Source organism: Rhipicephalus sanguineus, chromosome 1 (assembly GCF_013339695.2).
Source record: "Rhipicephalus sanguineus isolate Rsan-2018 chromosome 1, BIME_Rsan_1.4, whole genome shotgun sequence".
Taxonomy (NCBI): Eukaryota; Metazoa; Arthropoda; class Arachnida; order Ixodida; family Ixodidae; genus Rhipicephalus; species Rhipicephalus sanguineus.
The window spans coordinates 250314860-250442359 of record NC_051176.1 but is presented as its reverse complement, the minus strand read 5'-3'; the positions used below and the strand labels follow the sequence as shown (position 1 = coordinate 250442359).

The window sequence follows — 127500 nt, the reverse complement described above, 5'->3', positions numbered from 1 at the left end:
GGCGCTTGGCCGACTCTGACTGAGGGGAGTGTGTGACAGTCGTCCTGCGCGCACAGCAAACTTCGTTTGCTGGCGCTTGGCCGACTCTGTCTGAGGGGAGTGTACGACGGAGTCGTCCTGCGCGCACAGCAAACTTCGTTTGCTGGCGCTTGGCCGACTCTGTCTGAGGGGAGTGTACGACGGAGTCGTCCTGCGCGCACAGCAAACTTCGTTTGCTGGCGCTTGGCCGACTCTGTCTGAGGGGAGTGTACGACGGAGTCGTCCTGCGCGCACAGCAACTTCGTTGCTGGCGCTTGGCCGACTCTGTCTGAGGGGAGTGTACGACGGAGTCGTCCTGCGCGCACAGCAAACTTCGTTTGCTGGCGCTTGGCCGACTCTGTCTGAGGGGAGTGTACGACGGAGTCGTCCTGCGCGCACAGCAAACTTCGTTTGCTGGCGCTTGGCCGAGCTCTGTCTGAGGGGAGTGTATGACAGAATCGTCCTGTCGCGCACAGCAAACTTCGTTTGCTGGCGCTTGGCCGAGTCTGACTTAGGGCAGTGTATGACAGAATCGTCCTGTCGCGCACAGCAAACTTCGTTTGCTGGCGCTTGGCCGACTCTGACTGAGGGCAGTGTACGACAGATTCGTCCTGTCGCGCACAGCAAACTTCGTTTGCTGGCGCTTGGCCGACTCTGACTGAGGGGAGTGTACGACAGAATCGTCCTGCGCGCACAGCAAACTTCGTTTGCTGGCGCTTGGCCGACTCTGACTGAGGGAGTGTACGAGAGATTCGTCCTGCGCGCACAGCAAACTTCGTTTGCTGGCGCTTGGCCGACACTGCCTGAGGATATGACAGACAGATTCGTCCTGCGCGCACAGCAAACTTCGTTTGCTGGCGCTTGGCCGACTCTGACTGAGGGGAGTGTACGACAGTCGTCCTGCGCGCACAGCAAACCGCGTGTAGAATGTGCGTCGTTACGGCCTCACGAATCGACTGCTGCAAAAATTTTTGAAATCGGTCCGGTAGAAGCGGAGTTATAGTGATTTGTCGCGCTCGCATGATAACAATGAATGTGTACATGTGGACGTTTTCCGGGAGTTTCTTGTTGTGATTTTTTCTACTTTCTTGTTTAAAAGGGCGCTTTACAGTATGACGTTCAGGTTGGTCGCGAATAGGGGCCAAACTTCTTTAACTGGTGTATTTTCATTTATAACTGACAGGACTGAGTCCCTGGCTTTCATGTGGCTCTGATCCAGATGAGCTTTCTAGCGACCGTCCGTCTCTCTTTTGTCCCTCTCCCACAGTAGTGAGGTTGTCATCGCCATCACAACGACAGGCCTGCGTTTTTTATCAATTCAGCGGGAAGTCACCCGCCAGTTTTCTTGAGCTGGTTTAACCGCTTTTAGGGTCCTTCAATGTTTCAACTCCCATCGCTCTCCCTTTGCAGTGAGGCAACGGCCCCAGAACTCAAGGGCATTTCTCGGCACACTCTGCGAGAACTGTTTTCTGATTGTTTACTTGTAAATTTACCTGAGTCTACTCTTTTCTACCAAGCTGTCAAGATGAGAAAGGGAACTACAGAAATTCAGCAAAGTAGGGTACTTGTAAAGAGGTATGGGAAGACATTCAATGATTTTGAAAGACACAGATGTTAGTATTCAGATTAAAATTAACCATAAAAATTTCCCATTTCATTACCTGATTTCTGTGCTGCAAATGCAGTGGCTTCTAGTTGTAAGCTGACTTTGTACACGATATGTTTCTTGCTCGTAGGGTGCTGCGAAAATCATGCCCTTCAAACTCATTACACCCACAGAAACACGAAATATGTTTCTGCATAGATAAAATGACGCCCCAATGCTTCTAGTTAGGTTGTACAAAACAATAGACGTAGTGAAGCGAGCCTTACTTCGCCTTCAAGAGTAGAACGCGACAGCATAATCGGGCCCCGTGCACATCGTTTTCAACCGTGCCGCGCGGAAAGGAACGTTCGTGCGCGTAACATTGGCTGTTTCGAACTATCCTAGAATGTCTACTGCAAGTGCAGTTGCGAAGCGCCCACTACGCCATTATTCTTCCATTTGCTAATTTCCGAAGTACTCACTACGCGTCAGTTAAATGCCACGCGCATCTGTGCACTTTGTAATGGTTGGGCAGCTTTAAAGGGACACTAAAGGCAAATGTTAAGTCGACGTTGATTGTTGAAATAGCATGTCAGAAACCTCGCAGTGCTTGTTTCGTGCCAAGGAAATGCTTATTATTAATGAAAAAATCAGGTTTAGGTGGTCCGCACAGCGTTAGCGCATTTCAAATCATGCACCTGAGAAGACCTAACGTAGCATTTGCCTTGCGCAACATTGCCCGCCTTTACTGCCCGGCAGCGGACGTCGTGGTTTCTGCTCTCAAGGCCACATTACACAACATCGCATGGCCACGGCCTTTTGTCGGAGTCTCCGCTAGAGCGACTTTCACGAGCGTGCAAGGCACACACAGCAGTACGCCATAACGAAACTACCACTGAGACGCGACCGCGCGAGCGGAGCGCAGCCCGGCGAAAACGAAACTTTTGCACAACCCGTGTTGCACAACGTCTTGCAAATCTCGGAATGTTCTTTTTTATAATGAGTAGCTTGACTACTAGTGATAATTTGTACTCGGAACTCTTGAAGCCATCGGACTCGTTCCAAAACGTCCCACTGCTGGCGCATACAGTGTCCTACATTTACCTTAAAGGGACTGTCTACCGTCCTTCATCGCTTTTCTGTTTTGTACCGCAATAGAAAGCGTACCGTCTGAAGTGTCCAACCTTACAGCGGTTTCTCTGGACAGTGAGTAGAAATTTTTAAAACAGAATTTTTCCATCTGCGTTCGGTCTTCTTCCATTGGCGTGAAACATGCCCACAACACTGGTTGGTGGACGCGATGACGATTGTTGTGCCGGTAAAAATTAAAACCGAAAGCACATCTGATTTCTGTAGGATTACTTTATTTTCGCTGAACACTATGAATGTAACAGTGGTTTTCAGCGCGCTAGTGGTTAAATAATGCCTTATTATACGATTACAGAACACTTGTTTTTCTGTAATCGCAGTCTATGCGTTTATTTTAGCTCTGCTGCCGCAATCCAAGCCAAGTCGATTCATCAAAAAGAGACAATATATGCGCGCCTTCACAGCGCAGGACATGTGAGACATCCTATCAACAATACAGCGGCGCAGTGCGACCAGCGCGGAGAGCCGCATGGCATAGCGCTTGAGTTGAAGCAGAAAAAAATCGAAGACGGCGCCGCAAGCAGCGCCACCGGGCGCCTTTTTGGATGCGTGAGGAAAAAAAAGGCATAAAATTACTCTCTGACGCAACCGAAAGGTGCCTCAAGTGCGTAAAATACAATTTCACGTTATACATGTTTGTTTTTAAGCAAAATGAGTCTACTTTCGAGGATTTCTTGTCATACCAGTGGATTGAACCACATCGCCGTTGGGTGACGCTAGCGGTCATTCTTTCACGATTTTCAACATCGAATTAATAATATATTTACTTTTTTGTGGGGCAAAAGCATGCTCGTTGCCGCCGATGTGACGAACGATCTTCTCATTTTCACCACAATCAGAAAAATTTTTCCGAGCGGTAGACACTCCCTTTAATTTCTTGATTACTAGAGCACTGCTATTTATAATATTGACGTTTTAGGCGTTCTCAAACATTGACCTTTCACTCTGACGTAAATTTTTATTTGCCTTTAGTGCCCATTTAAACCACCCTCTCTTTGCTCAATTCAGATAATTTGACGCCTGGCGCGATTCTAAAATTCTGCCACGCAATATTAGGGTAAGGCGGGGCAAAATGAGACGCGGGGCAAAACCCGACATTTTGACTTTGCCGCCCTCTACAGCTAATACAAAAAGTACCTTTTCTTCGTTTCTCTATTTCAGCGATAGGTGCCGGTAGTTTTCGACGTTTTTGTGTAAAAGTTGACGATCGCTCACAGCGTCAGGGTTGCCGTTGGTGGCTACTTTGCGCCAAATTGGCTACTTTACTAGCCTGTCTGGCGACGAAAATTTCAGGTTGGCTCCATGGCTACTTTCTGGCTACTTTTGAACTTATATTTTGGAGCATGAAGTATGCATCTTCTGTTATTATTTGCACATCAAATACAACGTTTCGAAGTTTTTCTGTAGTGTCAAAAAATGCGCGCGGGCGGCCTCCCCTCACCAGCAGGCTACTGCGCATCGAGGCACTACAACGCAAAGCGCGGTGAAGTTGCGTGCATGTTGGTAAACGCGTGGCTAGCGCGCTGCTCACGATGCTCGCCTCTATGCTGATGCTACGCGCTAGGTTTTCATTCTGATGCGCAGATTGTGTACTTGTATGCAATTGACAAAAACAGACATCCATAACAAAATGAGCGAGGCTGTTCATCTTCAGCCAGATTTCACTGTCTGAAGCTGGACTGGTATTATGTAAACTCTACTAATAACATTCGGTCTACGGCGTCAAAGAAAAACTGTTTCAACGTTGAATGTCCCTGCTGAGTTGTTGGTTGGAATGTTTTGAAGACGCTCTGCATTTGGCAAGAACTTTATTTATTCTACATAAACTATATGCAGGTGCACTGAATTTATTTGTTTATGTATTTTTATTTATTTATTTATTTCCAACTTATCTGTGACTTGAAGACCAAGCAAGAGGGAAAAAGTCGGGCTCTTATTCCTGTGGTCTTGTTTTTATTCAGAAGGGTAGTATTTATTATTCAATAAGGAAAACTCTACTAATAGTACAGCTTTTATTCTATTTGGCTGCAAAACTGGCGATAAAATTAATTGGAATGGCTACTTTGGCTACTTTTAGTTTGAGTTCTGGCTCCTTTTCAAATCTACCCAACGGCAACCCTGCACAGCGTTCACGCGGGAAAAATTGCGCGGCTGATGTCAGCAGTGTCAGTGAGTTCGTGACCCGCCGAAAAGGGGCGTAATTCTGATGCGTGCATGAAGCTACTCCGGCGTCAGTCCAACAACGCAAATATTTTCGTTGTTAGGTACATGCCCCCAAAAGTTTAGTTCATTCGGTGCCATGGGCCAAAGGGGAAATATTTTTTTAATATGGACGTGTGAGAGGGGCAAAACGCGACAAAAAGACATTGAATTGCCTTAGAGAGTGTCTTATTGAGTGAACCATTTATTTACGCTCATTATGTATAATATTCTTTTGTTTAGGATGGTGCGGACGTGCACCAGGAGCTTCTTGGGTAGAAAACGACTTGAGAAATGAACTGAATGTTGTTCGAGAGTTTTGGAGTAACACAGCGCCGGGTTCTGTATTGATTCAATGCATGGAGTGCAAAGACTGTGTTCATGAAGACTGCGTGAGGGCCCACGGAGTGAATTTCATATGCTGTAGTGTAAGAACTGAAGGGATGAAATTTTTTCACACCGTCTCGTTTCGCCCCACGCAGCGTCTCGCTTTGCTCCGCAGATTGGGGTAAAGTGAGACATCTGGTGCATTTTTGTTTCATTTTAAAATAAACTTTTTTCTTTTTAAATAACCTTTTTTTCTTTTTTTGTGTTCTTGTTTTTTTTTTCGTGTTTCTAATATGCTTTCATTATGCTATCAATACAATATCGCTAGGAGGTCCTCCTGACAGTGTTTACTTCGGGACCTCCTTCTGTGATACTCATGAACCATGTCACGTGTATTTTCGTGATGTTAGAATAAACTTCAAACTTCAACAGTCCCAACATCGCCATATTTATGTAGCACATACCTCGTACCCAAAAGAAAGTTCGGGTGTTGATGTTTTATGGTGCGTAACAAGTGAAATAAAAAATAATATTCACTATTTTCACATTTTTGTCGCATTTTGCACCGCCTTACCCTACATGTTTTAAGGCGACCCGAGCTCCCAATACATGACATTCTTATAGCGTTATTTTACGAAGCAGTTTCAAGCACTGGTGTGGCTTCGTGGTTGAACAGCAGCTTGTCATGCACAAGGCCTGGGTTCGATGCTCAGACGGGCTGAAGATTTTTATTATTTACTTATTTGCATCTGTCTCGAATTTTAGCTCACGGACAACGACGCCGCCGCCAAAGCCGACACCGACACCGGAATTTCTGTGAAACGAGCTCTTTAACGCTGTCGCGTTAACATTGGGGCAGCTCCGTACTATGGTGCGAAGACTGAGGAAACAGCGGCGCTGGTTGCATTACCCTCCTCCTTTCCCTCCTCTTCACCTTCTCTTTCCTTTCCCGCTCCTTGCTTTACTATAATATACAAGTATATTCTATGCTTTACACTCTGCCATCCTCCTTACCCTCAAATCCCTCCTCCTCATCCTCACTTTTCTTTCTCACCCCTTGCTATACTTTTCCATACATTGCTATGCTATGATTACCCTCTCCCCTCATCCTTTCTCCCCTCCTCACCCCCACATATCACTCCTCCTCACAATCACATCCCTTTCCGGCCTACTTGCTATATCATACTATAGATGGCTACGCAATGCCTTACCCTCTCAGAAGATCTTCTGTGGGAATTAGTTAGAACATAATGGATGAAAAAGTCAGCGATTCAAAGTTCACAAAGAAGGCAGACACGAACGATGAGACGAAGCGCATCCAGCAACTGATTTAAAAGTAGACAAGAAGGGGTGGGTAAAAACATAAAAGGATAGGGCACTGTTGGCAAACCGCGCATGGGCAAACGTGATTGCTAACAATTGTAAAAACCCTTGTATTTTTCTTGGAAATTTACGTTACCAAAATGCCAAGTCAGAATCCAAGATGAAAGATGTACGGCGACCAAAATCTTTGTTTCACTAGAAATGCAACCTGCTTGTCTTTAAGTGCAACGGACGGAGAGCTCACGCATGCGCCAAACTGTCCCGACGGCATAGCGTACGCTTCTACAATTGTCTTTTTTTTTAATTCGGTTCCTGCTGTGTCAACATAGTTTTGGCACTGAAATTCGGGTTACGCTTGCAGGCAGATCAGTGCTGAGCGTGATTCCCCTCGATTGCAACTCTATTACACATATTCTTTTGTTCCTGTAGCCTTTCGTTGAGGCACCTGCCCGTCTGTCTAATGTATAATGAGCCGCTGGACAGAGGAATCCTATAAACTGTATACTTTTTCCTTGCACTCAACAAATCACTTGACACGTTTGACGTTACATGTTGCTTCTCGGGCGTCTTCACCAGTGCTCTACATGTTAATTTTAGACACAAACCTATCGATTTTTTGGGTGCCGAGAATATCATTGGCGCATCGCACCGGGAAGCCATTATTTTTAATCTGTGCGTTATTGTGTGCAAGAACGGCAACACAACCACCGGATTCCTGTTTATTTTCTAACACGAAAGTGCTTTATGCCGGGGTCCACTGAGACTTTCATGAAGTATTTCCGTCACTGAAATACGTCGGCAAAATGAAGGCCATGAAATGGCAAAAAAAAAAACTGTCAAGAAGTTTTGATGGCAGGAGTCGAACCCATGACCTCTCGGTCCGCGACGATGGCTGGCAGGAGTTTAGCCCGCTGAGCTACCGCCAAACAAATAACGGAGGCTACATGAACGCGCCTTTTATCTTTCACACTTTCCTCTCTCAGTGCTCTTGGATGGATGCTATGGGCGTCCTCTATATAACGGGTCGGTGAGATGTGTGCCACCAGGTTAAAAAAAAAAAAACGCGCCGTTTTTTCCAATGTAAACTGGAATGGTGCGTTTACACTGGAAATGTAATGTCTTCAACGTTTTAAACACCGCGGGGTGGCTTTAGCCCGAGCCTCGCTCATAGCATCCATCCATATCGACAAACAGCTCTCCGACGCTCGCCTGGCTGTCGCAACGCTTTCTCCGCTCGCCCTGTGCGAATTAACGGCCACGCTAGAAGACACGATGCGCGTAGCGTTTCTCTTCTCGTTTCACGACGTTTTGACGGAGTGCATATCAAGTTTCAGTGTTTATTATGTGCCCGTTGATGCCATATATGCACGGGTTTCACCATATGCGGTGTCCACATATATGTTAAGAACTTCAGCTGCAGCAAGGGTTAAATCATGATCATGGGCGTTAGTCGTAGGTACGGTGATGTGCCACTAGGTGTCAACGTGAGTGCGTCCACATCAAGTGGTGCTATGTCTCCCAAACAACAGTAGACATTGTACAAGCTTTGACATACCAATGCACAATAAACAATCAACTGCTACTGGGACGAAACGTTTCACTTTCGTGTTATACCGATTCCTATGACAGAGGGATCAGCCATCTTTTTCTTCAGCTTTACCGGGATTGTTTCTTTCGCTTTACCGGGAACACGCGAACTTACGCAGCTGTTCAGTGTGTTGATGCTTTTGCTGATGATGATGCTTAAATATGTCTCAGCGCTTTGTAACAAGTGGGCCTTTAAAACACGCACTCATTGTGTAATTCACATGTTTTGACGCCTGGTGCGATTCTACGCGTCTGCCACGCAATATTGCATGCGTTAAGGAGACTCCCTCCACTACATGACATTCATATAGTGTTCTTTTTTTTTCGAAGCAGTAGAACACGTGGTAGAACACGTGCTTCCCATGCTGACGGCTTGGGTTCGGTTCTCACTTGAACCCGAAGATTTTAATTATTTATTTTATTTGCATCTTTCTCGATTATTTATGTAGTGTTCTTTTTTTGTCAAAGACGTTTCAAGAAATAGCGTGGCTCTGCGGTAGATTACCTGTTTGTATCAGACGGCCTCGGTTCGATTCTCACTCGAAACCGAAGATTTTTATTATTTATTTTATTTGGGTCTTTCTCGATTTTTCGGTCACGGACAAGATGCATCATTTTTCGCTCACAACCAGCGACGCCGTCACCGACGCCGACACCGGAATTTCTGCGAAACGAACTCTTTAACGCTGTTGCGTTAAATTCCTGATACCATGAGAATAAATTGCTTGACTCGTATCCCACGAAGTAAAATGCACTCCATTGAAACATTTCACGTGCAACAGCAGCGCCAGAAGACAGCCTAGGGAGCAGAAGCAAGATCGGAGGGGCGGAATAAACATCCGCCGTGGTAACTGGAATACCTCATCGCGAAGCAAGAGCGTCCGTAATCTGAAAAAGTTCACATGCTTGCACTTATGCTTGCAATAGAACATTCCCAAGCTTAATTTCGGCGAAGCTTAGTGTGTGACACTCCCGCGTTAACGACGAAGCATAAATGTGTGGTTGTGTTCAACGGGGCGTATCTTTTTGCCCCCCAGTGACCCATGTCGGCGACTTTGGACTAATAAATGTTAGTACTGCCCTCTGAATTTTGTGAACTGCTTATTGGTAGTATCGCATGACTGAATTTGTGAAGATGAGGGACAGCGTTGTCAAAGGCACCGAATAGGTGTGCTATAGAGGTTGTCTGAACAGGAAAAACTCAAGGGTTCCTTATGCAATCGCCTAAGACGACTCGAAGGCGAAATCCATTTTGCTGTTCTTTTTATTCTCGGTCGACGTGCTGATCCTCCCCTCCCCCGCCATATTCAAAAGCTTTCCGAACTTAAAGGGAGGCTGAAGCACTTAAAAAAATGTCTTTGGAGTGTGTAATCATAGTTTGATCCCTGCTGCATTCGAAAACCAATGTAATAATTCACAGATGAACGCAAATAGCATTTCTTGGCAAAAACCGCGGCTGCAGCCGCAGGGCTTCTTGAGATGCTGAGTGAACGCGGTGACGTCATCTTCGGCGTGCCGTGTCATTGGAAACATCAGCACAGTTAAAGAAAGCATGGCCTTGCGATCAGTTCTACAAACGCGCGCAGCCGGAACTAGTCACGGAGGCCACGGTTGAAGATACGACTGGGCTGCGCGGCTCCGCCAAAGCTACCGACGATGACGTAGTTCCGGTTAGTTTCGGCGCGTTCGCGTGGGCGGAGCAAGACGAACTTTTCTTTTGCGTATTTTAAAGCTCCTGCTGCCAAAACAGCGGAAAAAATTACGCCATCGTCGACAATAATGTTGGTCCTTCTTAACAACAATGTTTTACCGAATTCTAAAAGCTCTACAGCTTCCCTTAAAGGTGGTTTTGAACATGCCTCCAGGATCGGAGGCATTGCAAGCTTTCTGCTCCTCACAAGGTTTTGCAGAGCCTCCGTGATTGGCCCGCCTTGACCAAGCAACGATGTCCTTCGATGTCGCCACCAAGGTATATGTAAACTGGTAGCGTAACTTCCGTAGAAGCCCACGTGTCAAGCCGGTGGCTAGTTGTTGCAACAGTCGCCATCTATGTGAGGAGGGGACAAACAGAATTAAAAAAAAAAGAAAAAGATGACGTCACAACCGGAAGCGGAAATGACGTCACGTTTTAACGCGATGGGCGCGAATTTATGGATTTTTTTGACAGGGCGCCGCTTCTTACTTTTTTTTTATAGCTGCACGTTCTTTTTCTTATCACTATGACGGCTCCATAATGTAAGCCTGCAAGATAACGGGAAGACGAAAAAGACAGATTTGATAAATAAGGTGTATTTTATTGGCGAAATATTGCAGTTGAACAGGATATTACCCCAAAATATATAACACAGAAATCAGAAGTAGCATAACAATTCAACGTGCACACAAACCTTGCACACGTGCTGCTCTTGCATCCGTAGACAGCGCAGCGTTTCTTCGCGTAGCGTGGCGGACTCATCGTCCCGAAGGGCGACAGCACGCCGGCCGTGCGCTGGCAAAACACAGTCACTGAAACGGTTCCCGATGGCTGCGATGGGCTATATTACCTTCTGCCAAGTACCACGACTAGAAAACAACGCTTATGCGAGGAAATCACCTACGGACGACAGGCACAAACCTACTGCGCAAAAACGAGCGACGCCATTTGCATCTGAAAATGCGCAAAACCGTTGACCCATGTAACCAGACTGCCTGCATGTGCCCGCTGTTTCTGAAAATAAACGAAACAAATTGGCCACTCAACCACATACCCAAGACTAAACGTTGATTAAAATAATCTACTAATTTAATTCGTGACAAATAAAATTAAAAGTAAGGAAAATAAACGCTTAATTAATTGTTTGTTTTCATTATTTGTCCCCCCCTCACCTAGTAGCGCTATAATCGTCGCGCGGGTGTTGATATTTGTCGCAATAGGTTTCCGACCACTTTTCGTTCCGACTTTCGCGACCTATTTAGATTGACCTTGGTCGCCACTACGATGTCTCAAAATCTGGCGATCTGTGACGTCATCATGACGTCACAGAATGACGTCATTAATGACGTCATGTTACACTGAGGTAATGTGACTTTTGGGACGCTGACTGCACGTACACGCACGTACACAGGCACGCGCATATTCACGTGACTCTAGACCCTCAATTACTTTTTTTGCATCCTTCGACGCCGTCGCCGGTCTCGCGAAGTATCGTCACATGTCGCCAAATCTCGAAGACGCCGGCAGTTAATTTTCGCGTTTGATGAGACACCTAAGGCTTTCGCCTTAGTAAGGGCCTCATACCGGTTGGCTGATGTTTCTATGGGCGGTGTATTCGTCAAGTGCATCATAAGCGCGGCATGAAAGTCATGTCGTACATGATATGCATGTCCCAATTTTCATGTTAGGACCTGTCGTTTATGTTCTTTATACAATCATGTCATATCAATATTGGTATATATCCAATAAATGAAACGGCCGCGAACGCACCATGAGCGTGGCATGTAAATCATGCCGTACATGGCATACATGTCATGATTTTAATGTTATTACTTCTAATTTATGTTCGGCATATAGTCACGTCGCACCATACAAGTTTTGGTATCTATCAAACTAGCGAAACGGCTGCGAGCGCACCCTGAGCGTGGAATGTTAGTCATGCCGTACATGACATGCATTTTATGATTTTGATATTACTACCTGTCATTTATGTTCATCATGCAGAAATGTCACGCCATACGAATTTTGGCACATATTCATTTAATGACACGGCCGCGAGCGCCCCAACGCCGTGTCTTGTAAATCATGCTGTACATGACATGTATATCATGACTTGCGCGTTACGACCAGTCAATTATGTTCGTCATACACTCTTGTCACGCCTTACCAATTTTGGTATACATTTAATTAACGAACGGCAGGGAGAGGACAAGACCGTGGCATGTAAATGATACCGTTCATGATATGCATGTCAAGATTTTGACCTTATGACCTGTCATTGATGTTCGTCATGCAGTCATGTGATGCCACACCAATTTTGGTGCACATCCCGTTAACGAAACGGTCAAGAGAGCACAAAGTCGTAGGCGGCTTGATAGATAGATAGATAGATAGATAGATAGATAGATAGATAGATAGATAGATAGATAGATAGATAGATAGATAGATAGATAGATAGATAGATAGATAGATAGATAGATAGATAGATAGATAGATAGATAGATAGATAGATAGATAGATAGATAGATAGATAGATAGATAGATAGATAGATAGATAGATAGATAGACACCATTATGAGGATGACCATGATTACTAAATAAATATAGATGTCAGTGCTATTATTAAAACGCTACAACGCCATTTCGGATACTTTTCGTTTGACAGCACTGAACACTAGGTTGCATATAATTAATAGATAGTAATTAATCTTGATTACTAATCAAGGATAAAAATGAGCAGTAGAAATCCATTATATGAAATTATGATCTATCGTCTGATCGTAACTATATACCTTGAAATACCATCTATACAATACATGTGCTTCTACACTATGAGCTTGCGCCCATAAATTTCAAATAAATTGTTAGATTCTTTATTATTATTTATTACTATTACCAATTTCCTATACGTCAGCGTGATAATGTGCATCGCATCTGCAGATTTTTCTGAGTTTTAACGTGATCAACATGCACTTTCTCCTCAATTTAGCGACAGGCATTTTTTTACCCCTGTAGGGCTGCTTTCCCGCAGTAGAATTCAGGAAAACTCTTCGGGAAAAAAATCCAGCCAGCGCAATCATACCAAACTGCAAGCACATGGAAGGGTTGTCGTACTGTACATGCCACTAGAGTGCAATTAGCGAATAGATGATCGTTGCGCTACAATTAACTTTTGAAAAATCACCCCATGCATTTTCAGCGGATCCACGAAAGTGTCTCGGGAAAAACATCCAGCCGGCGAATTCAAACTAATCGCGATGTACAGCATAAGAACGTTGTCAGCGTTAAGTCCCTTAAGTGCAATTTGCGAAAATTAAGGCATTCTTCAGTAATCAATTTCTAAAGAACGCTCTCCATAGCGTTACGCCGAGCGCTTCCCCTTAGGGTCGACTTTGCCGCAGTACTCTATGTCCCAGATTGCTGGACATGGGCATTAAGTCTGCCAGAACGAGACCCTTGCTGTGAATGAAGGAAAGACGATCGATTTTAAGGGCTCGTTTTTCTTTGTTAAACACAATATTAATTAGAACTAACAGACAATAATGCCAATGAAAGTATAGATGTTATTTGTAATAGTTGGGATATAAATGTGAAGAAAGTAAAGTGGACGAAAAGGTAACTTGCCGCCGGCAGGGACGCAACCTGTGACCTTCGAATAACGCGTCCGATGCTCTACCACTGAGCTACGGTGGCGGTCACCTGCCGTCCACTTTATAGGGTATATATGTACATTTAAACCTAGGAGTGTTAGCGCCAGTCGCTGCCATGGCGGCGAGCGTGGAACACTTTTTTGCTGCCTTTTGGCGTCACGTAGCACGTGATCTGTTTACGAGCTGGCAGCTGACCAATATTCCCTCGCATACTACCTGAAGGCATTAAGTATGCCGGAACGAGACCCTTGCTATGACGTTTCATGGCATCGGACCGCCGCATCACATGCCCGGCGAGCATCAAACTGGGCAGATATTTTCGTCTTTTCGTCGCCGCGTCGGACCGTGGGACGGCCGCAGCCAATGACAGCTCGGGAGACGCGTGTCGTCACGCCGCTGGTGGCGCCCTCTCCCTGTCGCCGTTCATGCTGTACATGGCGATAGGGACCATAATGGCGAGGATGGAAAAAGCGCTAGAAGGTAGCAACATTGGATTTAATTTGTCACACAAACAGGTCGGAGCGATGGTTGAGCAGAAGCTTCCAGGTCTATTTTATGCTGATGATATTGTCTTATTTGCGGACAGTCAAGATGATATACAGCGACTGGCAGATATATGCGGAAGGGAGTGTGAGGCTCTAGGACTAGGATTTAGTACAACAAAATGTGGATTGATGGTATTCAATGATCACGGAGACCATACGGTCTTAATACAGGGGCAAAAAATACCGAGGGTAAGCGAGTACAAGTACCTCGGAGTATGGGTAAATGAGGGGGATAGATATATGGAGGTACAAGAGAAAGCATCGGTGGCAAAGGGAAAGAGGAATGCTGCAATTATGAAGCACAGAGCTTTATGGGGATACAATAGGTACGAGGTGCTTCGAGGGCTGTGGAAGGGTGTGATGGTTCCGGGGCTTACATTTGGGAACTCAGTGGTGTGCATGAAGTCAGAGGTGCAAGCAGGAATGGATGTAAATCAAAGGACGGTGGGCCGCCTCGCGTTGGGCGCTCACGGGAAGACGACAAATGAGGCGGTAAAGGGTGATATGGGATGGACAGGCTTTGAAGTGAGGGAAGCGCAGAGCAAAATGAGATTCGAAGAGAGGCTGAGGAAAATGAAGAAGAGTAGATGGGCAGAGAAGGTTTTCAGGTATTTGTATAGAAAAAGCGTTGACACGCAGTGGAGAAAAAGAACTAGGAGGCTCACCAGTAAATATACGGCTGGCAGTGCGGGCGATATGGCAACAAGGAGCATTAAGCGGAAGGTCAGAGAGGCGGAGAGGACTTATTGGATGACAGCGATGGAAAAGAAGCCGGCTCTGAGTAACTACCGAAAAGGAAAAAACGAAATAAGGAGGGAAAGGTTTTATGATAATTCAAGGGGAAGCGCTTTACTGTTTGAAGCAAGGTCGGGCTGCCTTAGAACGCGTAGTTATAAAGCGAGATTCAGTAACGAAGAAGAACAATTGTACATGCTGCGGGGGAACTAAGGAAACGATGGAACATGTACTGATTGAATGTGGCGATATTCACCCAGGTATACGTGTGGGCACGAGTCTACATGAAGCCTTGGGTTTTAGGGACAACAATGGAAAGCTGAACACGCCCGCGATAGAAATAAGTAAGAGACGGTTAGAGTATTGGTGGCAGAAAAGTAGAGATAAAGTACAAAAATGAATAATTGAGGAAAAAAAGGTCATTCTGCCTTAAGAGGCAGAGAGATGGACCGTGAATTTCTATTTTTGGTATAATAACATAGATTTAATCAATGTAGATAAGGCATTAGGACAACATGAAACAAGGAAGTTTTTTTTCTTTCTTTTTTTTTTTTTCTCGCCTTCGAGCCTGGTGGCAGACATGTCACCGCCCCGTTATAAAGGGGACGCTCATAGCATCCATCCATCCATCCGTTCCGTGACCAAGGCGAGTCGGTGGAGTCAAGCTAGGGTGGCTAGCCAAGCCTCGGAGCATTTGCCGACATCGCCGCTCGCGGCGGCGTGATAAACGTCGAGTACATCTTGTTTGTGACGTGCAATAATTCCTGATTGAATAAAGCGATGTTTGAGGTGTGCCATTTCTGCAAGACAGTGCCCGTTTCCAAACCACTAATGAGATCGCGAGCAGCGATGCAAGGCCATTTCGCAGATAAACAGCGACACCGTCGTCTCGGCGAGCCGGCTCGCTTCGCTTCCACCTTTGCTCTTCACATCGACGACGTCGAGAAAGTTAATAGCGTATGCTAACGCATTATATGCGAGTACAAAACTTAATCGTGTTGGCAAAAGCAAGCGCTCTATGACGAGCTCGCGTGTAATCGCGAATGGCGTAGGCGACGGCCGGCGGCCGCCATGCTAGGCCTACCTCTCGCAGTCGTGAGTGACGGCGAGCTGTTGCGATGTGCTTGTCGTTCGCGAAGGCGTAGTTTCAGTGATTATTTTCAAATAGAACGAAGCGTGGCTGTGCAAAGTCGTTTGTTTTGTGCTTCATTACGAGGATACGAAGTCCTCCGAGCCTACGGCTGCTTGCTCGTTCGCCCCGTGTGTGCTGAATCGTCGTACGCCGCATGCCGGACATCCGACGCCGCACCCCGGATCGGAGGCAAAATCGTACCGTCTGCCACGCCTTAACCCACTCTCTCCTCTCCCTCCCCCATTTCATGTGTATATACGCGCGTGCGCTCGGTCGGCTTCCGTCATTCTCGCTTCGCTACCGTTGATGAGTTGTAACGTCAACGTCGGCGCCACTCGTTCACTCGGCGCTAACAGAAAGCAACGCACAAACACAACGTAATGATAACACAAACACTAAATACAAACCTCACACACTAACGTAAACGCCGAGTGAACGTAACGGAAACTTGATGTGCGACCTCAGTGCTGCTTCGCATCCCCTCATGGTTCCCTTGAGTGGGAGATGGTGTATTTTTTTTTTAGTCTGGTGGAGCTGGAATGGTTGTTACATTGCAAAGTACATCTGCGAAGGGTTTGAGCGCCCCGCTTCGTCCGGGCTATCTGCAATCTTTTCACCGTGTCTGGATGTTACCAAACATGGAGGTACATAGGCGTGCGCAGGGTTCTCCTTTAGGGGAGGAGGGGCGCGCGAAGTGTTATCACAGCTCTCACCTCCCCCCCCCCCCCCCCAATTGGTCGAGTTCGAAAAACAAGCTTCTCAGTGGATGCAAAAATTAAAATGAAGCGATGACGTGCTTCACACAACGGCCTGCCTTTGGCCCCCGGCTTTCCGGCCGTGAAAATGGGAACAGCTCGTGGAATGCAACATCAATGGTTCTCGGCCGCCTTGTCAAAAAACCTGCATGGCCATAACCTTGCCCTTTAAACAATGACGGGACGTCTTACTGAGTAAAGGCATGGGGCAGACATGGCGTCCCCCTGCCCCCTTCGTGCGCACGCCTATCTGGAGGTGCCTCCCGTGAGATGACACTTTTTCTCTCCCTCCCTCCCTTCCTACTGGTCGTTGGCCCGGCACCGCGTTGCACTAACGTTTCATTTTCTGTTTTCCTTTTTTTCGACCTCTTCCCCTAGGTTGGAGGCCAAACCCCATATGCGCGAAAATGCACACGACAGCGACGAGCGATGCTATGAGCGACGAAACGAGCCGCGCGACGTGTCGCGTGGTCGATATCGCGCGATCGCTCGGTTTTTCAGATTCAGAATCCGTCGCCCGGAAGTGCTGTGCTCAAGCAGCCAATAGCAAAACACCGGAAACATATGCATCAGTGACGTACTGCAGATTGCCGCCACTTTCTTATCGACGCGCATCAACAACAACGTTCTTCAACATGGCCAACGGCGACGAGCGCAACGTTGACGTTGTTGAACGCGAACGGCCTCAGGGACGGGAACTACAAGTCCCGCGCCGTCTGTGACGCGGCTTGGCGGCACGTATGAGCAGTGATGGGATCGAAAAAAATGCTGCAAGACAATGATAAACATTTTATATACCATTATGCAACAAAACATCGTATTCTACATTGCATACCGCTGAAAACGGGTCACTTTTGGTACGAGTAAACGCCCTCACGCCAGCAGTGGAGATCGCTCGCCGAAACCGTCGCGTGAATGGGCACGCGGTCGCCCATGCGAGCGACCGCGTGCGCGAAGACGATCTACGTCGCGTCGCTCGGAGACGTCCACCGTTGCGACACAAGCTACCGCTGTTTTTCTATATCGCTACAGCCACTTCCTTCTCCGTTCCTATTTGTACGCATCCTCCAAAATTTATGCAAGTACAGTGCGCTTGTTGTAGACCGCTGGATTTCTCACTGAAATTTTAGCCTTGCTGCGAGAGCGGGCTGGAGTAGGCGGAGCTCCATGCTGACTTCAGGCCATTTGACTGGCCTAACTTCACTTTTACTATGCTCCGTAGACCAGCTAATCGGACTTTTAAATGCGAAGCATTTCTTAGTGAACTTCTGCGACTTTGAGCGTATCTATCTATCTATCTATCTATCTATCTATCTATCTATCTATCTATCTATCTATCTATCTATCTATCTATCTATCTATCTATCTATCTATCTATCTATCTATCTATCCGCCTGCGTGGCAAGCGCTGCTGCTGTGCATGACATGCGCGGCCACGCCGGTGGCGTTCTACTGCGGCCGCAACTATCATAATGCCGTGCGCCAGAGCAGACGATGCAGCACTGTGTGCGTCACCCCCACGGTGTAAGAATATACTCAGGTGCTGACACTCTCCCCGCAACGCGTGGAAAACCGCAATCCACGCGCGGCCAGATTATGTTCGGGTTCTTATCAGTTGACTTGCAGTTTTCATCGGCGCTTTCTTGCAGGGCGCTACGAAAAGCGGAGTAGTCGGCATAGCAACGCGCATGCTGCTGATAATATGCATTTTGCTGGCATGTGCAGCCGCGCTGTTTCTAAGCCAGGCATTTTTGTTCGTGTGCGTTTTATGCACGCTTGTTTTACGCTCTTCTATCGACGAAGGTGGCAACGAACTGCTGAGAGGTGTTTGCAATGGGTTAGGACGTGCTTCGTACCGAACTGCCGTTCTGGCTACCGGACTTGAGCGGAGCGTGTGTCTCTCTTCAAAGCGCCGTCCGACAGGGATCGTGTGGAGCAGTGGCGCCGTGCAGTTCCGAGGGCAGACCGAACGCTAATGCCTACAGAATGAATGAACAGACGAAACTACAAGTGCGCGCGAGCGGTACTTGAGTGGGCTTTGGGTGCAGCCCGATCGATCCGCGTTCACGACATTCACACCCTGCACGAGGTATTTTCATGTTAGCGAGTCATTAAGCCTGGTACACTTTTCATTTTAATCCGAAATAACGAATTCCCTTCGCCTTTTGAGAGTTATTCACGCCACTACGAACGAAAGCGTTGGGGAGGCAGAAGAATTTCAAGTCGCCAGCACCGCTTTGTTGGGTCCCGGGTTTGGGCGACGAAGCCATGGACGCTGCCGCACAAAACCGTGATGCTACACTGCATGGGAACTTAGTGATGTCCGCGTACGCCGACGCGAATAGGTATGTTCAATCATTTCTTACAAACTGACTCGGTTGCGTCTGAAACTTTCGACTGCCAAAATAGAGGCACCCCACAGGGAGCCATATTATCCCCGATACTTTTTAATGTAGGCCTCATAAAGCTAGCTTGTGGGCTGAAAAATCTGAAAGGTAGGGGCAGCTCTTCATGAAGGCGATGTCACTTTATGGGCAAAGGGTGGGTCTTATGCGGAAAAATACGAGTGATAGCGTAGCCATGGACTGGGGGCCCGACCATAACTGCCTGATTTTTTTTTCTGGATAAAACTTTTTTTCTCCTAGCCTGCGAGTTGACTGGGGAGCAAATTATTGCTCCGGTAAGAGTCGTATTGACAGTTTATTTCACTGTTATTTTCGTTAATGCCATAGCAACAACTTCGATCAACGTTCGTCATTCTTGTTAGCACAAGACCGAAAAAATTACAGCATATCCATGGGTGAATGATGAAGAGCTTGGGCGAAGCTCTTGAAGCAATCATGGTTACACCGTGAAATGTTCAGTGGTTTCGCCCAGCAGTAATCAAAGCGATACGCCGCTTTGATTACTGCACGCCATCTAGCGTGCAGGGTGCCGCTGCTTTTTCTTTTCTCTCCTTTTTTTTTCTTTTCTTCTTTTTTCTTTTTTTTTGCACACATATTGCACACATCTCTATGGGACAGCGCCACCTAGTATATCGTCACCCAACTGCAGTTTGCATGCATCTCTATGGGACAGCGCCATCTATTGAATGATACGGGAGACGCGACGGCGGGGGAACGCCGGATGGAGCGACGACCGACTAGGTGATGCTAAAGTCCCTAGATTTTTCCCTGTTCGTAAAAAGGACAAATCTAGGGACTTTAGGTGATGCTATAAGGAGCTTCGCCCCTAAAAGAGCAAAAGGTCGGCACGCGGCCGGCGGAAAGCGTCGTCTGCTTGGCGCGCGGTGTGGCTTGGCGGCTCTGCGCCAAACGGCGCAGAGCCGCCAAGCGGCGTCGACGGGCGAAATCGAGAGATTAATAGGTGCACTGCAATAACAGGGGAGGGCGCGGCGGCGGCACCACCGTGGTAGTCTTAGTACACTCTAACCGTGGTTCGGCTACTCACGGGCGCTCTCCGTCTCGAGCCATTAGATGGCGCCACGCTCAACGGACCCATGACCGAACATACTTTGGCTGCTTAGGCGCGCGCTGTGTCAACACCAGAATATTCTTACACCGTGGTCACGACTCGCATCCACGGAGCGCAGACTCCTCTCCGGTTGACGCACTTTCCGCAAATTCCTTTCGTTATCCTCCTCTCACTCTCCCCATCCAAGAGAGTACAGCCACGCTCCTCAGCTTCTCTCTCTACCAGCGAACCTCTCGCCACTCAGGACACGTGACCTGCGTGACGCCTACTACCCCTACTACTTACGACGGCACAAGGCAGACTAAGAGAGCTTCGCTGCAAAACATGGCTGGCGTGAATCCGTTTCACAGGTTCACGCCAGATCGCAACTACGCTGATTGTCAAAGCTACAACAGCTAGCTACCCTGTTCCATAAGAACGTCATGAATCACTTTTCCAAGTAATCATCAAATGACCTCAGTATCGGAGTTTATTGCCTCCACGGATCGATTGCCACAAAGATTTCTCCAGTGATGCTACCGAGGACTTCTGATTTGGAGCAATTTTTGGAGCAGCAAAATTTACGTTTTGGAGCACTTTGGAGCAGCAAAATTTTCATCTTGGAGCACTTTGGAGCAGATAATTTTGCATCTGGGAGCACTTTGGAGCAGCGAATTTTACATCCTAGAGTGCAATACAGAAGCATATTGCATTAACATTCATGCACCTGAGTATTATTATGGGGCTCTTATGAAGGCTAGAAATATTTCGATTCATTGCAAATCTCATGGAAAAAATCAACTCAGGAGCATAGGCGTGCGCACAGGGGAGCAGGGGGGGGGGCGCCCCCCCCCCTATCACCTAAGAAGGGGGGCGCGAAATCTGCCCCGTACATTGACCCTTGCGATAGCAATTATATGGACACTCTGGGCGGATTTTTGCCGTCGCCGTTGCCGTAATTTTCCGTATAAAGTCCAAATTAATAACATCACCACGCGCATTCTAGCCGCGGGTAAAAGCTCGCGAGCGCTGGCGACAACGCGGCTGAAGCGGAGATTAAACTAGCCGGCCGTCTGTCTCCGCCGCACGGACAGCGCATGAGATAACATCTTCCCGCGTGCGGGCCTGCCGTCGATTGCTCATCAAACAGAGAGGAAACGCCCCGCCCGTCTTTCGTAAGAAGCATGAAGGGACGCCAGGGGAGCGGAAGGGGGGGGGGGGGGTGGAGCGCATCGTTCGAAGGGCGCAGTCGCTTGCGCGCGCGCTATCGCGAGGCATCAGGAAACGGCTGGTAAACTTGCTGTGCTCTCAACGCTTACTTCGCGTTTAGAGAACTCGGAGCAAGACAACGCTTCGGTTCCTGGATCCAAAAGAGTTAGCTGCTAGTCTACTTCGTTTCACAATACAATTTTTTGGTATCGCATTCATTGCTTTGCTCTGAAGCGAAACTGAGTTTTTTTAACCGTTAGCTATTGACCCCCGAAAGCGAGGGCGGACGTGTAGCATGGCGTAGCCGCTTCACTGTGGGCCGTAAGCGACGGGCCCGCTACTGACAGCTGCGCCTTCGCGGCTGCTCCGACCAGGAGATATGATTTTACTAATGAGATGACATTTTTAAAAAAGCAAGCAAAAAATTCAAATTGGAACCCTAGCACGTGAGCTCGAAAGGGCAGGGCCTAAATTTTAGGGAGTATTTAACGCAGAGTGATTACAAACTCGGACGCGTGCTGGCGGAAGGAATTACGAAAAAGCTGTTCTGGATGAAGATCCATGGATAAAAAGATCTGAGGAAAAGTGTCAACGCGTTTCCACCGTTCGCGTGCTCTTCCATAAACGCGAAGCAAGGAAAATTCGATATTGTCCCATATATCTACTGCGAGCGATCCCAGATTTCATTCCGCGATGTCCGGAAACAGAAGTGACAGACATTTTAGCGGCACTCATGTAGTTATTACTGAACATATTTTTGCTTTCCTTACGTGCCATGCGACGCTTGAAACGAGCTATCAGCAGCGTTTCTGGAACAGACGACGTCCGCCGATGAATCGCCGTCGCACTTTCTCGCTACCGATAGGCCTAGACGTCACGAGCCTCTGCGGAGAGCGCGTTTTGCTGTCGAGCCGACTTGCAGAACAGAAGCTGCGTCGGCACCGTGCATGGCATCGTGGCTTACTCGGAACGCACGCGCGAGCGCTATTTATTCAGCGGAATAATTCTTGGTCCATGATTGCGACTTTATTGGCAGCCCCGAGATCGAGCTGCACATGTTCTGACGCGCCGGCGGTGCGATTGCCGGTGATAGACGCCCCCAAACACGAGACTTTGGCGCAGTTTGGCGCAAATTTCCTCGATATTATCAGGATGGCGCAGTAAATACAATTTGGCGCACTTTGGCGCAGTTAGCGCAGGAGTGGAATCACTGTTTCTCGAATCCGTGAAGAACGAGCAGTTACAGGGGTTTGTCGCACGCTTTCTCTCGTCCCGACGAGCGCGCCGATTGTCAAAGCTTACTACACAACAGCTGGCTACCTTGCTCCATAAGAACGTCATGAATCACCTTTTCCAAGTAATCATCAAATGACCTCAGTGTCGGAGTTTATTGCCTCCACGGATCGATTGCCACAAACATTTCTCGAATCCGTGAAGAACGAGCGGTTACAGGGGTTTGTCGCACGCTTTCTCTCGTCCCGACGAGCGCGCTGGAAGCTGATCAGGGAGGGGTGGCACGAGGGAAAGTTACGTCAGTGCGAGTCATGACCTTTAGCGCGCGTGATGAACCGCGATCGCTCTCTCCCGTTATTTTTGTGCGCAAGTGTGCCTCGATCTGTAATGTTAGCAGACTAGCGCTGCGCCGGCACCCCGTGGCAAGCGCAGCCGATACAAACGCCGCATTTGATTTATTTGAGTTACTGGCAATAGCATGCTAAGCACAGTTCGACGTCAAGCAGCGGGTGCCGGCAGCTCCGAAGCGAGTGAGTATCGACGGGCCTCTGTATGAAAAAAGGGCCACCTGAGAAAGTGGCAACTTCGCGCTCCCCTTGCAAACTCTCCTTGCCGCGCACGACCACAAGATTTGGCTGCGATGTTCATAGCAATGTCTGCTATCCGCAGGATGCGTTTTCTCACCAAGCGCGAGGGGTGGTTCATGACCCCTTAAAAAAAAAATTAAAGACAGTTCCACGCTTGTGAAATCTGAATAAACAGCGGAACTATAGCAAGCAAGCGCCACCACCTGGCGAACGCAGATGAACTTTACTCATCACCTTTCATCCTATTTCTATATCGTTCTTTCATCATTCTATATCGCCCTCTCCTTTCCCATCTCCTACCCCTCACATCACTCCTCACTTCTTTCCCACGCCTTGCTATATTGCACATCGTTATGCTATGGTTTACCCTCTCACCTCCTTTTTTTTCTTTTCCTCATCCTAACACCAGTCCTCCCCACTTCCCTTTCCTATCGCCTTGCTCAACTAAGACTATGCCTTGCTTCACCCTTCCCCACCTTTTTCTCCTCACCCTTACTTCCCTTTCTCGCCATCTTGCTATACAATGCTATGCTATCTGCTTGGCACATACCCGCAGAGTTTTCTGTCTACGACACCGGCCTTACTCCGAGCTTTAACAGCGGAGCTGTTAAAAAATTTCTGGGGTTTCAGGAGCTTGAATTATGATATGAAACATGCTGTAGTGGAGGGCTCCGAATCATTTCAACTACCTGGGATTCTTTACCGTGCACAGACATCGCGCAGTACACGGGCGATGTCGCATTTCGCTTTCATCGTAATGCGACCGCCGTGGCCAGGATCGTACCCGCGTCTTTCGGGTCAGCAGCCGAGCACCGTAGCCACTGCGCCACCGCATCGAACTTTATAAAAGCGCTTCGTCGATCGACATGTTCACTTACCTTCTGCGATAGCCAATGGCGTCCAGGAAATTTGTACACAACTGTCAGATACAGGGTTATGTGCGCCCACCTATGCCACTACAAAGACTAAACGACACGCGATTCACGTTATCCATTCAACTTTTTACCTGGCTGACGAAGACAAGTGAAACGGTAAAAGGTCAGGCTCTGGAAATGTAAACTACATGTACATTTCAGCAGTTCTGACACCTGGTAGAACTAGCTATCACCATGTTTGTGCGCTCCAGAAAGAAGAGTGACTTACCGCGTGTGAACTGCAGGGTCAGAAACATGAATCGAATGCAAATGATTAATTTTCGTTAGCAGCAACCGAAAGACACATGGTCAACAGCCACGACTTTCCCTGCAAGAATGTGTTTGAGCAAACCTGAGGCAGTTACATCCCAGGCGTAAGCAAGACGCAGCACAGAGAACGAAATGATGTTTAATGACTTACATGGGAGTCAACATCGGCAGTTTAACATTCGATGATGGTTTTGTACAATGATGATGAATGAAGTTCATGCATAGCACACTCTCAAGTACTGCACTGCTTAACTCAGATGAAAACAGCATACACTGCAATGAATGCGATGGTCATGATAGTTCACAGTAGGCCCAAGGAGATCGCTCGGCCTTGCATCGGTCGGTTGTTGAACTTTGCGAGAGCTTCCTGCGCGTCTCGCGGTGTTGGAAAGGCAATCCGTGCGTCACCCGTCGCCTGGCCCCGGTCGTTGAAACGCCGCATAACATTCTCTTTGGTCAATTCGAAGCCCTGAAAGAAGTTTATGATATCCTCGACACCCGCACGGTACGGAATATTTGTGGCGGTGACGACGCATCCGGGCTTACCGAAGCTATCCATGCCGCGCGGCTGGCAGCGGCGGCTCCTCGTGGCGCGGCGCCCTTAGCAGTGGCCCTCCACGATCAGGAAGGGGCCCTCCGCGATCCGGAAGAGGCCCTCCACGATCCGGAAGAGGCCCTCCGCGATCAGGAAGAGGCCCTCCGCGGTCAGGAAGGGGACCTCCGCGGTCAGGAAGGGGCCCTCCGCGGTCAGGAAGGGGCCCTCCGCGGTCAGGAAGGGGCCCTCCGCGATCAGGAAGGGGCCCTCCACGGTCCGGGAAGAGAGGACCACGACGGGGCCCGCCTTCCGGGAACAGAGGCGGCCGCGAAGAGCGCTCGAGCAGTGGCCGCTTAGGCGGACCATCGCGGTCACGCAGAGGCGGCCCCGGCGGTCCTGACTCGAAGCGCCCCTCTGGCCGCATGCCCGGCCTTTCGGGCCGGCCGTCACCACCGCGTTCGTGGAAGCGACCATCGAATCGATTGTCATAGCGGTTCTCAGGACGACCGTCTGGCCGGCCGTCGGGACGGTGGTGCCCTCCCAACGCTTGCGCTACTTCGCTGTACGGTATCGTCTTGAGCGCTATCACGTGCGGCCCAAGGTTAGCACCGTCTTGCAGGAATGCCCTCTCACAGTCAGCATGAGTCGCGAACTCGGCAAACGCGTGACCGGTGGGTACGCCATTTGCTCCAAGCATAATATGAATGGCGCGGGGTATGACGCCCTGAATGCTGAAAAAGTCAGCTATGTCCCTGTCAGTCACAGTGTTCGGCAATCCAAGCATGGAAACGCAGGTGTGTCCAGGTGGCACGAGCACATGGCCAGCTCCGTGGGCCGGCGCCCCAGGGCCCATCCCAGGCCCGTGCATCGGTCCGTGGCCTACTTCGGGGGCACGGTCAGGTCCGACTCCATGCCCAACAGGCGGCTCTTCATCTCGCCGACCCACCGGCATGCCATCAGGACGGATATTATCGCCATTTCGCGCCGCATACATGACATCGCGACTGCCGACAGAAAGTTCTATGTAGCGGTGGCCGATTTTCCGTCTCTGCATGTTCATGGCAGTTTCAAAGTCTCTCTTGTCACCAAATTCCACAAATGCCATGCCCGTTGCGCGACCACTACGATCATGCTCCACTAAGATGTCCAGAACATTGAGCCCCGAAAAAAACTGCAGGACGTCTTGCTCACTGGTATTGTATGGAAGACCCTTCATTACAACGACCATGTCTGATTCGCGGGTGCGGCCCTGGTTTGGTGGTGCCGCAGATGGCGAGACGAGCAATTCAGTTTGCTCAAAAAGGTCCTCAGGGAAAGGAACTACCTGAATCGGATCTCCACACAGCACCTTGTAGTCACCCTGAATAGCTTCACGAGCATCCCACTTGTTAGCAAAACGCACCACCACGCTCTTCATGCCAGTTTCCGAAGTGGCCACGCGAATGCAGCCACTGAATATTCGCAGTCCTCGGAAAAGGTCTTTCACATCACGCGGTGCTGGGGCTCCGCTAAGGCCACGCAGTTCGACACAGCAACTCTCCTCCGCATGACGGGGGGGCACGTCGCGTGCTCCACCAGGGGGCCCTGCATCGTTCTTTCGGTCAGCTTTGCCACCGCCATCCAAACGTCGATCAACAAAGCTGGGAGCCATGTTTCCCATGCTCTCCATGTTTGGAACACCCATCGCGTCACCCATGCCGAAAGCACCTGGCATGTTGGCGGCCATGTTGCCAGGCATCGCAGCAGCCATCCCACCGCTCACATTGGCGCCCATGCCACCGGCAGCTCCTGGCATGCCACCCATATGGCCGGGCATGCTTCCAGGAATGTTGGCAGCTAAACCACCGGGAAGTGCAGCAGGCACTTGGCCCGTAACGTTCCCTGGCATGCCTCCGGCCATATTGGCGGCCATGCTGCCTGGCATGCCACCGCCGATTTGACCGGCAAGACTGCTGGGAAGATTGTTGGCCACGTTGGCGGGCATGCCTTCACCCATGTTGCCCGCCATGCCAACCATCATGTCACCACCTGCAGTGCCCATTAAGCCGCCCATCATATTGGCTGCAAGACCAGACAGGTTGCTCATCAAGTTAACAGGGGGCAGATTGAAAGCCGCCAAGTTTGGGAGCGCTGCGGGTTGGCAAGCCATGTTCATTGGTGCCGGGCTGATGTCAGTTTGCGGCCGTGCTGCCTGGTTCACGTTACCGATGGGGAAGATAGGCGGCGCCGCTTTGCTTGGATCCGTGTAAGGTGGCTTTTCATCCCAACCTCCCTTGCGTTCCGACGTCTGGCCATTAGACACTTTCGAGGGTTCCGGCACTCGGCCAGGATCGTCAAAACTTCGGCGGCGTTCATCGGAACGCGAAGATCTCGATCGGTCCTTGTCCCTCCGGTATGGCGGCGAGCGGCTGTGGCTGCGGTCCCGCCGCGACGACCGGCGCCTCGGTGAACGGTCCCGTGGTGGCCTTCGAGAGCGGTCGTCAGGGCTGGGGCGGCGGCGCTCTTCTTTCTTGACGGGTGGAGGCGCCGTGTGCTGAGCGCGCGCCTGGTCAATGATGCGCTGCATCTCGGCGCGCGAGCTGAGCAGTAGCTTTATGCGGACCTCCTTAATCTTGCCACCGTCGCGTTCCATGGCCTGGCGCGCATCTTCGTCGCTGCCGAAGGCGATGAAGGCGTCGCCCTTCTCTCCGCCGACGATGTGTACGCCACCCTCGGGAATGTTGAGGCCCTGGAAGTAGCGACGAATGTCCAGCGAATTTGCGGCCCAGGGCAAGTTCTGCAGTCGGATGATGATGGACATGGTGGACGGTTTCCTGCAAGGACAGATGGCGGCCACCTTGAGGAAGAGAATGCGAAAGTGCACCGAGCCTGTTCGAAGACAAGCTACTTTCTTTTTTTTGCCAGCGTCGACATTTCAAAGCTGTTCTTGGCCACTTTTGAAACCTACAAGCACGAAATTGGTGCTGGCTTGCTGAGTGGCCATTGTCGTTCATACAGCAAAGAAGCGGTTCGAGGGCATATTTTGTGCCATACGCAATGTGTGCATTTTATGAACCAGTATCGCCCGTTACATGTCTCCCCGTAAACATGGTCTGTGTAAGTGTGTGATAGGCTAAACCTGAAACGGCGCACACTCCTTTGGCAAGCTAATGTACACATTTGCTGGATTGATAAAGTATGTTTCGCGGAGCAGGAAATCAACAAGATTCACGTTCCTATTTTGCGCCAACCAGTTTTCGCACATTTCGTTTTAGTTGGTAGTAGAATTGGAAACAAAATGGCCCACGTAATTCCCTCGACTTAATGGACAAACAGAATCTCTAATCGCTTGCCTTCCCTAACTTTAAGCTTTGTCACATTCCACTAACTACAGCGCCAACATAAGAACAAAAAGATAAAATCGCACTCGCCGACCACATGTCGACGTGCAGCTACCATCTTTGAGAGTCGTAGAGTTGCTGTAGAACCTAAGCATAAAAAGAAAGCAGAGCGTTAGCAGTAGCAACTAAGTTGTTTCGGGTGGGTTTCGTTGGCCAACGGGCACAGTTGCTGCTGGTAGACGATGTAAACTGTGGAGTCGCAACACGATGACAACAATGTTTTCAGCCTGTGTTGGTAAGAATACTTGTCAGAACTCGCAAGCTGTCAAGCATCCCATAACGTGTGCTGAAACATTTAAGAGTTGGAAGTATTAGAACAGGGCCAGAACCTCAGGAATATGAATGGGCGCGTGAACAGCCTAAAGCGCATCTACATTTGCCACTTGCACAGCCACTACGAATGAAAATGAAAAACAAAATATATTTGTTGACCCTTTCAGACGCCACCTATGAAGAACTGTCTGTAAATGAGGCAAATCGATATAATGTTATTTCAAGGCACTCGATATTATATTGCAACGAAAATAATATATTTATTCTGAAGCCCTTCATACTCGGTTTTTGCATAAGTAGAATGAAATCTCAGGCTAGAAATATAGTGCAAATTCGTTTTCGATAATGCCCATGTTGAGCAAAGAAAAATTATACATTTGACGTGGGTCGGGGGAAGCGGTGCGTCGAACGACTCGTTGAATGAGGTGGTGCCTTCAGCAAAGTGATCATATGCAACAGTACACTGCAAAATGAAGTTAAATGAAGACAAATTTATTACGCAGGAGGTTCAATTCATCCAAAGCTCAATGTATCTTGCTATTTTGAGTGCATGGGTTCTCAAACTAGGTTCCGCGGAATTCAGGAGTTCCGTGAAGGATACCTTAGGGCTCCGCGAGCGACCAGAACGAATGCAACCCGCTCCCGTTCTAGCCCCATTAACTAATTTATTTAGTTATACAAGCAAATTTGCATTGCATTTTGCATTTACGAAGCCATTGCACGCCGCATCCGCACATCGGGTGTCTGTGGGTAGCGAGAGACCCACGTGGTAGTGAGTGAGTGTGTGAATAAACGTTTATTGGATACCCGGCTAATCCCACCCGGCTAATCCCACGACGGGACCGACAGGTCTAGCCTGCCGGCCCGATCACGGGCGCGCTGGACGGTCAGGATCTACCTCGGTCACACTGGCAAACTTAGTGTCATTTTGAGCGAGTGCACTTACGCTCACAGAGTGTCACTTTGGCGGCGCGCTGCTACACGAGAAAGAGAAGTGTGCTTTGGAAATGATGGCAGTGGCAACTGGTGGTTTAATAGCGGAACATATATTTGTTATTTTTGGCAATGCTCGCTGTTTAATAGCGTATTAGAGGCATGAACATAATTTACAATAAACTTTGCGCGTAAATGAAGTAAATATTGCAACCGCATAACATCACTGGTCATCGCGAGCCGAGACATGTCATATCAAAGACGAATCGAAAACAAAAATGGCGGACTCCGGTGCAGAAGGCATGGCAGAAGGGACGCGTAGTGGTGACGGGCGTTTGGAGCGTGTTTTGGCAGCACTCATTTGCTCCTCCCAGAGGCGTATGAGGGCTCGCGTCTCTGCGTCGGACCACGTTGTCATCGTGGAAGTGGCACCCGTGGCACACGCCATCGCAAATGACTAAAGAATGACTGACCTACACATGTGCAAGGAAGTAAAGAACGCGACGGACGCGGCCATTGCACGGCATGTGCTGCCGCATCCCCCTAGCGGACGTGACCGCAAACTGCCCGAGGGCGAGAGTAGCGAGGTTTTTTGTTGTAGTATGATTTGTTTGAATACATGGCAGTATTCCTAATGACGAGAACGATGGTTTAAAAATACCATGATCGCCGCGTTCTGCATTAGCGTATTTATTTGCAAGCCACTGCTACCGAGGCTAGACACTCCGTCGCAGCGAAGTGAGTTTGGCGAACGCACTTGCCGGCAAGTGTACTTTGCAGCGAGTGTCACTAAGGTTCCTGTGTGACAGCGTGCAAATGACACTAGCAGCGAAGTGCACTACTTCAAAGTGCACTTAAGTTGCCCTGTGTGACAGGAGCTTCATAGACGGGACTTCGCAGGAGCGCGTCCCACTATTCCGCACTAATGACTCGTCGTCTAGTGCGCGCCATGAAACTTGCACGATTCACGGACCCATGGTGACAGAACGTGAGAAGCGCTGGTAATTCATGCTCGTGAGCGTTCAAACGACATTAACGGGCACCTCGGTACTTTATTCGTGGCTCATGGCGCGTCGGCGATCACGTGGTACAGTTTTCATACACGGTGATTTGCCACTGCTCTATGTCGGTGTGTAATAAAAAAAAATTACAGCATATCCACGGGTGAATGATGAAGAGCTTGGGCGAAGCTCCTGAAGCAATCATGTGCACACCGTGAAATGTTCAGTGGTTTCGCCCAGCAGTAATCAAAGCGATACGCCGCTTTGATTATTTTTCCTTTCTCCGTTTTCCTTCTTTCTTTTCTATATTTGAATATATTTTTATTTTTATTTTATTTATTTTTTACCTCTATGGGACAGCGCCATCTAGTATATCGTCGATGGGAAACTTTGCGCGCAAAAACCAGACAATTCACAAGACGAGATAGACAGGACAGGCGCTATCGTCACCCAACTGCAGTTTGCATGCATCTCTATGGGACAGCGCCGTCTATTATACTGTTCGGGAGATACTGCCGCGGTTACGCCTGACATGGGACAAGGTTAGACTAAGAGGAGCTACGCCCCTAAAACGCGCAACGAGCGCGATGATACGCGTAAGAGGCGTATCTTCGTGCCGGCTGTGGCCTACACGAGCATTTAGCCTTAGCTTTACGACCGGTATATTCCCCTCGTGCGCCACCGATGGCGGCGCCGCGAATGGCGCTCCCGTGACGCAAAGGCGGGGATTCGGCTTTTGTCGTCTGCCAGGCTCTGGCTAGAGCAGCAGCATTCTCGTTATAGTTCGCTCACGTCACACGGCGTTCCTCGACTACTAGCTGTATTTTCTTCTAATGATAGCTCTTTAGATGGCTGCTAGCATTACAGGAGGTTAAGAAACTAACATTTAACGTAACCCACAGCCATTGCGGTCAGGATCATGCCTCCGAGATCGTAGCGCGACTCACTGGGCTGGATGGCGTTGAAATAGCTCACGTGAAAGCACGAACGTCCTACCAAGCGAATTAAAGAGTCTATGTACACAAAACATTTGCCGACAAAATATTATTGATAACTTATCGACCAGCGGGTCATTTCGGACAACTAGCGTCGATGGGGCGAGTTGCATGCACATTAAAACTTGTTACACGTACTATCGGCTTCGAATGAAACGCCAGCAGTGGTGCGCGTGGTACAGTTCGCACCCTTATGATTAGAAATACGCTCATGCGGTCTGCCTCTCGTGAGCCAGATGTTTTCGACCGCGCAGTGCTGCCTAATCGGGTGTGCGGGTCTGTCAATGGTGATGACGGGACGGCGCGCACTATACAGTTCATAATGCTTGGGAAACGCGTTCCACTTTTCGTGTTTCATTTGACACCGATAGTACAGCTTGGTAAATAGTAGGGGAAATCGGCGAATGTGTCCAGGAAGAGGAGAAAGAGAGCTCTTTCCCACCATTCTTTTGGCCCCTTTGGCTGGTTATTGCTATTCTTTACTGCGCTGTAACAAGACTGAATATTTCAAGGTAAAAGCCTCAGATTTCTCATCAAACGCGAAAATTGACCGACTGAAGAAAAAGAAGATGGCTTTCGCCTTCGAGTCATCTTAGGCGAATGCATAAGGGACCCTGTGAGTCATTTTAGCACAGTGATCGCACCACACCCTATCAGGAGTCGACCGTTGAGAGTGATTTACACTATTTTATTGCAAATACATCTTATTACGACTTTCCGATGCGAAAGCGTTGAATTTATCTACGTTAGTACGCTTACACTACTCATTTTCATCATACTTTCAGACGACTATGAACGAGCCAGAAAAACGTCAATTTATTAACATAGGGATTAAAACACGTTGCATAAAAAAAAAAAACTCCGCACAGCCTACGAATATTTCATATCACCGTCGTGCCTCCCTTTTTGACTCGTGCTCTCAACATTTTTTTCTTGTTTAAATTTAAAGTCCTTACGACGCGCTTACATAGCAGCTGCTGAAAGCTTTGATCTAATCAAATGTTGTTGCCTGTAGCGACCATTTATTTGAATGATTCACACGTCGTTTCTCATGCGCTTAAAATTCCGAACAAAGGAACTGAACCGAAGGAGCAGGAACCGAACACGCGCAGCACGCGGTATACATAACGGAAGCCGATGCCCGAACGCCGAAGTCAGTGAGCGAAAACGGGCCGAAAAGTCATTCTGAGTGCGCCACGGCCATAGAACAGTCGCGAAAAGAAATCGTCGCCATACATGCAGATGTACACATTGATGGCTAGCAGCAGATACCAGGAGCAATCGACACCGAATGTGCTCCTGACGGCAACTCCGCTCGATTTCGCTCGGAATTTTGCTTGAACATTCAGTACAAATTGCTATATGAACTTGCCCACTAATATTTCAATAACTCGAGCAGGAACAGCCTGGCCGGCAGCGTCGATCAGCCTGCGCGCGCGCGAAGAGCGGCACCCGAGTCCTCTAGCTGATGTCACACGCAAGAGGACGCCACTCAAAGATCTCGAGGCGAATAGGTCGAAGGCCGTTTCGCTGTGCAACTGCCATGCCTCCTTTTTCTTTTCTTTTTAAATAAAACAGGCCTCTGTACATCCGGGGCTTCGTTTGAACACATTGCTTACGCTGTGCGGTGCCTGAAGCGTGCAGTGTATGGTCCACGGGCGCTTTACGCGAGTCGCGGAGCGGGGGGGGAATCGCAATTCCATGTTTTAGATAACAGTTGTTCTACATCAACGGCGATGGCCTCCGATATTAAGGAAAAGAGAACGGGCCAACGTAGGCAGTGTTAACTCTGGTTGCCCCCCCCCCCCCCCCCTCTTCGCTTTCGATTGCCTTCATGCTCAAGTAAAAGGAGTTCCGCGGCATCTTGAAAAGCCGTTGGAGCTCCCTAAGACAATACCGTTTGAGAACCCCTGCCCTAGTGGATACAAACAGCAAAAACAAGTGGTGTACACAATTGTGTACACAGCGTCTCAAAGTGTTAAGAAGCAACTATCAAAATGTGCACTACTTTCACCTAACAGAGACTGCAACACGGATAAAATATGCATTCAGTCACTTACAACACTTCGATGAATGGGCCTTCTGTTGTGCCAGCGGCGCAATGTGGTGCGTCAAACGCAACATAGAAAGAAACGATACACACACGCGGCGCAAGCTAACACAACGCTGGTTTTACTTCCGGATCTGAAGAGCGAGATTTCCTCACTCGAATGTCCTGCTTGTTTCGACGCCGGTTTTCTTTAACAAAGCATCTACACGAGACCCCGTGATCCCTGAAATAAACCCCAAGGGGTGCACAAACGCTTTCGGATTGAATCCTTCGAGGAGTCTTTTTGTCAAAAAGAAATAATAAAAAATCGACATCTTGCAAACTTTTCCTTGATTGAACGCCACACGCCTTGCACTTCCAGGTCGGCGTGCGCACTATCACGTGGCATAGCATTCCTGATGTCAAGGTAGCGAGCTCAAGGTCTTCAAGAAGGCAATCGCACGCAGGCGACAGGATTAGTGTTGTGCGACAGAAAGACGCCCAAAAGGGTGCAATTGGTCTTCGTGTGCATGTAAAGCCTCTTCGCACTAACTACGCCATCCGCACAAAAAAAAAAAGAAAGAATCCGGCAGATCTCACGCATTTTGAGAATCAATTTCAAGCGATGCAGTCAGCGAGTAGCAGCCTACGCGTGATTTTTTTTATTTGAGCGAAGTGCTACAGGTGGATCGATGCACGCCGAGTACACTGGCGTGTAAAGTGTAGACCATGCTCCGGCGTAACGTCGGCACTCACGTTAGACCAAAGACGCAGTTTTATCGACGCACTGCACGTTACCGTGTCATGATGTGCATATCGTAAGTAGCTATCGCACGCGTATTCGCGCAACGCTTTTTGAGTATAGCTTGCGGAGTCATAGGTGTGCATACGTAATGTTTATTACATAAAAGCGGATAGCCAACAGTGCAACCACAATTGGCATTGTCCTGACACAACGCCTGTATACAATAAGGGTACCAATATGGGCTTGTTGGTTCATCGTAAACTGGCTAGTAGCATAGCGCGGGAAGAGAAGCACGAGACGAACACAAGCGCCTGTATACAGGGTCTTTCTCCGAAGCAGTTTGAAGCACTGGCGTGGCTCTGTGGTAGAATACTTGACTGACATGCAGAACGTCTGAGTTCCATTCCGGCTCGAGTTGTGCTTTTCATCATTCTTTGCTTCCATCTGGATATTTCAACCATCGACCGCGTTTTTTGCGACACGGGCTCCTTCACGCTGTCGCGTTAAGATTTCCAAAGTCTGGGTTGATATAGACTGAATCACCTGTGGCGCATACCAGCATACCACCTAAATCGTGCACCTAAATCTAAGTACACGGGCATCAAGCATTCTCACCTCCATCGAAAATGCGGCCCCCGCGGCTGGGTGGGATTCGATCCCGCAACCTGCGGGTCAGCAGTCGAGCACCACAAGACGGCTATATGTCACGGGTATATGTGGCGGGTATATGCCATAGGTGACTGGTGGAAATGATTTCATGACGTACGCGACAGGGAAGTCACGTTATTCATGTCATGACCTGCGAAACGCGTTCGTCATGCACTCATGTCCACCTGTGCCAGTTTTGGTATATACCAAGAAGACGACCACGAGGGCGCCAAGACGTAGGCGGCTAGATAGATACCGTGAAAAAAAAAAGAAAAAAAAAGAAGAAAAAAGGCTGGGATTAGATCGATATATCGGATTCGATATACAACTTTCAATGAAATTATGGTATTTTCGGTGCGCGAGCAGGATTCGCGGCCTTGCTCCCAATGATGTAAGGAACACGCCTTCGCGGCAATACGCAGGGTTTTCTTTTAATTTTGTATTTTTCCGCGGTTTGTAGTTGGGGATGCGAGGTTATGAAAGAGCGGGTTATATGAGAAAATGCAGTATCGATGTAAGAGCGCCTCAAAATCTTCATACGCAGCTCTGCGTACTCGTCAGGCGCCGGAAGAGCCTAGGTTGCTTTAGCAATAATGTCGGCCTTGTCTGTCAATATCGTACTTAGCATGCTTCTTGGAAGTTCTCTACACAGCGTAAACGTAAGCCTTCTTTTCCCCAGGTTCAACTGTACTGAATATCGCCAGCGTTGCGGAGAACAACATGTTCTTCTGCTTTACGGCATCCATCACGTGAACAAAACGAGCGGAGAAGCTAACGGTGACCCCGCACGACGGGCAGGCGGCGCAACGACGAGTTTCAAGGCCCAGACAGACGGTACGATTTTCCATGCGATGCGACGTCCGACGCGGCGGTGCGGCGGCCGGAGTGGTGCCCTTTTATCGCATCGGACCGCCACCATTTCGGCTGCCGCACCGCCGCGTCGGCTGTCGCATCGCATGAAAAATACTGTCTCGCGCTTCATATGCACACTGTCTTGCGCTTCATGCAGGAAAGCACGTGATGACAAGCGGTAGTTTCTACTCGCTCCACGCAGCGCCCTCCTAATCACACCACTCGCTCTCCCAAATGCATTCGGAAAAGTCCGCTTCCGTGAGGAAAAGCCAAAATTTTGAGGGAAAGCCAACTTCTTGGGGCGTTTTGCGCTGCCCGATGTTCGACATGTCAAGCGTTCCGGCTGTGTATGCTCGATGTAGCCGTATATTTTCCTATGCAATGACGTTAAAGCATTGTCGTGTTCGAAAAAAGTTCGATATAAAGGATAATTCGATTTACCCGAGTTTGACATAGTCGTGTTCGACTGTAGATAGATAGAAACGGTCAACGTGCCTGTGGTTCGCGAAGAAATGCTTCGCGTTTAATGGTGTCCGGTCCCTTGTATCCAAACCTTTCGTGATAGTTGACATCTCGTAGTGCGGGACCTCGAAACGAGTGTGCGTGGGGGCAACGGTAAAAGCGCGAAATGTACCAAGATTGTCCGTAGGCTGCGACAGCGAAAACACTGTACGATCGAATTCTCCAGTGTATGGGATACCGTGGCAATATTTCGTCGCCTTTTTCATGCGAACAGTAATACAATGTCCCTGGGCAAAATTCTCTTCTGGGGCACATATACCTGATCACCCCAGCCTGCTAAGTGACTTTGCACAAGCCCAGCAAAACCTTCGGCGCAAGCGCATGCGGAAGCCATGTGTATTCAGAAGCCGTGGGGTAGAACCGACGCCAGTGAAAGTGCGAGGCTGTGGCAGCGCTCACTGGCGCGGCTGTTTCCTATCTGCCCATGCCTGCTCAAGCAAACGCATTAAGTACGATCAAATATTTCCAGAAAAAAAAAAAGTTCGGAAACCCTTGCAGCTGTGGCGCCACGCTAGTAAACCTATTCCTATGCTACCACAGCTCACTCAATATACGTGCATGTATGATACACACAGGCAAACTCGAGATATACATACCTGCCAACCTGGCGACATAGAAATTAGTAAAACTTTCATGCGGCGGGGGGGGGGGGGGGGGTGTAGCCAACCCACTTTGTATTGCGACAGCAATTATATGGACAGTCTCGACGGGTTTTTGGCGTCGCCGTCATGTCCTTCCGGTATGAAGTCCAAATTGATAAGATCCCCCCGAGCATTGTATGTTCTACCGCGGGGTAAAAGCGCGCGAGCGGGGGCGACGAACGCGGCCGAAGCAGAGTTCAAACGAGCCGGCCCATTTCCGTCGATCGGAGGGTGCATGCGATAACATCACCCCGCTCGGGAGGCCTGCCGCCGAAGCAGACAGGAAACGCGCCGCCATTCTTTAATGGGCCTTAAAAGACGCGGGGGGGGGGGGGGTGTCGCGCGAGGAGCAACATTGAACTTTGAATCTAAGGGCGCGGTCGCGATCGCTGGCGCGCGCTATCTCGAAAGCTATCACAGCGGGCGGCTCGTAAACCCTTCTACGTGCTGCGCTCTCAACGCGAAGTGACTATGCGGAGAGCACCGCTCCCTGGAGCGGCCGTATTCTCTTACAACAGCGTTTTGTAGTTACGCGAGATCGGTTACAAAACAGTTAGCTGCCAGCCTCACTTCGTGTAACACTACAATGTGTTGCTATCGCATTCATTGCGTCGCCCTTGCGGTGAAACTATGACTTTTTTTGTTTTCAAGTTCGGAGGGTTTTGCCTCTGGCGACAAGCTTAATCATGATTTTGCAACCATAAGTAAAATCGGTCAGAGAGTAATCAGCAACAACTCAATTGGGCAGCAATTTATTTTTGCAGTGACTTTGCTGTTGCGGACTTTGCCCGCTTCAGAAAGTTCTCCGTGTAGCTTTGCTCAAAGCAAGTTCCACTCTGGTGCCCTTTCACCATCAGCAGGCTCTCGAGAGTTTCTTCACAGACAAGATGAGCGAAACTCCGTTCGAGTTTTGTTGACAGTGCTGAATATTCTCTCGCATTCCGCATTACGGTGGGGAATGAAGAGAATGCCCAGCATAACCAATAAAATTCTGTGGAACCTGAGCGATCCGTCAGCACTTCGAACAGCTCCCAAACGCGTCCACTGCACGTCGCACCTGGGCTTAAACATAGCAGTCCTACTGCGTCGGACGCGGCAGCCGGTCATACGAAAAGCGACACGAACAATGTAGCCCTCACCGTCGACCCGCGAACAAAGCCCACTGCCGCATGTTTGCGCTTTGCGTACGCGCCAAGGCGGTATGGATTCGTAGCCACCCCCCGAGAAGACGACAGAAGTAGAGTGACCTAGAATAGGGGGAGTGTCCAAAGCGCCGCGCGAATACATGGGAGGAGCGAGGGCCTTTTGCGGTGAACTTCCGCGCCGCGGCGCTGCCGTGCCGGACCCGTGGGCTTTCGCCGCGGCGGAAGCCGTGCCAAAGCGGAGAGCGTCTGCTACGCTCCTGATATTTTGACTGCTATGAGCCAAAATTGCGAGAATTTGGGCAATATTTAAGACTGCGTCACTGCAACATAATACTGCAGCGACTCATCGCACAGAGAACGCGTTTGGCCGTTGTGAAACGGGGATTTTGTATTTTTTTCTTTCGGCTGATTTGTCACCGATATGGTCTGTCTACACTTATGTAGCTGTTTGAGGACCGCATTCTGCGCGCACTTAATCGTGAGAGAAGGCGCTTAATTTACATTCGTGAGGAATCATAAACGTAAACTTGAGAGAATAAAGTAGAGGCCGTGGTAGAGGTAACCAGGAGAACGTAGCAGATATGCGCGTAGTAAATGGGTAGCTCATGCGTTTTTTTTTTTGCACCCTTCATATCCTATCTTTTATTTCGTGCGTTCGATTTGTTTTACAAGGCTGCCTGCCGCGCTCTGCTGTTTCAAGCCTTTTCATTCGAAGCCGAATGTGTCCGTCGGCGTGGCCGCGGTACCAGTAAAAAGATTACTCGCGTAACTTGCGTCTTGTTCACTTGGTATATAGTAAAGTTGGCATGGAGGGCCACGAACGTATGCCTAACGTGACCGAGAGGTCATGGCATCACAAAAACTTGACATGCTGGCCGTTTGCGTAATGACTATAACAATAATAATATGGCGTGTGGCGCGCAAACCCGCTTTCTTCGGCCAGAAATAATTCTGGCGATGTGTGGTCTGACAATTTGTCTCCGTCAGGTGATAAAAACACGGTGGTCACCAATATCGATGTCAACATGTAAGACTTACCCATACATTTAGAAGAACTGACCGCATAAGTAAAATGTGTGCGAAAAAAATACAAGAAAAAAAAAACACGGTCCCTTATGCAATTCGCCTGAGACGACTCGAAAACGAAAGCGATCTTTTTCCTTTTCTTCAGTCGATGCAGTGTTCCTCCCCCGCCCCTGTCCGGGAGCTTTCTGCACATAATGTGGTTTCGGACTGCCCACAGGATCGAACAGGATCGAAGGCATTCCAAGCTTTCTGCACCTCACCTGCTTTTACATTGCCTCCGTGATCGGCCCAAGACCACGGAGGCAATGCAAAGTGGCGATATGATGCGATGGCGTCATTATATGACGTCACGTTGACGTAGTGGCGTCACAAATTTTGTCGATTTGTGACGTCATCACGTCATGATTTTGTGCATCACTCATGTTGGCGACGCGGTACGCCGACGGTCAATTTCGATGAAGAATCTAAGGCTTCTGCCTTAAAAAAAAAAAAGACAAACCAGGGTAAATGAAATGATAACAGTGCAACATCGTGTATGTCTCACTTCATGTTACGAGCGATCGCCCGAAAACAAACGTCATTCTCAGCTCAGAGCAGCTGATCGCACGCGTCTGCGCGAAGAAAGGGGCTTGCTTAACCCGTCTCGTCATCTCTTTATATTTATTAAAGAGACGACCAGGCACGCTGTTTAAGTAATCCGGAGCTTCAGCACGAAAGCGTGGTAGACGCTCTGCTGAGCTCATCAAGAAAAAGCGGGAAATTGCGGTCGGGTGCCCTGTTGAGGCGCACTCAATTGCCGCGGAAACTATTGTATTTTATGTAACTGCTCATCCACATCTTTTTGTGAAGTCTCTGGAACGCGCGGACGCTAACCTCCGAGAAGCGTGAAAACATTTGAAGTGGAGAACGAGTTGTTTGAAACTGTTTTCATTTCGTACGGTGAAGGTTTGAAGCAATGCACGCATCTCCGCGCGAAGCTTTCATAATGACGTTCAGCGATCCCTGTAGATAGAAACAAGGCCGACGCATGTGTGCTGGCTCCGAAACATCTAGTGTGTATATATATATATATATATATATATATATATATATATATATATATATATATATATATATATATAAGCCAACAGCATTGCGGTCGTATCGCCGTCTCTACTCTTTCTGTTGTTTCCCTTACGTCTTCCCGGTGTGCTTTGTCCATATTAAAGTGCTAGGGGAGGCTAACAAATTGTCGAAGAAAGCGGTGTGCGTACATATGGCTAGCAAACCACTGGCGACCATGAGTCGTAGTGTGAAGCCGTCAACACGCTTAAATATTTCAGCTGACTGCGCGTGTAATTTACCTTTTTTTGTTACTCTTAATTCTTGCATCCGTGATGCTATTCCCGATTACCCGTGAGAATAAGTTTTTTTTTTCGTTCTTTCCGTGTGCGTGTTCGTTTTGCGCGTTTTTAGCACGCACCAACGTTCTTGAACTCTATCGCCGGAACTATAGGCCACGCTGATGACGCTTGACACATGATTTTTTTTTTTTGCATTCTGTTGTTGCCCCAGCACTAACACAACGCTTAAAAATGGATAAGATCCATTCCACACCACATTATTAAAGTTAAGTTGACTTCAAGCGCCCTGTGCGGAAACTCAGCGCAAGAAACTACAGCGCGTAGCAGACGCCCCTTGCTTTCCGCGCGCTTCCCGAGCGCGGAAAGCCCACGGGTCCGGCGCAGCAGTGACGCGGCGCGGGAGTTCACGGCAAAAGGCCCACGCGGGAGCCGGCGCTTTGGACACTCCCCCTATTCTAGGTCACTCTAACAGAAGTCGCTAAATGTTGAAGCAGCTGCTGCTGATGATCATAACACAGCGCCGTTTTCGGGGCCTCCGCGACTAGCTACGGCAATGCGCAGTAGCTGATCACGAAGGCCACGCTGTTTTAATGAACTTTTAATTTTTTTTATCGGAAATGATCTGGTTTCCGTAAAATTTCAGCTAACATTCGTAAAATCGTAAGCGAGGTCGAAATTCGTACATTTTACGGAAAATTCGGAAGAGTTGGCAGGTATGGATATATATGCATACAGGTCCCGCACCTGTTGAGGAGTGCCAGACAACGAGTACTGCCACCGCCCAGTCTGGAAAGAGCGGGTGCACCAAGCATGGGCGGTGAAGCACGTTCTAGTGCAGTTGCCAAATGTGACAATGTGTGTGAAGTTACGCGTAGAGTTTGAAAACGCATCTGAATGGGAATTTACGCACGCCGGTCAATGGCATGTATTCTCAACTCGTCAAATCCCTCATAGGTGTTGTGTAAAGAAGTGTTCGTGAGCAAACGCCATTTGGACAAGTCTACATGTGTACAGTACTCACGGATTGAAGCCCACAAATTTAAGAATAAATGACGCTCGAACTTTCGTTTCCAGCGTCTACAGTTCGTGTCATATCGGCGTAATTGACTCGAACACTTGCATCAGATAAAACAGGGTCAATCCGCTTGTGGCGCTGCGATCGGGCTCCGCCGAACTGGTGCAGAGGTAGAATGCCCGTTTCCCACTGAAAAGGCCCGGGCTCGAATCGCAGCTGTAGATGGTGGGTTTTTATTCTTAGTGTCACCTTTTATAGTTGTATTGGTTTTCCTTTGTTTCTTAAACCTAGCTTCAGTTGCTATGGCACAACGGTGGCATTGAGGCGCTCTCCTTTTCAAGACCTGATTGTTTCACATTTTTTACTTGTGGGTTGCGTAGACTGAAGGCTCTAGAGATTAGTGCAGCAAGAACGGCAGCGATAAGGGCACGCCAATCCGAAGTTATTCAGCCAAGAAAATTCAAATTACAATAAAAAGGATGCCTACCCTCAACTCAATCTTCGCGGGGTCACTTGACCACATTTCACTCGTTCTGCGATGTTTTAGAGCGCCCCAATGAAATGAGCTAAAAGCTCTTACGTCGGGAAGCTTGCACGCCATTTTGCCCGTTCTTTCCAACGTAATGATGACACCGTTGCGATACTAACAAATGTGATGCTTGAAGAGAACCGCAAGTGCGAAACGAGGCAGATCGCAAACGCCCCAATAATGTTTTGTAGTTTTCGTCATCTTTCTTGTTGCGACGGTGTCTGTATCAACGCTCTTACATTTTGTTTCTATTCAGTTTCTTGAAACAATGGCGCCTGGAGCGTCCCCAGCGCGTTTCCTCCAGCTCCGTGGCGTTCCGGGCGCATTCTCTGGCCGGCGCTGCACTTTTTAAGCTGCAAAAATCTGAGATCGTTCGTCTATTTACCGTTCAGTGAAAAAGCATGCTAAAGAAAAACTAAACCCAATATTAACCCTTTTTTTGATGCAACGCCGCGATTACGCCTAACGTTACATTTATCCAATCATAGGCCTGCGCTCAACTTCGTCATTTCAGCCCGCAATAGTTCTGGCGAGCGCCACTACGCGTTTATGCGGTCGGCAGCAACGTTTCTAGAACCAGGCCAGTTTCGCAGCTCCCCATAAACGCTTTCTCTCCGAAGTGGACGCAACGGCCGACGCAAGAACTAGCGGCGCTGCAGTTCCATCTTGCATAGAGTCACTGGAAAATTTCAGAGTACCGCAAAGGTAGGCTGCACGCGGGCAACATTGGGCGGCGGCGGCCATATCCCTTCCGGACCGCCCGGCGCGTTGGTAGCGTGTGTTGAGAAGTGACCGATCTTTTCCCCTCAATGCCGTGTTACGCTCGGCGTAACTGCAATATATGTGTGTGTGTTTCTTCAAAAGGATATCAGAAGTGATTTCGAGTCATCGACAGTCATGAATCGACTGCGCGGTAAGCGGTGTAGCTAATGAAACGTGCGGCGAATGTTGCCATGTGCTCGCGAACTCTCTTCGTGGCTTCATCGGTCTCTTTTCGTTTCACGGCCGGGTGTGTTCGCAATATATAGTTGCATTAGCGTAATGACCGTACGAGATGCCCTTTATTTCGACACTTGGTAAACGTTGACTGTTTGCGCTAGCTTTGCAGTCGGTGTTCAGGTTCACTTCATAGCGCATTCTAGAGCATTATCGAACATCGAGAACATTCAGCATTGCGTCCTTCGACTGATCGCTGACGCATACCTTACTTGCGCACCATGCTTGCTGTTCAGCTGGGTGTTATCTGTAATAGAAGTGGTGTGTGTAAGGTAAGGGGATGTTGTGCGTGAAGTATTTGTCTCAGTTCGGAACGCCAGCAGCCGAACACACGGGCGAATCGGCGTGCGGTAGGTAAGGTGCATTTTATTTTGCGAATATATTGTCATTTCTTAACAGATACGTAGAAAATAGGCCATCAAAAATGATTGACGTCACTACTCAGTTGTTTCATTTCCTATTTTTTGTCTCCTTAATATTCCCAACGTTACAGTGCATTTGCAAATATTTTGCTGTGTTCCGACAAAGTTTTTTTGGGCGTTGCCAGTGCGTAAACAGCTAGGGTTTGGTTTCTGCACTGCTTTTAATTTCAACTTTTTTTTTTCATAATGCACTCTTGTTAAAACTTCCTCGTCACAGTGCTTTATGTTATTTTGATCAGAAATAGCACATCCCAGAAATCTTTAACGCGCATGCTACTGCAATACAGTACGTGTATACGAGCTAGGGCTCGCATGAAATCGATTCCCCCAATGCGTGGGAGGATAAGCCATTTTTTTTCCTTTTTTGCTGTGACCATTTCTCACCCACTAAACAGTATTGTAAGGGTGTGCTCGGCGCAATGCAGCATTAGCAACATTTTTTTTTTGAAAAAAACAAAATAAAATACGCTTAATAACATTGCCTTATATCAAGTTTATCAACAGAGTTCCACGCTTCAGTTTTGCGCAGTGGCAAATGATCACGCGATAATGCCTTCAAGGTATACAGGAAACAGTTATTATTTTAATAAATCTTCGATTTCGCTCTCGTGCGTGACACACTTATAACTCGAAATGCATGCACTATCTGTTCAACAGATCGAGATATAAACAGCCAAGCAAATAGAAAGGTATGTAGTATGTAGTTTTCAATATCGCTTAACATAGCGAACCGTAAAGGTGAAGTATCCTGTTGCATGACATCTTTTCCAGCAAAGTTTGTGTAGTTCACTGCAGAAAGGAGTGTTCTTCGAGGGGGCGAACTCATTCGGCGGCCAACTATGCAGCCACGTACAACGACGCTCTTTGACGTTAATGCTTCCCACACGGAATTCAAAAATATACGAAATTCCCGGAGTTGCTCACCTACAACGTTCGGTTGCTGGTGAGCTACTCTCTGGCATCTGCATGAGGCGTTCAAAAAGCGACGAAGTACTTCTAGGGACCGTGGCACTGCTAAATGTCGGGCCGCGCTCTGCATTCAACGCGCCTGCACCCAAAGCGCTTGGAAGGGATATGGCGGCGAGAGGTCTCGTGATGCGAGTGAGCCAATCGCGTCGGCGGCGGCGCGCGGAAAACAGATGCGATATTCTGAAATTTTTCTAGTGACTCTAATCTTGCATCACGCCTCACGCGTCGTCTGCTACAACACCCATGTGACCTATCGTCGCTGCAGCTTTCAGCGGCCGTGACAGCCGAGATTCCGACATTTAAACTTTTTCAATAACCTCGACTGCTTTAAAAAGCGATTAATTCACAAGCTAAGCTCCAGGAACAACAAAAGATAATCAAACGTGACCTATAATAATGGTACAATCTCACACGCCTAGCTGTCCTCTCGCACGAATATTACATTGCCGTCAACCTGTGTTTAGCCGCCACGGTGGAACAGTGGTTACGGTGCTCGGCTGCTGACCCGAAGGTTGCGGCATCGATCACGACTATGGCTGTCGCACTTTTTCTGTGGAGGCGACAATGACATTGGCTCATGTACTTAGATTTCTCATACTAAGCAAGTCGTAAAACAGCGGACCGTTGTTAATTTTCGGGAAAATAATTCTGATTTCTTGAGAAAGGCGTACAACGCGAACTATGGTTGATCAAGGTACCTGATTTTATTCCCTGAGCTCGGTTAGGCGACTTGTAGCGAAGTTAGTCTTCACGATTCCGGTGAGATTGGCGTTCAGAACATATTTCTTGCCCTGATTCGGAGAAGTGATGACCAGTGTTCGTTTGCGAGCCGCTCGTGCAACACGCGTATCAAGATGACATTCTTCAGCACTGTCCCTTTCACACGTGCTAAATCGAAAGAACTGCTTCCCAAGCGATCACCGTTCGTAAACAATCACGCACGGTGTCTGGAGAATGCAACACAGAGAAACGCGCAACGCGTCGCAAGCGGCTACTCCTCGCGCGTCTGAGATCGCAGCGGCAGGTGCGTCGCCTCCGCGATCAGCTTCGGCAACGCACCATTGAGAGCGATGGTGCGTTGCCGTATCCGATCCCGGGGGGCCACAAGTCAAGCAAAATGGAACAGCAGCCCCGTAAGTTCACGCGTCGGCTGCCTGTGCCGGCACGCGAGCGGAGCTGTGAAACTGTACTGGTTCTAAAAAAACGTTGGTCGGCAGCGATCTAGGCGCTTAAAAAAAAAAAATGTTGGAGGGCCCTTTTAAACCGCAGAGTTTCCTAAAATTAACTAGAGGGGACTCTGGTGCTGCGATCGTTCAGCCACCATGGGAATGATGGGTAGTACACGGATTTGCCTAGTCTTCGTACTTGCGGGCTTCGAACGCACTTGTGGCTTTGTTTATTGCTGTGTTTTGGTGTTCTTTCGGATGAAAGAATGGATCGCTGTGAACTTCGTGATCAGATTTGAATTGGTGAGCCTAAAAAAGTGAAGTGGAACTGCTGAACGTTTGCTGAACTTCGTCTTGCGACAAAGCGGATACAGGCGACGCCGAGCAAAACGGAGCCGAAAGTACGAAGTTTAGACAAATAGGTGCACTACCCATCATTCCCATGCTGGCTGAAGCGCCATGCGTTGCAGCTCCCATAGACACTAGCGCCAGAGTTCCTTCTAGTAAGTATTGTATGAAACTATGCTTTAAACGACGACACATTGCAGACTACCGATCGCAGCGCCACAAGCGGATTGACCCTGTTTAGGCTTCACTTTCTGTACATTGGCGCTGCGGCCGTTCCGAGCACTCCCCTGTTCTAGTATGCGCTACCTTTAGCTACCAGATTTGCAGCGACATACCGCGGTTATCACGAACAGTTGTTCATGGCAGCCGCCATATATATATATATATATATATATATATATATATATATATATATATATATATATATATATATATATATATATATGTATATATATATATATATATATATATATATTTTTTTTTAATGTCGCGTTTCAATCCATTAGTACTGTACGGTTCCGTATTCTTGAATGAGCGACTGCGCAACACGATCGCGGTGTGTTGGCCGTTTGCTGATAAACTGGCCGCGCCTCCCGTTGGTGCCTTTGAGGGCCACAAAGCAACTTGGTTTCTTTATGACCGCGTAAGAGACGTATCCCCCTCCCCTCTTTTTTTTATAGGAGCTTCCCGTTCTTTGGTTGAAACGGACTCTCTTCGACGTTGAGAGTGCAGTCCGTTCCATTCAAAGATTACCTTTTATTTATCTCTCCCTCTGACAAGTATATTGCGATGAATGTACTCCGATAGCAAAGAGTGAAATGTTCTTTCCGTGGCTTCTCAGATTTTTTTGGAGTGTGTGAATTAGAGGTGTGCACGGGCTCCGGGTAGCCCGAAAGCCCGAGCCCGACCCGCGGGCCGGGCTTGGGCGGGCCGACGCATTTTCACCTCGGGCCCGGGCCGGGTTCGGGCTACTTGCAGTTTTATCGAGCCGGGCTCGGGCCCAGCGCAAAGCCCGACTCAAGCCCGAAATATAGGGAATGAGCGGGAATTGTTTTCCAGCACGCATGCAGCGCCTTTTCCGCGACCGCCCTTTACCGCTTTTCCTTTCCATTCGCTACTTTAAACAAAAGGGGAGCAGGTAAAGCACTGCCTCTGTTGCACTCCGACAAACAGAGAAGTAACACCACCCGAGCTAGTGATGGCGCCACGCGACTGTTCGCGTTAGATGTGAGTGAAAATGCACGCGACAGCGACCCGACGTAGATCGCCTTCGTGCAAGCTGACGCTTGCATGGGCATACCCCATACACGTGACGGCTTTGGCGAGCGAACTCCATTGTTGCTGGCATGAGGCCGTCTACCTGTAATTTGTAAATCTGTGTAATAGAGACTGTTCGTCGTGTGTCGTTTGATCATATTCGATATGCTCAATAAAATGCCAAATTGACGGAAAACGATGTTTTGTTTTCGCAGCGAACCTTCAAACAGCCGGGCCGGGCCCGGGATTGTGTTTTCGTACGTCGGGCCGGGCGGGCTCGCAGCTCTTTGCCGTCGGGCTCGGGCGGGCCTTCGACAAAGTCAGCGGGCCCGGGCCTGGCTCGGGCTCGGAAATACGGCCCGTGCACAGCTCTAGTGTGAATACTATCAAGCAGTGGCATAGACAGGGGATGGCACACTGGGCGCGTGCACTCATTCATAGCAGCGCTCGTCAAGCCGGACCGCCCTCCGAACTTCGACAACCAGCTCATTACCAACGCCGTGAAAAAGAACGTTAACCGAAAGACATCAGAACTGTACGTCCGATATCTTCTCTCGGAGAGATCGGAGGCTGATCAGTTGCCGACTAAGCCACAGCCCTACGCAAATTGGCCGAGAACTGCGGTTATGGTGAAACCACGTCTCCTTTAGAAAAAATGCTACGCGACCGACTGGTATTTGGTATCGTGTACAGCGTAGTGCAGCAAAGATCATCGGAAGCAAGGGGGCTTTACTAAACAAGGCAGCTTACGAATTTGCACATACGGCCAGATCAACCGCGAGGAAGACACGGCTGATGAGTCACCACACATTCCTAGGAAATGCAGCGAAATTGGATGCACAACCAAAGAAATTCGCAGGCGCACAACAGAGCGGAGAAGCACGTACGTACATGTTTCGGAGCGGTCATTGTTATCACTGCCTCGGGAAGCACAAAGCGTATTAATGCGAGTTCATAAAAGCAGAAGTTTTCATTGTGACACGAGAGATCCATGAACCAGCTTCGTCAGTTCACTCAGCAGCATCGGCCTTTCCAACCATGGAGTAAGAAATACTTAGGAGGGAGCGTTACGTGACGCAGCCAAGCTTGGTAGGCGAACGCTCCGTCAAGCCAGGAGTGTCGGCTTAACACGTGACATTTTGCGTCGAGATCACCCAAGAAATTGGATTTGCCGAGACTATGGGGTACAGTGCCCGGTAGCTTTTAATCGAAGAGCGCTTTTTAGCGCAGTTCGGCCGGCTCCCGGTGGAGGTTTAAGAACAGTACTAAACCCCACCGCGCGCTCTGACGTTCTGATCACATGTAGGGCCGACAAAGTAGGCTTCAATCTGAGTGCGCAATTCTTCCTCGACGTTTCCAACGCTAGGGATCAAATATGCAATCAGATCTTCGATAGTTGTTTTGGTTGTATTTCTGTGCACGATGACATGCACTTTGGCAATACTGTTGTTCAAAGTAAACATTACAAACCACGATTTAAACTCGTCCAAGGTAGGTCCTTATACAATGTGGAGTGGGCAAATCCAGCTACACATCCTTCTCTCAACAAACAATATATTAGAATTAACCCCAGTTTTGTTTTCGTTTTCATCATAATTATCAGCCTTATTTTATGTCCAATGAAAGATGGGCCCCCTCCCAGTGACCTCCAGTTTGCCCAGTCCTGTACGAGCCGATTCCACTTGACCGTCCTCGGCTACGTTTCCCATCTCTCGGTACCCATTCCATTGCGTTGACCTACTACCGGTTATATGCCCTACGCATTACGTGGCCGGCGCAGGTCCCTTTCTTTCGCTTAATGCCAACTAGAATTTTCCGTCCAATCGCACGCAGCGTCGTCCTTTCCGTGCCAGATGGCGAAATTCTCACTCAAGGCGTCCGAAACTTGAAGACAGAGTTCGAAGTGTTCTTAAAGCTGGGCTAGTTGGTTGGAATGATAAAGCATTTCCAGCGCTCAGGCGAAATAGGAAAAATGCTACATAGGCCAGACTGGTCATTGCATTTACGACAGATTGAGGGAGCACCGTGCGCTGGTCAGGGGAATAGCGGGAGCGGGTCATTTAGCTGACCATTGTAAAAGATGCCAACGCACACCAAATTTTCACAGCACACGCGTTCTCGGCAGGTATAAGTATGAAAAATACCGGCTTGTCCATGAGACCTGTTGTATTAGAAAAGAAAATCAGAATTGTGTAAGCACCGCATCTATATCGCGCTGTCGCAAAAAGAAGCAGATTATCTTTCTCAAAGCCTGTGTACTGTAACCGCTGTTGAGTGGCAACATGCATGCGCTAAATTTCCTCTTACTGCGTCTGTCGGCGCATGCTGACTGTACAAAAACCGCCCCTCCTGTGCAATAAACTTAGTTGAAGACCAGCGTTCTTACTGTCCCTTTTTCATTCCGTGTGTGCATGCTTTTTTTTTCCTATTTCGCCTAAGCGCTGGAAATGCATCGAAGTTCAATGTGTTCACAAGCGCGTCACCTCGAGAGAAATGGATTTGATAGACCAAAGACAGCCTGTCACCACCGCAGCTGATCACATCCGACACTGAACGTGCATGTGGCGATGTCTGCTTTTGGCATAATTATCCCGCTCATTTCCAATGCACTGTTTTGAGTCGTCGGCGGTTCGGCCAGTAGCAGCAGTGCCGATTTGAAATTTACTCAGCAGAAATTACTGCGCGGGGCATCCCACCGTCGTAGTAGCGAAGGCCCTTGCACTTGCTTTCACACTATGCATGTTCAACCGCGTTTGCCTCATTTCCGTAAGCTGCAGGACGGAACTAATTGTGGTCCTGAATTTTGATCCCGATAGGTCTCGATCGCGATTTAGAAATGTAACGTCACTCCGGTCAAGTTTGTCGCGGTTTTTCGCTTCCGTTTTCCTCTTCAACCGTCCGTGATTTCGCTTCTCACAAAACCGAAAACACGCGCTTTTTGAACGTTGATCGCTGAAAACAAACTGAGGAAGTCGGATGACTCAGTGGCGATGTGCAACGCGTTCGTAACAAAGCGACAAGGCAACCACTTCAAAATAACGGCAGTCAATGGCGGTTCCGCATTAATGTCACGTGATTTTAGCGGCAGTGAAAGCCCTCAAAAAGGTTTTAATGTATTTGCTTTTGTTTTTATTTCTTTTCCCGCCGGCTAGGCACTATCAATGCACATTCCTGTCAGCGGGCGAGCTACCCAGGTGAAAATTTCCTGCTGGTTTTCTGCTGGTTTGTGCTGGTTTCTGGTGGAACCAGCAGGACAGCTGCTGGTTTCCTACTGGTTGTACTGGTTCCAGCAGGATGCTTACTGGTCCTCTGCTGGTTCCAGCAGGGTGCTTGCTGGTTTTATGCTGGTCCCAGCAAGCATCCTGCTGACTGTACTGGTTCCAGCAGGGTGCCTACTGGTTTTGTGTACTGGTTCCAGCAAGATACTGGTTTTCTCCTAGGATGCTGCTGGAACCACCAGGTAACCTGCTGGTTTTCAGTTGGCTTGAACTGGTTCTAGCAATGACATGAAATCGGTGTGAATTAACAGCTGCAAATCCCCTTTCAAGCATCGTTTTCAGCTAGAAATCGCTCTGGCTTGGAATTTTTCATTCCAAGCTGGCTGGAAATAAGAACCATTTCTAGCTTGAAAGGGCATTTTCAGAGTAGGGAAGTCATATTTTCAGCTGGAAATTTTTCCACTTTCAGTTGGGAAATAATGTGCTAGCAGAAAATGTTCCTCTCTTGAAGTACAAAAACAACTCCAGCTGCATTACAGTGCGCTATAAACAAATGACGTACATAGCATGGTGTGCATTAATAAGATCATAATCTTCATCACACTGTACATAGTGCACATTTTACAACAGAGATCTAAAGTGCCCCGTACGACAGGGTCACAAAAACTATCACCGAAAAAAAAAAGCACTTTTATTCGACCTTTAGACAGGGTCACAAAAACTATCACCGGAAAAAAAGCACTTTTATTCGACCTTTCCTGTAGATGTGCGTCCGACCGACACGGCTCATATTGCTAATGTAAACGTCCAACTAAAGTTTGGTCATACTTAACCGTTGCGCAAACAGGTAGTGTTCACGGCATAGCGGTTACTTCCCTGCGAAAAGGAGTTTCTTGTTATGAACATTCACCATTCTCAGCTGCCACGATCGGACAGCAGCGAACTGAAGCGAACACCGCCGTAAAGAACGCGGCATTGCTAAGTGAGGTCATTTTTGTTGACATCTCAGTAGCACTAGTCTCGTATCTTTTCTTGATGTTTTCCGACGCTATTGCTAAATAGTGACCAACTTTATAATATATATACTACATTGTGAAAAAGTTGTATTTTTTATTTACGTGTAACAGCATTGCAATGGTGACCAATACACCGTATAAATTATCATGACATCGCGTAGCGCCGTAGCTTCGTACAGCACATGACGGCTAGTCGTGATGCCTTCTTTGCATGTGTGTGCTCGCTAGTGCAGCGAAGTAGCGAGTTTACTAACAGAACCTGTGCGGCATTAATTAACATGTAATAGTTTTTGTTCAGTTTCATCTGTGGAAAGTGTAACGAGTCAATAGCAGCATATCCGAGTGGTTTTTGGTGCTGTACTATGCGGCGTCTTCACAGTGCCGATCGAGGGACACCGATTTCCTGTGCTCTCATTCTTCCATTTGTCGGTAAGTGTTGCACTTATATATTTCAAATATGTAGTGAACGTTTGTCCCGACCGCTTCTGTGCTTTATTAAGCGCAGTGTCATTGCACCTTGGTGTAGTACGCGATGTATATATATGCGCGAAGCACACATACCGGTTTGTGTAAGGAGTCTTTGTCTCCGTGCAACAAAAGAATTAACATTGTCGCGCATATGGACGAAAACAACGAAGACCAGTGATCGTGCTTGCCGCTCCGGGTTAGAAAGGGAGAATACGAGGTGAAAATCTCTAACTAGCCGGCTGCTCCTGAGCTCACCTTCACGACGTAATAAACGGCCCCTTCTAGCCTTAACGGTCGCAAGCGTAACAATATGTTTAAATCTACTTTGTTCAGGGAATTAATAGCTATGCAAAAGTTAGATGTCTGCAGTCGTGATCTGCATGGGCAATCAAACCTTTTATTTTGTTACAGATTGCCTGCGCGTCACTCGGGTGCCTTCAACAACACAAACACCACTGCTGTGGATCAAGGCCTCCTGCGGATCTCTGTCCAAAAAGATTCAAAATGTCAATCGCAAACTGAAGCCGGCAAAATGAACTATTTCAAGTGTATACAAAGATTTTTCAGATGAAATATATTACTTCAAATAGACCTTTTTGTGTTATACGTGTTCTTAATGGGATTTTGAAAAAAGCTACATCAATGGAACCGCAAGCTCGTGAGGGGAGCCAACTGCGCTGGAACCAGCAGCTACTGGTTCCGTGGCCTGCTGGTTCCATCACCTACTGGTTCCATCGCCTGCTGGTTCCATCACCTAGTGGTTCCATCGCCTACTGGTTCCATCACCTACTGGTTCCAGTAGCTGCTGGGAATGTGCTAATAAACCATCACTACTGGAACCAGTAGCGAACCAGCAGGAAATTTTCACCTGGGTACTTCTCTTTGACCTTTAGTGGGACGTTCCTGTGGTCTAGTTGTTTCACACTTTAGGAAGGTTAAAACTCAAAGAAAAAAAAAAAGACAAGCGGAAGGAAAGTCAAGGATGGAATGACGTTCGTGGTGCTGTGTTAGTTCCTTCCGCCTGCCCTCGTTTTTTTTTTGTTTTGTTTTTTTAATGACGGCGAATGAGTCACGGCTCAGAGTTGCGCTGACTAGCACTCTCAGGTTCAAATGCACAGATATACCCGTTAAAGTGTACGGGAGGACGACCACCGCCGTGGCTTAATTGGTAGAGCATCGGCCGCATTATTCGAAGGTTGCAGGTTCTGTCGCTGCCGGCGGGAAAATAATCTGTTAGTTCCCACAGAGGAACAGCAGTATTAACCAGTAATTACACTGATCTAGGGACTGAGTATATTCCTGTTATCTTTCTATAACGAAATTACTTTGAACCTGGATTTTTTGTCCCTCCGTTTCTTGAATAGTTCTCCTATATAACGACCTCGTATTCTTGCTTCAAGAAAATCCCCCCGGTTTTGTGTGAGGTGCAAACAAGTTTGAAATCCGCAATGTACTCCTGTTGTTTAGGTCTACCAGAAAAAGGTTTATGTTAAGGGTAGAGAAGACTGTGATGAACAGCAATACATTTTCAAGTAAACCTCTTGGTTTCAAACTCCAACATCGGTGAAACCAATAAACATCCCACAACTTGAATACGAGTACCAAGACGCTGCAAGAACTTGCACGAAAAGAAGGCGAATTTGAAGGGCTCGTTTTTCTGTTTGCTAGACACAACGTTAATTAGAACTAACAAACAAGAACGCCAAGAAAAGTATACAGGATGTTATTTGTACTAATTACGATGTGAATGTGAAGAAAGTTGACGAAAAGGTGACTTGCCCCCGGCAGAAACCGATGATGACTGCCGCCCTGCCGGCGGCAACTCATCTTTTCGTCCACTTTACTTCCTTCACATTTACATTATTAGTACAAATAACATCCCCTATACTCGCCTTGGCTTTCTTGTCTGTTAGTTCTAGTTAATAAACTTGCAAGCAGCGCAGAATTGTAGGAGCCAATGTTAACGCAATCTGGGCTTGAGGTAACTGGCGCACAAGGTCACTTGCGGACGCTGTTTTTAAAACATTCATTTGTGGGGCAGCTGTGTGGTTACATCGGGATCAGTTGCTACAATGTCTTCGAAGGTCAAAAGTAAATGCAGCAACAGTGGTTCGCGGCGTTTGTCCACGCTGACTGTTCTTCCATTTGTCAGTAACTAAATATTGTTCGTCATGTTCGTGTGTCCAATCTTAAGTGGGCACAAAATTCGATAAAAACGTTCCGTATAACATTTTTCCGTTCAACAAGGGCATGCTTAATAAGCCGCAGTTTTTTGTTTGTTTTTTTCACTTTGAAATTCCATTTACACTGCGATATGAATGTCCGCGCTTGAAAATAGGCATCTATATTTTTTTACAGTTCGGCGTTTTGTTTCGCAGTTCGCTGTTTCGTTTTGCAATAGCTGCACACTCACACCTAAATTCTAAATACGACAGCTTTCTTTGTGTTTTTTTCCAGTTGCCATTGTTCGTACTGCAATCCAGAGCCACAATCGGGGATACGCTGCTTCCTGCCTTCATAGCGGCAGTTAAGACTCGATCAAGAAAACCGTAAGGATACCCTCCAGCACAAGGACAAGCAGATGTCCCACAGTTCAATCTCAATGGTCAGTAGATTCTCTATGAACACAATCTGGGGGTACGCTGCCTTCTGCCTTCATAGCAGCAGTCGAGACAAGCATGAAATGAAACAGTAAGGATACCCGCTAGAACAAGGATTGGCAGCTGTTCTGCTGTGTGATCTTAATGTGTCAGTAGACTTTCAATGATAGCACAATATTAGGGGGGGGGGGGGAATCACAAACCTATGTCTACTGTCATCGAAACTTTTTGTCTACCACATGCTGGACTGTTGAAACAAGTCTTAGAACACCATGACCAACTAGTGTTTACGCAAAAGTGTGGCGTTTCTGTCGAAGGCTCACTGTTAGGTGAACTTAGGGCGACTGCGTGCAGATGTGCGGGACCTGCACCAGATCCAAAGTAGCAGCCATTTTAAGCATGCATCTTTCATAGTAGTGTCGACGAGTCGAGTGAGTTCGGCTCTTCGTGTTCCGACACGTCGATTACTTGTTCCTCGCAAAACACCATTTCCTGTGATGGCCGCGGATGTTCCGAAAGTGCATGAAAAAAAGCATGGTCTTTGTCCGCATTTAACATCTTAGTTGCCTAATAAACACTTGAAATTTCTCGATGTGAAGCTAAGGTCTAACAGAAGCCGCGTGTCGGAGAGACCACTGCTGAAGTGTCGACAAATTGAAACGTGAAGAATGGCATTTGTTTTCGCGTCTGCTGTAAATTGTGTACACTGTCGTCCTTTATGAACGGGAACACGCGAGCGCGCGGCCTGAGCTGTGGCTGCCTACAGTGCCATCAACCGACAGCGAAAGAAAGCGCACCCGCTTTTGACGTCATCTATTGGCAAACAAAATAACGTGTCATGGCCGGTGGACAAGCGCTGCTAGATTACGCTCCCGCTTCGGTCGCGCAGCGGGCGATGCCGCCGAAAGCGGACGTGCTTTCTTCAGCTCTCGGTTGATGGTGTTGTACGCTAGCTGCCGCAGCGAGCAGGCCGCGCGCTCGCGTGTTCCCTTTCATAAAGGACGACAGTGTACATTAGATGAATGAATGACTGGTCAGCACATTTGTACTTCCCGTTGAACGCGTTTCCATGCGCGGTTTACCTAGAACGAACAAGTAGCCGGTAGATTTCACTGTGTTAACTTGTAAACGTGGCCACCGCGTAGAGGTTGAGGCCAGCCATCCTTTATTGCGACACATCTGCCGGAATTTGGAGCAGTCCCTTCAGTGCCCTCTAGTCGAGAGGAAAAAGCGCGACACTGTCCTCCGAGATTCGCGATGTGTTGCGTGCAGCCACACCTAAAGCCACGTAAAGAGATCAAGGCGAACGCCTCACTTGGCTTGCTCCGAGGGGCCAATGTGGTAGCAACGACGGGTCGGTTGTGCGGCGTCGACCTTGGCTCTTGCGTCATCCAGCGATGAGTGGGCGGGAGGATCCACCAGTGAGGGCGCAGCTTTCCCGCGCCTTGTGTCGTTGTACAGGGTGCGGAGACTATTGCGCTCGACAAAGCAGGTTGTAGTTATTGTTCGACGTGCTGACTGCACCAAGCACGCAGCACTGGGCAAAAATGAAAAAGTGTGTGCGCCACTCGCAGTGTTGGGAGGTTCTGAACAGCTGAAGGACAGTGTACGGGAACGCGTGTACCGCTCTCGCACAAGCCGACATGCTGAAAGAGACGCGATACGTACGACGCAACTAAAGATCGTGGACAATATCACTGTCGATGAAGTGAGGCACAATCCACAGGACAAATGCAAAGTTCAGTTGTTTCAAGTGAGGTGAATAAACGGCACGATGCGGTGGGGCAGCCACAGCGTCTGCTTGGACGCGCTGTTCTGTATCGAGTCATGGAAGCGCATCTATCGAAGACCTACCTACCAAATAGATTGCAGATGGTCCCCGCACGTTTGAACGTGCAATGCGAGTCCTTTGGCAAGGCAGTGAGTGCGCGTGATGACCTCAGGCCGAAATTACGGATACTCGTTCGTACAGTGCGGTGCAGTGGTTCGCCGGAAAGAACAGTGTCCAGTCGCGATAGCGGAGGGCAGCCGGCCAGTGGCAAATATTGAGAAAAAAGTGTATTCTGTCATGTCATGGCTTTTCACACCGCCGAGTTAAAAAAAAAAAAAACAGCAATACGACAAACTGTCATGAGCTCAAGAAGAAATGAAGGTGCCGGCTGCTCGCAAGTTTCCTCAATTAAAAGCAGCGGAGGAAACAGTCGCAGACTTCGAGATAGTCCACTAAAATGGCAAGTAGGGAAATACGGTTTTCAAATTTATATCCGCCGGATGGGCTTCGATATGTCAAGTTGACGAATGCCGAAAAAAAAAAAGTGCAGTCTACCTCTCTCAGCAGTTAGAAGTTAGTGTTTGTGTAATGTACGTGTGTGAAACGTCGGTACGTTCGTCCAATAGAGTGACGCCGCGAATCAAGCTTAGCAAATTGTGGCATCAAAATGAGCGGTGGTCACGTTCGAATGTCGAGGGAGAATATCGTTAAATTTGAAATGCATCAACAAGGCAGACCATCCTAAAAAAAAAAAATCAAAGGTCACTGCCGGCTATATATAGGTATATCCTGTATAGGACCAGATTTTTTCGTTCGTACGTTGGCAACATCATTCCCTGCTATCAACTCAGTAGGACTGACAGTCGGGCTAGTTGGAACTGATTTGTTCTTTTCGCGCTGATTCAAAATAGCTCATTCTACAAGCCTTCAAAAGCCCATCAATCGCTTTGATAAAAAAATACTATGCATATGCTGTTTGCACAGGTGCTACATGCCCTTCAGAATTTTTTTTACGAAGTAAAAAATACATAATTATCAGTTTTAACTTTACCGCGATAGTGGTATGTGTTTACAGTGCATACTTAACAACGATCGTATTGGAAAGCAGCTACATTTTGCTTCATACTTCCGAAGCGCTAGTGCTGCGAGATATTCGTCATTAAATGTGACACTCGGTGCGCTAATTTCGCATCCAGCAGGAGCGGGTGTTTACAAAGTCTCTCACGTGACGCAGCTTATGGCACGGAAAAGGGTGAATGCCACTCTTATTTTCGCTAGCAGAGAGCAAAAGTGCAGCTGCTCTACGGCTGCGACTGGCGCCTACACGGAACCAGCTACGTCATACGGGTACGTCCATGTCGAGACTGCCTCCTCCAATTGCGAAAATTGGAGTATCGAGTGACAAATATTATTATGGTTATTTCGGAACACAATCGCTCTAAAGGTGACAATCAAAATAGACATACCTCCAAGAACCCAACTCACACGAGCGCCGTAATTACGACGTAATCTGCTAATTCCGTATTTATTGTTTACTTGTGTGCGAAGAAAGCGCATAAACCATGAGTGCAAATGGCACATTAAGTGCGATTATCGCTGGACAGTTTGTAAAGCTTCGTTAAGTATGATCAATGGATCAAAAAGAAAAAGCGTGAACGGCGACGTTCCTGGAGATGACTACAAGTGCACCATCCTAAATATTTCTGCGAAAGGCGCGTGAACGTATTATCACAGGGCATAAGCGACAAGCGGTGAGGAGAGGACGTGCGTACCTAGTCAGCGAAATGAAAGAAAATCGCAGTAGAATGTCAATGGTCTCGAATGACACAGCTTTTTCGCCAACATAAAAGCGCGCCAAATCCTCGATTTCGCTGTTTTCTTTTTTTCCTTCGCATCCAACTGTAGCGAACAAAATGCAGTCATTTACAGTATTTTCTTTGCAATATATTGCCTGCGCGCACGCGTGAGGGTCACGCGTTTCTGAAGCCAGTCTTTCCAATGCCACATGCCAAGCCTTGTTCCGAACGACCCTTCAGAGAGGCAGTGCCACAAGTGTTCTTTGTCCCAAGAACTCCCGCCGTACGAGCTCCATTTGGCTACAACACACCCGACGGACGATTACCGCGCCTAACTGTGCCGCAGTGGATTGAACATGGAAAATTTACATGCTTTCGCTTTGCAACATTTCGTTAATACAACGGCAAAGAAAAACTTGCTATCATAACACAAAAACAAGTGGACACGGCACCGCAGCCGTGGTCGTCCCTTCTTTGTCAGCGTTCCGTCAAAAAGGTTGCACTGTTGATTTCGCGAAATAGCGAGCTCCGTCTCGGAGTCGGAAACCGATGCTCTGCGCACGGATTTTGAAACGCAGGTGGACAATCCCAACGAATCCACGCGGGTTGCATCTATTCGACCTAAGATACGGTGGTGTTATTTCGTGCTAAACACGCATTTATTCTTGTTCAGCGTCAGAATGAGGGTTTTTTTTTTTTTGTAGTTGTAAAAACTAAGTTAAAGCTGTGAGAGGTCAAATGTTTAAGAAATCATTTAAGCGAATAACGAATGTCCGCGCTGAACTGGGAACGGAGCAGGCGCATGTGTATCGTGTGGCACCCACGCGTGACGTCAAAAGTGTCATATGGCAGCCGCCCTGCCCTTTTCCGAGCTTTCAAGTGCTGATGTTAAGGGCATGCGCGGGAGCAGGTTAGACGTACATCCACAGAAAGGAAGTCTGAAGATGTTTATGCCGCAACACACAGACAGCTAGTTTGTGAAATTGTGGTTAAAGAGAACTGGTGTGGTGTAGTTGATGCTTTATGCAAGTCTGAACCCGCCCCGTCTGCGCGTCTATTGCCCGATTAACTCGACCGGCATTGCTGCGCGACCATTGACGCTGCTCCAAGCGTCACTACGTAATTCACTATTAACGGTACGTGCAGACACGACGCAGTGAAGACGCACGCGATCCGTGTCCGCAGGCTCGTGACGCCTCGGAGTACACAGCACTACAACAGGTGCGCAAGTAAAACGTTAATATAAGCGGTGCAGTGAATGTAATATAATCGCGTCAAACTGCATCGTAGGGCAAGTAAAACGTCCTCGACAGCAAAACATATGGGTGTCAACCGAGGCGTGTCGCTTACAGGTAACCTTAATTTCGCCCAGCTACCTCATAAACAAGGTTATCCGCTGTGGTCGGGAATCAATGCGCTCGACACGAGTGCCGCCTTTGCGTGCACACACTTTCAAGCGTTCAAGGAATAATAAGAACTCGTCGAAACCAGACGCCATGCACCGAACGTCCTAAAAAAATGTCTTCTACCCGCAAGTGTGCGTCCGAAAGGACCCCAGAAACGCGTGCGTCGTTTGTACGACTCCGCTTCCAGGATGCAAGGTTCACCACTTTAACCAATAAATGTGTTCTATATTTTTTCTAAGGAGCTGCGGACGCTATTGAAAGAAGGCCAGGGTGGTGGGCCCGAAGCCCATGCACAGGTTTATTGATGTTTCAACTTATTACAAGGAAGAAAAAAAAAAGAGACGGTTTGCCTTCGCCAAGCGACGTCGTGTTGTGTGTAAAAGTACATTCGCGAGCCACGTTAGGCGATGCTAGGCCGTTGCTAAACTGATAACTATTTTGCTCAAAATTAAAATTAAATTAAGACATGGTGCCCGAACTCCATACTCGAATTTTCGGGGGTGGGCCATGTCTATCTTGGGGGTGGAACAAGTCGGTTTTGAACATGAGCCAAATTCTCGAATTGGGCAAATCAGTTTTTGGGTTGGGCCACCTAATTTGTGTGGGTGGGCGAAGTCAATTAAGGGAGTGTTTTTGGACGTGCGTCAACTCAATTTATGGATTGGGCAGTGAATTTTGGTTGTGGGCCACCCAACATTCAGGGATGCGCCAAGTCCATTTTTGGGAGCGGACCAACGCAGTGTCAAGAACTCCCTAACCCAATTTTGGGCAGGTGCCAAGCCTATTGTCCCCAGGCTCCAACTAGATCAACATTCAGCTAAGGTCATTCCAAGGTTAAATTTCGGGGTGGGCCACGACACGTCCAAGACATGCCCAATTCGCAAAATACATGCATTGCTGTTCATAGGTAGGGTAGAAATACTTTTGCACTAAAAGTGGGTATTCCTCCGTCACATTTAATGGAGCACGGCATGGCACGTAATAAACATCCGGTCAACGATAGCGCCTTCAGTACAGGAGAAAGCCACAGTCACAGTGAGTAGGCAGTGTTCAATTCAATTCACCTGCAGCTTAATGCACGTGCCGTGCCACTACTGCTAGAACCACAATGACCATGTCGAGCTCGCATAGGTATGTGTGTACATCGCTTTACTGAAGGGGTTCACTAATTGCCATTGATCTAGCTTCAAAGCACCGCTCTGTTACCTTGAAGTCGGTGCAAACAGTTTGGCATACCAGTGAGAAACCGATATCGCACGTCCCCAACTACTCCGGCCCAAATGTGAAGCATATACAAACACCAAAACGCCTGAATGGGCGCTTCTGTTATGCAGCTAATTTAAATCCTGAAGCAACTTGATGAAGCAAGAGAGCCAAGTAGTCACTATGGGCACAGCAGGGTTCATTGCCACCAGATGATGTTCTTCATTATGCATACAAATATGGGCACATAGGCTTGTTTTGTGAGTGCATGCAGGTGTGTAAGGAGGGAACGTAATGTATGCCAGTTTCCTCATGGCGGCGTGTGTGTCAGTAAATCACAGAATGGTTTCTGAGCAGCTTATCGGTACAAGCTTCAAACGTCATGTGGCTCTGGTAACGACACCGTGAGCCATAAAATGAAAAGATTACCGTGCACGTACTAAGTGCACGTCTATCATGTTGACTTGATCACACTGGATACCAGCCTTTTGCAATGCCTTTGTTGTAGCAGATGAGGTGAATTCCATGCGAGTGCTATTCTCCACAGATCAGTGCCAACAAAAAAGCTCAACTGTAACACTACACTATGTTTGATTTTGTTTTAGCCAGCAGTATGCACACTACACAAGGCTGTAAGCATTCAGTGTTTATAAAATATGTTCAATATGCATTCAGTTAATGTGTGTGCAACGTGTGTGGTCAAAACACTCAAGATAGGTTCCTATAACTGAGCTTCAAGCCGAAGTACATTCAATACAGCCAACTGCATTTTGTACAAATGTGACAACTCATTGTGTAGTATATACGTTTTTCCTACAGATATTTGCAGCTCATATTCATCACGCCTGTCCGGATCAAGATGCCCAGAACAAGATGCTACAGTGATGTACTGATACCCAAAGTTGAGGACTGAATAAGAGTGGTGCATGACAAAGGTGTTGGCACTACACACTGATGAGAAAGTCAACATTAATAAAATATTCTTTCAAGACGCTATACGCGCTTTTCACCGCAACAGGCTCATTATTATAAGAAACAGCGACTTCTTTCAAAGTTTTCGCTTTCATTGTGGCCCCATAAAAATTCTGGATATTTTAGGATGTAGTGTAGTCAATTTTCACCAAACAAAAATATCTCTGCACAAGCACACGCCATAAAAAAATCCATGGCGCTAAGGCGATTCTGCCATTAGACTTCCCTGGCTCACGAGGTCTCTCCCACCTCTCCACCAAGCACCAGCTTCTTAAAGCATTGTGTAAAATGTTATGTATGTCCGGTAAACATTAGAATCAAGAGCCGGTATCACAGTGCCATGATTCATTGAACAAAGTGAACCATCATGTCAGCTATGAAGATTATGTACTACTTGAACATTATTTCATGTAGCACGTTCTTTTTAAAACACTGCTATGTGCTTCATACTTGCGACAACTCTAGCACGACGCTTTTTACATCCAACACAAAACTAGCAGCAAATCCTTACCAGTATTTATATTTGCTGATATCTTGATCTGTGAACCTACATGAAAACAGTGATGCAAACTGATTAGTCCAGAATGTAATATGCTCCTATTCATGGAAACTACACCTCACAGAGCCAGTGAGACGTGGTAATACTCAAAGTTATACCAACATTGAACAATATTTCAGGCCTTAAAGCTTGTCAGAAAACTGACATCCAATAAATTTTGTCGCTTATTTCTTGTGTACACTGGAAAGTGCAGTACAGTCAAAACCGCATATATCGAACTCTAAAAAAGAAGAAAAAAAGGCATTAGTTTGACATATCATATAATTCCATATACAACTTTTAAAGAATTTACTGTATTTTTGATGCTAACTTCGGTGCGCAAGTTGACCTCCCGGTACTGCTTCACGATAATGCAAGGAAGCAGTATCACAGCAATACGTGGGGAACTTTTTTGTTTTGTTTTTACTTTTCCTCCAATTTTCAGTTGCATGTGTGGTTAATATGCAGGAGGTGAGTTATGCGCGAGAAAATACAGTATCGACGTAAACAGTGTCTCAATATCTTCATATGCAGATGTGTGTACACGTTGGGCACCTGAAGCCTCTAGTCTGCCTTGACACCGCTGACGCTTCCAAATGCATGTGGAAAAGCCCCCTTCCCCAAGAGGAGCCCACCTTTTTGTAAAGGAAGGCCAACTTCTTGCGGCTTTTCACGCTGCCCGATGTATGAAGTGTTCTCACTATTTTTATTCAATGTATCTGTACATTTTCCTATGAAATGACATTAAAGCATTTTCGTGTTCAAAAATAGTTTGATATAAAGGATAATTTGATTTACCCAAGTTCAATACAGTCGGGTTTGACTCTCTAGTACCATCACGAGTTCGCAACGTCGTACTATTCCCTTTGTCATGAGGTACCGCAAAGAGTATAAATGCATGCCAGTAGAGCATACATCTACTCAAATCTGACTTCTACTCCATAATGGGTGCCACTGACACATATCAGTGATGTAAAGGCAAGAATGAAATCAACTTGAGCTGATGAGCAACTAGTGAGAGCCGCGTTCCCTTTGCGTAAAGCCAGCAAAGTGGTAGACATAAGACGTGTTGATCGCAGCAGCACACCTCCCCACCACAGCATGGCTTTTGTCGTTCCTCCACGTTTATCAATGTGGCACTTCAGGCCAACTGTCATACATCCCCAGCAGTTTACGTGTTTACATGCAGTTTCAGTGTGCTCTTGCAGCGATATCTGTGAGACCTAATAACAGCCAATAAGATCTGCATAAAATATTCAAAGGTGCATTCTTGCTAAAAAAAATGCATCCACATCACCACAATGTGAGAATACCCTTAGATAAGAGCATCAGTACTGCAGCGAATACACAAGAGCACACCTTAATCACCAAGTTTCATTTGTGCACAGTTACACTTAAAGGGGTCTTATATTAGTAAAGTACTCTTTCGCGATACCAAAAACGCCATGCTTGCTGCATGAAGACGCTTAGTAAGGGAGAAAACGCGCAAAAACAAAATGTGGGTGGCGACGCCACCTTGAAGTTTTGGCACCATTCGCCGTGACATCACATGCTGTGACGGCGCCTACTAGGGACTACGCAGTTCCTAATCGGTAAAAATGAAGCACATTGTCCTCTGAGGGGGCCATAGACTTAACATACCAAGTTTGGTGTAATTTTGTTGAGCCAATGGCGCCAAAATACGATAAATACACTTTGAAATCCGTGACGTCACGCGGGGAGATTTCGGCGCAAAATTTAAAAACGAAGCTTTGAACTTGATTTTCACCTCCACTAATAAACCTATGATGGAGAAACTAATGACATTAGAGTTCTCAGAGCACAATTCATCGATCTAGGCCGATTTATTCTCTTTAGTGTCCCTTTAAGTACAGGTGACCAGCTATCATGAATACAGCAGCTTATTAGATTCAACATTGAGCCCTCTCAGGTACTCCTTCTGTGCAAATCCAGGATTACTTAATGAATGTTATGCCAAGCATTCTCCAAAACAAACAATTACATCCTCACAACTTAGGTGCAGCCAAAGTGAAATGAAAACTGCACACCAATGTAAAGGCACTGCATGAAATATTGCATTAATCAAGGTTGAAGAAACTAATGCATGTTTGTGTTGCAGCTGGTCCTTTGTTTGCGTGGACGAGTGAATGTGGCATGTGCATGTTGAAAGACATTTTTTAGCTCATATGATGGTAAAAGAAGTTCCACGCAACACACTTTGTAAAAAAAAACTGAAAAGCAACAGTGAATGAAAAGCATGTATGTTTCCACAGTGACAGACAGAAGTCCTCAAATTATAAACTCTTTTGGGTAGCAGCACCATAGGAAGCCCTAAAGTTCTCTTACAATTGTTTGCACTCGCAGTTAGATATTTTCCATTTTTCTTATATACATATTCACTCACAAGTACTCAAATCATGAAATCTTAAAGGGACACTAAAGGCAAATAACAATTTATGTCAGAGTGAAAGCCCAATGTATGACAACTTCTAAAACAGCAATATTATCAACAGCAGTGCCCTACTTACTGAGAAATTAAGCTAAATGTATCACATGATGAGCGCCACGAGTGGGACATTTTCGAAGTGATCCCGATGACGTAGGGAAGTCGGCCTACAATAAATCACTAGTAATCAAACTAGCAGCAGTAAAAAAAGAACATTCCGAGCATCAAAAGACGTAATAAAATGCTGTTTGTTCGTTTCTGCTTGATTCATGGAAAACAAAACCTCCGTGGCGTTGCCATGGGGAACGGCGCGCGTGGTTCAAAGGTTCCGTTTTCGCCGAACTGTGCCTCGCCCGTCTCAGTGGTAGTTTCGGGATCGCGTACTGCCGTGCGTGTTTTGCGCGCTCGTGAAAGTCGCTCTGACAGAAAGTTCGACAAAATGCCGCATGCGTGTGATATTGCCGGATGCCCGAATGGTGCACAACGCCAGTGCTGCAGCAAGGAAACTGGTGTGTCTTTTCACTGGGTGCCGCGGAATGAACCCTTACGCTCGAAGTGGCTTAGTGTCATGCCATTACGCCAGTGTGCTAAACAGTCTGCGTGTGTGCTCGCTGCACTTTCGTACTGAGGATTACGAGACCAACCGCAACATGGTGACGGCTTTCAATGTGCCCATCCGAGCAAGTCGCTGCCGCAGCGCCGTTGTTGCTACTGTGGGTCCCGCTACTTCCGCTCGGCTGCTACTAGTGTCGGCGGCCACGCAGTAAAAGCGGGCAACGTTGGGCACGGCAGCAGTGACGTATGAGAGTCGTATTTTCAGGCGGGAGATTTGAAGCGCGCTAACGTGATGCGGACCACTAAAAACGTGATTTGATTTAAAAATAAGCACTTCCTTGGCACAAAAGCAGCGCTACAAGGTTTCTGGACCGCTATTTCAGCAATCAACGTCGACTTAATATTTGCCTTTCGTGTCCCTTTAAGTATAAGTGCCCAAAACATGTTCTAAACATTTTCATCTTCCATATAGGATGCAATTATATATGCACTGCCCACTCAAAAAAAAAAAAAGACCTTGCTGGTGAACATGTAATATTTTAGTGTCTTGTGGCAATGCTTTTGTAACAGTGCTGGCAGTTTCAGTAAAGCAACTTAGGAGTGCAGTCACTTTTCAGAACTATATTTGCACAACTACTAAAAGAGCCACAGCAGAAAATCCTGACAGTTCTTTGTGCTTACAACTATGCCCAGTCCCAAGTAGTGTAGCTGGAACACTGCATTCGTAACTTGATAATGTTCATATTCTACACTATATCCTTGGGCATAATTTTTATTAATATCAGTGTTGGTGTTTATTTTAATGCCTTCCAGGCACATTTTCCCCTGTCAGCTAAGCACATAACTTTTGTAGCTTGCACAACTGTTTCCTAAAGCTAAAATACAGTCGAGAAAATAAATGCACTTGGTGCATTAAAGTGCGACTCCAAACAATTGGTTCAATGAATAGAGCAAAGCAAATATGACCCAAGTGCTTTTATGTTTTGTTGGAGGGCTCTTATTTTGTTTAATCTAGAAAAACACAGATTCAATCTTGTATGAAACCAGGTGGCCTTGGAAACCGCTGCAAGATCCAATGTACCTTGCAAATATAATTCGATGTCATAGCTCGTGTTATGCTCGCTGCTCTTTTCAAATGAGACCACAATGAAAGAAGGGCACTTTAAAGGCCAACTCCGGCGATTTTTCGAGGTCGATGGATCTCAATGAAATTCGCTGGGTACGTTCCTTTGCACGTTTCCGTCATTTATGCCAAATTACAGGCTTGAGACATGCGCAGATTGTTTGCAAATGAATTTTAAAGATTGTCTGCAAACGCCCTCCTGGCTTCCCACAATTATTGGCAACATTGCGTCTGTGACGTCAATATTGGGAAGGCGGCGGAAGTGACGCAGCCGAGGGCACCGCTAACTTCGGCGCTTCGGCCGCTACAGCGAGCGTCTGCTGTGCGCAAGGCTACAGACAGCGTTGGTTTGACCGGCGCTTCGCTGGTCGTCCCGGCTGTCACAGTTTTCATACTCCGCGCCGGCGTGACCGACATGCCTTGCACGACTTCCGGTACGTTCGTAACAACGTCTACGTCATACGTAGACAGTACACTCTGTTGGGTTTTGGTTTCGGTATTGCGCTTTTTTGCTTATTTAAAATTATTCTCCAATTTGCCGAGTATTTCTGCTATCGGGCCCGTAACAGGAGCGTTTCAGGAACATAAAAGCACCATTACTTTGACATGGCGAAAAAATCGCCGGAGTTGGCCTTTAAGTGATAAGCTACAGTTAATTCTTTATGTCTATGCTCAAGAAAATTTTCAACATAACCTAGCCATAACATTCAGCAATGCTCTCTAATAGCCTTCTTAGTAATTGATCAAATGCTTAACACATAAACGAAGCTGCCAGACATACTTTACATGAGACTTGCTTGGTGTTAAAGCGTTTTTTTTAAACATGGTACCACCCACATGATCACTACTGCTATGGAACCTGTGGTGCATAAACTATGATGACAGTGCTGCTCCAGCCTCAAATTTACACTGCAATATCAGGACTGTAACAAAGGTTTCAGTTCTCAGACATTAAGCGGAATTACTGCAGGATGGAAATGTCTTTTCATTAAATTCCTCTTCCTCTTTGCAGCATTTCTGGGTTGCATGATTTACGATACTTCCTTGCATTACTATTTCAATGTGAAAAATAGCATAGTTTCCAGCACTGGTTTAACAAGTAGTCGTCAGGCAAATGGCTTTTTCAAGGTCTTTTCACCTCATCACTTGCAACCATACTCTTTAAAGGGACACTAAAGAGAAACAATGATTTGGTTTAGATTGATAAAGTGTGCTCGGAGAACTCCAGTGTAGTTTATTTCACCACCATAGGTTTATTATTAGAGGAGAAAACCAAGTTCAAAGTTTCATTTTTAAATTTCGCGCCGAACTTTGTAATTCGTGACGTAAAACGTTCCAAAGAGCATTTAACGTATTTTGGCGCCACTGGCCCGACGAAATTTCCACAAACTCGTTATGTCAAGTCTCTGGCCCCCTCAGAGGACAATGTACTTCGATTTAACCGGTTAGGAACTACGTAGGCCCAAGCAGGCGCCGTCAAAAGTACGTGACGTCACGGCAAATGGTGCGGGAATTCCAAGGTGGCGTCGCCACCTGTATTTTCTTTTTGCGTGTTTTCTCGCTTATTAAGTGTCTTCTCGCAGCAAGCGTGGTGTTTTTGGTATCGTGGAGGACTACTTTACTAATGCGAGAAAAATCGTTTTGCTCTTTAGTGTCCCTTTAAAGAATCGCTTAGCTACAATATGCTCAGGTTGCAGATGCAGTCGACAAAGCACTGTGCTATATCAAACCTATAAGCCCACACAACCTCACTTTTATTGTCAAGTCAATGCCTTTTGATTTAAAAAAAAAAGCAACAGACGGTACCTCAATAACAAAGCAATATGCCACAGAATACTGACATGGAGTCGCTGCAGTGTCATACTACAGGATCACATTTTTGTTTCAAGTATGCCCAAAGCATGCTGAAACACATTCGGTAAATGTCAAGGCATCTACTTTATCTTATCCACTAACAATTTTGAAGCTATGTCACTGCACATGTGTTATGGAAAAGACTCTTCAGAGTCTCATATGCTTATCCTGAATTTACTACCGAAACAGCACAGGCAGCTCAACGCATGACAAATCTTTTGCTAAAGAAGCTGAGAAGTTTAGTGTCATAACAGCCAGATGAATGAATAAGCGACTAACTTAAGTTGCAATGCAGGCTTGTTGGTGTGGCATTTCTTAATTATATGGTAGCGCAAATAGAGGACACAAGAAAGGCACATAAAGAGTGCAATGTGTCCGTCTTCGTGTCTCTTTCTTGTGCCTTTTTGTGCCCTTGTTTATTTGCACTACCCTATAATTCAGAAGCGACTAAAGTGCATCCACCCTATTCTCACTCTGAGCAATATTCCTGACCTTTTTAGAAGTACAGGCAACATTACTCTATTGATATTCATTGACTGCCACTAACATTTCACCACTGAAGCATGTGTCTGGCTGAAAATATAGCAGCAGCCAGTGTCAAATGCGAGAACCAGAGCTGGTCAGACTTCTTGGTCACAATATTAATGGGAGCAGCTGATTTCATCCTCCTATTGTATTATTTGTTGATTGCATCATTGTTCTTAAGATTCTGCGTGGAAGGCTAATAGAGATGCTTTCCAGTAGCACATTTCAGCATGGCAAAACTAAGGATTCTTGACGCCACATTTATATAAACACAGCCAAGTTTGTGTACAACATTCCTTTGTGCTGTGCTGAAGAGTGCATGTGGTAATGATTCCTAAGTAGGAAAACATCTAAACTTCCCACTGGAGCAAAGATCAAGCAGGAAGATGTGTTGCAGCTTTGTACAACTCATAGCAGAGGCTCCGATTTCGGACCATCCAAAACCGAAGAAAGTGGTATGGTTGGCACTGTCGACAAAGCGATGCTTGGCCAGCACGAAAGGCTTATATATGTGCAGAGTTCCCATCATACGGGGCAGTGACATGAAATGTTCAACAAGTAGTGGGGAAAGGGGCTCAAATGTGCAGATGATTGCCATGTGGCTGAAAAGGGACTAACTATGCTAGTGCATACAATAGGAGAGCCAATAATACCATATTTAATGCCAAAATTCAAGCAATCATGTTTTCAGTTTTTAGAGCACATTTATGCAATATTTGCATTCATAAAGGTTGAAAAATATTAACAAGCATGCTACTAGTCCTCTTAAGTTGCATGCTGGTTGCCTTACGAGGAACCCTGCCTGTTCTTTCAGTACGGTTCCCTACACTGTACAATCAGTATTCACCATGACACTCAGGGATGTCAATGAGAACAAGCCTATCTCACCATGAGCTTATCTATTTTCACACTTGATCATAATAGCTTGCAGCCTGTCTTCATTTGCTTGCATGAACATTCCATCTCTGGCACAAATCACATAAGGTGTTCTTAACTATATATATAGCTTACTTTCGTATTTACAAGTTGAACCAGGACATAATAGTTGCATTCTAAATCAAAGCCCAGCGAAGGCAATCTGTTAAAGAGCACTAAAGCCAATTTCTCGTCAGCACTTTCCAATAGTCATTTGCTTTTGAGCAGCTATATCTGTACATATTTAATATTTCTACACATTTACAAAGATTTTCCTTTTGATTACACGGTAAAAGGATTACACCCTATAAGATGTATGTTGTCCCCAAAATATAATTGCAATCAGTCTGGTTTGTGATATCCATTCTGAAAAATGCTACACTCGCTCCTTTTGTAGCAAGACCCTTGCATCATGCATTATGCAGATTAAGATATATTTCAGGACAACGTCAATCTTAATGGGTGCAATGTAACAATGGTCTTCCAATTCTGGACATGCTAACCTCTTGGTCTCCCCCCCCCCCTCCTTCCACCTAACTGCTCACCTAAAAAAGCACAAAATCATTTTCTTGGATTTTTTATGGCGTGCTAAATTTCACACTGCCAGTGTGGCTGCTCGTGACATCACTAAATGTTAACTAATGTGAAAGCAGATTTCGCACACAGAAAAAAAAAGGGAAGCCTATATGTTCTAACAGGAAGCCACAAATAAAATAAACAAGAATCATCTGTGCTACAAAGTGATGCGTGAAACTGAAGAATGCGGCTGCACACACAGAGGACAAATTCTCCCCAGATGTTTCACCTGGTCAATGGCGGCAGATCCCACGGTGTAAAATGTATAAAATAACATTAAAATGCACTTTTAAAGTTTTGGAGTGAACCAAACTTTATGCCTTTGAACATAACATTATGCTGGAAGTAGCATTTAGTTTAAAAGAACGATTTTTTATAATAAAGCTGTTTTCTATGTTTCTAAAACAATCTCATTCATGCATATGTGCAGGTTCGTGCAGTGAACAGGTTTTTCTTGCAAGAATGTGCTGCTTTTTGATGACGAGACACGAATCATCACATGATGTCTAAGCTTTGTGCGTTACTGTGTTTTATGCATGCTACAGGGAAATCGTAAATGGAGCTTGCAGTATTACATATGAACACAAAGCTTTCTATACACCCCATATTTATACACCATCGCGGTGTCGCACCATTCTGACGACGTTGCACCATGGAGTCATTGTGCGTTTCATTATAGGAGTACTGGCATTATTTTGAAGGCTAGATAACTTCACAGAAAGATTAGTGTTGACACACATCCTCTACAAATATCAACAGCCAATATAGCCTAGAACGTATCTAAAATCAATGTTAAAGTGCGTCACGTAACTGCATGTGAAACGGAGCACCTCACGGTATTGACCTCAACTCTGCTCAAATGTAAATGAAGAACAACCATGTATACGTCAAGTTTGTGTAGGCTGCCAGGCTCCTTCCGTGCGCTCTCTCCTGCAGTTGTCAATGCAAGGCTCACGTGCATGGATGCAGTGCACATGTGTGCTGCACACGGTGAGTGCGTCACTTTTGTGTGTTCATGTGGTCAGATGTGTTTACAAACAAATCACCATGGGTCCCGCCTCTTCGGCACTCTTTGATCAAAAACAAACTGTGACTGAGTGCTATAAAAACATATCTAAACAATTAATCGCCATGCACTAGAGCAAACAAGGTTTCGAGCCATGATAAGTGGGTCGTTAGCTACTTATTGCAACAGAAAAGATAAAATTGTGTCAGTACTCTTTTAAGTATGTGTATTGGATGCGTGCATTCGTTTTCTTTGAACCTTCAGAATCGTGGTGGGCAGATTAATAATATTTAGTGCCAGAACAAAAATTCACAATTCTGTTGTTTTTTTTACATACAGAAGTGAACTACAATTCTGGTTATCCATGAACCGTGTGATGAACAGTGACATTTGTTTTCGTGCAGAAATTCACCATGTTTGCTGCGACATTCAGTGTATGATAAATTTTTACATCTTCTCATCTTTGTGCAGAAAAATTGACTAAATTTTAATGCGTTTGCGAGGTAATAATTGGCAATTAATCTTGCTGGTGAGAATGTGGAAGGCATTGCATATAATCAGACTAGTCACAGTGCTCACACATCTGCAGAACTTTGAAGTGCCAGTAAACAGGCTCAGACTTTTTTTAAACTTCCCAAAGAAGCTCGTCGATTCATGCTGAGGGCTGCGGCAATCACATTTAGCGAATATCACAGCACTGCACACCGCGGACACACTCCGTTTCAAAAAAGAATTCTTGCGCCCTCTCCTGCACCTCACCCGTCCTTTTCGCCCGTTGATTGGTCCTTTGCACTATGTCAATTAGTCCTTTGCTCCACAAAACTGCACCGTGGCCCTGCTGTGATGCACTTTTGGCCGCGCAGTCCACATTTTCATTTTCCTGTGCTGCCCTCTGCCATTTTGGTAGAGCCAAGACTACAGAGACAAGCGGTATCGCCAGAACGTAAGTCTCGAAGATTAAGAGGCATCTCACCTCTTAATCTCGGCTTCCTCTCCACACGTAGAGGAAGCCCGGCTCGATCACTGGCTTCGTGCCAATGATGTAATTGTTGACGTGTTAAATTGCCGAAGTGGGCTAGTCACAACAAGGGGCTATGCCTAACCCTCTTCACTACCGCGAAGGTGGGAAGGCTGAGGAAGAAATCAAAACCAGCTGAAGCGACTTGTCCTACACTCTGTAACTTCCTTATTACAGCACTTATTCACAAAATTCTTGTGGCAGCATGTTCACATTGTACACAAGTGCGCAGTTACCTCTCCATCAGAAATTTCGGACCGCGTGCAATGTCTGTCCTGTGTGCAAAGAAAATGCTTGTTTGAACATAACCTACATGTTGAAACTTACAAGTGCACGAGTTCCTAGCACGTTTTTACCACTGCCAAAGCTACGTGCCCCCTTTGCTATGGGAAATTGGAAATGATTGAAAAAATTACCGGTTGAAGTCACTGTTTAACAGCAGGTCTCTAAAGTCTTCCATAAAATAGAACTGCTTTCCGCATTACTCGATTTTTACGGCAAACTTTATGCTAGTGATGATACCTATTAACACACAAAAGTGGGTCCTCTCAAGCTGAAGGCCCCAAAGGTAGCATGAGGCACAGCAACGTTAATATACAACAGACTATGCATGTATGTATGTATGTATGTATGTATAATGCATTCACATGCTGATGATGGATAATGTGTTCATCATCCCAAAGCTGCACAGTGAGTTACGTTGGACGATATGGAGAAGGCTCCAGATTAATTATGAACAACTGAGGTTCCCTATTGTGCACCTAAAGCACGGTACACGAATGTTTAGCACTCTGCCCCTACTGGAATGAGGGTGCCTCAGCTGGGTAACCCTGCCACAGGAGTCACAGTTATAGACGAACTTCATTATGTATATCCTTTAAGACTACAGCGTAAATGGACACAAATTAGATTGCTTCACATCTAAGCAAAATTTTTTTTTCCTTCAACCAGTCATGCAAAATGGTGTTTCGGCACCATGAAAAATTTGCATCTTTAGCAGCAAAAGGGTCACTTTCAGAAAGTAAAATTTTTCTAGTTTGTGATCTACGGATGAGGCATTCTTGCGAAATCATTACCTGCAAACCTCAACAACCTAGCCCAACTTAAACGAGGACAGTGAACTAAGCAGAGTTCGTAGACGCTGTCATTTCCAACGTTCTTGCGAAGTCACCATTTGCCAACTTCAAAAAACGTTGCGCTACTAAAACGAGGGCAGTTACTTTAAAATTTCATGACTGTCATATCATAAAATGCTCTATGTAGAAATTGTGATCGCAGCAAGAAAGACAAAGCAGCACTCCTACGCAGCGAGATCTGCTGGCAGAGCATTTTTTTGCCTACCTACACCCGTTCCGATGACATGGCAATGAACGGGCACTTGCAGAAACGCCATGCCATTTGCCAACAGTGAAGTTCATTGATACATTGTCTTGCAAGCGATGCTCCTACTGAAGGCATTTATTACTGCCACATTAAAGCTATATAGAGACAAAAAAAAGGTGATACAAGTTAACTTCATGTAATCATTATGGGAAAAAACACTGCACAGTCAAGTTTCTTGACATCAGACCTAAAGCATAATTCTGAACGCCTTCTGCTTGATTCTATGCACTCTTCCATTGTTCCTTATTGGTCCCAACAACAACCCAAGCAGAGCATCACACCCATCATTCATGGTCGGCCGATCCTAATGACATCCTGAGCAGAGCGTTACTAACCAACAAAGTGCTAAAAGGAACCCTGGAGTGCTTTTCTTTTCCACATTCTTGAAGTTACTGAACAAAGGCAAGATAAAGAAAATGCAAATGGAAAGCAAATCACTGATGAGAAATGTCCGGATAAATTCATCCACGATGGCTGTCCAAGCTGCACACTTGGGCTGAAATGCACAGCCCGCTTTTTTATTCAACTTTTATTACAGTCGACTGAGTAGATGGTTATAGTGTGTACATTTGGCTTCATCACCATCTGCAGCCAAACACACTGCACATTTCTGGAGCCCTAACCATCCACGTGCAAGCTGCCCATGCGTGCGAAGTTATGACAGCCCAATTGCTCTTTCACACTACTGTAGCATGTATTGCCTGCACCGCGTTCTTGGTTGCTGGTGAAATATGCCAATACAAACTCTGCGTAGACTGAATACAGAGAATATGAACTACAAAGCTTACGCTTTTCAAATAACTTTAGGGAAAAACTAGTCCCCAAAGACATTGCAACCTTACAGCCTGAAGACATCTGCGCATCAAAAAAATGTTTTGTTGCACCCTGAACTCTTCTGTACAGTTGGCAACAAGAATGTGGGTGTTCTGAAACATCAGAAGTGTGTGTTTTAAAGAATGGAGTTGACTATTTCGGTGCGCTGAATCAGTTCTGAAATTTCCATGTCTTACAATAGCCCTTGAGCCAGAACAAGTAATAAAATACATTAAAGGTGAGTATGGTGTCCCAGCTCAGACTACATGAGCATTGCATGAACTTACTCAAATATAGCTGCAGATCAGCAGGCACTGCCTGCACTCTTGTGCTGAAATCATGGCAGCTCCTTTGATATAATATGCCAATGCACCCTCATCACCTTAGAAGCTCCCAAAGACAGTGTGCAATTTATACAGTGAAACTTCACTTGAATGAACTTCAAGGGGCCTCAGGAAAAAGTTTAAATTGAAAGTTCAGTGAAATGAAACATCTGTGTTGTAGCTTGTTATCACAAGCCAAAGGAAATATCAGCTGCTCAAATAAAATTTCAACCCATTTATTTATCATGCTGCCCATTTGCATGTGAACTTATGCCTACTGAGGATCTTGTGAAGAATGTAACCTTTTGCTGCACTTGAGCTCTTATGACTGCAATGGTCACGAATTACTGTGTCCAAACTCTCATGAACCTTCCCCGACACAGCACTCTGCTGGACAGAAAACGACCTCAATTTCTCCAAAAGCATCAGTGCTTCTGCCGTTTGGCACTATGACAACCAGCACGCGCTTGTAGCGCTAAGGCTGCAGCTGTCTCTGAGACTATGACTCCTGCTGGCTTCGAAACTATGTCGGCAGCCAATCGAGTTCAAGGTCAATTGGGGGCCCACTTTTCGTCACGTGGTAATGAGGCGCCCTTGTCAACATAAACTTGAAGCCTCCACTATTAGCTCCGGTGGCGCACCGTTGGCGGAGCTAACCGTGCAGGCAACGATAAAATTATGTTCCAAGAAGTGCACTTGTACTTGAAGTAGTCAACATGACCGGGGAGGCATTGGAGGCTGTCACATAATATGTTCTGAAGTAAGGCATGTTGTTGGGGTAGTTGGTTCACCTTTGAACCTATGAATCTTTATAAATATTATACCTTCAAGAAATAAACGCAGTTAGAAATCTGCACTTCGTGTGTGCCTCTGTTCTGTTTCTAATGTGTTGTTTTCTTCCCGCAGTCTAAATGTTTTCAAAATAATATGTTCGTAGAACTGAAATATGCTGTGCACTGAATTTCATTAAATTGAAGTGAATTAACACTGGGCTCAGCGGTCTTTCCATGGGGGATTTAAAGAAAGTTCGTACAAGTGAATAGTTCGTTTACTCGATCTTCGTTCAAGAGAAATATTACCATAGTTGAAGTGAAGCTACACTAACGCTCGGTGCCAAACTATAGTTCTCTTTTCAGGATGTTTGCTCCAGGGTGAAGCTTCACATTTCTGCACTGTCAATGTGCCTGACCAAAGATCGCACCCATTACTCCAGTAGGTTTTTACTTGAGCACGAGCAATCCTTTTTCATTTACCTGTGCTGCCCTCTGATGAGGGTAATTCCGGCAGATCCCACAAATTGCAGGAATCAATTTCACGCGAAATAGCGAAAAGCTTCCCATTTTGCTTTGAGTAAAGCATTACATCGACATATTTGTGTAAATTGAGTAATTGTGAGCATATAGTGTGCTTACCAGGCACATTAACCAAACTGGCACCTGAAGAGTAGCTTATAGTCCGACGAAAAGTCACATTCCCGTTGCACATATGTCAGTTAAATCAAAACGAAGTGCACACTGCGTCGCAACAATATGCATGTCATAAGTAACGGTTGTTGCCGTACTCCAGGGTCGAGCAACGCTTCTTATAGCTTGCAGAGTCACTAGAGTGCATGCGCAAGTTTATCACATTGTTATAGAAGCGTAGAACCAACACAGTAAGCACTATTGATGTTACCCCCGACATAATGGCTGTATAGGACCTATTTCGTTCCTGGGCTTTTCCGAAGCAGTTTCAAGCACTGGCATGGCACTGGGGCAAGTCGCCTGACTGCCATGCAGAATGCCTGAGTTCAATTCGGGCTTGAATCACGATTTTTATTCTTTGCGCCCATCTGAATTTTTTGCTCAACAACACCGCTGTCAGCTGCAGATTTGTGATACGGGCTCCTTAAAATTATCACAATACGATTTCTGAAGTAGATTCTCGCTGTTCCTGGGTTGATAGACAGCGAATCACCTGTGACGCATACCCGCAGTCCTCAGGGCGTGGTATGAGGATATGAGCCACACGTGACTGGGGGGAAGGGTTTCAAGACATATGCAGCAGGCATGTTAGGTTATTCGTATCATAACCTGTCTATGTTCCTCATACATTCATGCCCTCGCAAGGCGATTTGTGGTATATACCAATTAAAGAGGCAACCATGAGAGTGCCCAGATGCAGGCGGCTAGCGGTCCGTTGTCGGGACCCTCCGGACAAAACAACACGGCCGCAGTGGTCCGTTGTCAGGCACTGCTGGACAAGTTCTTTCAGGGTTGATTACCGCATGTGTTTTCTCACAGCATTATGCGTAATCCCTTAATAAAGTAAGTAAGCTTCTTTTACTTGCGCTTTGCTTTTTTTTACTGGAACGAATGGAAGGTGGGTAAAAGTTTCGGACAGCAAAGGGTTCATTCATTGTAGATTTTACATTCCAAAACCACAATATAACTATAAGAGATGCCGTAGTAGAACGCTCTGGAAATTTTGACCACCTGGTGTTCTGTAACGTGCACCAAAATCTCAGCACACAGGCCACTACGAATTTTCCTCCATCAAAATGCGAGCCGCTTCGGCCAGGATTCGATCCCTTTGGGTCGGCAGTCAAGCACCATAACCACTACACCACTGAGGGGGGGTAGATTGAAATGGTCAAAGTGCCTTTGGTTCGCTCAGAAATGTTTTGCATTTATAAAATGCTTTGTATTTGCAAGCTGAGAAAAGTCCAATTCCACAGCAGCTCTGTAAATACAACCGAGATCTTTTTGGCTCATTCAATGAATTGTGCTGCACCTACAGAAAGTCTAAGCATACTGCAGCAGCCTAAATCTGAAAATATATCGACAAGCAGCAGCGTTAGAGGATGCATCTTCTAACCGTTTCACCGAAGTTTTCAAACCTCAAACTGTATTCTACTTTATGCCGGCATCAACATTTTGGCAGCAACGTAAAAGTAGTTTTGCACACGTCTTTAAACAAAATGCTAATGCAACACAAGGCTTATTCAAAAATTCTGAACACAGCATTACAAGATGCCACAACCAGTACTGCTTCCATTTTTTTTTTTGTTCCCTATTCCGTTATAGAACCATGTGAAGCCAATGCTATCCGACTGCACCAGCATGAGAAACTAGGGGCTTCAAGTGTTTGATATAGCATTAATCAGACAGTCATATGAACTTTCCATGCACCTTAACGTGAAAGCCCAGAGCATCCCAGAAAGGCAGGGTGTTGGAGAGACTGCAGTTGTGGGTTGCGATAGAATGCTTCATATTTTTAGTTTATAGGCATTATGAACAAGAAATTTAACAAGCGTGGTCAGTTGGGCAGGTTGGCAAGGTTCTTTTGTCTGTCTTCCCAGCACTAGTTATATTTACATCGAAGCCAGTTTATCCAGGAAATACGGCGCCATTTTACATGACCTTATGTCGTGGTGTAATCTTAAGAAATACAGTATGTGTCCAGTCTAAAAATATACAGCAGCTGTACCATGAAGAGAGTCATAAATAATGTGGAATATTTAACACCAAACACCCTGCAACTCTGTAAAAGGCTACCAATCAGTGGCACATCGTAACACACTATTCAGTGTGAATACGAGGATATTAACTGAACGTCCTGGCACTGCAACACGGCTGAGTGCAAAGGTTAACTGTGGTAGAGCTCATTCAACCTAAACCTCACACGATTCAAGCAAATGAGATCGTTTGAACAAGTGGATTTGTCTTCATCATGGCAGCAACTGTCTTCCTTAGCAGCTTGTTTATGTTCACTCTCACCCAACCATAGACTAAATGCATGATGTGCATCAAAAACAAGGTTGGGTGGGGCAATCGAAGTGTGTCAAGGTATGCAGTGCATAGGCCAAAACTACAAAGTGTAACCCCTTACCCTCTGACATTTCCCTTAGCTCCAACAAGTTATTCAGAGCTGTGTCAATGTAACATTCCATTTCTATTGTGTGCACTGCAATGGTAATGCGTTGTTCCTCCTAGCATTGCCAATGTCTTAGCAGCACAGATTCAAAGCCAGCCGAGGTCCTAGTCCTTTATATCTCTGGCGTGAGGTGGTGATCCTTACTAAAGTATAATGACGAGCAGCTGGAAGCCTCTACGATGACCAGTGCTATTGCAACATTGGAGTAGATACGAGCCAGAAGTTACGGTGTAACTGTCACAAACCTGGGCTTCAATCAAATCCAAGATGAAGCATCCAATAAAAGCAAATGCTCTGCAGTAAATAAATACCGTGCCAGCTCAGAATTCACATAGAGCTTCTTGCAGACTGTACTAACGTGTGAGTATGTTTGTATTATCAGCAATGAAAGTATTTTGCCCAGAACCACAAGTGTGAATTATGGAATTCATGTTAATTTTGTCAGTGTATGTGTACCCATGTTACTATCATCTCGCGCTTTGTCTTGTGTGTAGTGTTTCACCACTGTATTTTCAGCCACTTCTACTGTCTGTCTTTATAAGTTTCTACCAAAACTCCACAGTACACGAGTATTTGTTCACCTTTCGTAGCACAGTGGCCTCTGGTTGACTTTCTGCATTGTACAGGAAACACTACCTTGGTCTGCAAGTTCCAATATGTGATCAAGGTTACATCAGTTGAACAGGCTCTGTATAAAGGTGATGTGATCTCCTGGTCATTATTGGACTCGAGTTGCACAGTTGGTGGGCACAAAATGAAACTGATAACTTAGCTCAACTAATGTGGCACAGCTACAGTGTTCAAAGCACCACATGCAATCGCTTTGACAGTGCAGCCAAGGCACTTTATGTACCAGTCATGATTTCTTCCGAAGCAGCAGAAGATCCCACTACTTTGAGCAGAGAGGTCAGTGTGTGAAGTTCACAGCTTAAGCCTTCCATCTGTGTCTCCTCCAGCTTGGGTCAAAAGCCACAGCTGCACCTAACGACAGTTAAGATGACCAGAAACCTATCGAGCAGTCCTTATAAGAAATCTGATCTTTCAGCACGAATAACAATTTAACATGTCATATTAGAAGATAGTCATGTAAAAGCATCATGTGGCAAATGCTCACATGCCACATAAAACAGTCACTTCCTTAAATTGTAATGCAGTTATTATTGGTTACATTTAATGGTACAAAGGCAACAGTGGATATAGTGTGTTAAGACTGCCGTTTTCAGTGTACACTACCAAATAATTTTCCTCGTGCTCTTAAACTGAATGCTACGGCAGCAGTAAAATCAATGTCGCTTCCACACGACAGTAATGTGGCTGTGATGAGTAATGATGGTATAGTACATGAGTTAAAAAGGGTTGGTGGGTAGCACTGCAATAAAACATGACCTACACGAGGTACAACTTCGAGCAAAAGTTTGTGGGACGTGAAATTTTCCAAGAAATCTACATTCCCACTTTGTCTGTGAACATAACTTCCGATTGAATGTTACAGCATGTAGTAGTTCTTGCGACCAATACAGTTAGTTACCTGCCAGAGTAGAAGCATAATGCACTAAGAGAGCAGAAATTAGCATCTGCAGTAGAGCCCACATCTCAAACTTTTGCTGCTAGGTGTACCTAGTGGTTTCAGATCCAAGTGAATCTAGAGTGGCAGGGACTGAGAAGCCACCGATACTTCACAGGTGCAAACTAGCCTTGCCATCAACGTTGAAGGCCAGGCCACAACCATGGTCTCCAAAACACGAAGAAATTGAACTTAAAAAAAAAAAAGCTTGTTGAAACATGTGTCTCCTGAATAGAAAAAGTGATGGATGAAGCGGGATGTTCATTTCGAAAACCTAAGTGCTCTTTCATTCCACATTCTTATGTGCATGAATTCCACAAGAACATGTAAAATCGACCGGCTATTTCCACACCTAACACACGTAGGTGCACTTGTGTCAGTTAAAAAAAAGGGAATGCTGTATTTGTATCCTATTTAAGTTCTGCAAAAAACGACCTTGAAATTATCGCGACGAGGGGCAACTAAATTTTTCTTAACCTAAGGTTGCTCTATATGGAGCTTGTTAATTTTGGGATCCCATTGTTTCTGCGACTTCAAATGTAGATTGCAGCGAACCACTGCATTCATATCTTGATATGGCAGACTAATTTTGTGAAGGCCGCTTCCTTGTGCAGCTACTGCACAAGCATTCACTTCGTTTCCATCAATACATACATGACCTGGTACCAAGCAAACTAATTCGAGGTGCTTCAATATGCCATTATTAAAGTACTTCTTGAGATTGTTAATGATTGGATTTTTGTGTAGTTTGCAGTATGCAATGTATGTGCCACAACATATGAATCAGTAATATCATCGATTTCTTAATGTTGGCGGCAGTGTGTTTTACGACTTAATATTGCAGAAGCCTCTGCAGTAATAACGCTAGTATATGTGTTGAGCCTTTGTGATGAGGCAAGATCGGGACCGATGGCAGCTGCAAGTAGTGTCTTGATGCATCTGTGTGAAACTGATAACAGCTGCAATATTAGTACTGGAGGGCAAAAAATGGTGTTTCATTGCAGTTTGAGAACACCAGCAATCATTTATGATAGTAAGTCATGTCACATTTCATATCACACAAGAGTAGAATCTTGGGCAAGCTGGTTTTGGTGTATGAGTGTATAGCAAAACTCGCGAATGTACTGTCTGTTCTAATTATTCCTGCAAAGCAAAGCTGCCTGCATCTCGCATGGCCAGTCTTGCTATATGCTTTCACCTTTGCCTTGCATGATTTTGTTGGTTCCATTAGAAACTTGACTACATGGTCAGTCACTGCCACTCTGAATTTCACTCCTTCCATATCTGCTTAAAGTGATAACGATGAAACCACAATTACTGCTTCACTGTTTTTTTTGAGAGACCTGCACTGTTTTTTTATTTTTCATTTTCTGTACTGTTCTTTCTGCTCACATTCTTCAATGGCCTTTTTTTCCTCCTACTCCATCCCCTGCACAATAGCATGTAAGCAAACATATGCTGGCTAACCATTCTGCTTCTCAATAAAAAGCTTTCTCTTTCTACTCTGTCCTTTGGTATCAGTTTTGTTCTGCAGAGGAGCCACTGCAGATAAAAGGAGCTTTAGCGACTTCTAGTGATATTTCTGCTTCAGTAACCATCACTGTACAGGTAGAATAGAAGGCTTTCGAAAACAGTTGTTCTTAAAAAGAAAGAGGAAGTGTCATTATTAGTGCACATGGGTGCACTGGAAGCGAAAATATTTTTATGTGTACATTAGGCTGCAGAATGCACGCTGGGACTCCATGGGTCACTGGTTTGCCTCGACACACATGCCGACAAATGCACTTCCGAAAGTGTTAGTGGAATTACGTGTAATTTCACTACACGTAATGCCCTTAGTGCAATTATTCCTGCAAAGCAAAGCAGCCTGCATCTCGCATGGCCAGACTTGCCAGATGCATTCACCTCTGCCTTGCGTGATTTTGTTGCAGTAGGGTATGCATTTGGGCTGGTTGGCTGACGATTATGAGTGGAAAAACAGCGCTAGAAAGACTGAACAAGAAAGGACATCAGCGCCATGGTCTCGTGTCCTTTCTTGTAAAAGTTTTTTTAGCAGTTTTTCCACTCTAATCAAGACTTTGCTCGTTCGTTTAGGAACTCGACTACATGGTCATTCAATACCACTCTTAATTTCTCTATTTCCACATTCTCTTCAGGTGATAATTATGAGGCCACCATTGCTGCTTTACTAGACTGGATGGGTCTACCCTTGCAAGATAATTTTCAATACTCCCACGCTACTTTACACTGAACCTAGATTTAAGTATCCAATTTAAATGTCTTATTCCCAGCACAGCTGCCTTCGTCTGACACCGCTTCGTGCATCGACCAGATTTGTACAGCAGCATACATCATGAACTTTGCTCACAAAATTTGCCCAGAATACGCTTCAACCCTGCTCTTAGAATCCTCATACTAGCCTGTCTGTCCGAGTGTAAGCACAAGATGGCCAAACGTATGAATACCAACTTTAACTTTCCAGCCTTAACCATTTCAGTCGGCTAAGGCCCAATACCAGTATAGCACCTTTTGCAGCAGCGACACAGCAATAAAATCAGTCTGTTAAACATCACATGAACTAGGTCCATTTACACTTATCTAAAAGGCGGTCCCTGAGCCTACTATACTAAGGTGTGCAATTGATTTCTGCACCACCTTGAAGGAGCCTTGCAACACAAATTAAGCAGGTCATTTTCATTGCTTCTGGTAATGAAGAATGTAACGATATTGTTGCACAAGTGGCAACAGCGAAAACAAAGTTGTCATAATTTTGTTTCAACAGAGCAACGACTAATTTCACGCTACAGCGACCCACAACAGCTATTTTTGTGATTGGAAGTGACGTTTGTTTGCATGGAAGTGGCGACAATGGCTGGGCATTTTTACTGGCTTGACACAAGTCGCATGTAATATTCATGTGGTCCCAGCTAGGCCACATTATTGCGAGCTAAAAATTATAAAAGCACTTATACTTTGTCAGGTACCAAACAACTTGTTTTTTAATAAATTTTGAAAACAATCACATAACGCCACTAAGTGCGTTGTGCAATGACCACCATAACACAAGCCTTCCGGTATATTTCTATAAGAGGTGATTGGAACCAGCCATTGACGTCAGCGGCAGACTGAAATGCGAAAGGGAATGTTTTTCTCATCGTGTGTTGGTGTTTTGAAATTTGAAGGCTGATAATTCTCGTACAGAGGTTTTGATCATCATTCTTCCATTCATTTCAGTATTCAACACTACACAAACTCCAGTGCTACAGAAGGCAGACTGAAAAACGTTTGAATGCCCCTATAAGGGGCATTGAACCACTTTTTTCTGAAGCATTAGAAATGCTTCGCAACAAGTAGAGTGCATACCAGAAAAATATTATTGAAAATTTTTTGAAAACGTGTATCAGAAGAGATAGTCAAGATGCAGCGTTTACCTAATCCATCCACTCAACACCCCTCCTTTCCCAGAGAGAGGAGCGGTGCGACACCATCTATAGTTGGGTACAACTTTAGAAGGCAGCGGCACTTCCACATCAAAGGCGGATGCACACAAGCCTGCACCAATGAGGCGCACTCTAGAATAACCTGAGCCGGACGGCTGGTGATCCTGCCAAAGGAAAACATGGCAGGGATTGTGAGCTGGGCTATTAAGTCGCAGTGGCAATCGGCTGCCACACTTCAGTCATCTGGGCGGGACCTCTCCTGCCTTCTTAAGTTGAAGTCAACTATAGCTTTCTAGGAATCTGCCACCCACACACAGCTGAATGCTGCCAGCAGCCACCCCCCACATTGTTTGAAGGTGCTTCAAATTTGCGATGTCCTCTGCATCTTCTATTTGCTGAATGTGTTAAGCCTGGGGGCGGTTCAGGGCCCCTTTAATACCAACCGCGATAAAATTTGCTTTGGTGGCAGAGTACAACCGTGTACTAATGAATCAGTCTTGGCAAAGCTGTAGGACTGGCAATCTCATTTTCCTAAAAGCAGCTAGGAAAGTCACCTCCAAGATTTTTCTGCACACCCTGGGTGGTGGTGTATCTTCGAGCTCATGCTAAGGATAGCTTCCTGCCAGTGTATAAGAAGTTTTTCAGTTTCAGTATTAAAAAATCTGCTTTTGCAAGCCCATAGAGAGCAATGAAACCATTTTTGCTTCATGCATGAAAATATGCAAGGATGCAGCTTTGCACTTCCACCGCCCAAAAACATCTTTTACACAGCCCAAAATTAAATTTTGCCTTTAATGTCCTTAGGGTAACAGGGTATGTTTCACAGAATGCTTAACTAAACCAAAGGCATCAATTTTCCAACCTATATGACTAGTTCTCTGCTACTGCATAGTCCTGCTTCGCAAGTGTGAAAAAAACGACCCTATACCAGTATATTCACGTATATTCCAAGTTCTTTCTTGAATTGTACAATATGTGTGGCACAGCAAGATAAGGTTCTGGCACAAAATTTCCCCACAGGTCAATTGTCACTAAAAAGTCTACTGCAACCAATGTAGAAACCCCAACTGACCTAAGGCACAGGGGCCATATTCATAGTTGAAGATGTCCCCATAATATTGCTGTCCAGTGCGTACTGGTTGGCTTGTTGAGGAATGGCAGCCAAGTCAATTCAGTCACATAACATGCGAGATTCCAAGTCACGCAAAGAGACCTTGTCTCCGAAAGTGATAGCCTCGGAATATAGTCCCTGTCCGATAATCATGAAAAGTGAACAGACGTCAAAGGTGTGCACAAGGTTGATTCTTAGGGGGGCAGCAAGTCCAAGAATTCGACGAACAATTGCAATCAGTGCATAAAACAGTTAACTGGCATGACCCAAACATAGACGAAACTTCTCATTTACAGTTTGCAATTTCAATCTCCTCAAGCATAAAGTGTACGAACGCACTTGAAAAATTTATGCAATATTAAATGTATTGCACAATGGGGTGCGCAGGTGTGTTGTAATAATTCGCAGTGTCAAAATGCGTTTTCATGGGATCATCTTCCATTTTTTATACTTGTGATGACACCTAAGTAAACGCAGTCTGCTCTACAGATTTGTAAGGGGGCGTTCATGGAGAAAGGTCTATCAGCGAACGCTGCCGCGCTACGTGTAAGAGCGAGTAGTAACGCAGTTTAGCTTTGCGGTCTCATAGGATCCAGAATAGCGTAGGCCGCTGTCGCAGACCCAGGCTGCGCAAGGCAGAAAAGGCAGGCGGGGTCCATTCCCTCAGCTGCAGCATTGGAGGCCGATCCACGTAGACGCCTGGGTGGTCGCAGATACGTCACAAACATGTCGCGCTCTTTTCTTGAAAAGCCAGTGGCCAGTGTACGACTTCCCGCGGCGACCGTGTCATGCCGCTTTTAGCAAACAGCAGTTTCTTTTTTTATTTGATCAAGATAAATGCAAGGACGTAACCATAACGCGGATCTTCCGTGTACAATGCCAGTTGAAAACCTCGCAATGAAAAAAAAAAAATCTAAAGTAATAATCCACGAGCCCACGGAACAACGCAAGTGTTACATCACTAACCTTCAAAGTGACTGGAAATAAATGCGCATTGGTCGAGACTTCGTGCAGTACCAAGCTGCCACCTCTGGGGGATCGCTTGGTAAGTCTTGCTCAAACTCAGCAGCAACCTGCAAGAAACGAGACGTACTATTCACAACATTCAACGCACTGCCGTAGCAAGCAAACAGCTTTAACCCGTCGATTTTTTTTTTTTTTTTACACAATTGGCACGCGTACACGTTAAGCACAAACATAGGCACCAACATGCGCACATTGGGATGTGCAGACCCAGCTTCCCTCCGAAATAAAATCCTGGCTACGTCCCCGATATGACGACTGCCACGTATGCCAACGGCAACAAATGCTGGCACACTATCACAAAATGGCGTGAGAGGCTACGCAATCAACCGCCATTGCACTCCCAAAAGGCAACGTTAGGCTTACTGAAGAGATGCGCAACTATCACGGTGTTCGAATTGGCGAAAAACAGCAGCAAGCACAAGAATGTGTACAGTCAAGAACACCTTGGCAGCATCGATGCCCTTATTACGCTACTGTAAAAGGCAACCGGTGTAGCTGCACACAAAGGCGAAACAGAACAAAAAAGAAACGGGCCCCCGAGGCTGCAAACGTTGGTATCGCCCACCCTACCGTTTGGCGTCTGCTTGCTCTCAGCGTCGGACGTCCAGCCTCGGAATCTTCACCACATGAATGCCTGGAAAAAGTAATATCCAGAGCGACTTCTTTACACAAAAGGCGGGCGTACAAACCCGCAAACGAGTCGTAGCCGACGTCGACGACCAGCAACCGCAACAACGCGCTCGCGCGAGGGGGCGACGAACGGCGACAAATGTTAGTCGTGCCAGATGGCGCTCGCTGAATCCCAATGTGGCCAACTAGAGCGGCAGGCGGGCCGCGCTGGCGCTAAAAACAACGGGGCGGCCCAAGCCGGCCGCTCGCCTCAGATACCTCATATAAACAAAACCTTACGACATACCAGTCAAAGTAAGCTGTCGCCAACGCTAATTTTACGCATCACAACTACTTACATTTTTTTTTTACTATTGGTGCTGTAAAGAACTGTTGTGACGCCGCCAAAGCATGGCCTCCGAGATAAAACAAGCAGGAAGAGGAGCGGAGGCTGCGGCCAACGTCGTTTGCGATCTTGGCGTAAAGTGTTTATTTCCGTCATCATACTTGGAATTTTTATATTTGTGTTGTCGCGCCGTTTAAATACGCAATTAGACTTCACGACGGTCTCGGTGCTCAGAGCAAACGCGTAAGCAAAGCGCGCGCCGCTTCGTCTTGAGACGGTAGCTGTCTACTAGCGAAATGACCTGATGCCCTCACTCCCTCACATCGCGGCTACCTAAGCAAAAATGTAAGCTCCGCCCACAGAACCGCGGCGCGCCTGCCCTTCACCTGCGAAAAACATTCGTGCCAGCTGGTTTCCGCTCGAACTGTTAGTGCTTTTTCTGGGCTAATGTAAATACTACGCATGTAAAGAGTTAAAGGTTTGTCGTTACTACCTAAAACACTATGGTTGGAAGAGCGATGTCACAATCCCTGAAGAAATTTACCAGAACGTTCAAGTTTCCAACCTAAAACCAGCGACACACACGTGGCTATATGGCAAATTCGACTTTCGCCTTAGGGTCTCGCCTTGTCGGCGTGTCATGTCGTCACGGTCTATCATAAACGCGTATGCGCCACAAAAAAAAAAAAAAAGAAAAATGGCGTAATTCCCACTACTCGCCACCGGTCCAAACTATGCATAGTAAGTGTTGGACCTCTAAGCCTTCCAACTGCGGCGCGGTTAACATCGAGCCAAAAACACGTCTTGCAAGATGAACCGCTTTAATGGAACTAGAAAAAAAAGAAAAAAAGAGGGCGAGCCAGCGCTGCCACGTGAGCACGCGTCAGCTCGTGAGGAGCATCCATAATGATGATGTTTGGTCATCTGTAGACGAATGACGAAGAAAAGGAAGTCACAACAGTAAGAGTTAAAGGTTCGTCGTTACGGCCTAAAGCAATATGTTTAATTGGCTTAGCAGCGGCGTCAGAATCTCCGACGAAATTTGGCAAGGCGCTCAAGTTTCTTATCTAAAACCAAAGACATAAACGTATATCCCTACGGTAAAGTCATCTAGTATTTGAAACGCCACTTCTCGTTAGTGAACCGGTCAAACCGTTGGCGAGTAAAGATTTCGCTGTGGGAAACACTGGCGCACACTGCATGCTTCGTTTTTATGCAACTTCTCCGTGGTAGAGAGAGCGATGGCTGTGGGTGGTAGTTGGCTTGGTTTGGGGCTAAGTTCTCCCTTGAAGAACTGTTAGACTGAAAACATCTTTTTGTTCACTTACTAACAAATGCCTTGTTCTTGCGTTCCTTCGTGCGCGTATATTTGCACTGCACGAAATCACTGTTCAACTATCTCGAGCCCCATCTTCCCCTCAAAAAAATTCCTCGTCATGCCACTGACCACTGCATTTGAGCTCTGCCAGCATATGGTAGGTCGTCGCGCAGTGACGGCAGGTGACGGTTCGTGAGCCATCGCTTTTGCGGCGGGTGGGTGCGCTTCACCACGGATGTGAGCCGGGTTCGCAGCGCGCCGCGCAGGGGCGTCGACGTGTTTTACAAATCTATGGCTGGCGGATCACGTCCGCAGACAAAACGACGCGTTGAACAATAATTTTCGGTGCCCCTTGCCACAGGCTCCCCTCTCCCCTTAGTGCGTGATGACTGATGAGCAAATGATCGACAGAAACACGGAACTCATCGCGTGATGGTGAGAACGGCTGAATCTGAATAAGACCATTGACAAATTTGATCTCGCCGTCGCTATAATTATAGTCGCTTACAACCTAAGAATAAATGCAAGCTCCGCCCACATAACCGCGGCGCACTTGTCAATCACGCATGTAAGAGTGTCGTGCAAGCTGGTTTTCTTTTGAACCATAAGTACTTTTTTTGTGCTTATGTATATACCACACCTATCGAAAAGTAAAGGTTCGTTGTTCCTACCTAAAATATGATATTTGGCTAATCAGCGATATCAGAATCTCTGATGAAATTTCCCAGGATGTCCACGTTTTTTACTTAAAATCAGCGACAGGAATACACGTTTATATACGGGAACATCGATCGACTTTCTGCAACACGCGAAAAGTGCTTGACGTCACGGAAATGCGCAAATATGACTGGATGAAATGTCTATGGAAATTCTCTCTGGGCTGGACGTCAGTGACGGCTGTAGGTGGAGCTTGTACTTATGCTTAGGTTGTAACCGACTGTAGTAAAAACGACGGCCCATTGAACAGGAACGCTTCGACAATTTCACTCTAGCTTCTGCATTTATCTCTCTCCAAAAATTTAAGATAAAAGAGAGCAAACAGGTGGTCGAAATTTCCGAAGCCCTACACTATATAGGGTACGTGCCTCATAGTCATATCGTAATTTTGGCACGTAAAAGTCCCGTTATTATTATTATTATTATTATTATTATTATTATTATTATTATTATTATTATTATTATTATTATTATTATTATTATTATTATTATTATACATTTCTCGGTGGTTTTATTCAGCATTTGGTCGTTCTCACCATCACGCAAAAGTTGCGTGCCTCTTTTGGTCATTTGCTCATCTAATATAGACACACTTCACCACCAGGATCAACGAACACTCTTTAAAATAAAAGTTAGTAAAAAGCTAGTAAGTGCAAGCAGATAGGTAGTAACAGCAGCTGTTAGCACGGCTAAATGTTCGTCGCTACTGTTTCGTATAGCGCTTAACTACAATTATCAGACAAGGGCATCAGCGGCTGTACATGCGTTGAGTCCATATGATAGAGTCACAGATGATAATTGGAATATTTTGTCATCATCAATTTTATGGAATACATTTTTTACGCTTCCATACAGCGGTTGATTTTAGGCCACTATACAGCCATATTACATCCCATCATCGTAACTATTTGGTCAATGCAAACATCACATCCTGAGTTATGGTGCTCTTCGGCCACACCTAGCCCTTGGGCCACTAAAACCCACATATCATCGATAACTAGAATTTTTGTGATGAAATTGGCATTGAATATTATGCACATTTATATTAACAGGTCGATGTGCCTAAGGTGTCCTTAAGGATCACAGATATTTACACGTGTTCTGTGAACATTTTCGTTTGCGTAAGGGTTAAGGCTTTACTAAAACACCCTTTAGGAGCTAAGGGTGTTATGGGTTATCGAAACACCCATGGCCCATATAAGACAGGAGTGCCAGTTGATAATTGGAACTCACGAATTAGAAAAGCGGCTTTAGAACAACAGCTTCCGCGTGTTTTAGAGCTATATCTACAAGTTTACCATTTTCTGTGAATGCTTTTTGTTTAATTATAAAGAACGAGAATACCCCCACCGGCACTGAAAGGCGGCTCAAGATAATATATGGATATATATACCAGATGGTCGGTGTGTTGTGCAGCACAAGCGCTCAGTCCACTCGGTGTTTTACTATATATGCTATGTTTATGTGTATACGGTTGAGCATGTATATGTTAAGCTTCAGTGCTGACGTAGCAATATTCCCTGGCCGCTAGTCTATACCTTTCAGTTTTTCAGTGATAAGGGTGTTTAGACGATTGGAAAACCCCCATAACATGACTCTTTTGGTTCGTGAAAACACCTTTTTCATATAGGGCGTAAGGGTGTAAAGTGGTTTACTGTGTAGCAATCTCTCACTGCTGTGAGTGTGTATTTTCATGAAGTCTTAACCTATTGTGAACTACAGTTAAACCTCGACATAACGAAGCCAGTAAAATCGGCAATTCGGTATATCGAAATTTCGCTAAATAGAAATGCAGCCTTTTATGCGAAGTATAGACGCCAGGACTTCTTTCTTTTTTGCGCGGGAAGTGCCGGAAGAACATATTTCAATAGTACGGCAGTACATAAAACTAATTTTAATAAAGTAAACAAAATCAATTTTGTGGAATATTAGATACGGCGACCACGATTTGATGACACGCTGACGAGCTCCTCCCCAGAGCGGCCGTATAAGGTCACGCGTAAAGACGAAATAAAAACGCACTGAGGTATATTACGGGTTAAACGAAGCTATCGACACCGCGGATTGTCCTCAAAACCTCGGGTACAGCCGGGAGTGGTGCGACGCCCATGCTATATCAGTTGACCGAACCGTTAACCACTCGCATGCTCTTCAAGTTGCTCTGATGACCGCGCAACGTTGAAAACCGTCGCGAGCCACAAGACCAACTGAGACCAACAAAGCAAGGCGACAACCTGAACTGTGGCACCTCTATGTTTATAGTGGCCACGTTTTCTGTTTTGTGACATAGCGCGCGCATATGTCCGAAAAATTGAGCAAGACCCGGTGCGGCTGCGCAAATTTCGTTCACTGCTGTGGATTGGTGCAAACACTGTCTTTTAAGTCGGCTTTGTCATCGAATGTCCGCATAATTTTATAGAGCTCGTAATGGTGGGGCTTGCAAGTGCAAGCAGTTGAAAGAAAGAAAGAAAGAAAGAAAGAAAGAAAGAAAGAAAGAAAGAAAGAAAGAAAGAAAGAAAGAAAGAAAGAAAGAAAGAAAGAAAGAAAGAAAGAAAGAAAGAAAGAAAGAAAGAAAGAAAGAAAGAAAGAAAGAAAGAAAGAAAACCGGTCGGCTGCTTAAAACTTGTAGCAGTGACTGTATACACCGAAAAAAGCTTTCATAACGGGTGCCTGTTCTGATCCAGAATAGCCTACTTTCGAGTTAAAGTGGTTTTGGGACGCAAAAGCCCCAACAATTATTATTATTATTAGCCGACTTAAAGATCATGGAGAGTGAGCTGTGTGATGTACCGAAACAAGAGGCGACGTCCTTTGATGGAGATCGCGTACAAGATTCGGCGGGTTTTGTGAACGATCGCTTTCAAGACATACCGAGATATACCGAGAGCTTGCATCTCGTGCTTAAGCATCTATGGCTACTCATACTTATTTATTACCTGACATGCAGCGATAACAAAAACACCATAACGGGCACGCGCAGCACAGAAAACGGAACTATATACGCTGCATATACAGACGGCTGAGCAGTGCGCGCGCCAAGGTTCCCGCATGCCACGGATCAGCAGCATGGTCAACCTCTCCACCGTCCGAAGGCGAGAAGAGCATTGAGCTGCACCCATTCCCACGAAACCGCTGCAGAAAATATGCTAGCGCCGCGATCTTCGTAGCACGGCGCGCAATCTTCGAAGTTCGTCCGCGAAAACCGCCTGAGACATAAGCATGCTCAGCTTGAGTCTATCGGTCTTCCTCTGCGGCAGCAGCTAAACTTCGTTATATTCGAATCGCGGGTAAATACGCAAATATAGTGCAGGTTCCAAGCATACATAGGACATGGAGTTGTAATTTTGCTTCGTTATATCGAAAATTTTGTTATATTGAAGCTCGTTATATCGAAGTTTCACTGTTCGCGCTCTTTCGAATTCATGCTTGAGCCCCCATGAACGTTGTGCGGCGACAAGCTCATATAAGCTTCACCGAAACGACCATTATTCTGCGAAGAGAGTATTCATTTCTAAATAAATTATACGTAAGCTAGAAATGATACGGTTGGTAACACACTATGAAACACTAATGCAATGCGTAGGAAGGAAAGCTTTAGTGCACAGGGGAAATGTGAGCGCATGTCGCGTTTTCGACATGCAAGAGACACTGAACAAAACCGCATATGCATTTAAGTACCTCTCATCTATTCCTGCAACGTTTTAATTTAACAAACTAATATTGACCTGAACGGGTTCCAGTCTCCTTTCGCCCGTTGAGGTTTGTTATTTCTCGCAAAACGCACCGGGCCCTGTTTTGTTGTAGTGCGCACATTATACTATACAGGGTGTTGTTTTTTAGACAATACAGATCGATTTGTTATAAAAATCCGATGACAGTCAGGCTCCTCTCGTTTTCGCACACGAACTATATGTCGATGCGGAAATACACTGCCGCAGATAAAGTGACACCGAAATGACTAATTAACAAAAAAACTCGTTAATGAACTTTTGAATTTTAACTTTGAGGCAGTTGTTTATATTAGGAAGTTGTACTCCGTGACAGTTTAATACATATCCACTTTTTGGAAATCACAAAAGTTGGACGTATAATTTGAGATATTCATCATCGAATCTTAAGGGCGATATCGAAACTTCCTAAGACCGAAATTTGCCGTGACAAGGAAGTGACGAAGTTTGAATCAAGGCGCGTCGAAGCATGTATACGAAAGACGGCAAGTAGCATGAAATACACAAGCAGACCGCTTATTTCTCGCGGGCGATGTGTGGCTCGGAACATTGTTTCGACAATAGACGTTTATTTCTCTCTCTCTCTCTCTCTCTGAAACTATATAGGCGCGAGAGACTATTTCCCTTGCCTGCAAGAAGAAGCGCCGCAGTAGCTGTCCCTGGGTTTTGTATATGTAGGCTACGGAGAAAGAAAAGGTGGATATTGCAGTTTTCTTGCGCACAGCCCGAAAGAAACAGATAATCATCAAACGGCACACGCAAAGGTAAGGCGATGTTTTGTTGCAAGTGAGAAGACTTGCCGCTTTCCACGGCGAGATAATACCTGATAATACGGCCATCATCATTTCGCCAAGTCTGTACTATATAGTGTGCATGTCGTTCTCTCCCATCGCGATTTATCCTTCTAAAAACACATGTTTTTGTGTGCATGTCCGGGTTCTTTGTCGAGTTGCTTCTGCATGACTCTCCTGGGAGTGAAGATTATATAAAAAGGCGTCGGAACCTCGCAAATACTGTCTGGAGAAAGGTCGGAATCCGAACAAATACACAGTTCTTTAGAAGCGTATACTTTTACCTTAGATACATGGGTCATTACGTATCATGTGTGGTAGTTTATCGACTATCTCCAATCATGCTCAACAACAACAAAAAAAAGAATCCTCCTAGTTAGTATATGTGAATGTGAAAAGTACTTATTGAGGCGGTATTTTAAGGGGAAACATTTGTGATGCCTAGAAAGCGTGCATGCTTCGAACTTTGCGCACGGAAGTGAAACTGTGCTGCGCAAAACAATTTATACAAGCTTTCAGCCATTACTACGAAGCAATTTTTTTCTTAACCTCAAGGCGCCGGTCTTCCATAACTATAATAGTTTATTCATTTTTGTTTTAATTTTCATTATTTTTGGCCATGACGAAACGTCGAAAAATGCTGCATGTTTCACGTTTTTTTTTGTTTTTTTTTTCGCGAGGAACATATTTACATTGGCGGTTTTATGAGATCATATAATAAATTATAAAAAGTACTGCGGGAACGAAAGGAGCAGAAACTTTGTCAAAAAATTGTGACAAAGTTGAAAAAAATAGGCTTTTCAGCCATAATATTTCGGCTTCATTTTCGTAGTGTAGCGGTCCAAGTAAAAATGTGGCCTACACATCGCTGTGTGGTATACTTTGTTGGTAATATATACAGAAAGCTTGAGCACAGTAATCTTTGTTTTAAGCGAGAAAAAAAAATATTCGAACTGAACCATGACAAGGTTGTGCGAAGTTTGCCTTTGCCTCGCCTTTACTGCATAGCACTTAAGCGCAGGATTCCAGCGGGCGCCTTTTCGAAACGACAAATGGAAGTTATACAACTGCTCGTCACTTAAGTGATATCGTTGTATGAAATGTAAAAAAAAAACGATAATAAAACGGTGGAACGCGGGGGTCGGTCTTGCTGCAGAAGCAAAAGGCGCCACAGAAGCAAAGTGGCGTCCACACTGAGGGCTTTTTCTTGATTGTCCAGGGGGTTGGAAATGTTAAAATGCCGTCCGGAAACGGTGACTGATGTGTCATTTATGGGCACACCATCGAATCTTCTCGAACCTATATACCAGTGGCAACGCAATGGTAAACGATCAAACGATCCCAACTTCTAAACAACTTAAGCAAACTGTCCATTAACTATGCCGTTAATTATTACGTAAGCCAACGTAACTTTATTATCAGAAGCCATACACGACGCTCTCGAACTATTGTGCAGGTGACTTCATTATAATTCTGCCCATTGGACTACGAAGCCGTTGAACATTACCTGCCCTTCAATTATTCCGAGGGAGAAGATATATCGCCCCAGCGTTTTAGCACTATTGCCGTTTTTGACGTTGTATACAGCAGTATTACTTTAATAAGTGATAAGAAGTTGCATGACTTGCATTAGACGCTGCAAAAAAGCTCCCGCTGGAATCCTGTGCTGACATGCTATGCAGGGAAGGCGAGACAAACGGAAACTTCGCACAACCTTGTGGTTGTTCAGTTCAAAAAAAAATTTTTTTGTGCAATTTGATTCCTTTTTATTTCTGCGAACTTCTTAATTTCGACGCTCCACCCAGCTCGCTGCCGCCATCGGCTGCGTTTCCCATCTCTGGAATCCATTCTGTTGCACTAACGGACCACTGGTTGTCTGTCCTGACCGTTACGTGGTCGGCCTAGGTCTATTTCTTTCGATAATTCATGTCAACTAGACTATACCGGCTACCCTGCTTTGTTATATAATTATTTGGCCCGTTTAGCTCTATTCCGACCTCTTAATGTTACGGCTATCATCTTCCGTTCCACTGCGCACTACGTGGTCATTAACTTCACATATGTACATGTGACCGACGACATGCTTTTAGCTGCATGATCTCCGAGGAATTATCTCTCTATGACTGGTTCTTCACAGTTAAACATAGACCGCGCCCCATTATTTGTTTTCAAAACTCCCGCACTAAACAAAAGTATGCCATCGCATTACGTTTCATCGTGAGACTTTCGGCTTGGCTTGCCTGTATACGTCAACTTTAGAACCATCGCCAACAAATTTTAGACGTAGGGAATTCATTGTGAGAGCTTTGTTGCAGTCCCCTTTCCAGCGCATCCGGGCATCTCGACCTGACTTTATCTCGACGACGTGCTCGGCGAGAAAGCTCGCGAGCTAACCAATGCATCGAGGCCTTATATATTTTTTAACTTCTCTTCTTTCTTCACCCTTCCTCGACCAACCCAATTAAGAGTGGTCCACCCTAAGCGAACCAAGAGAAGAACTTGTATTTTCCCGGTCGAGAGGAAGAAGTCGAAGCCACGTCTTTCGCTGGTCAGTTGCCAGGGAGAAGAACGCTCCTCGCTGCGTTCGCCCCCAGCACCCGAGCGTGGAAGCAGATATAGACACGCCACAGTCAACAGATTTGCCATTCGTGTTTCGTGGCATACCACGTTACCCTTGGTGCAATGAATACAGTGTATACTCTGTCTGTGACATTATCACATTCCGCCCTTCGGTGGGGGGCTAGCAGACGCACATAAGGGTTTTTCATTTCCGTTTAGCCTCGTACATCACCGGAAGGGTTCACACACTTGTTCAAATTAAAAAAAAATAATTATTTTTAAATAAAAAATTCGGCAGATCCCACGTACCGTGGGAGTCGATGTTATGCGAAGCATGTGGCGGGAAGGTGACTGTGGCGTAATTTTTTTTTTACTGAACGACACTTCACAAAATGACGCTAAAGATTTGTATAAATTTTATACGCACACATATATGTTGAAGAGCCGCATGTGTGTTATATAACCAATTGTTTACGGTTGGGTAACACTGCCAACGGCAACGGGGGTATTACCAACAGCAGAAGCGGTAAGCTAATATGTAGTGCTTATACTTGTCTCTTATGGTGGAGAACGTACGCACGTTTCAGGAACCCGTGTGCATGTGTGGAAGAAGTTCTCGACAGCTCTTGAACAAGCTCATCATCACCATGATCAGTGAGCACCAGCAGTTGGTCATGACTTGTTATCGGATCCGGTCGTGATCGCGGTGACGAGGGGTCCATGTGAAGTATGTGGTATAGTAGAGCTGTTGGAATTCGTGGATGCCTCAGTCATTTCATCGACAAATTGTCTGTCAATAGAGCCGGTGAATGTCGAAACATGAAGCCACCCTTCGTGTTGGTGAGGTATAGGCCATCGAGGCTGGTAGGCCTGGATAATGCTACGTAGACCAACATCAATGGATGGCGCTTGTCGTATTCGTAGACTACCTGGGCGTATGTGGCCTACGTTGCCTAGTATACAAAGTGGCTGTCGATCAATTTGGCATCATCATCGGTCAGCATGAGGACATCGCCCAGCCTCGTAAGAAATAAAGAGGACACTGCGTCATTCTGGCGGATGAACTGAACTTTACGGTGCGGTGATGTGGATATCACATGTAACGTTCGTTAATGTATTCCTCCGGGGTCGAGCAATGCTTCGATATAGCTTGCTGAAGCATAGGAATACAAATGTAAAGTAATTACACCTACTATAAAAGCGGAGCCAGAACTGGAACCGCAGACGTTAATCTGATATGACGCCTGTATCGTAGGAGTATGCATCGTATACGAGTATCATGTAGTGTTTATTGCTTTCTTGTAAAATTGGATAGCGAGCACCACAACCACAATTGACGTTGCACCGATATTACGCCTGCGTAGGCTGTTTTTCAAGACCAGTTTATAGACCTTACGTGGCTCAGTGGTAGAATACCTAATTGCCACGCAGAATACTTAGGTTCGATTCCTGCTGGGATCCTAATTTTCATTCTTTCCATTCGTCAAGTCAACGCTGCCGATGTTGGTTTTTCTTAACGCTCTTGCATTTAAGTTACCAATGTCTGTTCTCGCCGTTCCTGGGTAGATATAAACTGTCAATCACCTATGGCGCATACGCGTACATTGCGGCCCGTGTGGTAAACGGGTATGTGCCACACGTGTCTAGTGGAAAGGGTTTGACGACGTACCCGACAGGATTTTCACGTTATTCATGTTATGACCCGACAAACATATTCGTCAAATCCTCTTACCCTCATGCCAATTTTGGTCTACACCAAGTTAAGGAGGCCATCATGAGAACACCCAGACGTAGGCGGCTACATAGTAAACCACTTTACACCCTTAAGGGCGTTTTGCCGTGTCTATATCTAACACCCTTACACACTAGGAAAAGGGTGTTTTCACGTATCAAAACACCCATACCATAGGGTGTTGCCACTGGTCTAACACCCTTATCATGGGGTGTTTCCAATGACCTAAACACCCTTATCACTGAAAAATGTGAAAAATAAAATTTACCAGTCAGGGAACATGCAATTACAGATGACATCAGCATAGAAGGTGCACGCACGCGCCAAACCGCACACACAACAGAGCGTATTGTAAAATACCACATGGACGGAGCGCTCGTGCTACATAGCCTTACACTGACCATCTGGTATATATAGCCATAGTATCTTAATCCGCCGTTCAGTGCCGGTGGAGATATTCCTGTTCCGTATAAATGAACATTAAACATTGAGCGAATAGGCGTAAATTTATGGTACGCTTGTAGACAGCAATAAAGGAGACATAGCTTTTAATCTAAACTCGTCTAAGATCCAACGACATTTTAATCAGCGAGTCCCAGTTATCATCTAGCACGCTGTGGTATGGGCCATGGGTGTTTCGATAACCCATAACACCCTTTTTGTTTAGTTAGAGCATTACCCCTTAAAGGTTATTTTGGGGAAGGAAAACACCCTTACACCCTAATTTTTGCAAATTTTGGTTAGGCAAAAGGGTGTTTTGCTTGCTTGAAACACCCTTAAGGGTGCAAAGTTGTTTACAGTGTAGATAGATAGATAGATACGTAGATAGAAACGCTCAAAGGGCAAAGGGTTCGCTTAAAAACAAACGTGATTCGTGGCGCCATGCACGCTAAAGCACTGTGTTCATATGATGATGATGATGATGACCTTTATAAATGGCTCACATCCACTCTGGGGGATTGGCCAAGAAACGAATAATTTATACGTAAAAGTGGTCACATGTGAAAATGAATTATATATAACTGCGACATCTTCTTTGTTGCACGCAACCTAATGAAACCAGCAGACAATGAAGTTAAGGACGGTATAGGCGACGTTGTTTGTAGTCTTTTTAACTGAAGCGTAGTAATTACGATAAAAATGTAAAGAAAATAAAGTGGACGAAAAGACGACTTCCGTCACATGTCGATGCCTTGAAGTATAGTATGCGAGGGTTTATTGGTCAGCTGCCAACACGTAAAAGACCACGTGCTACGTGACTGCAGCTGACAAGAAAGAGTGTCTCGCCGTCGTGGCTGCGAACGCTCCCAGGTTTGCATGCACAGATGATACCCAATAAAGCGGACGGTACGACGACCGCCGCTGTATATAGCTCAACTCATATCACGCGTTATCCGAAAGTTGTAGGTTTGGTCCCTACCGATGGCAAGCTGTGTCACTTCACATTCACATCATAATTACTACAATACACTTAAAAGACTACAAATAGCGTCCCTTATACCTTCGTGGGCTTCATTGTTTGTTGGTCTCATTCAGGTTGCGCCTAACAAAGAAAATGCGCCCTTCATCCGACATCTTCTGTTACACTCGCGCATTCAGTATAGATATCGTTCTCCTCAAATTATTGCTATATCATTATAATTTTGACTGTGTTTGCGGCTTTTAGGCGCCGTAAATCCGTTTTCAAACGCACAGCTGTCGGCGGTGGGCAAGCACACCCGACGACCGGCAAAATGGCGAGAGCGCTGAAGGCGCAGCACTGCGCGAAGCTACCCAAGCGAAGCGGTACAGTGTAGAGTGACAGCCCAGCGGCCGTGGAAGAGTTACGCTACAGCAAATCCAGTGCCCAACGACAAAGGCCAACGAACCAGTGACCGTAAAAAACTGCACCACACGTGGTGTTGTTCGTTTCCGGCGCGAGCTCGGATATAGACGAACGGAGTCAACAGCTTGTCCTCTCTGGAGAATGGCTACAGGTGAAACGCCATAAACCTCAAAACCGAGTCCCCATACAATTTTCTCTCGCATCGCACGACGCATCTGCACAAAATGCGAGAAAATAAAATTAATAGAATGGCGTAAATACAGAAAAATCCCGAGGGACGACACACGCACCTTCACATAGCGGCCATTTTGTTTTTATAAATATAGGTTTTATTTTTAATTATGTAAAATTATCGCGCTTTGCAGTAAACTTTTAAAAGCGAGCATGGGCCTCGGCGCTGGGTCCGGGATCTTAATCTAACACTGAGCAGCCAATGATAGAAGCGTCCGTTGGCGAAGATAGTTTCCAATTGTAACTCGTAGGTAAGCTCTAACATATGTCATTATGGTTATACCACCAAATGAAAATGCTAGCACTTTACATGTTTAACCTCTTCAGGCCCGCTGTACCCAACTGGGTACCTCGCTTTTAGTTCTCTTCAAAATAAACTCGGAAGCCACGATTTTACATCAGCGACCCGAACGTAAAATCCGGTAGCAAGCAGATATATGACTGAAGTCGTTTAAAAGCATACTGTCAGCTTTTGCAAAAATCTACATCAATTTCATCTGCGCGATTCAATCGTTAGAGACGACGAAAAGTGCCTGTAATATGTCTTTTGAATACCACAAGTTGTCAGGAAAACATAGTGCCCAGCTTAAACATGCGGGCCTATGGCGCCATTTTATCAGTAGGCCAATAAAAACTTTCTTTACGACAAATAAGGCACCTGAGGAGAGGCCATATCAAATAAGGCACGCAGAGGCCATATCTTCAGCACCTGATTACGCTAATTAAACGAAAAAAAGGAGGTTTTTATACTCGTAACGTTCCATTTAGTACTGACTTGAAAAGCACTTATGTACTTAAAATCACTTATGAAAAGACGCGTACTGTACAGTATACCTTCTGAAACGAAAAACATCTTCGCTCTCGTACTTCGTTTCTGCTCTCTGGAAGGGCTTCACATTTCAGAGTTGGTTTTAAGGAAGCAAGTCAAATGTGATGTTTAAAAGAGACCCCCCCCCCCCCCCCCACACACACACTGTTTTACTGTTTTATGATTTACGCCACTGCCCAGGAGCCTCTAACTTTTTAACTTTTCCTATTATACCTTGCAGTGGCGTAAGTCATGGGGGGGGGGGGGGGGGGGCACCCCTTGCAAGTGTCCCCCCTTGAGATTTACCCTTCAAGCATCATATTTGAATTGCTTGACAGTTAAGCATGGCGCACTCTCTTTAAAATCAACTCTGTAATCTGAAGCCCTTCCAATGAGTAGAAACGGAGCACAAGAGAGAAAGCTGTTTTTGTCGTGCTTTCTGAAATGCTACGGGTGACTTCTGACGCACCGCAAATGTTTATTATACTGGCCTTCGAAGCGCAAAGTAAAGAATCCCTCATCTACTGTTATTTATGTAGACGATTCGGTGGAAGCCATGGAGAATAAAGTATGAATGCGATTGCTTAAATATAATTGTGTTATCCCCGGTGAAAATCCCCGGTGAATATGAACATGCTTTACAAGAAAACAAAATGACATATTAGCTAGAAATATGCTAGAGCCTATACCTACGAGTCGCACTTAGAAACTAAGCCTGGCCAACTATTGCCTGCTCAGGCCCATATGCTCGTTTCCTTTTTAATTGATTTGAAAACATGATTTAAGTTTTTATATAATTAAAAATAAAACGCACATTTATGAAAAACAAAATGGCCGCCATGGCACCAAGGTGCGCGTCCCCCCTTCAGATTTTTCTGGATTTACGCCACTGGTGCCTTGAATTAGTAGCGTAGCCTGACATGTTTTTTCGGGGAGGGTGTGTGTGGGGGGGGGGTGTTCAATCATACTTTATGTACGTTCGTGCATGCGCTTGTATGTGTACGTGTATATTACACATGCAAAACTGAAAACTCGCCCTCCTTGGTTACGCCACTGCCTTGAATATATTTGCATATTCAAGCCACTAAGCACTACCTGTGTTTACTGGTTCACCTTTTGCCGCTGTGAAAACCGGCCGCTCTAAGTTGGCCCCCATTCGCGATCCCGCAGCGGTGGCGCTGTAGTCGGAGGTGCTGCCAGCTTGCGCTGTGGTAATGCACTCGCGCATTGGCGTCAGCAGGATTTTGTCTTCGGGGGTGCAAACCCGTGTTGCATCGCGTATGGTGGAGTGGGGGAACGCTGGTGTGGCTCCAGGGAGGCGGGGGAAATGCCCCCTGCCAACGACCATGCACTCGCGTCGGTACTAGATTTTCGCCAGTGAAAGAGCTTTATCAACATAAACATTTTTACTCACTCAAGGATCACGGCATTAGTGCGAAGCTTTCGGCCGCCAACAACCAGGCATAATTCGAGCCTCCATAGTCAAACCATTCTTCGATGAAGTGTTATTTCGAATGAACCAATGTTTACATGTTTGATGAAGGCAAAATTATCTTCACCTTCATAAGATTTATCTAGATATTTACGGAGTAAAAGAGAAAGGTTCTTCCTGCAGGAGCGTTATGTCTTTGACGACGTTTTCTAACATTATCACGCGATAACCTTTGATACATTGTAATTACTCGTACTACTAAATATACCTCCAGAGTGCGCCTTGCCTTGTCCATTTGTTCCTTGCCATTTACTCAATGCTGAATTTGCATTACACTCGAGGTCGCGCCGTCACGGAGCCAGTATGCTCAAAGTTGAATAGAAATTGAGACAGCAATTAGTTTCATCGCTTCAACAAAATTTAATTAGCATCATTTTGTGAGCAATACACAGGTGGATACTCTTGTAGGTGATGCGCATGTATTCAATTTTTTTTTTAATTTGTCCTCGCTTTATCCCTGGTTGAGCCCCTTCAAAGGCAAATGAACCCTCGATAGTGATGCAAAAGAATTTGACCACTGATATTGTCAATTATTCACATGTTCGACGTAGCCAATTTCTGCAACACGCTCCTTGCAAAGCTGCAACAAGCTGCCCACTATCTTTGAATGCAAGCGCACTGTGCTGAACACAAGTGTCAGCCTGCTTTACATATAATATCTGTGTCAAGTTGTATAGTAACTTTGATGGATACAGCAGCCCTCAAATATCCCATTTGCTAGTTATCTGACTTTGCAGCTGTCATGCAGTGCTTTCTATTAGCACAATGCACGCATTTTTGCAGTGTGTGCAGCCCGATAGCAGAATGCGCTTTGTAACTGCGTAGCCCGCTATTAAATACACAAGGTGACCATCGCTGCGTTGCTCTTTATAGTCGATGAAAGTATAATAAATAAAATAAAACAGAAGAAGAAAATAAAACGTTCAGGTTATTTCATTTATCACTTGCCCGTGCTTGTCACAGACGCACGCAAACCCTTTGCAGCACTTGAACGGGTTCAGTACATTTACCTTGTGTCAAAATGTTTTTTCACGGATGGCCGAATTCTCGCTGTATCAATCTGTCGGCCTTTGGAATTGCCCGCTTCCAAACTGCTAATCTGTCTGCATGCCGGCGCACGGGAAAGTGACACTTTTTCCGCACATGTTCTGCACACCGAATTGCAGCGCCTGGCACAAAACACGGTCCTTGTGTATATCTTCTTTGTCTCCGTGCGCTTGCGCGAATCCGTTAACATGGTCGCTGAGTTTCTTCTTTTTTTGTACACGTCATTCCTCTAAAGGAACACTAACACAGAGAACTCGTAAGAGCACGTGCACGCCAACGAAGCTGACAAGCTTCGGCCGCAAGCGGCTTACACTGCCGTCTCCCCCGTCTCCCATGCGAGCAGGCAGCGCCTCCGACTGTCGCGCTATATCTCGACCTAGCGGAGGGATCGCGCAACGCGGCACCTTCGGGCAAGGGAAACACGGCTCGCTTTTCACACCTCCCCATTCTAGCCACCCTACCGCTGGCGTCCTCTTGTACCGTGCGATGTGAATGCGCCAGCTGTGGCAAGTGTCCAATGCGCCACACAGATGGCGCAACATGTGCAGGCGTGCCTCAAAGCGAGCACGCGTCGCTCCTCCGTGTACGAGCGCACGGCCTCGGCCGCAATGCTTGCGCTCTTGGGCCGCTTTCAAGAAAGTTTTGTGTTTACGCTGGCGGAGTCGGTAGAGTGTTCAGCGATTGCTGTTTCCACTCGGTTTAACTACGGTGAGAGTATTTTCACATTATTAATTACTTTTGGCGCATTCGGTGATGTACACGAGACTGAAAGTGAGAAAGAAAATAAGTATTCCATTTCAGCTAGATGACAAGATACGTGATATATATCACGTAAATGTGAAGGTGAGATGCGTTCAGGGAACATGTGGCTGGAAAGTGTATTATCGCAGCTGTAAATATTTTCTCGGCTATAAATATTATTGTTCAGTTTATGGTCGACATATAAATATGATATGAGTTCTCTTATATAATATGAAAAACCGCAGCTCCACTGTCAACAGATACCGGACAGTTTTTCGGTGTTTTTGTTTTGTTTTACGGCCAACTGATTACTCCCTACGCTGGCAAATAAGCAATATTAAGGTTGAACACCATATGTCGCAGAATGATGATGCGCTTCTTTATTCCCCTACTCAGCGGGAAAAGAATTCGAAATACTCGAGTAACTGAATCGCAAAACCCGTGCGCCACGGTTCAGTACGTTTGTTTACGGGGGTATCATTAACTTTCGCAAAGCTGGCTTAGCTTCGCATTTAGAGCGCGAATCAAGCGGGCCGCTTCTCCATCGTTTCTGCTTCTCCACTTGCTCCGCGTTGTCTTCCTCCTTCCTCCATGGCGCCACCTGTTTGAGCGCCGTGCGCATGCGCGCGCGCTCCGTCAACTTCCTGTGTGCACGCATCATGTCTCACCCGCATCCCTGATTCCCCCCCCCCCCTACCACCGCCGCAAGGTAGGTGGTTGTTAGGATTCCCCTTGTTTTTCGCCGCAGTGTGCCTTAAACGTTGCGATCGGATGTCGTGCGTCGACCACCGAGCGTCAACGATCACAGCCGGCGACGACTAAGCAGTCGGTAAGCCTTTTCGTTTCCTTTCGTCGCGAAGTTGCCGTTCCGAACTTTTTGTGAAAGGAATCCTCCCTCGTTCTCCGTGATGGCGGCGTTTGCGACAGAGATCGCTCCCCTTTATTTTGCGGTTCAGCGCCGTACTTGTGTGTTTCACGATGCGGCAGCGCGACAGAAGTGTAGGATTGACTGTTCAGTGTGCCTGTTGTTTGTACCGATCGGCCGCAGCTTGGCGATGCCTGAGAGCAGCTTCTCCCCGCTGCGGAGCGGGCCCGAGAGGCGTCACGCAGGGCTCTCGCTCTGGCTGGCTGCATCCTCTCGATTGTGTATTCGTCGCGTTTTTAATCGGCCCGCGCAGGACGCAGCCTCAGCCTTTGCATCGCAACTGCAGAAATGGTGCGGTAAACTGAAACGAAGCCTGTCCGCTTATGTCCCGAACCAGTGAGATCCCAGGAGGAAAACAAAAGCGAGGAAACCTGCCCCGTTGCACCGTCCGCTGCGAATCAACAAGTGGTAGCCGATCTCGCACGGCGGCAGCCGTGCTTGGCGTTGCAGTGGGCTGAGCAACACGTTGTGTGTCCGTTTACGGATGTGTGCTGTCCGGCGTTGCTGCCTGAAATGCCGGGCAAGTGAAAACGCGCCCCGCAGCCCCGTTTCGCTCGCGAAAGAATAATAAAAAAAAGAATATTAAAGGAACGTTTGGGTTGCAAACGGGGGAAGGGGGGGTGACATCGCTCGAACGGCGTTGCGGAGAGTCGTCCGTCTATCTCTGGAAGCCAGCATTCGCGTTGATTGTTAGAGCCACTCCATTGTCTTTCGCTTTATCTCGCTGGGAGGCAGCCGTGCTGCTCGCTCGAGGCGTTGTGTGCGCAGCAGCATCTTGCTCGCAGGCTGTTCTGGATGTATCCTTTCCGAGTGTCGTCTACTCCACGGATAACCTTACGGGCCTGGCTGCACGCAGCTGCCGTCGTTATCTTGTTCTCATGGGCAGCATCATGTTACGCTATAGGTACGGCACAGTACAGAATGCAGGAAAAAGTGAGAGTAAGTAGCTGCTGCTGCCGACTGGCTCGGATCTGCGTCATCCCCTTACGTGCCAAGGTAGAATAGTGCGTGATGAGTAACCCAAAGACACGACGCGAGGCAGATCTGTCGCAGCTTACCAACGCGCGGATCAAGTAGCAGCAGTTCGTGCTCCCCGCATTTTCCTTTTTTCGGTTGAGTACTTTTTCTGCTTGATTTTCTGCGTTTTCCTTTTCTTTCGCGAGATTGTAAATTCTGCATTATGTACTGATCCGATAATTTTTTCCACACCTTTCAAGTTTTCGGCTAGCAAAGTTTAAAACAATGTTCCGGCAAGGTGTTGTCTGTTTTTGGCTGACTTTTGTTTCGTTACTAGGTTAAATGCTAATTAAATGCTCCCTGTTGTATGCTAACTCCTGCTTCTATTTCCCCTCTTGAGGAAAAAAACAAACAAAACAACCGAGGGAAAATTGCCTCGGAAGAGTTAATTTAATGCTGAAGTGTTTTGATTTTGTCATGGATGTTAACTGCTGTCGTTCGTGACAAAGTATTGCTTGAATCTACCAGTAAAACCCCTCGCAGCAGCGCTTTTCTTCGACTTGCTGCTGTGCGCCCCCTCAGTTTTTTTTTTTTTTCTCTCTAACATAAATCTATCGGGCGCGCGTCTTGTGTGTGCCTGTGGGCGCGTGTGTATGCATGACGAAAGTCGATGACCGAAAGGAAAGAGAAAGTTGCTTCGTTTGCTTTTTTTTTTCTCCCTTCCACTTCGCTGGCGCCCGCGCTTGTAGACTGGGTCAACAGGCAGGCATCGCTTGCCGGCTTCAGGAGAGCCTCCCTGTGACTGTGTCTCCACCACGCGGCCTCAGGTGAAGACTCGGTCGCGCGGCGGCTTGATATTTCTATAAACGCCTGTTTCGAATGCAGCGAGAGCGTTCGCACATTGGTAAACGCTTCTACTCTAACGCTTCTTGGCACTGACATACTTGCTAAAGTACTTACGAAACTGTAAATACTACTACTACAATTATTATTACTACTTCTGCTAAGAAGTGGACTTTAATGGTGACCGCCTCTATCGTCGCGTGTTGGAAGGAGATGCTGGCACGAGGATCATGACGTCGAAGCAGCGGGCGGGCAACGGGGTGATTGCTCGCGGTGTCGTAGTCCTCCGACTGGGGGTGCGCGCCCTTGCTTGCGCGTTTGACGTAGTACGTTGAAAATGGCCTAGCGTTTCGGTGGTGTGCTCATTTCTTCGCAGCGTCCTTGCCGTGTCCGCGGCCAGGCCGAAATGTAGGAAGAGCTATGGTCGTTGTATGAGGCGCCGGCCCGTCACCAAGGGCAGGTAGCGTGAATGAAGCGGTGTCTGAACCTCGCGGACGGGCGTCGACAGCACGTGCTCATTCTGTAGAGCCGGGTGCGAGACTTGCCGCCGAGAGGAAGACGTCCGCCAGCTGCGAGACGTCAGCGCGCGTCCTTTTGTTTGTCTTTAGCCCTGTCCCGACAGCCGTCGAATTTGCTCGCGCTGAACACGTTATCCCTGCTCGGGTTATGAATGTTTTTAAGCTGTCGAGCTTGCGGGATAGCATGTTATACTTTTGTTGCCTCGCCTAGCTCTTTTTTGTTGTTGTTTTCGTGTTTCACAACGACACAGATGTGTCGTTGCGAAGCGCTTATTCACGGAAGAGTGTTAGCCCTCTTAGAGGGCAACACCTTTAGCACGACCACTGTGCTCTGATGTGCGCGCGCATGTGGTGGACGCATATCGCGAAAGTTCGTGCATATATAAGCTGCACGTTCAAAAGAATACTCGGGAGCAGTACGTGTGGTTTTTGGCGAAGGCCGCTCCTGCATGGCAGCAGAGTCCTCAGTGCGAGTACAAAAAGTGGCAAATGTCGAACTCTGTAGCTGTACCGGCCGGCGCCCAAGAAAGTTAGTTACGGTTTTTTTTTTTAAGTTCTTCCTAATGCTCTCGTGGCTTCGCCATGCAGTGACATTCGCAAATGCAAGCGGGCTTGCACGGTTTCATTTTCAATGCGGCGGCCTGCAGCCCTGTCGCGGTGCGCGCCAAAAATACACTCGCGAGCGCGCGGTCTCCAAAAAACGCTTCGGTCGCAAGAGGAAGTCCTTTCTAGACGAAGGGTCGCTTTCGATCGGACTGATGTGCAAATGTAAGCATGTAACGAGACGAAAATCGTGTAAACCGACGCCCACAGAAAACCGCGCACGACTTCGGCTCTTTTCATCTATGAGCCACGAGAGCGGAGTTCAGCGGAAGCACACGTGAAGCCAAACATTGCGATTCTGTGGCGAAGGAACACGCGTGCACCTCGGCAACGCGCGCGCAGAGAAATTCGCCGGTAAACTTCGAGAGAAAAAAAAAAACGCGTAACAAAGAATGCGTGTCCACTGTCCACTACGAACCCTGTTTCGTGATAAATATTGAGGCGAAGCTGCGCGCCGTCATGCCTCTGGCCTGTGTGCACTGAAAATGACAGGCACTGCTGTCGAATTGGTGCGCAGCTGAGGTGTAAACATGGTCGGGTGGCATCAGTGTATATCAGGAGAACACACAACAAAATTAAATTTACGCCCGTGTAAGATTGCTGGTTTGTCTCGTGGCTAACATCACTCCCTTCCCTTTAATATATATATATATATATATATATATATATATATATATATATATATATATATATATATATATATATTCAGCGGCTATCAGAAGAGCAGAAAAGTGCATATTAACTATAAATTCTCACCGAAATATCTCACGCGGTAGTTTGACAGGAGAGTGCTATCAATGCTCTATGCGTGGGCAGTTACCTTGGGCTGTGGAGCTGTCGCCACTTCTCCACTTTACTGTTAGGAGTAATCGACCTTCGCTGACCAGAGTACTCAACATTTGTGCGACATATTTATAATAATTTCCTGTAATTCGGTAATGAACGTGAACGTAAACATGGTTTTAAGCGGCTCTCTTTCTCTCTGTGTGTGTGCGTGCGTGCGCGCGCTTTTCCGGAGTTGAATCGCTACAGAAACCATATCCAGAAGGAAAAAAAAAATCCGTTCGACGTCCTGGCCCGATTTGGGAAAAGCCAGCGTGCCGAGAAGGAGCGTATTATTTTACAACTGCTTCCGGTACCTTGCGGGCATAGCGGTCCTCGACTTTGATCACGTGCCCGTTCGGTTGTAGCGGCCTTGAAAAACAAAGAAAAGAAAAGAAAGGCATCGACTGTCGTTAGCGCGGGGAACCGTTTCCCCGGCCGAGCCGCAATTAGGGTCAACTCGCATGCCCGGAAGCGCGGAGGTTTTCCACCGACGAAAGCGGTAGGCCGAACCGCTTCGCTCCCCCACCTCGAAAGTGTCGGTCAGCTCGACACGTTTGGCACGGCAACAGCGCGCAAGTTTGCCGACTGTCTTAGTTGTAAAGCCTTAGATGCCTCATCAAACGCGAAAATCGACCGTCGGCGTCAGAAGAAGTGATGCAAAAAATCATCGCGTGATGACGTCATCGTGACGTCATGACATTTTTGCTCGGTCAAAGGTGGGCCGATCACGGAGGCAGTGCAAAACCTTGTGAGGTGCACAAAGATGTCGTAGCGGGGCGGGGGAGGATCACTACATCGACTCAGAAGAGAAAGAAGACGACGATGGCTTTCGCCTTCGAGTCGTCTTAGGCAAATGCATAAATGACCCTGTGAGATTTTATTTTCCAGCTGCCATCGTCGCGTGCACGGCAGCAGTCTGAAGCAACGCAAGATTGAGAGTGCTCAGAGCATAATCTGCTTATAATCTCGGTGTGCTATGCAGGGTTCTTCGCGGACTTCATATCGCGTGTGTTCCACGATGGAGTAGTGCGCGAGTGCCGTTACCCCGAGAATATTGACGACTATATTTATTAATAATGAGTCGTTCATTGAGGTCAAGGCTCTTAACGACCGTCGTCATTAAAGTGTTTTACACTATAACCGGCGTGATCCTTTGAAATGCGCATAGGTTTCGGTTCTGTCCGATATGTGGCACCGTTTATCTATCTCCACTGGGCGCAGCGGAATAACCATGGCACCATGATAAGCTTCCTGGGAGGAGTAGAACAACTTGAAGCTCTACATTGGCCTCCCGATCGGTGAATCGTGGAGCAAATGAAAGCAACAAAAGTAAACCTCGGAATGAGTCTGATCTAGATGTGGAAAAGTTCCGGCAGCTCTAATCTATCACCGCGATCCGGATTTCTAAATGTGATAAGACGCTACGGCGTAAATTCCGCGGAGCAGTATGTTGTTAGCTACCGAAGGTTGAACCGGATTTTCATTGGCAGGAGTGTGGTCAGTGAAGGAAAAATAACCAAATGCTGTGAATTTCTCTTAAAGAACAGAAAACGTTTTTCGTAAATATCCAGGTTTCAGTGCGAAGAGTTTGTCTGCTTGTATATTAAATAGCACGTTAACGGCGTTGGCCCAGGGCCCATTGCGCTGCGCTGTCGGGCACAATGTCACGGGTTCAATACCCAGTCGCGACGCTCGGGTTCCCGTGTGAGTGGAACGGGCACTTATCCCTAATTACACATGCGCAGCCTAGGGACGATTGTATCAAATGGTCCATTTAAGTAAAAAGAACTTGGTTCTTTCGCGGTCTGTCGACGTATAGGCCCACGAGTGTAAAATGTTATCATTACTGCGGCCATCGCGAGCGCCGGAAGCCCGCCTGCACCTTTCTGTCTATTTTTTTTTCTTTCTATAAGTGGAAGTACGAGTGGTTGCCCCGCCACGGTGGTCTAGTGGTCATGGCGCTCGACTGCTGACCCGAAGGTCGCGGGATCGAATCCCGGCCGCGGCGGCTGCATTTTCGATGGAGGCGAAAATGTTTGAGGCCAGTGTACTCAGATTTGGGTGCACATTAAAGAACCCCAGGTGGTCGAACTTTCCGGAGCCCTCCACTACGGCGTCTCTCATAATCAAATCGTGCTTTTGGGACGTCAAACCCCACATATTATTATTAAGTACGAGTGGTTGACAGGTTGCGCGAAAGCTAATTTGTATAGAAACTCCCCTTGTCAGGTGTGTCCTTTACGCGTGAAGCAGAAGTGACACAGCGGACGCACGCATTCCACTATTTTTCGCCTCTCTCCTGCAATGGCGACCGTGACGGCGCGTGTAACGAAGCCATCGCGAAGCGAATCGTGCGTCGGCGTCAGTCGAGGCGATTATCTATGCACTACAAAAATTTCGTTGTACCCTTAGATATTGATATCCCGGGACGCATTGTCGCGCCTGACTCACGCATATCAGATGACGATTATTGTTTTTTTTTTCTTTTTAGACAAGATAAGCACCGACACCCTTCCCCTCCCTCCCCTTCTTTCCTTTAAAAAGGGTTCAGATTCTGAAGACTGTACTTGACTTATCCATGCCGGATACTTATCGAAGCGGGCCTGCTCTTGAATGCGCGGATTGTGTGAATAGTAGGAAACTATTCCACGACGAATGCCCGTCGCTATGTATCGCATCCCATCCTATAGCCTTATACCTTATGGTTGTTCATTTCTATTCTGCGGTACAGCTTCTGGTACCGAAGTTTTTGTACGTTCATCGATGCTGGCGTGCTCTCTGTTCACGGCGTGCGTGATAGCTCATGTCGTGGTTCGCCGTGCCCGTTGGCTTCCGAACCAGAGACGGACGCATTCTTGAATGCGCACGCACACAGCAAGCCTGCACCCGCACACAGCTACCGAGACTTCCCGATGAGTGCGCGCGCAGGCCTGCAAGAATACGATACCGCGCGTACTGTTCGTTCCGGAGGTGCCGCATCGGTTGCGACGGCGGTGCAACAACGATGGGCGTATAACGTTGCTGCCAAAGGATAGCGGACGTCGTGCGGTGATGCCGGACCCGTGGATCCTACCGGCGCGCGCGCATTGCACGGCGCGTGGAAAAAACGTAGCGGTAAATCGCGCCCGTTGCTCCCCGCCCGTGTTTACTGGCGCGGCGGTGCAAAGGCCGGTCTGCGTGTAGGAGAAGAGTTGCTTTAGCCGGCGTTTTTTTATTTATTTATTATTATTTCATTTCACAGACGTCGCGCCATGGAAGAGAGAGCGCGATCACCCGTGCTGACGGTTCGCGTCTGCGGTTTTCCTCCTTCCCGCGTTTCATCGGCGAGCATTCGAGGGCGTCGTCTCTGTTCGCTGCTCGGATGCTGTTTCTGCTACTGTTGCAGTCTGCGTTGCTCCATTATGGGGCAGGGAGTGCGCGCAGACTGCGGTTTCCGAAGGGCAGTGCAGACGTCACAGAGGCGCATGCGAACGCCTTGCGTAACTGTTTCGACGATTGTTCATTTGGTAGAAAATACCTCGCTGAAGAGACGCGAAGCGACGCAACAGCGATTCATTGTGTTCCTTTCTGTCTTGCGCACGTAGTCTCACCTTCGCGGTGTCTCTCCGTATTGCGAGCTGATATGCGGAAACCAGTCTGCGTGAACATGATCTTCCGGTGTCATGCACTACGATATACTTCGAAAAACAATAGCGCTTATAACGTGTTTTATATGCTAGTATTTTACAAACAAAAGTATTAAAGGCGCTAATAGAATGCATTAGACGTTTGAGTGGCTGCCTTGCTGCTACATCAGTGTGTAGTAGTTTTTTTTTTCTTTTTTGGACAGAGAAATCATTCGTATCAACGAAGCCTTTGAAGTGATTCGGTGCTTCTCGCAAGTAAACTGCGCGTGAAATAGTCGGCTTTTGTTTCCGTACTTATAACCCAAGTTTTCGGCGTTCGAGCATGAGTCTAAGCACTCGATAAAGCTCGTCCAATCTTTGTTCTTGCAAAATTTTCGTTCTGTTCTGGAGTTGTCTGACACCCAAAGACGGGGCAACGAATGCGGTAAAACTTAATTTCCTCCTCGCAGAACAATTAATTTGCGCCCTAAAAGAATAAAATTGTCAGGGGCAGCAGTATACTGCTGCTCTGTTCTGGTCAGTGGCATCGCTCATGTCAGGATGCAGGTAACCATCGAAACCTTAGAGCTGTTGTCGTATAGCATATTACTCCAGCAGTCTTACAGGAACTGCAGACAGCGCCCGGACCTCGATATGAATGGCCCAGTCACAGTATCCGTGCTGTAATTAATCCGGCTGTGAATGGCGAAAGAGAAAGCTTAGCGAACTGCCAACTGCCCCCCCCCCCCCCTCCACTTATATGCGCGCACACAGAAAAGCCACATAAGCCACCACCGACCTTCACTCGCTCCTACACGTCCACGTGTTGCTCGTGTCCGCGTAACCTGGGTGTCTGATAATGGCTGCAGGGGCGGGGGTGGGAATGATGTCACGTGTATTTTCGCATCCGACCCATCCATCGTAATGGCTTTCTCTTCCAAGCCCGGCCGTTGAAGTGTATATGTTATAAGCATCGCCGTATATTTCTGCCCGCCGACTTCTTTTTGGTCTTCTCGCTTTCTCTGTATAGACAGATAGAGAGAGAAGCAGCGGCGATAGAAAGGAAGCGGTCCCGCTGCTTTGTGAAACAATCATCGCCGTTCCTGTTACACGCCGTCGAGGTTGTTGACACGATATAGCGTGCGCTTACGTTACGTAACTGCGAGAAAAACAAACAATAAAAACGTACTCTGAGCGCGCTATGTATAGTGTCATCGGAAGCATCTTTTCCTACCACTTAAGGCGTAAACTTGCGCTCAGCTAATTCGTCCATAGAAGAGAACGGGTTAGCTTTACGCAGGAATGCTGACCGCGGACTTGTTTGTTGATTCCTCTGCACATTGCGGGACCTCGGGTGTTTTTTCTCGCGTTTCTTGCACGCATTCAGTCATGGCATCGCCTAAATGTCTGCTGTATGCGGATACTACTTTGCTCGTTTCCTCTTTTCGTTGAAAACTAATTTCATTTCGTTATAGTTCACGGTCCGCCTTCTTTTTTTCTTTTTTTTGCCTTCGAGAGAGGGAGCGAATTCTTTTAATGAATCTAATTAACCGCAGGGTACAGGGTTCGATTACCAGTGCCTCCGGGCTCCCACCGGATTTTCAAACGGGGAGGGAGGTACCCGACCTTGAGTTCGGCGGTGTGCAGTAGGAACAGTGGTTTGAGGATAGGATCGAGGGACGCTTATTCCTGAAACCCTTAAAGGAGCACGGCTCAGCTGGCCGTCCTAGCTCAGCGGTTGTTGGGGGGAGGGAAAGGAGAGAGCGGAAGGGCCACATTTTCGAGAAACGAGTCCCGCAACACCGAGCGCGACAAGGCCGGGGTAGGGAGCCGGGGCACGTAGAGAATCCCGGTAGAGAATCCCGGCAGAAAGTCCGGTGGGCGCCCGGCACCACTGCATGGGAATCGAGTCCATGCGTTCTCGAGAAGGCGGCCTCTCACTTAGCAGAGCGATGAATTGGGCTAGTTGGTGGTCGTTCATGGTTTCCTTGTTGCGCTGCAGATGACGAGACGAGGACGATAGGACGACACAGGACAGGTGGTGCGCACCACCTGTCCCGTGTCCCTGTGTCGTCCTATCGTCCTCGTCTCGTCATCTGCAGCGCAACGAGGAAACCATGGCCTCTCACTCCCCTCTTCCACAATGTTGCGACCATTCCCTCCGCGCAGCCGGAAACCAACGAGGAAACCATGGCCTCTCACTCCCCTCTTCCACAATGTTGCGACCATTCCCTCCGCGCAGCCCTTCAACGCTCATCACAACAGCTGGGGTTGCGGACTGACTGACCTTCGCGGCCGGTGCCTGTCGGACGCGATCGCCACCACAGGTCTCTCCATTCTGAACACTGGTGAGCCAACGTTTCTGCGCCGCAACACACGCCCCTCCACGATCGATCTGGCACTGGTGTCTCAGTCCTGCTCGTACATCTGGACGCGAGCCCCAGACACTGCCGGATCGGACCATTACCCCATCGCCCTCTCGCCCAGCCACCCGAGTCGCGGGGCGAAGCGCGTGTACAGTGTCGTGAGGTGGCGTGTTTTTCGTGAACTTTGCGCGAAACCAACGCTCGCCAGTGACTTTTTCACTCACATAGCGGAGTGCGCGCGTTCAGCCACAACGCGCTGTGTTGTGCCTGCCGGCTCCCCGTGCCCTGACGTGAAGCTGCTGAATTTGCGCGCCGCTCGCCGACGTGCACAGCGCATTGCGACCCGCACGGACCGTGTCGAACATTGGACGGTGCACAATCGCATAGATGCGGTCTGCAGACGACAGGCACGGCGACTCAGGCGCAACAGCTGGTCCGGCGTCTGCTCGTCTCTCAGCGATCCACGTCGCCGTAATCGCGCCTGGCCCATCATGAGAGGACTTCTCAACCCAAGGGCCCCTCGCCACCCTGTGCTCGCGATTGCGGTGGCTCGCGGCATCACGGAGCTGGAACTTTCAGAGCTCTTAGCAGACGCTTTTACCCCAGCCCTCCCTGCGCCTCCAAGCGTGAGTGCCGGCACTCTCGGAGGCCACCGTCCGACCTTATCGCCCTCTGCGCCGACAGACGCGGCCGTCTCGCAGCAACTCGCTTGCCTGTGCGACGCCGAGTTCACTGAGCACGAACTCGCTCGTGTGCTCAACCGCAGACGTCACCGCAGCGCGCCGGGGCCGGACGGCATAACACACAGCATGCTGCGGAACCTCAACGACGACCAGCGCCAACTCTTGCTCGTCGCCTTCAACGAGGTCTTCAACAGCGGCTCCCTCCCGGATACCTGGCGTACAGCATTGGTCGTGCCGGTTTTGAAGCGCGGGAAGCCACCGCGCAGCCTCGCCTCATACCGGCCGATATCCCTGACATCGGTGCCGGGGAAAACCATGGAGGCAATGGCGCTTCATCGCCTCCAATGGATAGCCACTGCGAGCGGCACCTTCCCTCCACAACAGTGCGGCTTTCGCGCCCTTCGCGCCACGGCTGACGCGATTGCCGCGGTTGTTGGCACCCTGGAACAAGCGCTACACGACCGGGAGACAGCCCTGCTACTTCTGCTCGACGTGCAGTCAGCTTTTGACTGTCTCCCCCACACGACGATCATCCAGGCGGTCTGTGCGCTTGGTGTGCAGGGCAAACTCCTGCGCTACATTGAAGCTTTCCTCGCGGACCGCTCACTGACTGTCCGTGTGGGGAAGGCGAACAGTACGCGCCGCCCTGTCACCACCGGAGTGCCACAAGGAAGCGTGCTGAGCCCGTTTCTTTTTAACTTGGTTCTAGCACCGCTCACCGAGTGCCTTCCCAAACAAGACGCTTTCACTGTGCACGCGGTCACCTACGCGGACGACATCGCCCTGTATGTGCGCGGCCCCCACCCGATGCCTCGCCAGGGTGCGTAAGTGCCTCCAGAACGCCCTAGAGGCCGTCGCCGGGTTCCTGGACAGCATAGGACTGCGCATCTCGGCCGCCAAAACAGAGGCACTCCTCGTCCACCCGCGTGCCAGTGAACGGCGTACAACCCGCCCCATCACACTCCACGGTGTTCCGCTGCCCTGGAAAACCCACGTCCGCTATCTTGGTATCACCATAGACTATAGACTAAAGTGGAACTTGGAGGTAAGCCGTGTGAGACGTGAAGCACGCCGTGTCGAGGGTGCGGTCCGACGGATTCTCGCGCGAGGAGCCGGATGCCCGGCCTCCTTCGCGATGAACATCTACGAGGCCATGGCAATGTCCAAAGTGCATTACGCGCTTCCTCTGTGCAGCCTTCGCCCCATACAGTGGAGTGCCATCGACGCTGACCATCGCCGAGTTCTCCGCATGTGTCACGGACTCCCGCGCGGTTCGAGAGTGGCTGCCACGCTCGCGGAGACAGGCACCTGGCCGGCGTCACTCACAGGCGAACTGCGCGCGCTCTACCACCTCGAGCGCCTCCAACGTGCACCGGATGGGGCCGCCATCCTGTCCCAGTTGCGGGCACTGCCCAACTCGCGTGTCGGAACACTAATCGACACGTTCGACTCTATCGTCGTGGACTCCGCACCCGAGATTCCCCCGTGGCCCCCCCCTCACCAAAGAGTGCCGCTCCCCATCGGCTTCGAGCTCTCAGGCGTGCGCTCGAAGCGCAACACACCGGCCTGTGCTATCGCGCAGGAAGCCGCAGCCAGAATGGACCAGGACCTTGATGGAAGGACACAGTTTTTCACTGATGCCTCCGTGCTTCGGGACCACTCTGCGGCCGCTGCCTGCGCGGCACCACAGCTGGCATTGAAGCGCCAATGCCGGCTCGCCTACCGCGCCTCCTCCACCACGGCTGAGCTGGTAGGAATACACCTTGCTGCCGACCTCATCCGCGAAACGCCGCAAGTCACACGCGCGACAATCTACACTGACTCGAGGTCAGCCCTCCGCCAGCTCGCCAAAGAGGAACGCGCCCCCCCCACTCGCACAACGTGTGGCGTGGTCACTCCACAGTCTGCGCGAACACGGATGCGACGTGGCTCTCCAGTGGATACCGTCGCACGTTGGCATCGCAGGGAACGAGGCTGCCGATGACCTGGCAAAGACAGCACACGACCCAGCTGTTCCACTGACAACGTGCGCGGACTCCGTGGACTCAGCGCGCCGAAACCTTTGGCGAGAGCTCGTGCGAAACCACCCCGACAAGCGCACGGCCGCCGGCTTTCCACCACGCATTCTATCGGAAAACGTGCTGACCAGGAAAGAGCGGTCCCTCCTCCTCGCACTGCGGACAGGTTCCGTCTGGCCTGCTGAGCGCCGGCACCGCCTCCGCGGTGCGCCCTCGCCCCTCTGCAGTGACTGCGGAGAGAGGGAAACCGTGGCGCATCTCTTCCTTTCCTGCTCCGCCCTCTCCACCCACCGCGAAGCGCTCGCTCGTGCCTTCAAGCAGCTGGGACTTCCGTCTGCCACGGTAGATGACATTCTGCACCCGGTAGGATCAGCCCATCGCGTGCGCCCTGCCCTGCGCGCGGTCCTCAACTACATCGAAGCCGCGCAACTGGCCGACCGTCTTCTCTGAACCACGCCGACCAAGCCCCCAACAAACGGAACTTCCGTGTTTTTTTTTTTTTTCCCAGTCATGTGTTTATCGCGTGTGTCCCCCCCCCCCTTTTTTTTTCTTTTTCCCCCCTCTCCCCCAGTGATGTGTTTAACTCCCCCAGGCCTCCTCCTCCACTATAACTCTAACTTCTCCTATACTTTTCTCCCCTTTCCCCCAGGTGTCGCGGTTGTGGTGTCCTCGCCTGAGAGACAGTTACTGCGTCCCTCACCCCCACTATTCACCTAATTTTCCCAAATAAAGAATCTCTTTCTCCGCGCAGCCACACCGAGGTCTTCGGGGCAGTTCATCGTTTTCTTGGACTGGACAGTCGGCTGTAAGGAGCCCCCCCCCCCTTCCTCCTCCGTCTTCTCTTTATCTCCTCTCGTCCACTTCCCCATCCCTCTACAGACGGTGGGGAAGTAGACAAGAGGAGATAAAGAGAAGACGGAGGAGGAAGCGGGGGGGGGGGGGGGAGGGGGCTTCCCCCCTACACACGTTGGCGCTGTGCCGTGTCCCAACTGGGAGACAGAAAGATGTGCCTTTTCCCTCAACAACCACTATGTACACAGACGTTGAGCCGTGCTAACTGCTCTCTTTCCTCCTCTCTGTCTCCTTTTCATCCCCTTTCCCCGTGTGTGTACCGATTGAGGTGTCCTCTTCGAGAGACAGTTATCGTGCACACCAAACCCCGCTTCTTATTTCTGAACAAAATCACCTATACCGGGTGTCCCAGCTATCTTTAGCCAAGGGTTAAAAAATACAATATTAGAGGCAGGCGAGTAAAATCAGTTGCAAATTGCTGACAGCCACCTTGCGCACTACAAACAATTTTTTGTTTTGTAATTAACTAATTTGTTAATTAGGACGATTTAACTAAATTGATAAATATTGACTTTAGGCAAGAAATGCTGCTTGCGAAGTTCGAGAGCGTCTTCAGAAACCCCAATCGCATCATTTGCGATAAAGAAAGTCTCACGTATACCATTTTTTCCAAGCTGCAGAGAAAGCCCGCGAAATACAAAAAGAACCACGTGACTAGCGCGCTCGCGCGCCGTGAGAATGCTGCCCTCAGCCGAGGTTTGAGCGAACGAAATCAGCTGCGGCCGCGACTCGCCGGCTCCGTTTCAGCGGTAGGCCTATAAGTGGGCGGTGGTTCTTGGCCCGTTGCCAGCCAGCTGCGCGCGTGACGGTGCAAGTTGTAGCGAGCGCGGGCCAAGAAACCACCTTTAACTTATCGGCCTACCGCTGCAACGGAGACGCCGAGTCGCGGCCGCAGGTGATTTCGTTCGCTCAAACCTCGGCTGAGGGCAGCATTCTCGCGGCGCGCGAGCGCGCTAGTCACGTGGTTCTTTTTGTATTTCGCGGGCTTTCTCTGCAGCTTGGAAAAAATGGTATACGTGAGACTTTCTTTATCGCAAATGATGCGATTGGGGTTTCTGAAGACGCTCTCGAACTTCGCAAGCAGCATTTCTTGCCTAAAGTCAATATTTATCAATTTAGTTAAATCGTCCTAATTAACAAATTAGTTAATTACAAAACAAAAAAATGTCTGTAGTGCGCAAGGTGGCTGTCAGCAATTTGCAACTGATTTTACTCGCCTGCCTCTAATATTGTATTTTTTAACCCTTGGCTAAAGATAGCTGGGACACCCTGTATATATAACTGCTCCAGGTGCAACGCGGTAGAAGCTGCGGAAGCATCAGGTGCAACGCTGTGGAAGCTATGCAAGTAGTTCGGTAAACGACATCCGCGCGCCTCGTGCTTTGCTTTCGTTCAGGGGCGTAGCCAAGGGGGGGGGGGGTTGGGGGGGTTCAAACCCCCCCCGAAATTTTTCAGTTTTGCTTGCGTATATATACATGCACACATACAAACGCACGCACGAACATACATAAAGTATGGTTGAACCCCCCCCCGAAAAAAATTTCTGGCTACGCCCCTGCTTTCGTTGTTGTAAATGCTCGTGCGAGCCAAGCACAAGCCTGAGGGCGAGGAGTCGCGAAGGGCTGCAAATGAAACACACACAAAAAAAAAAAAACGAAAACAAAGAGACGCTAAGCGATCCTCACGTATCTTCAATTCTCACGTACTCCGCCGCAGCCCCTCGGCTAAACTCTATATTATGCCGCCACTTCAACATACTTAAACAGACTAGTCGACTGTCTACCGTATTTCAAACACCGCCCAAGGTGGTTTACCGAAGAAATAAAAACCTGAGAGACGCTGGTCAGGGCGAAAACACACAAATCCAACCACCATCAGGGCTGTAGACCATGCGGGAAACCTCGCTGCAGGGTGTGCAAACACATGGTGACCACAAATACGGCCGAAGCCTCCTATTCGGACTTTGAGTATAAAATGAAAAAGGACCTTAATTGCGACTCGTGCAATATGTGGTATACAAAATTCGCTGTGAAGTGTGCAAGCAGGAATATATTGGACGGGCAGAAACCGCGTTCCGTTTACGTTTTAACAACCACAGGGCACACGTGAAAGGCCTCCCTAATTTGCCGTTCTCCAAACACATTAATCTGCCTGGTCACTCTTTTGAGGACATAAGCGTTATACTTCTACAATCCGGCTTCCAGAACACACGGGAGCGCGAACAGCGGGAGTCATATTTCATAAACAAATTCAAATCACTCTCCCACGGAATCAACGAGAGCCCTGGGCGACTGACGTGCCTCCGTGACCAATTGTAGCGCCCAGAAAGGGAATTAATTAATTAATGTATTTGTTTATACACACGTTGGTTCAGACGCATGGAACGCTAAGGAAACGATCGAGCGCGAGAAAATAGACCCGATCGGTACCACATGCATCAACCGGCTCGTGCTCTTTCCTTTCTTTTTTTTTTCTTCTTTTTCCGAAAAACAGGGGGGGGGGGCACCTTTAGCCTTGTATCGTGGCCAGAGTTTTCCCAAAGTTGGAGCGGGTCGTATGTACAGTGCTCGTCAAATGAAACCCGAACTGCGGCAAGCCTTCGGGCACCGGGCGCGGGGTGAGTTTGGACTGGTGGCGCCTCTTTCGGTGGAAGCGCGGAACTAATGGCGTGTGGCACGGCCGGACTACAGTGGCGGCACGGCCCCTCTAGTTCCCTCTAGTCCGGCCGTGCGTGTGGGTGCCGGCAGGCGCTTGCTGCGGGGACGCGACGCGGGGCTGGATGTTGGCTGCGCTTCATTGTGCTCCAGTCGCTTGTGTCCTGCGCTGCCGAAATGCTTCGGGGAACCAAGCCCGAGCAGACAGGTTGCGCTGTAGGCTGCCCAAACAGCTATGCAAACATGGATAAAGCTGGGGAGCACGTGCTGTTGCATCGGTTCTCGTCTGCAATCGCCGTCGACGCCGGCCTTGCTCGCGCACCGGCCGCCAACGACGGCCCTCGTTGCGTCAAGCTACATGAAATACACAGATAGCTGTTAAAATGTTAGGATCGGCGAGGCATCCAAAAGAGGGGGGGGGGGGGGGGGGTACAAAACGGGAACAGGACTGTGCAAGAAGTACAACGGATTGGTCTTTTTCAATTCGTTTACCGGACTTTACGCCTATTTATCACGCGGAATTACTTGCAATTGTTTTAGCTTTACGCAAACCACCCTTATCAATATCGGAAGCCGTCATTCTGACAGACTCTCTGTCTGTCCGTTCTTCATTAAATGCGTCAATTTTTCAAATACTTTAGAAGTATTCTATTCTCTCATCCCAAGACATTTACGCCGTATTCGCTTGGTATGGCCACCGGGTCGCACAGGGTTAACCCTCAATGAATATGCGGATGCACCAACAGCAGCGTCACACGATAGTCCCATAATTTATTTATTGCCGACGTTGGCGTTTGTCTCTGCGGCGCGATTTGAAAAGTTTGCCACGTCGGATAATTTCGCTAAAGTCTGCTTTGTCAGCGTCTGAGTTTCCTCATCTTAATTATTCTTGGAAAAATCTATGGTGCTCCAGTAGATGGGCAAAAATATCAATTACGAGAACACGATGCCGAGTCCCTCCACTGAATTTAATCTACACAGGTCTGGTCTTGTGCAGTTACCTTTATGCCTCCATTGCAATGAGAGTGAATCTCTGCATCATTTCTTCTTAACATGCAGATTGTTTACCAATAAAAAAATATACTTCGAGACGAACCCCTCCGAAGGATGGGCCTACATTTAGCACTTCCGGTGGTTCTTTCCTTTGGCGCTACTGTATACTTTTAGCCGCAGGAACGTTTGCAATGCCGTATGTGATTTCCTACGTGAGGCAAAGCGAATTGAATGTTAAAGTTACATAAATTCGGTTCTTTTTCCCTTAATTTTTTATCTTTTTTTATTCTTTTCCTTTTCTTAATTAAGCTAGTGCGTTGTTTGAAAATTTATGTATTTCTAAACAATTTTAGAATATAAACAATTTTATTTATATAACAAGGCACCGCCCGTTTCATGGCCGATCCCCCGCGGTGGGTTGCGCCAGTTTACAAGGATCAACCAACCAACCAAGCACAACGGAGGAACAACATATCCAATCGGCGAAGTATCGCGTAAAGAAAGCCGAAAATCGAATCGGAGACGTAGGATCTCCTTTTTAAATGTTGGGAAACAATGTTAACGTGTAGACAGAATAACAAAGTATTAAAAAAATAGAAGTGGTGCTACTTGCATCTAGCTCCACATAGTTGCTTATTGCGTTAAGGTTCCTCTGCGGGGCGCACTTATTTCACTGCAATTTGCACTCGTTGTCGCCTTTATATTCCGTGATGTCGTGCACTAGCTGCTTCGTGCAAGCGGCGACCCTTCTCTAGAGCAGACGCACGAAAACGCATAAGCCAGCTGGTCAAGGCTTTAAAACCGCTCAATATAAGTGACAGCGCCATGGGTGCACTTGCGCTGTCAGGACTCGCCATCCCGCCGATAACCCTCCAGACAACAGTGGGGAACAGCGAGTCCGATAGTTAATATGCAAACATGTTTATTTTACAGTGTGTCGCCCGTCGGGCCTGTCTCATTTGCAGTCCCGAAAAGGAGGAGGCATCGCGCCCCTCTGGTCCGCCTCCGAACGAAAACAAAAAAACGCCTACAAGCACAGCACCACGCAAAGAAGCTGACTCGTTTGATGTTCCGACGGCGCTCATCGGTGTGCACATGAAAGGGATACGTGTCATTCTTTCTAGATAACTTGGCGACCATTAAACGCGCCCACGACCGCAAACGACTGCGCGGGAGTCTCCCTGAAGCCCGACGACGGGCCCCGTACGGGGCCCGTACTTTGTCTTAACACATGTCCGACAGTCGAAAGCTTCGGCTCGCAGCGTCACCTGAAACTAGAGCACTTTCCAGTGACACTACCTGAAACTTTCCGGCGGGTTGCAGGGCGCGGCTAGCGCGCGTTGCTGTTTTGTGCGCAAGAAAAGTCAAAGTTACGGTGCGCAACTCACGGAAGTTCTTTTAATGCAACTTTTCTCTGCGTTGTGAAATAAATTACTGTCGTTGTGACTGATTAACGGAGGATGGGCGATGTTTTAAGCGGCTATTGCATAGATGAATGCTCCTCCGCGCAGCCGCTGCAGTAACAGGGTGTGTAGTTGGAGGCGTTAAAGCTTTCTTTTTTTTTTTTGTCCTGCTGATTGATACGATTTTCAATGCCCTTTCGCCACTGTAGCGATCATAGCGACTTCACTCCCGCCTTTCGAACGCCACTGTGCCGAATATAAACAACGCCTCATTTTTTTTTATTATTTTTCCCCCGTATATATGAGCTGGTCTGTGTAACTAACCTACTTAATGTTCTTTTTTTCGCGAATCAATGATGGACGGAATCACTCGGCTTCGTAATAAATGTATCAGCACCGTAATCTTCAGAATTTTTTTATTTGCAGACGTAGATCACACAAGGTTATCAAAATTGCAGTTGGACTCGTATGTCCAATGAAAAAAAAATATTTATACATAGCTATTATGAGTACATAACAATAACATACATCACGTGCGTAGACATATTTTTATTGCACCGTAGAATTGCACCAGTTCTTCAGCAGTGCGACTAAAGTAGGACACGAAGAAACACTCGACAGCGTCACGCGCTGACAAACTGATTTCATTTACACAAAACCCTGCCTTTGTATGCGCAAATGCTTGCCATATCACAATATGGATTAACAATTCAGAAATTGTCACTCGTGGTCGAACAATACACAGATGCAACAAACGTGTATGAACATCTGCCAGCCCGTTTCAGGACTTCGACAGCGAAACAAGCAGCCACGCACCAGCGTTCTTTATTGTTGTTTTAGAAGTATCCCTGACCCCCTCCCCCTCGTTTTACCAAAGCCCGAGTATGGTTTTGTTGCGTTTTCTTGCTTTTACTGCTTTCGCACTTGACTCTGCGGTCACTCCTAGCTTCGTTGGGTCCAGCTGTTTTTTTTTGTTTGTTTGTTTGTTTTTTTTTCTTTGTTCTCGAACGCTGCCCCAGAGGTTTCTCTGCACATACGCTGCATGTTCTATGTGCACGACCGCCGGAGGCTGTGAAAAAAAAGCGCGTCCTTCCCGTCCAGATGCAGTGGCGGGGGCCGTCTTTCAGACAGTTCCGATTTGCGGGTAGACACAGCCGATCCTTCAGAAAAACAAGCATATATAAGTGCAGTAAGGCGGCACGCGTGGTGCCGACAAAGGTCTTTCAAACGAATGAGTGGCGTGAACATGCGCTGCAGGAAACACACAAATAGAAACAGTACCTCCAACTACTTGGGTCAGCTTAAAAAAAAAAAAAAAAGATGAAATGCTCGACCCCTCCTCTCTTCTTTTTTTTTTTTTTTTTTTTTTTTTTTTGTGATCTCTTGTGGTGGCCCTCTCCCCGCCTCCAACGCCGCGTTTGTTGATCCCCCCGCAACTACAGCGTAACCAGCCTAAGCCCTACTATAACACCTCTGGGCACGGCCGGCCGTGCTCTGGGCTCCAAACGAATTGATCGAAAGTAGCTTCGAATTGTTCGAAAGTAGCAGAGCTCTCTCCGCGTCGTCTGCTTCACACGGCAGTGCTGTCCCTGTCGGCGCTTGGGGCGCTTTTCGGGAGAGACACAGCTGGTGCCTTACGACGGCCGCCCGGTGCCTGCCGTCCAGTATCACCATGGACAGGCGCGCATGTGCGCAGTGCGGTCAAACCGGATGCGCGCGCCTGTCAGTGGTGATAACTAAAGTCCCTAGGGACTTTAGTGATAACTGGACGGCGCGCATTATACCATGCGAAGGCTTGCCGCTGTTCGGGTTTCATTTGACGAGCACTGTACCGCTTCTCGTTTGTACACGGTCCGCGCCGCGAGCTAACCGCCGACCCATCAGAACTTGGACGCCGTGTGTGGGATGTGTAGAATCGACAATTGTCTTTTCCCCTTTTCCTTCGTCCCTTGCTCACGCCGCTTTTTATCTAACGTAGCATAACCCGCCGCCTCGCCCGCCTGCAAGCTTTCCTCGCGTTTGTCGCTTCAGCGCTTTGGCTTCGTGCTCCCCCCTTCGTTGACAAGCCACGCTACTCACTCCTTTTTATCTTATTTATTTATTTATTTATTTAGCAATACTGCAGACCACCGTGTGGTCCATGCAGGAGAGGCTGTACAGTGATTACAAAATCATAAAGAACATCGCAATCACAGCGAAAAAGCAAAAATAAGAACAACGAGAAAAAGGAAACGCATGAGAGAAACATCGATTACAATGACGACGCACAATACAAATTTTCCAGTTCGCGTACAAAGTCATTGGCATCAACAACACTGGAGGGTAAGGCATTCCATTCGGACACAGTTCTAGGGAAAAAGCTGTATTTGAAAGATTGTTTTCGCGAAAATTGGGGCAAGTGCCCTGCTGTGGGTGTGTCTAGTTTTCCTAGTCGAGTGGGGACGTACACAATCAGGCATAGTTACTTTTGTATTTCCGGTAAGACACTTTTGAAGAAAAGTCATCCTACTGACCTTTCTGCGCGATTCTAACGATGGGATGTTATGTTGTTTCGTTAGTAAGGAAGGCGAGTCATACTTATTAAATATGAAGCGCACTGCTTTTCTTTGGACACGTTCTAGCTCTTGAACATCACTTTTGTTGTGGGGGTCCCATACAATTGAAGCATATTCTAATTTAGTTCTGACGAAGGTATTATATGCTAGGAGCTTAACTTTAGGAGGTGCGGTTTTCAGTTTCCTGTTGAGAAACCACAGCTTCTGCAGCGCAGAGGTACAAGTAGCCGGTATATGTGTACCAGGTGAGTTTGTTATTGATAGTGACACCCAGATATCACGCTGTATATCACGCTGGTTAATAGAGTAAGTGAACGCGCTAGGCATTTTCTTTCTTGTAATACTTTTTTCTGTGTTTAACTCCATGTCCCATCGAATGCACCAATCCCCAATAGCCTGTAGGTTTTCTTGTAGAAGTACATGATCGTTTGGAGCACGAATTTCTCTAAAAACAACGCAGTCATCCGCGAACAGTCGAATGGAAACGTCATTATTAATCAAGTCTGCCAAGTCATTAATATAAATTAGAAACAACAAAGGTCCCAAAACACTTCCCTCCTTTCTTCTATCATCTTTACTTCCCCATCCCTAAGGGCGCTGAGCCGCGCCCCCACGACGGGAGGCAGAAAATAGCGCCCCTTTTCATTTCTTCTTTCACGAGCCACTCTCTCTCTCTCTCACTGTTGCTTCCTTCGTTAGTTCTCTATTTCTTTTTCTATTTTTTTGAAAGTATCGTTTGGCCCCCAAACCGGGTGGGCGGCCCTTGTGCAGCGGGTTCGGCCATGGCCGTTTCATTTCAATTACATCCTCCGAAGAAGGCTGGACCGCCAGCCGAAACTGTTAGGGTAAAATAAATATTTTTGTTTCCTATATTGTAGTACGAAGTTGTTCACTATATATATATATATATATATGCAGGCATGGTGGTGGAGTGGCCGTAGCGTTGCAAGTAGTCAAGTAGATCCCCCGTGAGAAGTCACAACGTTGTTTATTTCGACGTTTCAGCCAGAGTCTGGCCTTCATATAAATATATATATATATATATATATATACATATATATATATATATATATATATATATATATATATATATATATATATATATACATATATATATATATATATATATATATATATAGATATATATATATATATATATATATATATATATATATATATATATATTCAATGTCTCTTTCATGATAGGTAAGAAAAGCTTGTCGAGTAAAACGAGTAAAGGATTGTCATTTTTTTGTTGTTTCTATTTTTCTGGTGTCCGTGTATGGTTTTCGTGCTCCTGTAGTTTGTAAACAACGACGGCCTCACTGCGTTACCGGAAGCATGCATCGAAACACGTTACTGGGCATGATCGAGTGTTCCTAAGCCAGGGCTTAAAGTCAGGGGGGGTGGCTCAAATTTTTCAGGAGGGGCCGAGAGGAGGTTCACCCTCGGCAGGTCAACTGTAGCACTGCGGTACCCATTTGACAAGCACTAGAGTTGATTTTTTTTAATGCAGTAGTGCTTTGTGGAGGTCAATTATAAATCTCCAATCTTTTGAACAATGATTTAATTGCAGTTATTCGGTTGATGGGGCATCATCAAAAAAGAAAGAAAGAAAGAAAGAAAGAAAGAAAGAAAGAAAGAAAGAAAGAAAGAAAGAAAGAAAGAAAGAAAGAAAGGAAGAAACAAACAAATAGGTTGCATCGTACTCCTGGATGCAATTGCCCTGCACACCATGGGTCACCACCATGTTCGACTGAGCTTCTTGGCACAACACACTTTTCAACGAGGCACCTGTGCGTGAGGCTACCTGTTCGGCAATCAGTGAAGGTTCACCTTCGTCTCTTTAGGTCAACAGTCAATCTTCATTCGTTTAGTTGTGTATTACGAGTCTGTTGCAATGCGAAATACGCATGTATTTTGCCTACTTTTTAGGTAAGTACGTGTAAAAAGATGGCTGATCCCTCCGTCATAGGAATCGGTATAACACGAAAGTTAAACATGGTTGATTGTTTATAGTGCATTGGTATATGGAGAGCTT

General features: G+C 47.0%; 2 protein-coding genes across 4 annotated transcripts in view; one reads left to right on the top strand and one right to left on the bottom strand.

Moving 5' to 3' along the window:
* Window positions 1-24782: 24782 nt before the first annotated feature.
* On the bottom strand, window positions 24783-86461 carry LOC119377454 (RNA-binding protein 12). 3 transcript variants are annotated; one of them, XM_037646921.2, is made up of 4 exons: window positions 86286-86459; window positions 85656-85762; window positions 62096-62131; window positions 24783-27712 (listed from the first exon to the last, which is right to left on the bottom strand). In XM_037646921.2, the coding sequence occupies exon 4, from the start codon at window positions 27697-27699 to the stop codon at window positions 24916-24918; it is 2784 nt and encodes a 927-aa protein (XP_037502849.1). In that variant the 5' UTR covers window positions 27700-27712; window positions 62096-62131; window positions 85656-85762; window positions 86286-86459; the 3' UTR covers window positions 24783-24915. The 3 variants fall into 3 exon arrangements, with proteins under 3 accessions (XP_037502849.1, XP_049267235.1, XP_037502847.1); XM_049411278.1 differs by lacking the exons at window positions 85656-85762; window positions 86286-86459 and adding an exon at window positions 62246-62262 and having other exon boundaries at window positions 24783-24833; window positions 24911-27712; XM_037646919.2 differs by lacking the exon at window positions 62096-62131 and having other exon boundaries at window positions 86286-86461.
* Window positions 86462-104287: 17826 nt separating this feature from the next.
* The window catches only part of LOC119377422 (ras-responsive element-binding protein 1), a 66612-nt gene continuing 43399 nt past the window's right edge, over window positions 104288-127500 (top strand). Inside the window, exon 1 of the mRNA XM_037646899.1 lies at window positions 104288-104488. The gene's annotated coding sequence lies outside the window, so the exon portion shown is untranslated. The remainder of the gene's footprint in view (window positions 104489-127500) is intronic.

Coding starts and splice junctions, on each gene's coding strand:
- LOC119377454 (XM_049411278.1), bottom strand. Junction 27,713..62,095: donor ATCAGCAAATATAAATACTG/GTAAGGATTTGC, acceptor CTGTCCTTGCAG/GAAACCGTCCACCATGTCCA.